At 37.2% G+C, this 144,179-nt stretch overlaps 3 protein-coding genes and 1 pseudogene across 7 annotated transcripts in view; all 4 read right to left on the bottom strand.

Annotated features, from left to right (window-relative positions):
• Positions 1–2,134, bottom strand: part of PLK4 (polo like kinase 4) — an 18,664-nt gene extending 16,530 nt beyond the window's left edge. For 2 of the 3 annotated variants that reach the window (XM_025386713.1, XM_025386714.1), the window contains exons 1-2: positions 1,831–2,134; positions 1,067–1,162 (exon numbers count right to left, since the gene is read on the bottom strand). In XM_025386713.1, the coding sequence (XP_025242498.1) occupies positions 1,067–1,162; positions 1,831–1,860 (126 nt within the window). In that variant the 5' untranslated portion in view covers positions 1,861–2,134. Of the gene's footprint in view, positions 1–1,066; positions 1,163–1,622; positions 1,764–1,830 lie in introns of those variants that run through there. The other variant, XM_025386716.1, reaches the window with a different exon arrangement.
• Positions 2,135–40,952: 38,818 nt separating this feature from the next.
• HSPA4L (heat shock protein family A (Hsp70) member 4 like) lies at positions 40,953–98,204 on the bottom strand. Of its 3 annotated transcripts, XM_025386252.1 has the most exons (20): positions 97,942–98,183; positions 97,344–97,541; positions 86,135–86,192; positions 84,389–84,529; positions 81,598–81,720; positions 79,034–79,133; positions 78,388–78,521; positions 76,432–76,676; positions 76,218–76,294; positions 75,100–75,251; positions 74,538–74,644; positions 72,198–72,331; positions 63,392–63,591; positions 56,878–56,976; positions 54,696–54,833; positions 52,376–52,501; positions 51,649–51,756; positions 47,876–47,995; positions 44,578–44,739; positions 40,953–42,346 (listed from the first exon to the last, which is right to left on the bottom strand). In XM_025386252.1, exons 2-20 carry the CDS (start codon positions 97,448–97,450, stop codon positions 42,155–42,157), a joined length of 2,523 nt encoding a protein of 840 aa, XP_025242037.1. In that variant the 5' UTR covers positions 97,451–97,541; positions 97,942–98,183; the 3' UTR covers positions 40,953–42,154. The 3 variants fall into 3 exon arrangements, with proteins under 3 accessions (XP_025242037.1, XP_025242038.1, XP_025242039.1); XM_025386253.1 differs by lacking the exons at positions 97,344–97,541; positions 97,942–98,183 and adding an exon at positions 96,266–96,423; XM_025386254.1 differs by lacking the exon at positions 81,598–81,720 and having other exon boundaries at positions 97,344–98,204.
• Positions 65,536–65,948, bottom strand: LOC112625173 (annotated as a pseudogene).
• A 7,464-nt stretch (positions 98,205–105,668) lies between the features above and the next one.
• On the bottom strand, positions 105,669–138,499 carry SLC25A31 (solute carrier family 25 member 31). The gene is made up of 6 exons (XM_025385765.1): positions 138,108–138,499; positions 124,517–124,644; positions 114,008–114,125; positions 111,172–111,326; positions 109,579–109,704; positions 105,669–106,567 (listed from the first exon to the last, which is right to left on the bottom strand). Exons 1-6 carry the CDS (start codon positions 138,337–138,339, stop codon positions 106,379–106,381), a joined length of 948 nt encoding a protein of 315 aa, XP_025241550.1. The 5' UTR covers positions 138,340–138,499; the 3' UTR covers positions 105,669–106,378.
• Positions 138,500–144,179: the final 5,680 nt, after the last annotated feature.

Raw genomic sequence — 144,179 nt, 5'->3', positions numbered from 1 at the left:
AAATTTTAAAGCAAAACCTCCATTTCTTTTTCTAAGTGGTTTAGATAAATGATTTTTTTTTTTTAAAGACAGGGTCTCACTCTGTCACCTAGGCTGGAGTGCAGTAACATGATCACAGTTCACTGCAGCCTCAACCTCCCAGGCGGAAGCAATCCTCCCACCTCAGCCTCCTGAGTAGCTGGGGCCACAGGCACGTGCCGCCACGCCCGGCTAATTTTTTTTTTTTTTTTGAGATGGAGTTTTGCTCTTGTTGTCTGGGCTGGAGTGCAATGGTGCGATCTCGGCTCACCACAACCTCTGCCTCCCGGATTCAAGCGATTCTCCTGCTCAGCCTCCAGAGTAGCTGGGATTACAGGTATGTGCCACCACACTCGGCTAATTTGGTATTTTTAGTAGAGATGGGGTTTCTCCATGTTAGTCAGGCTGGTCTTGAACTACCGACCTCAGGGGATCCACCCGCCTCGGCCTCCCAAAGTACTGGGATTACAGGCATGTGCCACCGTGCCCAGCACCGGCTAATTTTTGTATTTTTGGTAGAGAGGAGGTTTCACCATGTTGCACAGTTGTTTTCAAACTCCTGAGCTCAGGCGATCCACCTGCCTCAGACTCCCAAAGTGTTAAGGTTACAGGCGTGAGCCACCCACCCGGCTGACAAATGATTCTTAATTTGCTTATGTTTATGTTACTCCTATTAGACTGACTTCTAACAATCAAGAATAATATTTTTTATTGTTACAGGAAAATACAGAATTATACACAATGAACTCTTACAAACAAATTATTTGTTAGTTGATTTCTACTAATTACTCCAAGTATGGATAATTACACCATAAACGAGGTCTACTGAACATTAATGAAGATAAAACTTATTTAAGCAAGGTCAAGGCTTTCCTAAAATAGTCTTAAGTTCAACGGCTGGACTTGGCACTATTGTCTTCTGCCTATGCAAAGTGTTCCTTACACCATAATCAAAGGAAAGGCTGGTGGGTAAGGAGTTTCTTACATCTCTGATACCTCTCTAGTTACTTGCAAAGTACAGGAGAGAAGTTGATTAGTTTATTCTTACCATTTTGATTGCAACTTCCAAACCAGTGTGAATGGACTCAGCTCTGTAGACACCAGCAAATGATCCTTTACCAAGCAGATTTCCAACTTTAAAATCCTTAAAAGTTAAAATTAAAGATTATGTGTGATGACTCACAGTAGAAAGGAAGATGGGAAGGGGATGGAAAAAGAAGATAAAATGGATCGAGTGGGGAATTTGACAAAATTCAGGCAGGTATTACACCTCGATGCAGCAGGTGTCTAGGGTGGAAGGCATGTTGACTCCGTGCGGGGATCCCTGAGCTTCCAGGCTGGACTGGAAGCTCAGGGTGATGGTGCACCCTAGTGATCTGGTTCCTCAACCTCAGTGCAGCCTAAGCGCCCTCCTCCCATCTCCAGCCAACCCCTGGGAGCCGAGGGCCTGGTCAGAATCCCGCCGCAGCTCCCGCCGGAGATAACCGCCATCCCCTTGGAGAAGTGTGAGGTAGCCCTGCCCTGCTCTAGCGCGGCAGCTCGGGCGGGATTGCTGACAGAAAGCCGCAGTGCCTGGGGACACTGCCAGGCGGCGAGGGACTCACCTGTCCCGCCTACCCTACTCTTACGGTCTCCGCGGGGCGGGCCGCTCCGCCCCTAAACAGCTGAGGCCTGGGCGGTTGGGACCCTCCCTAAGCACCTCGGTGCCCGCCCCGCAGCCGTTAGCTTCGTTCGCTCCCCTTCCCACAGCGGTCTCGTGTCATCCCACAACTACTCCCACCCGCCCTGCTGCAGACGGCCTAGTCTTTTCACCTCGATCTTCTCCCCGATGCAGGTCGCCATATTTCCAGGCCCTGGCCTGGGTTCTCCGGATTAGTTTCCTTCACGCAGTCCCTTCGAGGCAGCGCTCCAAGCAGCCAGCCGGTCTTGGCGCCCATCAGGCTCGGCTCTCTAGACCGCCGCTCCAGGCGACGACGCTAAAACCACGGAAAGTTCTCCCTGACACCTTCCGAGGCCTGGGCGGTGCCTATGCACTCCCATTTTGAAAAACTCCCGCCGGTTGCCGTCCGAGCCAGGCCGGTGGTGACGTAACGAGAAGGATCACTCCGGAAAGGCTGAGTCGGGGCGCGCATGCGCGGCAGACACTCCTTTGAAGCCGGCCCAGGGTTCCAGACTTCTGGGCCAAGGGCCGGAAGCGCTGCGGAGAGTTCGGGCTTGGGCGAGAGTATGCTGCGGGCCCTCTCTCGGAAGACCTCCTGAAGACGGGTAAAAGAGCAGGCCTTAAAGATGGAACACTTATAGCTGATCGGTTACTTCACGGTCCGAAATACCACTTCTAATTCCGGAAAGGGTTTAAAACTATTTTAAAATGTCAAGCGTTTAAGACTTGACGGAACAGGGAAAAAAACATTACCCTCATTTAAGGAACACCGTTTACACCACTACTGCTTATTCCATAGTTTGTTATAACTGTAATAAGTGTGTACGGTACCTTAAGAACTCCATTCTTTATTTTGGTAAACTCCTAAGTATTTAACATTATAATGTCATTTGTATAACTTACAGTTAGGAGATCTCTCCTACACATAATTTGTATGGACCAAAAGAGACTTCTGTAAGTTTGGGATGGTGTTTTGCAGGTGAGAAAAGTGTGATGCTTAAGGAAGGATATATAACAAACAGAAGTAGCGCACAAACTTAGATCTCTGTTATTAAATGAAAGCTCTTTTCCTCGATGTTAGTGTATATTTCTTTTTCTTTTTTTTTGAGACGGAGTCTCTCACTGTCGTCCAGGCTGGAGTGCAGTGACTCGATCTCGGCTCACTGCAGCCTCCATCTCCTGGGTTCCAGCGATTCTCCTTCCTCAGTCTCCCGGGTAGCTGGGATTTACAGGTATGCGCCACCACGCCTGGCTGATTTTTGTATTTTTGGTAGAGACGGGGTTTCACCATGTTGGCCAGGCTGGTCTCCAACTCCTGATGTCAGGTGATCTGCCCGCGTCGGCTTCCCAAAGTGCTAGGAGTACAGGCGTGAGCCTCCAAGCCCTGCCCTTTTCTTTTTTTTTTTTTTTAAACTTTGTATTTTGAAATAATTTTAAGCTTACAGAAAAGTTATAAGAATAATAGAGAACTCCTATTGTCCTTTACTGAGATCCACCACTTCTTAACATTTTGCCACACTTGTTTTACTATTCTTCATGTATAATATATATGTATAAATATATAAATAATGAGCCTATTATTTGTATTTTATGAATCATTCTAAAATAGGTTACATACACTATGCTCTTTTACCCCTTATTTCTAAAGTGTGAATTTCTTAAGAACCAGGGTATCCTCTTGAATGTTTATCAAATTAAGGATATTTAACATTGATACAATATTTATATGAAATCTAATCTACAGCCAATATTCAGATTTGTCAATTTTTCCAGTAATGTCTTAATTTAACATTTTTTTCCCTCCAATATAGATCTAGTACAGGATCACATACTATATTTAGTTACCATATCTTTTTAATCTCCTTTAATATGGAAGAGTTCCTCACATTTGTATTTTTGTGACATTGAGATTTTTGAAGAGTGCAGGCCAATTATTTATCATTTGTTCATTTGTTCATTTCAGTATTAGGTATAGTTGACAAAAATTGTATTTATTCAAGTTATACAGCATGATGATTTGATATACATAATACATTGTGAAATGATTACAACAATCAAATTGACACATTGTCACCACCCTTAGGGGTGTATGTGTGTGTGTGTGTTGCAGTTATTTTACAGAATCTTCCCTACTTTGGGTTTATCTCATGTTTCCTCATGATTAGATTCAGGTTATGTATTCCTGATTGTAATATTACATATGTGAGGTTATATTCTTTATACGAGACCACATTTGGAGGCGCATGATATTGTTTGTCTCTCATTAGTGATGTTAATTTGATCCCAGTTTCTCCACTGTATAAATTGCTGGTTTTCCTCTTGCAACTAATAAGCAATCTATGGGGGAGACACTTGAATTTTCTGCAAATATTCTGCTCCTCAGCAAACCCCTCTCTCACAATTTAGCAGTATTATTGATTTTTCCTAAACTAGTCTTTACTATGATAGTTACAAAATAATTGTTCTCCCTCCATATGTATTAGAAACAATTTTAACAAAAAGAAGAGCCCCGCCTGGTGTGGTGGCTCAAGTCTGTGATCCCAGCACTTTGGGAAGTTGATGCAAGCAGATCACTTGAGCCCAGGAGTTCCAGACCAGCCTGGGCAAAATAGCGGAAACCCGGTCTCTACAAAAAAGTACAAAATTTAGCCAGGGGAGGTGGCTTGCACCTGTGGTCCCAGCTACTTGGGAAGCTGAGATGGAAAGATCACTTGAGCCTGGGTGGCCAAGGCTGCAGTGTGCCAGGATCACGCCACTGCACCACAGCCTGTGTGACAGAGCGATACCGTGTCAAAACAAACAAACAAAAAAATCAGAAGAGCCCTACATTTTGCCCTGTTTGATGATATACAGATGGTCCCCAACTTATGATGGTACAATTTATGATATTTTGTCTTTATAATGTATTTATTAGGGTATTAAATGCATTTTTACAAATTATTATTATACTTTAAGTTCTAGGGTACATGTGCACAACGTGCAGGTTTCATCTGCCATGTTGGTGTGCTGCACCCATTAACTCGTCATTTACATTAGGTATATCTTCTAACAGGCCCCAGTGTGTGATGTTCTCCATCCCGTGTCCAAGTGTTCTCGTTGTTCAATTCCCACCTATGAGTGAGAACATGCGGTGTTTGGTTTACTGTCCTTGCCATAGTTTGCTCAGAATGATGATTTCCAGCTTCATCCATGTCCCTGCAAAGGTCATGAACTCATCCTTTTTTGTGGCTGCATAGTATTCCATGGTGTATATGTGCCACATTTTCTTAATCCAGTCTATCATTGATGGACATTTGGATTGGTTCCAAGTCTTTGCTATTGTGAATAGTGCCACAACAAACATACGTGTGCATGTGTCTTTATAGCAGCATGATTTATAATCCTTTGTATATACCCAGTAATGGGATGGCTGGGTCAAATAGTATTTCTAGTTGTAGACCCTTGAGGAATTGCCACACTGTCTTCCACAATGGTTGAACTAGTTTACAGTCCCACCAACAGTGTAAAAGTGTTCCTATTTCTCCATATCCTCTTCAGCACCTGTTGTTCCTGACTTTTTAATGATCGCCATTCTAACTGGTGTGAGGTGGTATCTCATTGTGGTTTTGATTTGCATTTCTCTGATGGCCAGTGATGATGAGCATTTTTTCATGTGTCTGTTGGCTGCATAATGTCTTCTTTTGAGAAGTGTCTGTTCATATCCTTTGCCCACTTTTTGATGGGGTTGTTTGACTTTTTCTTGTAAATTTGTTTAAGTTCTTTGTAGATTCTGGATATTAGCCTTTGTCAGATGGGTAGATTGCAAAAATTTTCTCCCATTCTGTAGGTTCTGTTCACTCTGATGGTAGTTTCTTTTGCTGTGCAGAAGCTCTTTAGTTTAATTGATCCCATTTGTCGATTTTGGCTTTTGTTGCCATTGCTTTTGGTGTTTTAGACATGAAGTCCTTGCCCATGCCTATGTCCTGAATGGTATTGCCTAGGTTTTCTTCTAGGGTTTTTATGGTTTTAGGTTTAACATGCAAGTCTTTAATCCATTTTGAATTAATTTTTGTATAAGGTATAAGGAAGGGATCCAGTTTCAGCTTTCTACATATGGGCTAGCCAGTTTTCCCAGCACCGTTTATTAAATAGGGAATCCTTTCCCCATTTCTTGTTTTTGTCAGGTTTGTCAAAGATCAGATGGTTGTAGATGTGTGGTATTATTTCTGAGGGCTCTGTTCTGTTCCATTGGTCTGTATCTCTGTTTTGGTACCAGTACCATGCTGTTTTGGTTACTGTAGCCTTGTAGTATAGTTTCAAGTCAGGTAGCGTGATGCCTCCAGCTTTGTTCTTTTGACTTAGGATTGTCTTGGCAATGCAGGCTCCTTTTTGGTTCCATATGAACTTTAAAGCAGTTTTTTCCAATTCTGTGAAGAAAGTCATTGGTAGCTTGATGGGGATGGCATTGAATCTATAAATAACCTTGGGCAGTATGGTCATTTTCACGATATTGATTCTTCCTATCGGGGGCATGGAATGTTCTTCTATTTGTTTGTGTCCTCTTTTATTTCGTTGAGCAGTGGTTTGTAGTTCTCCTTGAAGAGGTCCTTCACATCCCTTGTAAGTTGGATTCCTAGGTATTTTATTTTCTTTGAAGGAATTGTGAATGGGAGTTCACTCATGATTTGGCTCTCTGTCTGTTATTGGTGTATAGGCATGCTTGTGATTTTTGCACATTGATTTTGTATCCTGAGACTTTGCTGAAGTTGCTTTTCAGCATAAGGAGATTTTGGGCTGAGAGGATGGGGTTTTCTAAATATACAATCATGTCATCTGCAAACAGAGACAATCTGACTTCCTCTTTTCCTAATTGAATACCCTTTATTTCTTTCTTCTGCCTGATTGCCCTGGCCAGAACTTCCAACACTATGTTGAATAGGAGTGGTGAGAGAGAGCATCCCTGTCCTGTGTCAGTTTTCAAAGGAAATGCTTCCAGTTTTTGCCCATTCAGTATGATACTGACTGTGGGTTTGTCATAAATAGCTCTTATTATTTTGAGATACATCCCATCGATACCTAATTTATTGAGTGTTTTTAGCATGAAGGGCTGTTGAATTTTGTCAAAGGCCTTTTCTGCATCTATGTGATAATCATGTAGTTTTTGTCTTTGGTTCTGTTTATATGCTGGATTATGTTTATTGATTTCCATATGTTGAACCAGCCTTGCATCCCAGGGATGAAGCCCACTTGATCATGGTGGATAAGCTTTTTGATGTGCTGCTGGATTCGGTTTGCCAGTATTTTATTAAGGATTTTTACATCGATGTTGATCAGGGATATTGGTCTAAAATTCTCTTTTTTTTTGTTGTGTCTCTGCCAGGCTTTGACATCAGGATGATGCTGCCCTCATAAAATGATTTAGGGAGGATTCCCTCTTTTTCTGTTGACTGGAATAGTTTCAGAAGGAATGGTACCAGCTCCTCTTTGTACCTCTGGTAGAATTCAGCTGTGAATCCATCTGGTCCTGGACTTTTTTTGGTTGCTGGCTATTAATTATTGCCTTAGTTTCAGAACCTGTTATTGGTCTATTCAGGGATTTGACTTCTTCCTGGTTTAGTCTTGGTAGGGTGTATTTGTCCAGGAATTTATCCATTTCTTCTAGATTTTCTGGTTTATTTGTATAGAGATGTTTATAGTATTCTCTGATGGTAGTTTGTATTTCTGTGGAATCGGTGGTGATATCCCCTTTATGATTTTTTATTTCGTCTGTTTGATTCTTCTCTCTTTTCTTCTTCATTACTCTTGCTAGCAGTCTATCAATTTTGTTGATCTTTTCAAAAAAGCAGCTCCTGGAATCATTGTTTTTTTTTGAAGGGTTTTTTGTGTCTCCATCTCCTTCAGTTCTGCTCTGATCTTAGTTATTTATTGCCTTCTGCTAGCTTTTGAAAGTGTTTGCTCTTGCTTCTCTAGTTGTTTTAATTGTGATGTTAGGGTGTCAATTTTAGATCTTTCCTGCTTTCTCTTGTGGGCATTTAGTGCTATAAATTTTCCTCTTCACACTGCTTTAAATGTGTTCCAGAGATTCTGTTTTTTTGTGTCTTTGTTCTCATTGGTGTCAAAGAACATCTTTATTTCTGCCTTCATTTCGTTATGTAGCCAGAAGTAACTCAGGAGCAGGTTGTTCAGTTTCCATGTAGTTGTGTGGTTTTGAGTGAGTTTCTTAATCCTGAGATCTAGTTTGATTGCACTGTGGTCTGAGAGACAGTTTCTGATGATGTCTGTTCTTTTACATTTGTTGAGGAGTGTTTTACTTTCAACTACGTGGCCAATTTTGGAATAAGTGCGATGCGGTGCTAAGAAAAATGTATATTCTGTTGATTTGGGATGGTGAGTTCTGTAGATGTCTATTAGGTTCGCTTGGTGCAGAGCTGAGTTCAATTCCTGGATATCCTTGTTAACTTTCTCTCTCGTTGATCTGTCTAATGTTGACAGTGGGGTGTTAAAATCTCCCATTATTATTGTGTGGGAGTCTAAGTCTCTTTGTAGGTCTCTAAGGAGTTGCTTTATGATTCTGGGTTCTCCTGTATTGGGTGCATATATATTTAGGATAGTTAGCTCTTCTTGTTGAATTGATCCCTTTACCATTATGTAATGGCCTTCTTTGTCTCTTTTGATCTTTGTTGGTTTAAAGTCTATTTTATCAGAGACTCAGATTGCTACCCCTGCTTTTTTTGTTTTCCATTTGCTTGGTAGATCTTCCTCCGTCCCTTTATTTTGAGCCTATGTGTGTCTCTACACATGAGATGGGTCTCCTGAATACAGCACACTGATGGGTCTTGACTTTTTATCCAATTTGCCAGTCTATGTCTTTTAATTGAAGCATTTAGTCCATTTACATTTAAGGCTAATATTGTTATGTGTAAATTTGATCCTGTCATTATGGTGTTGGCTGGTTATTTTGCTTGTTAGTTGATGCAGTTTCTTCCTAGCATTGATGGTCTTTACAATTTGGCATGTTTTTGCAGTGACTGTTAACAGTTGTTCCCTTCCATATTTAGTGCTTCCTTCAGGAGGTCTTGTTAGACAGGCCTGGTAGTGACAAAATCTCTCAACATTTGCTTGTCTGTAAAGGATTTTATTTCTCCTTCACTTGTGAAGCTTAGTTTGGCTGGATATGGAATTTGGGGTTGAAAATTCTTTTCTTTAAGAATGTTGAATATTGACTGCCACTCTTTTCTGGCTTGTAGAGTTTCTGCAGAGAGATCCGCTGTTAGTCTGATGGGCTTCCCTTTGTGGGTAACCCGAGCTTTCTCTCTGGCTGCCATTAACATTTTTTTCCTTCATTTCAACTTTGGTGAATCTGACAATTATGTGTCTTGGAGTTGCTCTTCTCGAGGAGTATCTTTGTGGCATTCTCTGTGTTTCCTGAATTTGAATGTTGGCCTGCCTTGCTAGGTTGGGGAAGTTCTCCTGGATAGTATCCTGAAGAGTGTTTTCCAACTTGGTTCTATTCTCCCCTTCACTTTCAGGTACGCCAATCAGATGTAGATTTGGTCTTTTCATATAGTCCCATATTTCTTGGAGCCTTTGTTCGTTTCTTTTTACTTTTTAAAATCTAAACTTCTTGCTTCATTGCTTTCATTTGATCTTCAATCACTGATACCCTTTCTTCCAGTTGATCGAATAGGCTACTGAAGCTTGTGCATGCGTCACGTAGTTCCCGTGCCATGGTTTTCAGTTCCAACAGTTCATTTAGGGTCTTCTGTACACTGTTTATTCTAGTTAACCATTTGTCTAATCTTTTTTCAAGGTTTTTAGCTTCTTTTTTTTTTTTTTTTTTTTTTTTGAGACGGAGTCTTGCTCTGTCACCCAGGCTGGAGTGCAGTGGCACGATCTCGGCTCACTGCAAGCTCCGCCTCCTGGGTTTACGCCATTCTCCTGCCTCAGCCTCCCGAGTAGCTGGGACTACAGGTGCCCGCCACCTTGCCCGGCTAGTTTTTTGTATTTTTAGTAGAGACGGGGTTTCACCGTGTTAGCCAGGATGGTCTCGATCTCCTGACCTCGTGATCCGCCCGCCTCGGCCTCCCAAAGTGCTGGGATTACAAGCTTGAGCCACTGCGCCCAGCCGGTTTTTAGCTTCTTGGCGATGCATTCAAACATCCTCCTTTAGCTTGTAGAAGTTTGTTATTACTGATCGTCTGAAGCCTTCTAGTCTCAACTGGTCAAAGTCATTCTCCCTCCTGCTTTGTTCTGTTGCTGGCGAGGAGCTGTGTTCCTTTGCAGGAGAAGAGGTGCTCTGATTTTTAGAATTTTCAGCTTTTCTGCTCTGGTTTCTCCACATCTTTGTGGTTCTATCTACCTTTGGTCTTTGATGATGGTGGTGTACAGATGGAGTTTTGGTGTGGATATCCTTTCTGTTTGTTAGTTTTTCTTCTAACAGTCAGAATCCTCAGCTGCAGGTCTGTTGGAGTTGCTGGAGGTCCACTCCATACCCTGTTTGCCTGGGTATCACCAGTTGAGGCTGCAGAACAGCAAATATTGCAGAACAGCAAATGTTGCTGTCTTTTCCTCTGGAAGCTTCGTCTCAGAGGGGCACCTGGCCGTATGAGGTGTCAGTCAGCCCCTACTGGGAGGTGTCTCCCAGTTAGGCTACTTATGGGTCAGGGACCCACTTGAGGCAGCAGTCTGTCAGTCTGTCCATTCTCAGACCTCAAACTCCGTGCAGTAAGAACCACTACTCTCTTCAAAGCTGTCAGACAGGGATGTTTAAATTTGTAGAAGTTGGAAACTGAGCAACCTGCTCCTGAATGAATACTGAGTACATAATGAAATGAAGGCAGCTATGCCCTATTCCCAGAGGTGGCTCTACAGAGGCAGGCAGGCCTCCTTGAGCTGCGGTGGGCTCCACCCAGTTCGAGCTTCCCTGCCACTTTGTTTACCTACTCAAGCCTCTGCAATGGCGGGCGCCCCTCCCCCAGCCTCACTGCCACCTTACAGTTCCATTTTAGACTGCTCTACTAGCAATGAGCAAGGCTCCATGGGCATGGGACCCTCTGAGCCAGGTGCAGGATATAATCAACTGGTGTGCCATTTGCTAAGGCAGTTGGAAAAGTACAGTATTAGGGTGGGAGTGACCCGATTTTCCAGGTGCCGTCTGTCATAGCTTCCCTTGGCTAGGAAAGGGAATTTCCGACCCCTTGCACTTCCCGTGTGAGGCGATGCCTTGCCCTGCTTCGACTCACACTCTGTGGGCTGCACCCACTATCCTGCACCCAATGTCTGGCAAGCCCTGGTGAGATGAACCTGGTACCTCAGTTGGAAATGCAGCAATCACGCATCTTCTGTGTCGCTCACGCTGGGAGCTGTAGACTGGAGCTGTTCCTATTCGGCCATCTAAATGCATTTTTTGACTTAGGATATTTTTGACTCATGATGAATTCATTGGGATATAGCCCCCTCACAAGTCAAGGAACATCTGTGTGTGCAGTATGGATTTAGGGATTCTCAGATTATTGAATCAGTTATAATCCGTTTCCTCAAAGGATTATAATGCATTACAATCTTTACTTATTTTGGTGTTCAAATTGTCTGAGATTTGTTCAGTGAGAGCTCCTTTCAACCTAGCTGTTTTGATATCACTCATATATATATATATATAGATATATATATATGTATATTTAGCAGTTGTTTACTTTCTGGTACAAAAAGATGTTCTAATTTTATTTTGGGTTTTCTCTCACCCAGCACTGAAAGGAACCATTTCTGCAAAGTGTCCTGACACCTTATGGTAGAAAATGGTGCTTAAAAAACAATATCTGGGAGCTTAGCAAGCTTATTGTGACTTAGATGTCATTGCATCTATGCCTTGTCAGCAGATGAAACTAAATAAAAAAAATTAGTAATCATGAGTTCAAGTTGATATCACCAATTCTAATCTAATTTTACATAGTTCTTCCTACTACCTTTTATTTCTATTTAAGCACTGTTACCATATATACATAATTTAAAAAATCAAATAGTTATATAACAAATATTAATAACAAATAAGCATACAAACTCTACATTTCTGCTTCCCAGATGCAACCCTCTTCAATTCATTTAACTGTTCATTTTTATATATTCCACCGTATTTCTAAATAACATGCTTATTTTCCTTTTTGATTTTTTTCAGTTATAGATTTAGCTCTATTAACTTTCTATTGTGGAAGATGAGGAAATATTTCTTTAGTTGCTTTTACTTTCACCCCTTTCATTTTTCTTTTCTTTTTTTTTTTTTTTGAGACAGACTCTTGCTCTGTCACCCAGGCTGGAGTGCAATGGCACGATCTCAGCCCACTGCAGCCTCCGCCTCCCAGGTTCAAGTGATTCTCCTGCTTCAGTCTCCTGAGTAGCTGGGATTACAGGCACATGCCACCACACCTGGCTAATTTTTGTATTTTTAGTAGAGATGGGATTTCACCATGTTGGCCAGGCTGCTCTCAAACCTCTGACCTCAGGTGATCCACCTCCCTCGGCCTCCCAAAGTGCTGGGATTATAGGTGTGAGGCACCACGCCTGGCTACTTTCATCCTTTCATGTCCTCAGTTCTTATGACCTCATTCTCTAAATGTAATTACCTCATAACTTTTCTTTGTTGTTGTTTTTGAGACCGAGTTTCGCTCTTGTTGCCCATGCTGGGGTGCAATGGCGCGATCTCGGCTCACTGCAACCTCTGCCTTCCAGGTTCAAGCAATTCTCCTACCTCAGCCTCCTGAGTAGCTGGGATTGCAGGCATATACCACCATGCCCAGCTAATTTTTGTGTATTTTTAATAGAGACGGGGTTTCTCCATGTTGGTCAGGCTGGTCTCGAACTCCTGATCTCAGGTGATCCTCCCACCTCCGCTTCCCAAAGTGCTGGGATTACAGGTGTGAGCCACCACGTCCCACCTAACTTTTTTTTTTTTTTTTTTTTTTTGAGACAGAGTACCCCTCTGTCGCCTAAGCTGGATTGCAGTGGTACAATCTTGGCTCACTGCAACCTCTGCCTCCTGTGTTCAAGCAATTCTTGTGCCCCAGCCTCCCAAGTAGCTGGTATTAGAGATATGTGCCACCATGCTCTGCTAATTTTTGTATTTTTCATAGAGACGGGGTTTTGCCATGTTGGCCAGGCTGGTCTTGATCTCCAGACTTCAAGTGATCTGCCTGCCTCAGCCTCCCAAAGTGCTGGGATTACAGGCATGAATCACCATGCCTGGCTAGCTCATAACTTTTATTTCTCAATATTCAGAGTTTACAATGTTTTTATAATTAAGTAAAATTACAGCTGAGATACACAAAATCCTTTCCTCTCTTTCTATAACTTTTAGCTACTTCTACAGTTTAAGAAAATACAGAACAAAGCTAGTGCTCTGAACAGCACTTTAAGGAATAATGATGTGTAGTTCTGAGGAAGCTATGTTGAGACTATCTCATCTCATATCTTCACTTGAAATAATGTTTCCCTCTGAGATAGTCTGAGTCAATTCTACTTTACTAAGATAGTCTATTGGCTATATATAGGGGTTATGTATAGATGAAGGGATTGCAGGGAACTTTCATTTTCTACCTCCTATAGCCTTAATTTTAAAAATATTTATATTGAGCATGGAATTTTTTATTATAAAAAAATTTCAGATAAACTGATAAATAGAACAGTACCATAATGAATTTCAAAGTTCAGTAATTTTTAGAAATACGTCATAGTGTGAGTTTAACTTTTTTATGACTCTGAGTAAGAGAAGTTCCAGGTGGTGCCATGTCTGTGCAGTCTTAACCAACTGAGGAATCAGACCAGAATTTGGGCTGACCACAGCAGCTAAAAAGTGAGTAGAAAGGTATACAAGGTGGGAGAGGGAAACCATAAAATCTGTGCAAGAGCTCTGCCCAAATATTTGGCTGTGCCCTGAATTACACATGTGCTGTGAAGACTTTAAACAGTGTAGCTGATGCTAAGAATTGCACAGATGTTTTTAGCTGCTGCCCACTCCAAGGAAGATAGAGTTTGGAATTTGAGTTTAGCCCATTTAGATGTCTACAAAAACAAAATAATGGTACTTTTTAAGAGGACTATAACAAAATCGATTGTCTGTAACATGAAGTTTTCAAAATACCCAGGCTAAAATCTAAAATTAGTAGATATTAAAAAAATAAGAAAATGTGACGTGGAAATTAAAAAAGACAAAACAGAATCAATAGAGACCAACCACAAACTTGACCAAGATGAAAGAATTAGTACTCAAGGTTCTAAAAGTAGCTATTATAACTATTATGCTCCCGAATGAAAAGGAATTTATGCTAGTAATGAATGAGCGAATAGGAAATTTCAACGCAGAAATAGGAACTAGAAAAAGAACCAAATGGAAATCATAGAACTGAAAAAAGGGCAAATGAAGACTTTGCCGAATGGGCTTAATAGTAGAGTGGGGATGACAGATGGAGTCAGGCAACTTGATGATATTAAATAGTACTTACAAAATCTTATGAGCCGCCCCCTCAAAAAAATAATGAATACAGCTTCAGTGATCTGTAGAATGATATTTTTAAAAGACCAATATACATGTTATTGAATCCCCACAAGAAAAAAGAGAAAGATGAGGGCAAAAAATATTTAAGAAAGAATAGCCAATGAAAAACATAAATATACATATTCAAGGGGCTCAGTCAATCCTAGGCAAGATAAATTCAATGAAAACCACACCAAAGTACACCATTTAGTCATAATTTGACCATAAAAGTCAAATGATTATCAAAGATAATGAGAAAAATCTTGAAAACAACCAGACAAAAATCAATATATTACACACAAAAAAGTAACATAATGATGTTGGTTTCTCATGAGAAATAATGGAAGGAAAAAGACAGTGAATTGACATCTTTAAGTGTTGATGAAGAAAACCCCTGTCAATTCAGAATTCTATTATCTAAGAAAAATATTAATTTAGATAAATGAAAACAAGAGAATTCATCATTCACTGACCTGCAATACAAGAAATGCCAAAGGAAGTTTTTCACTCTAAGTGGATTTGATAAGAAATAGAAACTCATATTGTCAGAAAGTAATGAAGAACATCAGAAATGGGAAATATGGTCTGGGCATGGTGGCTCATGTCTGTATTCCCATCACTTTGGGAGACCGAGGCAGGCAGATCACTTGGGCCAGGAGTTCTAGACCAGCCTGGCCAATGTGGTGAAACCCTGTCTCTAGTAGAAATAAAAAATTAGCCGGATGTGGTGGTGCGCGCCTGTAATCCCAGCTACTTGGGAGGCTGAGGCACAAAAATCACTTCAACCCAGGAGGTGGAGGTTGCAGTGAGCTGAGATCGCACCACCACACTCCAGCCTGGGTGAGAGTGAAACTCTGTCTCAAAAAAAAGAGGAATGGGAAATATGTTGATAAATATAAATAACCATTTTTTTTTGTTTCTGTATTTCTTTACAATACACATCAGTAAATAATGTGAAAATTAAAATATTTTATTTGGCCAGTTGTATATCTTCTTTTTAAAAGAAATATGAGACAGGGTCTTACTGTGTTGCCCAGTTTCATCTCAAACTCCTAGGCTCAAGTGAACCTCCTGCCTCAGCCTCCCAAGTAGCTGGGCCTAGAGGTGCGCTTGGCTGTATACCTTATTTTGAGAAGTGATTTTTCAGGTAATTGGCCCATTTTTTAAATAAAATTACTTCTTTCTTGCTATCAAGTTGAGTTCTTTATATATTTTGATATTAACCCTTTATCAGATATATGGTTTGCAAATATTTTCTCCCAAGTCATGGGGTAATCACTTCACTCAGTTGATTGTTTCCTTGCCTGTGCAGAAGCATTTTGGTTTGATACAATCTCAGTTGCCAATTTTTGCTTTTGTTGCCTGTGCTTTTGGGGTCATATTTTTTAAAAACCATCGCCTAGACAGATATCATGGAGCTTATCCTTTATATTTTCTTCTAATAGTTTTACATTTCAGGTCTTATGTTTAAATATTTGATCTATTCTGCATTGATTTTTGTATATCAGCTGACATAAGGGTTCACTGTCATTCTGCTGCAATGTGAAGGTCTGGTTTTGACAACACCCTTTATTGAAGAGACTGTCCTTTCCATATTGTGTGTTCTTGGCACTTTTGTTGAAGATCAGTTGCCTAAATGTGTGGATTTATTTTGGGGCTCTCTATTCTGTTCCATTTGTCCATATGTCTGTTTTTAGGTCACTACCATGTTGTTTTAATTACTATAGCTTTATAGATTATTTTGAAATCGGGTAGTATAATGCCTCCAGCTTTCTTCTTTTTGCTCAAGATTGCTTTGGCTACTCAAGGTCTTTTGTAGTTCCAGGTTAATTTTAAGATTGCTTTTTCTATTTTTGTGAAAAATGCCATTACAATTTTGATAGAGACTGCATTGAATCTGTAGATTGTTTTGTGTAGTATGGTGTATTAATCTGTTTTCACACTGCTATAAAGAACTACCTGAGACTGGGTAATTTATGCAGAAAAGAGGTTTAATTGACCCACAGTTCTTTGAAGAATGGTGGTGGTATTTTGATGAGAATTGCATTGAATTTGTAGATTGCTTTTGGCAGTATGGTAATTTTCATAATATTGATTCTACCCATCCATGAGCATGGGATATGTTTCCATTTGTTTGTGTCATCTGTGATTTCTTTCAGTAGTGTTTTGTAGTTTTCTTTGTAGAGGTCTTTCACGTCCTTGGTTCAGTATATTCCTAAGTATTGTATTTTATTTTTGCAGCTATTGTAAAAGATGTGGAGTTCTTGATTTGATTCTCAGCTTGGTCATTGTTGATTTATAGAAGGACTATTGATTTGTATATGTTAACTTTGTGTTCTGAAATTTTGCTGAATTTATTTACCAGTTCCAGGAACTTTTTGGATGAATCTATAGGGTTTTCTAGGTATACAATCATATCATAAGTGAACAGTGACAGTTTGACTTCTTCTTTACTGATTTGGATGCCCTTTCTTTCTCTTGATTGCTTTGACTAGGACTTCCAGTAGTATGTCAAATAGAGGTAGTGAAAGTGGGCATCCTTGTCTTGTTCCAGTTCTCAGGGGGAATGCTTTAACTTTTCCCTGTTCAGTATAATGTTGGCTATGGTTTGTCATAGATGGCTTTTGTTACCTTTCAGTATGTCCCTTCTATGCTGATTTTCCTGAGGGTTTTAATCATAAAGCAATGCTGGATTTTATCAAATGCTTTTTCTGCATCTATTGAGATGATCATATGACTTTTGGTTTTAATTCTGTTTATGTGGTATATCACATTTATTGACTTGTGGATATTAAACCATCCTTGCATTCCTGGTATGAAACCCACTTGATCATAGTGGATTATCCCTTTGATATGCCATTGGACTCCATTAGCTTTTATTTTGTTGAGGATTTTTGCATCTATGTTCATCAGGGATATTGGTCTGTAGTTTTCTTTTTTGTCATGTCCTTTCCTGGTCTTGGTATTAGGGTGATACTGGCTTCATAGAATGGTTTAGGGAGAATTCCCTATTCCTCTGTCTTTTGGAATAGTGTCAATAGGATTGGTACCAGTTCTTCTTGGAATATCTGATAGAATTCAGCTGTGAATCCATCTGGTCGTGGACTTTTTTTGTTGGCAACTTTTTAATTGCCATTTCAATCTCACTTCAATAACAGTGAGATTATTGGTCTGTTCAGAGTTTCTATTTCTCCCTGGTTTAATCTAAGAGGGTTGTACATTTCCAGGAATTTATCCATCTCCTTGAGGTTTTCTAGTTTTAAGTGCATAAAGGTGTTCATAGTAGCCTTGAATGATCTTTTGTATTTTTGTGATATTGGTTGTAGTATCTCCCATTTTGTTTCTAATTCAGCTTATTTGCGTCTTCTCTCTTTTCTTGGTTAATCTTGCTAATGGCCTATCAATTTTATCTATCTTTTAAAGAACCAGCTTTTTGTTTCATGTATCTTTTGTATTTTTGGGGGGAGGGGTTTCAAGTTCATTTAGTTTTGGTCTGATCTTGGTTATTTCTTTTCTCCTGCTGGGTTTGGGTTTGGTTTGTTCTTGTTTCTCTGGCTCCTGAAATGTGACCTTAGAGTGTCTATTTGTGCTCTTTCAGACTTTCTGATGTAGGCATTCAATGCTGTGAACTTTCCTCTTAGCACCACCTTTGCTGTATCCCAGAGGTTTTGATAGGTTGTGTCACTGTTATTGTTCAGTTCAAAGAATGTTTCAGTTTCCATCTTAATTTTATTGTTGACCCAACAGTCATTCAGGAGAGGTTATTTAATTTCCATGTATTTGGATGGTTTTGAGGGTTCCTTTTGGAGATGATTTCCAATTTGATTCTACTGTGGTCTGAGACAGTACTTGCTATAATTTCAATTTTCTTAAATTTGTTGAGACTTGTTTTGTGGCCTGTCATATGGCCTATCTTGGAGAATGTTCCATGTACTGTTGAATAGAATGCATATTCTGCACTTGTTGGTAGAATGTTTTGTAAATATTGTTAAGTACATTTGTTTGAGGGTATAGTTTATGTTCATTGTTTCTTTGTTGACTTTCTGTCTTGATGACCTGTCTAGTCCTGTCAGTGAAGTATTAGAGTCCCCTGCTATTATTGTGTTGCCATCTATCTCATTTATTGGGTCTAGTAGTAATTGTTTTATAAATTTAGTTGTTCCAGTGTTAGGTGCATATATATTTAGGATTATGATATTTTCCTGTTGGACTAGTCCTTTTATCATTATATATTGGACTAGTCCTTTTATCATTATATAACGTCCCTCTTTGTCTTTTTTAACTGCTGTTGCTTTAAATTTTGTTTTGTCTAATATAAGAATAGCTATTCCTGCTCACTTTTGATGTCCATGTGCATGGAATATCTTTTTCCACTCCTTTAACTAAAGTTTATGTGAGTCCTTATGTGTTAGGTGAGTCTCTTGAAGGCAGCAGATACTTGGTTGGTGAATTCTTACCCATTTGGCAATTTTGTATCTATTAAGTAGAGCATTTAGGCCATTTACAGTCAATGTTAGTATTGAGATGTGAGGTAATATTGTATTCATTGTGCTGTTTGTTGCTTGTATATCTTTTTTTTTTTTTCATTATATTGTTGTTTTATAGGTTCTGTGAGATTTATCCTTTAAGGAGATTCTATTTTGGTATATTTTGGGGATTTGTATCAAAATTTAGAGCTCCTTTTAGCAGTTCTTGTAGGGCTGGCTTGGTAGTGGCAAAGTCTCTCAGCATTTATTTGTCTGGAAAATACTTTATTTTTCCTTCACTTATGAAGCTTAGTTTTGCTGGATACAAAATTATTGGCTGCTAATTGTTTTGTATAAGGAGGCTAAAGATAGGACCCCAATCTCTTCTAGCTTTTGGGTTTCTGCTGATAAATCTGCTGTTAATCTGTTAAGTTCTCCTTTGTAAGTTACCTGATGCTATTTTCTCACAGCTCTTAAGATTCTTTCCTTCATCTTGCCTTTAGACAACTTGATGACTATGTGCCTAGGTAATGATCTTTTTGCAATGCATTTCCTGGATGTTCTTTGAATAGTGGTATTCCTGTATGTCCTAAATTATTGTCAGTTTGATTCCATACCATATATATCATTCCTTCCTTTTTAACAGAATCCCAATTTTTTGAGGGAAAGTAACATACAAGGTGAGAAACTAAATTTTTTAGCTTACTTTGCAGATACAGGTAGCCTTGACACTAAGTTCTGGGAAAAGCACATGGGTCACAGTTACTGTGTGAAGGTTCTAGGAATGTTTTCTTTTGTTGTTTGTTTTCATTTGCATGGTGGATAGGCATCCTTTGTCCTTCGCCCTTTATGAGGATATTTTTTCCTGGAATGTGGATATTATACTTTATAAAAGAAATTACTTAAAATACTAGGCCAGTGAAAATTAATAAAGAGGAAGTAGAAGAATTATTATCTGTCAAGCTATTATCTGTCTGATGTCAAGGTGGTTAATGAGGACAGTGTTCCAAATTGAAAGTAGCCTTCAAGACTTTATTCTCTTGCTACAATAGTTCAGGCAACAGACAAAGAAAAAGTGCCAGCTCCTCAGTGTTTCATTTCACTCCATGCAATGGCATTGGGTGAGGGCCAGTCCGATGACAGGCAAGGCAGGTGGGTGGGTAGAGAATGCCTCACTGCTGAAAAACACTGAACAAAAGGCTTCTGCCATTTATGGACCTACACTAGGCCTACAGGGAGGAAAAGGGGAGGGCTAGCAGTGGAAAAGTACTGAGTCAAAGGGGAAAAGTGTCTTAGTCAAGGGCCCCTCACAAGGACATCTCCGTGGAGGCACCCACCTTATAAGGAGGTTTCTGAGTGGAGGCACCTGGACTAAGCCTGCTGAATGTATAAGCAATGCTGGCCCTAGGCAGGGGTTGGGAGCTGAGTACTTGTCTGCAGCTGTGTCCAGAAACTACAGTGCATTGACTGTGCATCAAATCTGATGTGGGTAGGGCAGTTTTCCCCCATGAAGCCTCCTAAGCAAAACTTGTGGTTGGACTTGAAGTATCACACACAGGAATTTGCCCTGGAACCAGATTCCTCATTACCAAGTAAGGTGGAATTTAAAGTTATAAGGAATAACAGGCATAAAAAAGGATGTTACATAATGATAAAAGTCACAACTGATTAAAAAGATCTTATAGATCCCTTTGAGACAGAGCAGGGACCCCTCTTAGTGGCTTGTAGCTCCCCTACCTTGAAAGCATGAAAATAAAGGAAAATCTTGAGTTCCTTCAAGGGAAATTCCAGATACCTAGTGAACTCTGGGCAGTAAATGAGCAACTTCATAAGCAAGGTTATAGTAGCTTAAAAATGATACTAAGGTAGTTAGAGTGATAAGATGTTTTGTTCCGTATAGAAACTAAAGATAAAATATTAACATGTGTCCCTGAATTATTTTTCAGAAACCTATACCCCCACCAAATGGATGCACTGGCACATACATAGACCTCTCTGACTGCGCTTCTTTGTTCTAAAATTCTTCTTGAGGGGCCTGGAGGAAGTCATACCCATGAGGCAGTGCTAATTCTTTTCTACTGACCTGAAATTTTTAAACAAAGCTTCTCTTTCTTAACCATTTACAAATCAGAAAATCTTTGAATTTACCTAAGATCTGTAAGACCGCATTTTAAGATATTCAGCCTCGCCGGGCGCGGTGGCTCACGCCTGTAATCCCAGCACTTTGGGAGGCCGAGGCGGGCGGATCACGAGGTCAGGAGATCGAGACCATCCTGGCTAACATGGTGAAACCCGTCTCTACTAAAAAATACAAAAAACTAGCCGGGCGAGGTGGCGGGCGCCTGTAGTCCCAGCTACTCGGGAGGCTGAGGCAGGAGAATGGCGTGAACCTGGGAGGCGGAGCTTGCAGTGAGCTGAGATCCGGCCACTGCACTCCAGCCTGGAGGAGAGAGCGAGACTCCGTCTCAAAAAAAAAAAAAAAAAAAAAAAAAGATATTCAGCCTCTTTAGGTCAAATCAATGTATAACCTCCACGTATGGATTTATGACTTTGCCTGTCACCTGTATCTCTCTACCTTTAAAAACTTGTAAGCCATTGGGGAATTTAGGTCTTACCATGAGCTACCTAATTCTCCTTGCTTGGAGCTCTGCAAATAAAAAAAAATTCTTTTCTTTTCTTTTTTTGAGACGGGGTCTCTCTCTGTCGCCCAGGCTGGAGTGCTGTGGCTCTATCTTAGCTCAGTGCACACTTTGCCTCCTGGGTTCAAGCGATTCTTCTGTCTCAGCCTCCCAAGTAACTGGGATTACATGCATGCACCACCGTGCCTGGCTAATTTTTGTAGTTTCAGTAGAGATGGGGTTTCACCATATTGGACAGGCTTGTCTCGAACTCCTGACTTCAGGTGATCTGCCTGCCTCAGCCTCCCAAAGTGCTGGGATTACAGGCGTGAGCCACTCTGCCTGGCCAAATACCTTTCTCTCACTGCAGCCCTGATGTCAGAGTTGGGCTTTGCAGTGCTGGGTAGACAGGCCCAGGTTCGATTTGGTAATACTTTGAACCAAAAACTATAGTGGTTAAATACATAAAAGTATTAGAAATTCAAGAACATGATTTTTTTAAAAAGCATCTATAGTGGGAGATAGCAATATAATTGTGATACATATGGAATTAAATTTTAACAGGTTTATATATATGTATACAAATATACACACACCTGTGTGGATATATATCTATGTGTGGATATAGGTCTATAAGTATGTAAACATGGCAACTGTCTCAAACTAATTTAGTAGCATTTTATTTTTGTTGCTGCCAAGAAGACAACCATCTGAGATAAAATGTGCTTTTCAACTCAGGACCTGGTTTTGGGTAGGTACTTTTTAGAACATTATTTGTTATGAATTACAGTTCTCATATTGTGATCAATAACTAATATGTTTAATATTCATTTAGATTTACTCTCATACTTATTTGTGTTTTCTGGTGTAGTCTTTTTCTTACATTTTTCTTCTTTCTGAAGAATTCTCTATTAGTATTATTTTTGGTGCATATTTGGTAGAACCAAAGAGTTTTTATATGAGAGAGTATTTTGTCTTCATTTTTGAAGGGTATTTTTACTGGGTGTAGAATTCTAGGTTAATAGATATTTTCCCTTTTTCTTCACTACTTGAAGTAGTGGACATTTCATTCCTTTGTCTCTTGGAGTTCATAATTTACATTGAAAATCAGCCATTAACTAGTCTTATTGCTCTGTGGAGGAGAAATGGTCTTTTTCTCCTTTTCAATAGTTTTACAACTCTCTTTTTTGTTGTTGTTGAGACGGAGTCTTGCTCTGTTGGCCAGGCTGGAGTGCAGCAGCATGATCTTGGTTCACTGCAACCTCCGCCTCCCAAGTTCAAGTGATTTTCCTGCCTCAGCCTCCTGAGTAGCTGGGATTACAGGTGCCTGCCACCATGCCTGGCTAAGTTTTTGTATTTTTAGTAGAGACGGGGTTTCATCATGTTAGCCAGGATAGTCTTGATCTCCTGCCCTTTTGATCTGCCTGCCTTGGCTTCCCAAATTGCTGGGATTACAGGCGTGAGCCACTATGCCTGGCCCTACAACTCTCTTAAAACAAAAGATGACCATCATATTGGGGCTTTGTCATCAAGGAGGAAAGATGTAAAATATGAGGTCAAAGAGTTAATGGTACAAATCATGTAGATCTTACAGGTTATGGTAAAGACTTTGGATTTTATTTTGAGTGCTATGGAAAACCATGGAGTGTTCTAACCAGAAAAGCAGCATGTATCTGATGCAAGTTTTAAAAAGATCAAATTTGAATTCCATATTGGGAATAGATGTGAAGAAGGCCAGTTTAGTACATTGTAATAATCATGTAGGTGAGAGATGATGGTGGCTTAGACTAACGAGTGGTATAAAACTATTTTAAAATCATGAAAGAGTGATTTTGATTAAATAGTTTTTCAGTATTTGTTATTATAATCATATATGTTTTCCTTCCTTAGTCTGTTGATATGGGGAATGATGTAGATTTTCTAACATTAAACCATCCTTGCATTCTTGGGATACCACCAATTTGATAGTATACTTTTTATATATTTATGAATTCGGTTTGCTGGAATTTAGAAAATTTATAATTTATTGTGTCTATGTTCATGAGCAAATTTAGAAAAGTACTTTTGTTCTTTATACCAAACTTTTCTGGTTTGATATCAAGTGTATACAATGAAACTGGCTTTATATGAGGAGTTAGGAAGTATTCTTTTCCAAGTTTCTATAGCATTTAAGTTCAAAAGGACTTACTTATTCCTAGAATATTTGTTCGTAAAACTATCAGGGAATGGTATATTTTTAATAGGTAGATTTTAAACTCAAAATCAATTTCTTTAATGCTTATATGTATACTTACCTTGATCAAATTTGCCAGAGGCTTGTCTGTTTTTTAAAATATATATATTATTATTTTTTTCTTTTTTTAAATTTTATTTTATGGCCAGATGCAGTGGCCCACACCTGTAATCTCAGCACTTTGGGAGGCTGAGGCAGGTAGATTGCTTGAGCCCAGGCATTTGAGACCAGTGTGAGCAATATGATGAAACCCTGTCTCTACTAAAAATATAAAAAATTAGCCAAGCATGGTGGCACATGCCTGTAGTCCCAGCTACCTGGGAGGCTAAGGTTGGAGGATCACTTGAGCTTAGGAGGTTGAGGCTGCAGTGAGTCAAGATCGCACCACTACACTCCAGCCTGAGCAATGAAGTTAAGCCCTGTCTGAATTTTTTTTTTTTTTTTTTTTTTTAGATTTAGGGGGTACATGTAGATGTCTGTTACATGGGTATACTTCTTACTGGTGGGCATTGGGCTTCTAGTTATACCCATTACTTGAATAGTGAACATTGTACCTGATAGTGAAGTGGCATTGTTTATCTGGGGAAATACCTGAAGTTCCTTGTTTCGCGCTAAGGAAATTGAAGATGCAGACACACACAAAGTGCTTTAACAGTGGAAAGTTTAATATGTGGAAGAAAGAAGAGACAGCTTCCTCATGCAGAGGAAGGGGGCCCAAGTGAGTTTCTGAGTTTGGGGCAAGATGTGGTTGGTTTTATAGACGAGCTTCAGGAGGCAGTATTTGATTTATATAGGGTCCAGAGGATTGGTTGGACCAGGTGTGCTATTTATATAACATGTGAGGTGGCTGGCCTTCCCACCCTAATCTTTTACTATGCAGATGGGGTCTCTACCTGGCTGGTGCCATGACACTTGCACACGTGGCAACAAAGAAAAAGGAGGAGAAAACCTCCGTGTTGAATATACCTGACTTTCAGGTATCCCTTTTCTATTGGTAACAGCTGCAGGCATTCACCTATGCAAGCTTTCCTTATCTATGCTTGCAGCTTGACTTTTCAAAAAGGCTGTTTTTTGTTAGAAAAGAAATGATTTGGGGGCTGCTTTTTGATTAAAAGAAAATTCCACTGAGATCTCTTCTACCCTTACTAACTGCCTAAATAACTCCTTTTTAGCTCCTATATCAATAGGTTATTTTTCAGTCCTCCCCATTTCCCACCCTCTGCCCTTCTGGAGTCCCTAGTGTCTATTATTTAAATCCTTATGTCCATATGTTTAGCTCCCACTTATAAGTGAGAAAATGTGTTATTTGCTTTTCTGTTTCTGAGTTAGTTCCCTTAAGATAATGGCTTCCAGCTTTATCTATGTTGCTTCAAAGGACTTGATTTAATTCTTTGTTATGGCTGCATAGTATTCCATGGTGTATATATACCACATTTTACTTATCCAGTCAATCATTGATTGACACTTAGGTTAGTTCTATGACTTTGCTATTGTGAATAGTGCCACGATGAACATGTGAGTGCAGGTGTCTTTTTTTTTATACAATGATTTCCTTTCCTTTGGGTAGATACCCGGAAGTGGGGTTGCTAGATTGAAGAGTAGTTCTATTTTTAGTTCTTTGAGAAATCTCCATGCTATTTTCCATAGAGGTTAAACTATTTTATGCCCATCAATAGTGTATAAGCCTTTCCTTTTCTCTGCATCCTCTCCAACATCTGTTATGTTTTGACTTTTTAATAATAGCCATTCTGACTGATATGAAATGGTATCTCATTGTGGTTTTAATTTGTATTTCTCTGATGACTAGTGATGTTGAGCATTTTTTATGTTTGTTGGTTACTTGTATGTCTTTTTTGAGAAATGTCTGCTCATGTCCTTTGCCCACTTTTTAATGGTATTTTTTTTCTTGTTGATTTAAGTTCCTTACACATTCTGAATATTAGTCCTTTGCTGGAGGCATAATACAATTATTTTCTCCCATTTTGTAGGTTGTCTGTCTACTCTGTTGATTATTTCTTTTCCTGTGCAGAAGCTCTTTTGTTTAATTAAATCTCATTTGTCTATTTTTAAAAATTTTGTTGCATTTGCTTTTGGGTCTTCATCATAAATTCTTTGTCTAGGCTAATGTCCAGAATGTTTAGGCCAATGTTTTTCTCTGAGATTTTCTTCTAAGAGTTTTTTAGTTGAGTGTGATGGCTCACGCCTATAATCCCAGCACTTGGGGAGGCTAAGGCAGGTGGATGACCTGAGGTCAGGAGTTCGAGACCAGCCTGGCTAACATGGTGAAACCCCATTCCTACTAAAAATGCAAAAAATTAGCCAGGCATAGTGGCGTGTGCCTGTAATCCCAGCTACTCAGGAGGCTGAGGCAGGAGAATTGCTTGAACTCAGGAGGGGGAGATTGAAGTTAGTCGAGATCACACCATTGCACTCAAGCTTGGGCAACAAAAGCAAAAACTCCATTTTCAAAAAGACAAAACAAAACAAAAAAACAGAAAACCCCAAAACAAAAACAAAAGTTTTTTTTTTTTTTTTTTTTTTAGTTTCAGGTGTCATATTTAAGTCTTCAGTCCATCTTAATTTTTATATATGGTAAGAAATAGGGGTCCGGTTTCATTCTTCTGCACATGGCAAGCCATTTTTCCCAGCACCATTTATTGAATAGGGTGTCCTTTCTCCATAATTAATTTGTGTTGACTGTGTCAAAGATCAATTGGTTATAGGTATGTGGCTTTGTTTCTGGGTCCTCTATTCTGTTCCATTGATCTATGTGTCTATTTTGTACCAGTACCATGCTATTTTAGTTACTTTCCCTCTTCCCCTCTTCTCCCTCTCCCTCTCTTCTTCTTTTCTTTTCTTTTCTTTTTTTCAATAGAGTCTCACTATTGTCACCCAGGCTAGAGTGCAATGGCACGATCCCAGTTCACTGCAACCTCCACCTCCTGGGTTCAAACAATTCTTCTGCCTCAGCCTCCCGAGTAGCTGGGATTATAGGTGCCTCCCACAACACTGGGCTAATTTTTTTTTTTTTTTTGTATTTTTAGTTGAGATGGAGTTTTACCATGTTGGCCAGGCTGGTCTTGAACTCCTGACCTCAGGTTATCCCCTACCTTGGCCTCCAAAAGTGCTGGGATTACAGGCATGAGCTGCCATGCCTAGGCTGGTATTGATTTCTAGTTTTATTCCACTGCGGTCCAAGAAGATACTTGATCTCTGTTTTTTTTTTTTTTTTTTTTTTTCTCTGAGACTTGCTTTAAGGCCAAGCACATGGTCAGTTTTGGAAAATGTTTCATGTGCAGATAAGTATATATATATGTGTGTGTGTGTGTATATACATATATACACACACAGTTCTCTGAGTGTCTCTATCTGGATGTCTAAATGTCTCCCATGGCTAGGGAAGTTTTCTTGAATTATTTTCTCAAATATATATATATATATATATTCTGCTGTTGTTGGATGGAATGTTCTGTAAATGTCTATTAGGTCCTTAGGTCCATTAGGTCTCCATCCAGTTTAAGTCCAGAGATTCTTTGTCGATTTTCTGCCTTAATGATCTGTCTAGTGATGTCAGTGGGATGAAGTCCCCCATTATTATTGTATTTCTATCAATTCATTTTCTTAGTTCAAGTAGTATTTGCTTGATGAAGCTGGGTGCTCCTGTATTGTATGCATATATGTTTAATTAGGTTAAATCTTCTTGTTGTTTTGAACACTTTAGCATTATATAGTGCCCTTCTTTGTCTTTTTTTTTTTTTTTTTGCTTTTGTTGAATTAAAGTCTGTTTTTTCTAATATGAGAATGGCTATTTCTGCTTGCTTTTGCATTTTTCAGTGGAACATTTAGTCCATTTACATTCAAAGTTAATATTGATATGTGAGGTTTTTTTCCTGTCATAGCATTGTTAGCTAGTTGCCATGGAGTTTCAATTATGTAACTGCTTTATAGGATCTGTGAGTTTTGTACTTATGTGTTCTTTTGTGGTGGTGCATATTGCCCTTTTGTTTCCATGTTTAGAACTCCTTTGAGCATTTTTTGCAGGACTGGTCTACTGATGACAAATTTCCTTTGCATTTGTTTGTCTGGGAAAGACTTTATTTCTCCTTCACTTATGAAACTTGGTTTGGTAGGATATAAAATACTTGGCTAGCATTTTTTTTTTTCTTTAAGGAGGCTAAAAATAGGTCCCCAATCTCTTCTGGCTTGTAGGGTTTCTGCTGAGAAATCTGCTATCAGTATGATGGAATTTTCTTTATAGGTGGTTAGTCTTTTCTCTCTTGGCCAGTCTTAGAATTTTTTCCTTCTTGTTGACTTTGGATAGTCTAATGACCATATGCCTTGGTGAAGTTCTTCTTGCAATGTATCTTCCAGGAGTTCTCTGAGTGTCTTATATCTGGATGTCTAAATGTCTCCCATGGCTAGGGAAGTTTTCTTGAATTATTTTCTCAAATAGGTTTTCCATACTTTGTACTTTTTTTTTTTCTGGAATATCTATGACTCATATTTATTTAAGACCTTCTTTTAAAAAATTATTTTAAATTTTTGTCTGTCTAATTAGAAGGGCCTGTCTTTCAGCTGTCAAATTCTTTCTTCCACTTCGTCTAGACTGTTGTTAAATATTTCAACTGTATTTTGTAATTCCTTCAATTAATTTCTCATTTCCTAAAGTTCTGTTTGGGTTTTTAAAATGATGTCTCAGCTTTCATATCTTGAATTGTTTTTCTGATTTCTTTGTGTTGGTTTTCAGCTTTCTCTTGAATCCCATTGAGCTTCTGTAAAATCTACTTTGAATTTTTTTTTTTTTTTCAAACAGGGTCTTGCTCTGTCACCCCAGTCTGGAGTACTTTGAGTTCTTTATCTAGTATTTCAAAGAGTCTGTTTTGGTTGGGATCTGTTGCTGGAGAGTTAGCATAATCCTTTGAGGGTGTTGTATCGGTTTTTTTGTTTTTTTTTTAAATTACTTTCAGTGTTGTTTCTCTTGTTTTTTCTCACTGGAGAAGCTATCTCTCCTTATATATATATTTTTAACTTGCTTTCATTTCATTTGTTTCTCCCTTGAAGGGATGTCTATAATGTATTTTGTGTAGGGTGCTTTGGTTTTGGTTTTGGGTAATTTTGGTGGCAGAGTCTAAGTTGCCTGGTTATAGATAATTTTTATATGGTGGCTTTTCCAAACACTGTAGCAGCAGGGTACTGGGCATATGAGCATCCTCATTGGCTCCTGTGTGGCTGGGGTGGAGGAGGTGTTAGGAAACTTTTCTTATTCTCCAGAGTTGCATGCTTGTGTCAGCAGATTTCCTATTGTGTTGTTCCATTCAACTTCCAGGCCAGTAGGTGATGCTTATGGTAAGAGTCAGTTGTGGCTGATGCAGATGGGTATATACTTGATCCTTCTTTACTGGGAGAAACCCTCTGTTGCTTCAGGCATGGGCTATGGAATGTACAGTGGTCTGAGCTCCCTGATAAGACCTGGAGAAGGGCAAAGATGGGTGGGATCAGACTGGGCAGGCCTGCGTACAGGTTCTCCAATGGCAGCAACAGGCACCAGCTCCAAGTGGGTGGGGGCTTTCCAGTGGGTGGATCTCCACGGACCCAAGTTCTCTGCATGGAAAAGGGGCAGTCTAACCTCCTAATCTAGGAGTGGGTGCTCCAAATGCCTGAAGATATGACCAAGCATTGAGTGGATAGAGCATGACTGCAACTAAGATCTGTGCACCTGAAGGGGTGGGATGGCTCAGGCTCCTAATCCAGGTGAGTGGGTGAGCCAAATGCCTAGAAATATGTCTCAGCAAGGAGCTGAGAAACTGCTGCTGCAACAAAGACATTGCAGGGGATAGGAGGGGTAGCTCAACCTCCTAATTCGGGGAAGCAGGTGTGCCTCAAGCAGTTACAGGTAGTTAAACAGGCATGAGTGGGGCAGGAAAGGGATCTCCTGCAAACCCACTAGGAATGCTGGGTGATGGTTCAGCAGTTATTGCATTGCCTATTTAAAAGTGATATATTGGCAGTTGGTGCCAGGGAGAGGCCATTTCTTGATGGTCCACACCTGTTGCACTAAAGTGTTAACTGAATGCAGATGCCGGGGAGAGGCAACTTCCTGGGCATGCATATTAAGAGAGAAAATGGCAGAGTAGGATGTTCCAGGGGCACTCCACTGGAAAAAGGAAGAAAGTCTCAGATGGGCGTACATACAACTTCCTAAACACACTGCACATGTTCACCTCCCAAGCAAAAGGAGGGCACTGTGCATGCAAGCAGCCCATCCTAAGGGAAGAGTCATGGGAAAAAGGTGAGCCTATAAAGTAGGATCACAGTTAAATGTCACACTTGACCTTCAGGTGCCAACTTAGGTCTCTTCCAAGTGAACTTTCCTTTCTTTCCTCTTCTAAAGCCTTTCTAAATAAACTTCTACTCCTGCTCTGGAACTTGCCTTGGTCTCTTTTTCTGCTTTATGCCCCTGAGTCAAATTCTTTCTTCTGAGGATGCAAGAATTGAAGTTGCTGCAGACCTGTATGGATTTGTTGCCAGTAACTCAGATACCTTCCACTGGTAACAAAATCAGGTATAGATAAGCCCAGGGCAGGAGCAGAGAAACTGCTACCACAAGAGGGAAAGCAGGGGTGACTCAAACTCCTAATCCATGGGAGTAGGTGTGCCAAATGCTTGGAGTTACATCTGGGAGTGGAGCAGAGGGAGTGCTGTTGCACCAAGTTCTTTGTGTGTGGAATGGGAAGGTGGCTTAAACTCTTATTCCAGGGGGCAGGTGCACTGAAAGCCTGGAGTTACATCTGGGCATGGAGCAGAGAGTGCACCACTGTATCAAGATCTGTGCACAGGAAGGAAAGGGCACCTCAGGCTCCTAATCTAGGTGAGCAGATGCCCAGTGACCTGGAAATGTGTCCACTGGTGAACAGTGAACAACTGCTGCTATAACAAAGTCTTTGCAGGGAAAGGGATGGGCAGCTCAGGCTGCTAATCCAGATGATCCAGTGCTCCAGACTCCTGAAGATATGCCTGGGTGTGGGGGCCAAGAGGGCCCTGCTGCACCAAGTTCTCTACACAGTAAGGGAGGGGCAACTCTGTCTCCTAATCTAGGCTACTGTGTACTCTGAATGACTGAAAATGTACCCTGGCAAGGAGTGGAGGTACTACTGGTGCAATAAGGTCTTTCCAGGAAAAGGGAGGAGCAGCTCAGGCTGCTAATCCAGGAACGTGGTTGCTCCAAATGCCTGGAATATGCTTGGGTTTGGAGTGGAGAGAGTGCCACTGTACCAAGATCTTTGCACAGGAAGGGAAACGTGACTTGGGCCGCTAAAGTTACTCTGAATGAGTGGGACTACGAGTGTACTGCAGAGAATGCACCCCTGACACTGATGTCTTTGCAAGGAAAGAGGAATTTGACCCATTGCTCCCAATCCAGGCAAGACAGAGTGGAGTGCACCTCCCACTCCTTGTAACTGGTGGGGCACTCTTCCGACTGACCAAGGGAGCAGGTAGGGTACCCAGACACATGCAGACTGGTTCTAGCTTGCAAGGCTGTCTCTGGTTTCAAGTCTCGCCACCCATGATAAACCTCAGCGTCAGCAACTCTCCTGCCGCTCCAGTCCTCTAGTCCTGCGGTGGTAGGGAGCCCAATTCCAACGACTAGTGTTGGGGCACTCTCCATACTCGCCGCTGAATTCTGGCCATGGGGACCATTTCCTGCTCAGAGCATGTGCTCCAATCCCCAGACAGAGACTAAAACGCCTGCAACGGCCCCTTCTGCCACGTGGCCAGTGACTGACTTTGTATAAGCCCCAGTTAAAGACTGCGTCCTCATCTCAGTTCCAAGTCCAGTAAAATGGCTGCAGCTTTTCCTGGTGTCTGTCTCTTAGCCTCTCCCCAGGTTATCTCCCGGGGTTTGAGAGAAACAAGTTATTCTCCCTTGGCCTGAATTGCACGGATTCCTAGTGGAAAGGTGAGTCACGGAAACTGGCTCTCTGCCCCTCTCATGTACTGGAGTGTCACTCACTTTTATCAGCCAGAGACTATCATGGGGGCCACTTGTCCACCTTCTCCTCCTCAGGATCTGGGGTGTCTTTTGCTATTCCCGTGAATTTCCGTGTGTGTGTGTGCGTGTGTTTTAGCTCACAGAGTGGATCTTTATGCATTATTTTGCTATTTCCAAGTGGCTGAGGCACACCATCTTGGGAAAATTCCATTATCAATTTATGCCATTAATTCCCTCCAAGTTCTTTTGGTTTGTTGTCTATCTCTACTTGGATGAGTATGTCATTAAATCATCATTTTCAGTATATGCATTAAAGCATATAAACTAACACTTTAGTTGCATGCTACCAAGTCTTAGATGCAGCTTCCATTTATTTAAAAATTGTATCCTTACTATGTGCCAGGCATCCTTGTAGTTGTATGGGAAAGATAAAAATTGCTGCCCTTATGGAGTGGGAAGATACATTTTACAGTTAACATGTATACATACATGCACACACATATATATATAGGGATAGATGCAATGGGAAAAATGGAGTATATTAAAAAGAAGTTGGAGTTTAAGGGGTACGGTTGCTAAAGTAACTTAATATTGACTGTCATTTGAAGTATCTTCTAATTTTCAACATGATTTTACATTTCTAAAAGTTAATTCTTTCAATCCAAGCATATGGACATTTGGCGTGTCTTGGAGTATCTACATAATTTTTTAAAATTAAAAACATTTCAAAACTGGTATTTATACATATTAGTGGAGTGTATGTGGTATTTTGTTACATGCATAGAATGTGTAATGATAAAGTCAGGATATTTAGGGTATCTGTCACCTCAAGTATTTATCATTTCTGTGTTGGGAACATGACCAGTTCTCTGTTCTAGTTACTTTGAAATATATGCGTATGCTGTTAACTATAGTCACCATACTCTATTTCATAGGTGATTTCTAATCTTGTCTCATACGGTGATTTCTCTTGTCTGAAAAACTATTATGATCTTAAGTTTTAAGTTTTGCTTTGTGGTCTACTATAATGAATTTTTGTAAATATGTTATTCCATGTGTACTTGGAAAAGTTTTACCTAATAGTCCAGTGACAGTTTATTATATATTACTGAAAAGATCCAGCTTTTAAATTTTGCTCTATTCTTTTACGTATTTATTCACCATGCCCGGCTTTTAAAATTTTTTTGTGACAGGGTTTCACCATGTTGCCCAGCTGGTCTCAAACTCCTGGGCTCAAATGATGTGCCTGCTTCAGCCTCCCAAAGTGCTGGGATTACAGACGTGAGCCACCGCACATGGCCTATTACTATTCTTATGGGTTTCAGCTTCTCATTGTGAATTGCTTCATATATTTTGAGGCTGTTTCAGAGTTATAATCCTGGTGAATTGCTCCATTTATCATTGTTAAAAGCTTACTCTTTATTCCAACACTCCCTTTATTATTTTACCTTAAAATCAATTTTAAGGTAATTCCAAAGCAAAATCAATTTTATCTGATTGTCACACTTCTCTTTTGATAGATTTTTAGTATATCTTTTCCCACCTATTTTCAACTATTACATCATTATGTTTAAGAAGTGTCTGTAAACCAAATGTGTGTGTTTTTTTTTTTTTTTTTTTTTTTTTTTTGGGATTCTTCTGCCTCAGCCTCCCAAGTAGCTAGGACTACAGGCGCACGCCACCACACTCGGCTATTTTTTTTTGTATTTTTTAGTAGAGATGGTGTTTCACCATATTGGCCAGGCTGGTCTTGAACTCCTGACTTTGTGATCTGCCCGCCTCGGCCTCCCAAAGTGCTGGGATTACAGGCGTGAGCCACCGCACCCCACGCCTGGCCCACATGTGGTCTTTAAACTGGCAAGTTTATGGTACTTACTGTAACTACTTAGATATTTGGATTTGTTAGTGATTTCTTTGCTTCTCTGTTGCCTTTAACAGGGTTCATTTTATTACACATTGTTTCTTCCCTATTTACCTAAATTTAACCTGATTTTTGCCTAATACACAAATACTTTCAGGTTTATACTGCTTTATCACCACAGCTGGACACAACTGGCTTCATACTGCCTTCTGGCAACTGCAGGATGTCTGAACTGTCTTGAACCTATTTCCTTACCTTTTAAAATGGTAAAATTTTGTGGATACAGTATTGGGTACTTACAGACATTCCTTCTTCACCTCTGAAAGGTTACCATCTCTTAACCTCATTAATCACTAGGAACAGGTTTTTGATTTAAAGCAAAACTCTCTCTTATTCTTCCAAATTCAGGAGTTAGTGAAATAGGAATGAACTGCCAGTTACTCAGCCTTCTAGACTCTACTTGCATTTCATTGGAAAGTTTAAAGTGCATAGGCGTATAAACACTTTTCTGGATTGAGGCTCCAAATCCTTCAAATTTCCCAAGTTGTCCAACCACAAAAAAATTAAGCACCAAATGCTCCAGTCTAGACCAGGGGACCTCAGCCATTTTCTTATCCCAGCATGCTAAGCTATTTGACACATTTTTATCAGGAACAGCAATCCTCAAAACTGAGGAGCTATTATCAGAATCACTGGGGCAGGAAGCTTCCCTTTGCCTGTTGAGAATTTCTAAAGTCTTCAAATTCATTTATTCCTGGGTTCTTCTCTAACAACACTTCCAACATTAGCAAAGTACTATTTTAGTTTTCAGAATCAATAGTATCTGAAGGTTTGAAAATTTTGCCAGGTTACTTAAAAACCCTCATTGCCAAGTACATTTTTGTAAATGAACTTGATGATCTGTCCACAGACCATCATCAAATCAATACAGTTCAATAGGTGAAAATTAAATCTCAGGTGTGCAAAATTCATGGTTCAAGGAGTAGGTAGACATATTTATTATAATTACACGATTGTTAACAATGTGTACTGCCATCCAAAAATGAACTACATTTATTGCTACTTTGTTCACTAGCATAAAGATGCAATTTACATACATAGAAAATATTTTATATGCTTTGATACTGCCATGTGTAAACATTCTTATGGATATGTTTGTGAACTAAAATTGTATGACAAATATATATTTCTAGAATGTTACCAACTTAAGATCATAAACCATTCTCATGTCTGCTTATTAAAGCTAAAGGGTCTATTACAGGTGAATCTCAATTATTTTTATAGAAACATCACTTGATAACAATTTCGTGCATTTCAATGGTTGCTGTTTGTATTGAAAACAAACTGGAAAATTGAGAAATCAAATGTAGTACCTCTCTTAAAAAGAGGAATTGTTAACAAGTAGGAACTAAACTGCCAAAAGTTATTTTCCATAATGACTAGAGCCAGTCATTACATACATAAATTATTTTATTTTTTATTTTTTCCTTGAGATGGAGTCTTGCTCTGTCGCCCAGGCTGGAGTGCAGTGGCGCGATCTTGGCTCACCACAACCTCCGCCTCCTGGGTTCAAGCTATTGTCCTGCCTCAGCCTCCAGAGTAGCTGGGATTACAGGTGCACATCACCATGCTCAGCTAATTTTTGTATTTTTTTTTAGTAGACATGGGGTTTCACCGTGTTGGCCAGGCTGGTCTCAAATTCCTGACCTCAGGTGATCTGCCCAGCTTGGCCTCCCAAAGTGTCAAGTTATTTTAATAATGGTTGGAGAAGAGAAAAGATGACTTGGATGCCACCTTACGAATACTAAACAATTCAGTAACCTCATTAAAAATTGCTTCTATTTGCTGTGGTATTAAATAACAATGGCTTTATCCTACTAAATATAAAAACCACTTTTAATGTGAGTCTCTTTCCAAGACATTAAATCATAAAAGTTTATTTCAGGGAAAAAATACAACACTTTAAAGCTTCCTTTACCTAGATTTCCATTTCTAATTACTTTTTTTTTTTTTTTTTTTTTTTTGAGACAGAGTCTCGCTGTGTCCCCCAAGGTTGGAGTGCAGTGGCAGGATCTCAGCTCACCACAACCTCCGCCTCCTGGGTTCAAGCAATTATCTTGCCTCAGCCTCCCGAGTAGCTGGGACTACAGGCGCCCGCCCCCACACCCGGCTAATTTTTTGTATTTTTAGTAGAAATGGGGTTTCGTCAGCGTTCAAGTGATTCTCCTGCCTCAGCCTCCGAGTAGCTGGGACTACAGGCATGCACCACCACAGCCAGCTAATTTTTTGTATTTTTAGTAGAGACGGGGTTTCCCCATGTTGCCCAGGCTGGTCTCAAACTCCTGAGCTCAGGCAATCCACCTGCTAGGATTACAGGCGTGAGCCAATGCACGGGGCCTCTAATTACATTTTAACATCTACATTCTGGGTAGATTTTAAGAACATTTTAAAATACTCAAGTCCCCAGAAGCAAAAAATTTAGGAAACTAAAAAAATAAGGAAGATGCACAACACATGTACATAACCAGACAGCAGCAAAGAATCAAAGGTGTTTAACAGCTATTCTGAATTTCTGACCCTTGTTATTCTGTCAAATTGATATTTGGATTAAAAATGAAGGATGTTGTTTGCTTAATAGGCAATACTCACAAAATTGACCTCTTTTGGTCCAGAATTAAAGTATTCCAAGGCTAGAATACTATATATATATATATATATATGAACACACACACACACACTTCAGAATGCTACTATTAAATGACACAAATAACATGGCTTATCATACGAATTTAAAGCCAAGAAACCCTTAACAGGAAGAATAAGTATTAAAAGGAAACAAAAATAAAATTAACTATCCAAGTGACTGGATTATCAGTGAAACTATTTTTAAAAAACCATGAACAAAAAGATCTAAAGGATAATAAAAAATAACAAATACTTGAGAAAAATACAGTGATTATTTAAGAGTCTAGAATTGGATAAGAGGATAAAGCAAGATAAAAGAAAGACAAAGATCATTTTTATTTATAGTTTATATGCTATAAAGCAATTAAATTATTTAAAATATGTTGAATTTCACCAGTCTCTTTACAGGATAGGTAATTTTTAGGTGTCAATGACATTTTCCTAATAATCATCCTGTGACTTAGGGCATGATAATAAATTAGAGATTTCAAAGCAAAGAGCATACTATTAATTTTTTTTTTGTTATGGATTTTGACTTGCGTGACTGAACCAAATGTACATTGTTTGAATTAGCTTTGTTTCTTTGACTTGGGAGCAGCACCAAGTCATTTAGTAACGTTTTTCAGCAAACCTACTTTTTCTTTTAATACTTATTCTAACAACATGTTAGAAGTATCCTTAGGGATAAGGAAGATGAAAGAGCCATCACCCACTTAACACTGATCACTTCCATAGACATTTAGGTTTCTTCTTTTCTTCTAAGCGGTTTCAGTTTTTTAATGTTCTGAAAATTCCAGGTGCCCTTTTATTGTTGGAAATAATTACCTTTGAATTTAGAAAAAAATTTGTAATGACATCTGGCAGCATTATAAATCCAAAGCTGTTTTGTTAGAAAACATGAATATATAAAAGAACATTGACCGGGTGCCATGGCTCACACCTGTAATCCCAGCACTTTGGGAGGTGGACGTGGATAGATCATTTGAAGTCAGGAGTTCAAAACCAGCCTGGCCAACACGGTGAAACCCCGTCTTACTAAAAATACAAAAATTAGCTGGGCATGATGATGGGTGCCTGTAATCCCAGCTACTTGGGAGGCTGAGACAGGAGAATTGCTTGAGGCTTGACCCCAGGAGGTGGAGGCTGCAGTGAGCAGAGATCGTGCCCTCCAGTCTGGGTGACAGAGTGAGACTGTCTCAAAAACAAAACAAAAACAAAAACAAAGAATGTAATTTTCATGCATTTTAAATTAGAGATGTGAGTTAAATAGCTAAAGTTTCTTTTTGCTTGTTTTGTTTAAAAGCCTTGCTCTTTGATCTGCATTAGATTTTTGTTACTTTTTATCAAAAGAAATTATATGCTTCTTAAAATTATTTTATATTCTTACTTTATATTAAATCAAACGTTGGGCAAAAACCGAAAGGTATAATGTTAAACCTGCTATCTTTTTTGATAAAAAAGTATCTTCTGAAACTGACTGCTTTACAAAGATTAGTTTGCTAAGTGGACTGATTTTTGCAAAACATACTGTAGTTAATAAGAGGATAGTATCAGAATTAATCTTTATAAGCATATCCCTCTCATGCCACAGGAAAAGTCATCAAGGGCTATTTAACCAGTGTTACCAGATTTTAAATGTATATTGATATGTACAATTAGCTATGCTTCTCGTTAACAGTTTATACAAATATCAAAAAAACAAATTCTGCTTGCAATTCGAAACTTTAGATTAACCACAAAATAACACTAACTTTAAAAGCAAAAATTTTTGCCGGGTACGTGGCTCACGCCTGTAATCCCAGCACTTTGGGAGTCTGAGGTGGGTGGATTATCTGAGGTCAGGAGCTTAAGAGTTCAAGACCAGCCTGGCCAACATGGCAAAACTCTGTATCTACTAAAAATATAAAAATTAGCTGGGTGTGGTGTCATGCACCTGTAGTCCCAGCTACTCAGGTGGTTGAGGCAGAAAAATCGCCTGAACTCAGGTGGTGGAGGTTGCAGTGGGCTGAGATCATACCATTTCATTCCAGCCTGGATAACAAAGCCATACTCTGTCTCAAAAGAAAAATGTTTTGTAGACTTTTAAAAACTGAGAAAGTTATATTTTACCAATCACTTAAGAATCATTTCTAAATCTATAATTTGTAAAATTAATGCAATGACTTTAATTGTGGACTATCAAATACCAACTATTTACTACAAAACAGAAAATCCTAATGGGAGAGGCTTATTATTTTTCAAATTTATGAAAATGGAGGAATGGTTGTATGTATTTGGAGTTAAACCAAAATCAGATAATTTGATTACTATATTCAGATGTCTACTGCCTTTAATAAATATAGATTTTTCAAACCAGTTAAAAGATGGGCTAATTTGGATTAAGTGCTTTAACAGTGACATGTTAAATTGAGCCCCAAAATTCTCTTTAAAGACTTCTATCATGGAATTAATCACAAATATACTAAAAATTGATACCCCCCTCCAAAAAAAAAAGTCTAAGAAACCTTTACTTCTCACCTTTAGCTCTTACTATACTGAAAATTGACACCCCTCCCCCCCCCCAAAAAAGGAAAAAAGTGTAAGAAACCTTTCTTTCCTTTAGCTCTTCTTAGTAAATGACTTGTTATTTATTTATTTATTTATTTATTGAGATGGAGTCTTTCTCTCTTGCCCAGGCTAGAGTGCAGTGGCGCAATATTGGCTCACTGCAACCTCCGCCTCCTGGGTTCACGCCATTCTCCTGCCTCAGCCTCCTGAGTGGCTGGGACTACAGGCGCCTGCCACCACGCCTGGCTAATTCTTTTGTACTTTTTAGTAGAGACGGGGTTTCATCATGTTAGCCAGGATGGTCTTGGTCTCCTGACCTCGTGATCCACCCGCCTCAGCCTCCCAAGTGCTGGGATTACAGGTGTGAGCCACTGCCTTTTATGTATTTGAGACAGGGCCTCACTCTGTTGCCCCAGGCTGGAGTACAGTGCTATGATCATGGCTCATTGCAGCCTTGACCTCCCAGGCTTAAGTGATCCTCCACCTCAGCCTCCAGAGTAGCTGGGACTACAGGTGTGCACCACCATGCCTTGCTAAGTTTTTATTTTTTCTAGAGACAGGGTCTCACTATGTTGCCCAGGCTGGTCTTGAACTCCTGGGTTCAAGTGATCCTCCCTTCTCAGCCTCCCAAAGTGCTAGGATTACAGGTGTGAGTTGCCGTGACCAGCCTTGTTATCCTTTTCAAAATCAAGTTTATCTGTTATTTCAATAGCCATATTCTTTGCTGTGCTCTTTCTAGTTTTTTGTAAAACTTAATTTTTTTTTTTTTTTTTTTTTTTTGAGAGTCTTGCTCTGTTGCCCAGGCTGGAGTGCAGTGGCACGATCTCGGCTAACGGCAGCCTCTCTCTCCTGGTGATTCTCCTGCCTGAGCTTTCCGGGTAGCTGAGATTACAAGGGACATACCACCATGCCTGGCTACTTTTTTGTATTTTTAGTAGAGACGGGGTTTTTTACCATGTTGGCCATGCTGGTCTTGAACTCCTGACCTCAGGTGATCTGCATGCCTTGGCCTCCCAAAGTGCTAGGATTACAGGCGTTAGCCATGGCACCTGGCCAAAACTTAATAATTTTCCATTACTGCTAAGGAATTAAAACATCACAAACTTCTGTTATATTATTTAACAATTGTTTTTTATAATTACAGTATAACTGGCTATCAAGAGTACAGAGCCAAAGTATACTAATTTATATTAATCATTCTAAATATTCCCTACAAACTTAATTCTTATTTGCTTACCATAGGAAAACACTGTTTTACTATGTATCTTTTAAAATAATTTCTGAAATAATAGCTTTTTATTTTGAAAATCTGTCTAGCATTGCATATTTTAATGTAGATTAAAATTGGACTGAATTAGACCGTCTACCCAAAGCTATATTACAGAGAGCACTCTCTCTCATTAATGAATTAAATAAATACATTATAAGGCTAAATTGCTTTTGAAATTATCTTTTAAGTTGAATAATTGGGTAGACAAAGTATATATATATGGATGTATTTAAGTTACTAAATGAAGTGTTATATAATTACAAAAATTAGTGGTACTATCTGACGAAAACACAAAACTAAAAGTGATTTCAGAGCAGGAATGGAAAATGTCAGGATATACTAGAAAATTTAGATGTATTAATAGAAAAGTTGTTCCCATATTTATTCCCAGGAAGTTTCCGAGGCATAGCTCCTAAACAAGTGAGTGGATATTTTAACTCAAACAAAACCTTTAAAGTCCCTACTTGTATTGTTATATATTTGCTTTCATTATCTTCATGCCTTTCCTGAAATGAATCTATACATTCAACATACAAATAAAAAGCATCTGTTTTTAAAAAATGTATTTAATCACCTATTTGATATACCTATTTCATTTTAAGAGAATTAAGAGAAAGTTTAAAGACTAGAAGTTTTAAAAATATATTGTTTATATGATTTTTTAATGCAAAAAAGAGATTCTTCCCCTCAAAAGACTGAATAAAAATCCCTGCAAAATGCACTACTCCATACTCTCCATTAAGTGCCGACTACATTGTAGAAACAAAATCTCTCGTAGAGAACTAGTTGTGAGAAATAATGACTATCCCTAAAGATATTATACTCTCAATTTTTACAACTTAAGTCAATATTTAGTTGTTCCTAATATAAAGATTTAGCTTTGGGAGAAAATGAGCCTTTTGAAATTTTAACCTAGGTCAATCTAGTTGATTGGCATTAAGGACATAAGGGCTCATACACTTGTCTATGCTTCTGTCTCTTGTAGGTCGAAACATCATTTCGGTCTGTTCCCATACTTAAAACAGTTTCAGGTCTCTGGACAGAAATTAACAATGTGAACAAGTTTGGTGATGAAGCACAGATAAAGTCCTTAAAATGCATCTTAAGTTTACAGTCCCTTTTCCCATTTAATTTGTATAAGCACCACCAAAACTGGAGCCAAGGTTTCAAAAGGTAATGTTAACAGCAGGAACTATAATTTAATCACATCATACAACACTATGTAACATTCTATATTTTTGCCTGTTGATATGTAACATAGTTAAGTTTATTACAAACATTATTTCCTAAGACTTACGGTATAAGTGCTCCTTTTCAAGTATTACCACTTAATAGTGTTTAATCTACAAGGTAACATTAGGTAAATCAATGATAAATGTATATAATGCAATACACTGTGCCACTTCTCCCTACCCTGTGTTAAGGTATTATTAACAAAATCAATTAAGAAAAAAACAAGACAACTATTATAACTGAAACAAGGCTATGAACATCACAGATGCATGTCTGAGTAGATAAACAGCATTTCCCCTTAACATGAAGGTCATTTTGTCACAGACTCCTGTGTCTTTAGGCTAGCATTGTTTTAGCAGCAGCTAGTCTTCAGGACAAGATCAAAAATTTCAAGCAAAAAAGATGAGTTACTCTGAGAAAACATCAATCCACATTACTAATAAAAGAAGCAAACTGCTGGTTTCACCTTAACATAAAATCGGGTGTGTTCCCTTTCACATGTGATTTAGTTCATTTATGTGATGATAGCAAAGCTTTGGAGTTCTGTGGTACATCAATGAGATGGACTAATTTGTTGAGAAAGCTCTTATTTGTTTTAATATTTAAATTGTAACAATACAATAACTAGAAAAAGGTCAGTGCCTCCGTAGCTTTCAACCCCATCAATTTCCATTTGTTTTTCAAAATAAAGTTGCAATGAAATCTATGCATCTGCAACAATAGTGCAATAAAGTATCCTTTCCTGAATAAAGGAATTGAGGTTTATCCCAGTAGAAGCTTTAAATAAGGTAGACTGTTGCCAACTATGTATCAATTCTGTTATGTTTGATATAAAATGTATCTGGAAAGCTTAAATTGTCTTGTAAATCTAATTCGGCTAAAGCTTCATGTAAGCAGCAATGGAAATGAACAGAAGTGCACTCAATATAAAACACTTTTCAAAACTACTCCAAAAAACAAATGACAAAAAGAGGTTAAGAACAACTGAACATCTGTTGTGTGTACCAGATGTAAAAGATGGACCCCGTGGTTACTTGCACTGTTTGAATTATGTGAAGGTAAAATTAAGACTTAGTCCACTTCCATCTCTCCGGAGGATTTAATATGCTGTGAGCTGTCTTTTGTTGAATCTGATTTCGTTTCATTTCCACTCTGTCCATCCATTGGGCCATTGTGTTCACTATTAGCTTTCGCTTTGTCTTCAGGAACTTCTACTTTTGGTTTGGGCTTGTAAATGATGGGGTTACAGAAATTATCCAGTTCCTAAAGACACGAAGAAATTGATTATATTAAAATGATTACAGAACAAGTTACCATTAACTTTCTAAATTTCACATTAACTTTCTGAATTTTCACATAATTCCACCTTTCTGAATTTGTGTTAGCTCAGCCAGATAACCAACTGTTTTCTTCAAATGCCTCATGAAAGATTTACCTTCTTTGTTAGTATATGTCTGTGGCAGTCAAAAATTTTTGAATCGTAAACAATTATTTTTTGTACTTAACCTTTCTAAAACTTGTTTCTTTATAATAATTCAAATATAGTTTACTTTGGCAGGAATAATTTTTAATTCTTCCTTTACATTATGTGTAATGCTTTGCTATGAGAATTACATCAAATAACACCTATTTCATAAATCGAAAATTTTCAACATTTATATGAAAACAATTCTAATAAATGGAATCATACAAATACACAAACAACTTTTTTTTTTTTTTTTGAAAATAGCTGAGTAGCCTCTTCTGTTGAGGGAAAAAGTGCCATGAAAGTAAACTGCAACTTAATAATTTAAATGAAACAATGTTCTTCAATTTCCTTGCTTTTTACGTACAAATAGAAGAACACTATACAAACACTACTTAAATTTAAAAACCTTTGAAGATCAATGTCACAAAGATTGGGGCAGGGACGGAAATATAGGGATTAACATCCTAGGGGGAATGTTTTAGTTGCAAACTGCTCTTGTCACACTCCACATCTCATCTCATTAGGAGTAAAATATATATTATAGCTTCTTGGCAAAACTTTGTTAGAATAAAAATATTTTTATTACGCATTTATTAAAAATACCAGCTTTTGTTAAAAAAAGAAAAAATCACATATCCCAAAACATACTGAATGATATTTTTAAAATCCCCTGAGCCGGGTGCGGTGGCTCAAGCCTGTAATCCCAGCACTTTGGGAGGCCGAGACGGGCGGATCACGAGGTCAGGAGATCGAGACCATCCTGGCTAACACGGTGAAACCCCGTCTCTACTAAAAATTACAAAAAACTAGCCGGGCGAGGTGGCGGGTGCCTGTAGTCCCAGCTACTCGGGAGGCTGAGGCAGGAGAATGGCGTGAACCCGGGAGGCGGAGCTTGCAGTGAGCCGAGATCGGGCCACTGCACTCCAGCCTGGGTGACAGAGCAAGACTCCATCTCAAAAAAAAAAAAAAAAAAAAAAAAAATCCCCTGAAATTCCATCTCCTACAAATAAAGAATATTAACCTTTGGTGGATATCCTTCTAGATGTATATTCATGCATACGCATACATATAAACAAATCTATGAGCACACATATTTATACAAATGAACACATTTTATTTAGGTTTTGTAATTTAACTTAGCAATACACTGTATACATCTTTATATCTAAATAGATATCTCTATATGTAAAATGCTATATTTAATGGCTGCATAGTGTTGTATGGATGCATCAATTTATTGATCTAGTTTCCTAGTGATAGGTATTTAGATGCCTTTTTATTTTTTTAAATAGACAGGGTCCTGCTCTGTCGCCCAGCTGGAGTGCAGTGGCACGATTGTAGCTCACTGCTGCCTCAAATTCCTGGGCTCAAGGGAGCCTCCTGCCTCAGCCTCCTGAGTAGCTGGGACTACAGATATGCGCTACTACGCCCAGCTGATTTTTGTATTTTTTGTAGAGACAGGGTTTCACCATGTTGTTTATGCTGGTCTCTAACTCCTGGGTTCAAGCAGTCTGCTTTCTCAACCCCCACAAAGTGCTGGGATTACAGACAGGAGCTGTCTCAACCCCCACAAAGTGCTGGGATTACAGACATGAGCCACCACGCCTGGCCAACATTTTCATTGGCAGTGTTTTTTAAACTGAAAAGTTTATCTCAGAATAAGATTTTACCATGAAAATTTATACACTTCAAACTAGGTCAAAGACAGACTTATACTGAAAAATTCTGTAATGAAGACTTAGAGGTCTCATCCAACCTATAAATCTGAAATACTTAATCAAAAGTTGCCACATTGCTTTTATTTCATTCTACATTACTCTTGAAGTTTAAAAACCAGCCTTGTATGACAAATTAAATCAATTACCCCATACCTAAAATCTTAATTTTTTTAACTAAATAAAAAATTAGCCTTAAATTTCTGTTCTTCTAAGTTCTTCTGCAAGTTGATTATTTGCCAAAGTATGACTCTCATTAAAAAATTTTAATCCTTGAAACCATTAAAAAGGCAATTTTGTAAACTTCTTACCTTTGACTTTCCTACTATTTCTGAAACTTTTACCACAGGATCTTGAGTGAGACTTAGTTTGTTTTGTGCATTCATCTTACTATTCAGCCAACTCATGGCATCACTGATATATTTTTCAACCTTTTCCATTTCAGCAGGATCCAGATGGTCATATCTTTCATCCTATTTAAAAAAAAAAAAAAGCTTGACTGCATGTAATGATTTTTCAGGTAGCACCAGTTTATTAATAATTTCTACTTTAAAAATTTAGACTCTTATTGACTGTATACCTCAAATGTATTCATCTGAAGAAACCACATACAAGTAACACAGAACTGAAGAGAATGGGATAAAAGATAAAATCAGTGTGAGTTTAAAAAGGAAAGGTTCTCTGAAGAAATCACGTTTGGGAAAGAATGGCTACTAAGGAATACTCATGGAGAAAGCACTTAGCCAAGAAAGAAGCTGCAACGAAATGGAATGTGTAAAGGAGAAATAAGGTGAACAAGGCATATAGCAAATTAGACACAAAATTATGAATATATAACAGAAAAGTATGTTAAATTCTTGATTAGAAAAATGACAAAATTCTTTCTGAAAAAGAGAAACTGCAGTTGTCACATGTAATAGACAACCAAGTAGTCATGGTTTAGATTAGTAGTGATAGAATCAGAAAGAAATGGCAATGAACATACAGAAAGAGAATCTCCTGATGGATTACAGTTTGGACACAGAATATAAAGGGAAAGAGAATGTAAGAACACTCCAAAGTCAAAGAAGTGGGAGGATGGTGATGCCATTTTTAAAACCATAAAGCTATATATATGAAGGAAAAAAACCCAAACAAACAAAAAACCCATAAGTTCCCTCAGATACCCAAGTCCTCTTTCTGCTTGTATGATCAGAAATTATGCATCAATCGTCTGACTCAGTTTCTAGGTTGCCACATTTTCTTGAATTTCTTCCTATGTCATGGATCACTTTTTAAGTTTCTTTTGCCAGTTCATCCTCATTCATCTCTCTACCTACATGCTTAAAAAAAAAATGCTTATGTTTCAAACACCTGATTATGTCCCCACCTCCTCTTCCCAGTTTTCTTCATCTCAGCAAATGGAAACTTCATTCTTTCAGGTCAAAATCCTTGGAGTCATTTTCAACTTATTTGTGATAGATTTACATCAAATCTATCAGGAAATCTTAAAAGCGTCTACCTTCAAAATAAATGGAAAAATCTGACCACTTCTTGGCTCCCCAACCCTACTCTCTGGGTTCGAGCCTCCATCATTTCTTGCTGGTATTATTCTAATAATGTCTTAATCTGTCTCTCTGCCTCCAGATCCTTAAAAAAAAAAGCCAAATGTTATTACTCCTGTGCTCAAAAACCTCCAACAGCTTCCTATCTCAGAGTAAAACCCAAACTTTTACAAGGGCCAATAGACCCATTTATGATCTGGCAACTGCCACACTTACCCCTATTTTCAACCACACTGGCCTTGCTGTTCCTCTAACATGTTCTCCCCTTGGTGTTTTGCAACTGCAATTCTTTGTCTAGAACATTTCTCTTCCAGTTATCACATATCTTTGAGTTTTCACTTCTTCATTTCTCTCCTAACATGTGTATCACCTTATTAGTACACCCTTCTGACAAACTTCTACCAACTCTGGCAGTCCTTTACTTTTTCTTCAGCTTTTTATTACTATCTGATATAACTTACAGTAATTTATTGTCCACTTTTCACTATTGAAGCATATTAAAAACAAGTTCAATGTTTTGTTTGACACTATAGTTCAATCACCTAGAAAATAGCCTAGCACATAATAAAAACTCAAATGTTTGAGCAAAAGTGAAGTCTTGCCTTGTGTGGGATAATATCTTAAACCTGTATATTGAAGAAGACAGCTAAAGCCTGGGGAGAACTGTGCCACTAGTAATTATACCAGATTTAAAATATTCTTGGTGTTTTCATTGGGTTGTTTCTTCTTTCTTTTTCATTATCCTTACATTCTATCTGTGCCTATAAGAACAATTTGAACACTGATATTAACAGGCATATTTACAATCAATACCTGAATTTTTCCTTTAGGTCTGCTGGACTGCAGTTTTTGTTTCACAAAACTCAAGAATCTCTTATTTCTAAAATAAGTAACTCTTTTCCATTTTGTGTAGTGGGAAGCAATATAGTTGCTGAGAATTTGTATGTTGATGTCAGACTGGTTAGGTTTGAATGTTGATTCCATCATTAACTACTTGGGTAAACCTCAGTAAGTTGCTTAAGCATTTCTGTTTTCTTAGTTGTAAAATAAAGATAACATTAACTTTGTATAGGATATATCCTGGTGAGATAATCCACACAAAGTACTTAAAATTCATGACATGCTCAATAAATGTAAGCTATTTTCACATGTTTGAGTATTTCTGGTGCTGGTCTCTTCTTCCTACTAATGCACGTTTAACATCAATGACAAAAACTAGGGATTACAGAGAATATTTCCTTAGAGTAGGGATCAAAAAACTTGTACCATCAGCTAAATCCAGCCACTGCTTATGATTTTTTAAATAAAGTTTTTGGGAACACAGCCATGTCCATTAGTTTGCATACTGTCTATGGTACTTTTGTGCTACAATGGAGATATGAATAGCTGTATAGACACGTAAAAACTGTAAAGCCTAAAATATTGTTTGTCTTAAAAAAAGTCTGATAACTACTGATTTAGAGGAAACAAAACAATAAGCTTAATTTTCTCAAATTTTATGGTTATATCTAAATGGAAATATCATCTGTATAACTACATATTTGAGACTTAAAGACAGTGGAAAGATTAAGGTTATATAGATTTGAATATGTTTATAAAAGAATAAAGCATACAGGAGATTATGGATGACTAATGGACTGGAGGACAAAAAGCAACTAAAAGAAAAATGAGCCAAGAAACAGAATAATGGCTAGCAGAGTCCAGTCTCAAAGAGGCCCATAATTTAAAAAAAAAGTCAAAGAGGTCCTCTGTTTCACTACATAAAAAACATAAAAATGAAATCGCTAAGAAGAAAACAATGGATTTGGTCACTGGGTTATTTTATAATGTAGTTTCAGGAAATTCTAAAAGATGAAAGCTCCGTACCTTCGCTGTATTTCAAATGTATCAGAATCCTTAAGTGAAATTCTCCAATAAAAAAGTAAGTTTTAAATTTGGTATACAAAGTCTCTGGAATTTGATAGCTACAACTGCTATAGCTTTGTAGCTGAGAACTTTTAGATTTGCCCCATTCTATGTACCATGCACATGCCATCGTCAACAATTGGCTTTATGAATTCAATACCTTGTTTCTATAAGCTTCTATCACTTTCATGACAAGTTGGATCTTTTTTCCCAAGTCATTTAAGGCTTTTGGTCTCTCTTCATGCTCCATGTACTTCATTTGAATAGGCTGGCCATATTTCTGTCAACATGAGAAATTTTTAAAGAAGAAAAATTGTTATTATTTGAGTTTTAACAGAAAACTTTTATAGGGCCCTTATAGGATGATAAATAGAAAAGATGGACAGATAAAAATATGTCCCCTCTTATTTTCCTATATGGAAGCGAGTTCCAGTAGCTACTTCCTCAATCCTACACACGGATGCCTTCCTCACACCTTATCTCTTTTTCTCACTCATTAAGATTACGTCTTAGCTTCTCCAATCCGAAATATCAATCAAAACTTTAATTCCTTAAAAGCTGGGTGTTAAAACTTTGTAGAACTATTAAAATAAGAAAACCATAAAAACTATACTGCATGCAGAATTTGTAGATTTGAAACTTGGTATCAAATACTCAAAACCATAATATAACCCTCTATGTACAACATAATTACTGGGACTGATAATTATTATCAAGTAAACATTATTTGTATATTTAATCAGTAAAATGAGTACTGTAGTATATGTAGGTTTTTCCCCTACATGTCTTGGATTAAAGAGTTTCTAAATGTTAAAACAGACTGTAGTTTTGGGAAGGGGAGCACATTAGAAGGATAAAATAACTATTTTCTTTTAAATTCTTTATATACTTAAATAAAAATCGGCTTATTTTAGAACAATTTTAGATTTACAGAAAAGTTAAAAGGAAATTATACAGAGAGCAAGCACCAGACGCTTCTCTATGCTTTTCTCTAATGTTAGCATCTTAGGATACATTTGTCAAAACTAAGAAACTACCACTGGAGCATTACTATTAACTGAACTACAGTCTTTATTCAGAGTTCATTATCATCTGTTCCAGGATACCATTACTAAATTTGGTCTATTCATATCATATTCTTTATAGTTTAAATGTTTTTGAAAGGGAAGCAAGTAGTGCTTTTTTTTTTTTCCATTGGGACAGGGTCTTGCTGTGTCACCTAGGCTGGAGTGCAATAGCAACAGCTTACTGTAGCCTCAAACTTCTGGGTTCAAGTGATCCTCCTGCCTCAGCCTCCCAACCTGGAACTACAGGCACATACCACTGTGCCTGGCTAATTTATTTTTTTGTAGAGATGGGGTCTTGCTTTTTTGCTCAAGGCTGGTCTTGAACTCCTGGCTTCAAGTGATTCTCCTGCCTTGGCCTCTCAAATTGCCAACATTACAGAAAAAGTAAAACTTGTGAAAATTTCTGTAATACTAATTTCTATGGCTACTTATATATTTGAAGCAGAAGAATCCATGATAGGAACTGCTGGGATTTCCAGTTATTTCTACTGGCCTCTGCTGCTTGGCTTGTGTTTCTTTTTGAGAAGGAGTTTCACTCTTGTTGCCGAAGCTGGAGTGCAATGATGTGATCTCAGCTCACTGAAACCTCCGCCTCCTGGATTCAAGCGTGTCTCCTGCCTCAGCCTCCTGAGTAGCTGGGATTACAGGTGCATGCCACCATGCCTGGCTAATTTTTTGTACTCTTAAGTAGAAATGGGATTTCACCATGTTAGCCAGGCTGGTCTGGAACTCCTTACCTCAGGTGATACACCCACCTCGGCTCCCAAAGTGCTGGGATTACAAGTGTGAGCTACTGAGCCTGGCCGGCTTGTGTTTCTTTTAGGGAGATAGGGATTAAAAACCACCAAGAAGATATGGTAAAGCCTAGTTTTGCTATCATAAACTTAGGTTTTCTAATTATTTCCTTTGGAAGTAATCTGTTGGCATGAAGGTAATTTTTTGCACAATATTAACGTCTTTTAAGTTGAGTAACTTCTTTTGCACACCCTCCCCCACCTCATGCCTGTCCCAAGTTGTAAAGGGCCATCTTTTCCCATATTCTAAAAATCCTTGTTAATGTCATCATGTAGCATCTATGTAATCCCTTGCTACTCAAAGAATGGTTCGGGGACCAGCAGCATCAGCATCACTTGGAAGCTTGTTAAAAGTGGGTCCACCTTGTATCTACTGAATCAAAATTTCCATTTCAGTAAGCACCCAGGTAATTCATATGCACATTAAAGAACTGCTATGATCTATACTAAGAAGGAATGACTGAAAATTTCCTTCATCCTCCCAATATAGACTTTTTTTTTTTTTTTTTTTTGAGATGGAGTCTCACTCTGTCGCCCAGGCTGGAGTGCAGTGGCGCGATCTCAGCTCACTGCAAGCTCCCTCCTGGGTTCACGCCATTCTCCTGCCTCAGTCTCCCAAGTAGCTGGGACTACAGGTGCCCGCCACCATGCCCGGCTAATTTTTTGTATTTTCTTTTTTTTTTTGGTAGAGATGGGGTTTCACCGTGTTAGCCAGGATGGTCTCGATCTCCTGACTTCGTGATCTGCCCGCCTCGGCCTCCCAAAGTGCTGGGATTACAGGTGTGAGCCACAGCGCCCAGCCCAATATAAACTTTTAATCTTTTAAGTATTTTTTCCAGATTTGGTAGCAAGTATGGAGAAAGGAGTCAACAGTGATCTTTCCCTAAAATAACACCACTGACCTAAAAAAGGAGATTTTGTGGCCAAGTCTCCTTATTTGTGAAAGGACGTTAAAATTCAAGAGCAGTGGTACTATTTTTTAAGTCCTTGGCTGGTCAGGTATCCCCATGAGCTACACTGTGAAAATACAACAGGCCACTGTAGTATTACTCCCTAACATCAGACAGTTAAGAGTCAGAGGAGCAGGGGAAGAGGATGACTCCCTTAATGGATAAGAAAGGGTCAAGATGATATACTTATCACTTCTTAAAGACATGCCAGTAATATTTAACTTGTGCAAAAGTAACACTGATCATCTATAAACATTTATATTTTGACATTATGACTATACAATATCTGATTTCAATTATGTAGCACTGCTTGCCTCTCAAGATGCTTTTAAAATTAGAACATTTCCTCTTATACATTTCTGATTTAGTAATTTTTCATGTACTTACTAAAAACATACCGATCCAGCAATCTCACTACTGTGTATATATCCAAAGAAAATAAAATCAGTATGCCAAAGAGATATCTGCACTCCACGTTCACTGCAGCATTATTCACAATAGCCAAAATACAGAATCAATGTAAGTGTCCATCAATTAAAGGTTGGACAAAGAAAATGTGGTATGCATACACAATGGAATACTACTCAGCCTTAAAAAGAAATAGATCCTGTCATTTGAGACAATTTAGATGAACCTGGAGGACATTATGCTAAGTGAAATAAGCCAGGCACAAAAAGACAAATACTGTATGATCTCAAAGGTTGACTCTAAAAAAGGTAAACTCTTAGAAGCAGATAGTAGAATTGGTGGTTATCAGGTGGTATGATGGAGAGCTATTGGTCAAAGGACACAACATTTCAGTTAGACAAGAGGAGTAAGTCCAAGAGATCTATTGTACATATATACATAACAATATACTGTACATTTGAAAATTGCTTGAGAGAGTAGATTTTAAGTGTTCTCCCTCCCAAAGAAACATATGTGAGGTAACTCATTTGTTAAATAGTTTGACTTAGCCATTCTACAATGTGTGCATAATCAAAACATCATGTCGTACACCATATATACAATTTTCCCCTCAATTAAAAAATTAAAAATTAATAGAACATACACTGTGCTCTTACACCCTAATTTTTAGAAAAAATTACTGATTTACACTAACATGGACTTTAAAAAATGTACCTTTAGTTCTTGAAGCTTATCCACATAAACTTGTTTAGGTTGGTCCTCTCCATCTTCATAAAGCCAGTTTTCTGTGTCTTCCAGTATTACAGACAGTTTATTCATGTCCTAGTAATATATTTGAGAGACACTAATTAAAAATACTTTCCTAAGAAATAAAAGTCATCATTGGGCCCAGTGCAGTGCCTCATGCCTGTAATCCCAACACTTTGAAAGGCCAAGGTGGGAGGATCGCTTGAGCCCAGAACCAAGAGACCAGCCTGGGTGATATGGCAAAATCATGTTTCTACAACAAATTAAAAAATTAGCCAGGCGTGACAGCACGTGCCTGTATTCCCATCTACTTGTGAGGGTGAGGTGAGAGGATTGCTTGAGCCTGGGAAGTAGAGGTTGCAGTGAGCTGAAATCGTGACACTGCACTCCAGCCTGGGTGACAGAGCTAGATGCTATCTCAAATAAATAAATTTAAAAAAAGTAAAAATTATGGAAGGACAGAATGTTTTTCAAGTATAAAATATTAAATTTCAAAATTTTCTAACTTCTTATTCAAAAATATGTTTTTAACCATACTTCTGCAGCTTGCAAAAATAACTAAGAACCTTCCCCATATGGGCCCAAGATTGGCAACAATAACAACATTTGGTACATTTATTTATGTAATTTGTACTAGCATTCTCAAGTAAACATTTAAATAGTCCTCACAAAAAATTACAGAATTTAGACTTACTTCTGGAGTGATGAATTTTTCATAGACAGTGCCCAGCCTGTCTCTAAAATCATATACATATTCTTCAACGGCATTCTTAGCATCATTTCTTTCTTTCTCTAACTTATCTTGCATAATCATCTTCCCCTATTCAAAAAGCTTCAGATTAGTTGTCATAAGAATACGCATTAGGGAAACAGAAATCAAAACCACAATGAGATACCACTCCACACTCACTAGGATGATTACAATAAAAAAATAAGTATTCATGAGGATGTGGAGAAAGTGAAACCCTTGTACACTGCTGAGAGGAATGTAAAATGCTGCAGCCACTATGGAAAATGTTTTGGCTGTCCCTCAAAATGCTAAGTGCGGAATTTCAATTTCACTCCTAGATACACCCACAAAAAAACTGAAAGCAGAGACTTGAACAGATATTTGTATGTCAATGTTCACTGCAGCATTATTCACAATAGCCAAAAAGTAAAAACCCAAATGCACACTAATAGATGAACGAATAAAAAAAGTATATAAACGCAATGTAGTATTTTATTTCATTTTAAGAAGAAATGAAGTTATGATACGTGCTGAAACAAGGTGAATCTTGAAGTCATTATGCCAAATAAGCCAGACACAAAAGGACACGCATTGTATAATCCCACTTAACATGATTCTTATCTATTGATAACTAGGCAATTCACAAAGACAGAAAGTAGGGGACTGGGAGAAGGGAGGAAAGCAAGTTATTATAGAGTTTACGTTTGGGGTGATGGAATTGTTTTGAAAACAGACAGTGGTGATGGATGCACAATACAGTGAATGTAATTAAAGTCATTGAATTACACACTTAAAAATGTTATAATAGCAAATTTCATGTAAAAATTTAATGTAGTATACCAAAAACCACTGGATTGTATACTTTAAATGGGTTATGATATGTACATGTATCTCAATGAAGCTGTTAAAAAAACAAAAGAAAACATAACCTATGTCATTCTACATACTCAGGTTAAAATCCTAGGTTCCCTATTTACTATCTTGAGATAGCAGAAAAATCATTTAAACGTAAGTTTTCTTATCCTAAAACAGACGGCATAATTCCATCTAACTCATAGGGCTGCTAATAAGGTTGAGAGAATTAATGTCAAATATTTAGTTAAATGTTTGACACATAACTGGTACTGAATAAAAGCCTTGTGGGGGTGGATATGGTATAGTTGTTATGATATTGAGCTTTGGAGAACAATCACCTGGATCCAAATCTAAAGGGTATTTCTGATCCTGGGTTATTTAATCTACTTGTGTCTCAGTTTCCTCACCTGTAAAATGTAGTTCTCTAACAAAACCTACACTTCATAGGTTTGAGGGTATAAATAAAAAGTATTTATAGATGTTAGTTTATGATGAACAAAAGCAAAGAAATAACCTGAAGATTATAATACTTGAGCAAAATTTTCACTTTAATAAAAACACATGTAAACATAAGAATCCCTTTATAAACTACCATGTATTCATATTTGTGAACTGAAAATGAGATATTCAAAAGTTAAGAAAATCTCATTTTATATACAAAATTTGCTATAACCGTGCTTCCCTACAATTCATTCCTTTGGGAAAGTTTTTCTCAAGACACACGAATTCCAAATTATTCAGGATCTCCAGGAATGCTTGCTTCACATAAAATGCAGCTGTTAACAATTAATGAATAGATGATATAGGTAGGTACTACAAAAGCAAGCATTGTAAAGTCAGAAGACTGACCTTTTAATGCAGGCCAAGCTTGTAAAAATTAGGAACTACCACTTAAATGCAAAGTTACAAAATATAAATTACTTCTTACACAGATACTGGTAAAGAAACAACACTCATTTCCTCTAGAGACTGTAACTTAAACATGTAAATAGAAAAGAACATGTAAGAAAATGTCAAGAATGACAAAGATTTTAAAAAAAAATTTAATGGATGTCAGAAAACATTTTGAATAGAGATATAATCTTTAAGGACAACACAGGAGAAGAGGGGAACAGCTAATATTTCCCCATATGTTGTCTGCTGGGTGTCATTGTTAAAGACAGGATAAAAGGAAGAATCAATTTCAGAAGTCTTTCCCTATAGAGGAGGCAATACATGTTTTTCACGCAACTAAGATGAAAGCTACACGGTACATAAGGCATTAATACAGCTCAGTATTTTGTAAAAAATAAAGCAGTTTAGTAATTTACTTAATATAATTCCTTAGGAGTTATAAACTAGTGCCCTAAATTTTGGAGATAATCATTGACTTCTACAAAATATCAGAATAAATTACCACCTATTTCAACATCAACTCAGATTTACATACTTCATTTTCAATGTAGCTGTTGAGAAGATCTTGGCCCAGTTGTCTACATAGGCTACTCTGGATCGGTAGATCAATACTTTTGACTTTTCCTTTTTTAAGTGTCTGATTTAATCGGTCTTGTTTGTCTGAGACAGCTGACTGCAAATCCGAAAGAGAAGTATAAATTTCTAAAATTAGCTTAAAAATAGATTTAAGAGGTAAAACAGAAAGTAAAATCAAAACGATTGTGATCTGTTATATTTATTTTAAAGTACTACCTTAAGACTGATGGTATTTTGTAGTCTGGGTATGTTAAATCCTAGTTTCTATATTAAAATATTGGGTTGGAAATGCAAAGCAAAACTAAAATGAGTAGCTACTTCTCACCCATTACAGTGGCTATAAAAAAAAAAAAATAAGTGTTGGTGAGGATGTGGGGAAACTGCAACCTCTCATACATTGTTTGCAGGATTGTAAAATGTTGCAGCCATTCTGGAAAACCGTTGGGAACTTCCTCAAAATGTTAAAGATGACAATATTAACAAAACAATGTTAACAAAAATGTTAAACAATTAGTACCCAGCAATTCCATTCCTAGGTATATGCCCAAGAAAAATGAAAATACACACCCCTGCAAAACTTGTACATGATTGTTCATAACAGCATTATTCATAATAGTAAAAAAGTGAAAATAACCCAAATGTCTATCAATTGATAGATGGCTAAATAAAATGTGGTATGTATTCATACAATGTCATATTATTCAGCCATAAAAAGGAATAGTGATATTTCCTACAACCTGGATGAACCTTGAAAACATTATGTTTGGTGAAAGAAGCCAGTCACAAATAAGCACATACTGTATAACTATATGTATATGAAATGTTCACAATAGGCAAATCTATTGCCTATTCCCTATGGCTGCCAGGGAGAGGGTTGAAGGGAAATAGGAAGTCACTGTTAATAGATACAAGGCCTCTCTTTGGGATGATGAAAATGTTCTAAAATTGTGATGATGGTTGCACAACTGAATATACTAAAAACTGTACACCTAATTGGATGAATTGAATATGTAAACTAAATCTCAATAAAGCTGTTCAACAATTAAAATTTTGAAAAATGCCAGAAAAAAAGTTTCCAGGTTTTAAATAACTTTAGAATCTAAGATTTAAAATTAAATCTTTATAATCTCTGAGAAATGAATCTATTTGGCTAACCTGCATAGATTAAATTCTATGCAGGTTAGAAAAATCTGTTGAAGATGACAGCTTAAGAGTTATAACCACATTCATCTGGGTGACTGGGGCAAGGTCTCTCCCTTCTGTCTTATTGGCAATCGCTGTCTTAGAAAAATAATTACTCTCAATAAATCATTTATCCTTTAACATTTTATTTCTGAAAGTATTATTTTTTGCACATAGAAAAATATTTTATGATATACTTAGAGTGGTTAATTCTGAGATACAGAGTACAGCTAATATAAGTTTTCCTCATATAGCTTGTTCCATCTCATATTTTTCTGAAACGATTTTTTTCACTTAACGTTAAAATTTTAACTTATGTATTCATACTTTAGAAATACAACGCAGTTATTGGTGAAGCATGAGAAATAATGAATTAAGGAAATAAGGTAAAGAATTTAGGCAATTTTATTGTTGGGTTCTTTGATAAAAGTTTTTTTTTTTTTTTTTTTTTTAAATAAGTTCAAGGGCACACGTGCAGGTTATATAGGTAAACTCATGTCACAGGGGCTTGTTGTACACATTATTTCACCACCCAGGTATTAAGCCTAGTACCCGTTAAGGGGAGGGATCCTCTCCCTCCCTTCCACCCTCCACCCTCCACCCTCCAATAAGCATCAATGTTTGTTGTTCCCCTCTATGTGTACGTGTGTTCAAATGAGATGAAAAAAAAAAGTTAATGAAAAATGTATCTTTTTTCCTACCAAAGAAAAAGTTAATGAAAAATGTATCTTTTTTCCTACCAAAAAAGGTAATTTTGCTGATGTTGTTAGGGTTCATTTTTTAAAAACACAACTGTTAATAAATCATTAAAGTATACTTATTCCGGCTATCAGCTTTCTATACTTTCTCACAGTTCTAAAATCAAAAATATCAAGTGCATTAAAAGAAAGCATTATAAAATACAATAATTCAAAATATAAATTTCAAAAAGACACAACTATAGAAAAAGTAAACCAAACCTTTGTTTTGGCTCCTGTATGATCAATTTCCTCTTCTGGGGTGTGTTCCGCATGACATTTTTGTTGCCCTCCTTCTTCTTGGTCAACCTGCATTTTATCCTAGAAAGAAAATACATAACTGATAATATATGCAGTGTCTTTTTTTTTTGTTTTAAAAATGTAAACTGCATCTTAGAGTTCAAGCTTGTTTTGAAATGTAAAATGTAGAAACAGTTAAGTAGAAGCTCATTTTTCAAACGAGAATTGCTACAAATAAACAGATTAACAGGTAAGTAAAGTGGAAAGATCTATTTGATGCTATGGGATAAATCTTGTTTGATTTGTCTATGGCTAAGTAATTGCAAAATACATGGAAAATTGTTCTCAATTCAAATTTACAAATAAAGATTCACAAAAGCTTACAAAAAAAAAGAGAACACTCAAGGGTTGGGGGCTAGGGGAGGGATAGCATTAGGAGAAATACCTAATGTAGATGACGGGTTGACAGGTGCAGCAAAGCACCATGGCACGTGTATACCTATGTAACAAACCCGCATGTTCTGCACATATATCCCAGAACTTAAAGTTATAATAAAAATAAATAAAAAAGAGAACATTCAACTTGATATGAAAAATGTTTATAAATAACACAAGAAAATAAAATGAAAAAGATACAAAATCTATGAATTACACAAATACAATACCATATCTTTAAATTGTAAAATGTAAAATAATTAGAAATACCCACTCTGAGTTTTGATATAAATTAATGAAAATTAATCAAATTAATCAAAACTCAAAGTGGGTGTTTCTAAATTATTAAAAGGTACACTTTTAAGATTTTTTTCTTTTTATGTCTAAAAACCAAACTTTCTTTTTTTTTTTTTTTTTTTGAGACGGAGTCTCGCTCTGTCGCCCAGGCTGGAGTGCAGTGGCCGGATCTCAGCTCACTGCAAGCTCCGCCTCCCGGGTTTACGCCATTCTCCTGCCTCAGCCTCCCGAGTAGCTGGGACTACAGGCGCCCGCCACCGCGCCCGGCTAGTTTTTTGTACTATTTAGTAGAGACGGGGTTTCACCGTGTTCGCCAGGATGGTCTCGATCTCTTGACCTCGTGATCCGCCCGTCTCGGCCTCCCAAAGTGCTGGGATTACAGGCTTGAGCCACCGCGCCCGGCCAAAAACCAAACTTTCTACCAATAAAATCTCCAAAATGAACTCTCCACTTGGCAAATAATCCCATATATATAATAGATTTTTTTTTGGTCACCTTCTTTTTTTTTTTGAGACGGAGTCTCGCTCTGTCACCCAGGCTGGAGTGCAGTGGCCGGATCTCAGCTCACTGCAAGCTCCGCCTCCCGGGTTTACACCATTCTCCTGCCTCAGCCTCCCGAGTAGCTGGGACTACAGGCGCCTGCCACCTCGTCCGGCTAGTTTTTTGCATTTTTTTTAGTAGAGACGGGGTTTCACCGTGCACCGTGTTAGCCAGGATGGTCTCGATCTCCTGACCTCGTGATCTGCCCGTCTCGGCCTCCCAAAGTGCTGGGATTACAGGCTTGAGCCACCGCGCCCGGCCTTTTGGTCACCTTCTTAATCCTATCTGTCACCATCCTCCTGAAGAAAGCTTGAAATGTAGGAATCAGCATAATTTAGGTCTTCAACTACATCTAGAATTAAGCAAATCTGTAATACCCAGAAAGCTATCTTGAATAAAAGTTTATTTCTGCCAAAGAGGAGCTAATTTTTTTTTTTTTTTTTTGTAGTTAAAAGGTCAATTATTCTTTGGGAGGCTGAGGCAGGCGGATCACGAGGTCAGGAGTTTGAGACCAGCCTGACCAACATGGTGAAACCCCTACTAAAAATACAAAATACTAAAAATACAAAAATTAGCCGGGCGTGGTGGTGTGTGCCTGTAATCCCAGCTACTCAGGAGGCTGAGACAGGAGAATTGCTTGAACCTGGGAGGTGGAGGTTACAGTGAGCTGAGATCGTGCCACTGCACTCCAGCCTGGGTGACAGAGCAAGACTTCGTCTCAAAAAAAAGAAAAAAGAAATCAATTATTTCTGATATTTCAACTGCCCTCCCCCACCTTACAACCTCCCCAACCCTGTTGATAGGTAAGATAAGTGAAAAAAGTGATAAAGTGTTGAGTTATTAACTCTAACTTTTGTATTACTCAGAAAAAAATGCTAAAGGTCACAATGCCTTATCACTTAGAATTTTTATATTTATTGAAAGAGCTCTTCTATTGTTTATATATTTGTATCTCTCATAGAGAAAAGGAAAATAAACCAGATTAAGTAGTTATTTCTAAAATTTCTTCACATTCAGAATCCAACTCTTCTGAATCACTTAATCCAGCTGTTAATGTATATTTCTATACAATATCATTCTATGTGTCATCAGGAGTATAAATGACCCAGCATTTGTTTAAAAGTTGCTCTAATATGGTCTCTAGTGTTTTCTTATAAGTCACTAATACCTATTCTACAAGACTTATGACTGTATCTTTATCACAACCTGTTTTCGAACAACCAGGACTCATATTCCTTCCTTGAATGCTCCTTAAATGGTTTGTTCACTAAAATGTCAAGAGGTTGCCAACTTCCTAGTCATGCCACTAGGAATTTCAACCGAGTTAACAGACGCACAGGTGATGAGAAGTATCTCATGACTATTGCGATGGTCAACAGCAAATATAAGATGTTATCATTTGCAAGACTCATTAAGATACATTTAAAAGCAGAAAATTACACATCTTAAAATGGATATGAAATGCTAATAAACTGTTAATTCTTTGAAATGATTTAAAAATGTTTATAGAAATATTATCAATAGTGGGATAATTAATGGAAGTGCCTCTAGACTCTGGCTTCCCTGACAGATTTTAAACTCCATGAGAGTTGAAACCATCTTTCTGTTTGCTGCTATGGCCAAGCATACATTTTAGGTACTCACAGCTATTTGTTAAATAAACATAAAGCACTTAAGAAACAAATCTAGATACTATCATGAAGTATAAGGTTTTACCCGATTTGTCGCTTGATTTGCCCTCTCAATTTCACTTTTTTTTTCCGGCTATTCCCCCATTCTCCACACCTATATCCTATACACCAACAACTCTTCTATTTGTTACAACAACAAAAATGAAGGCCTTCCTGTCTCAGTACCTTTCTATTTGTTATTCACTCTGCCCGGACAACTATCTACCTACTCCTTACCCTTAAACTGCCTTTTGCATCCTTCAGACTAGCTTACCTGTTTCTTTCTAAGTGGTTTCCTCATCACTATCACGTAATTCCCACTACACATCCCATTTCCTTTATGTTTATATGCTATCTTTTTGCTTCATGCCTGTCCTCTCCCACTAGACTGTAGGTTACAGATGGGCGGCAACCTTTTCAATCTTGTTTAATCACTGTATCCCTAGTGCACAGAAGAGTCCTGGCTACACATAATCAAATATTTTGAATTAAACAAATAAATAGAAGTAGATAAAGAACCCAAATGGTTAACAATTGGGAAACAGTTAAACTGTGGTACATTAGTAAGATGAATAGCATATAGTTTCTTTGATCCCTGGGTTTTGTGATATAGTTTTAAGATGTGATAATTTTTCTTTTTTTTGAGGACTGTGTTGTCCAGGATGGACTCAAACTCTGGCCCCAGCGTCCTGAGTAGCTGTAACTATAGGCACAAACCAAAGTACCCGGGGCTTGATGTAGCAATTTTTTAGTAAGTACCTGGAGCCTGATGTGGTAATTTCTTAGTAAGTACCCAGGGCTTGACGTGGTAATTTAATATGCCCCTGTATTAAATTATACCTACAAGAGAGGGGTCAATTTTCTCACACATCATTATATTGAAGTCAGCAAGCTCTATTGTGATTTTTCAGGAAAATCAATGCTATTTTAATTTTGAATTAGAAAATAACACATATAAAATAATCTTTCACAAACTGACCCTCATAGGAAAAAAAAGGCTCCTGCTGATGTTCACTGGTTTATGTCTGGGCCTCTTTATCTACCTCGGAGCCAGCAATACCATCAACTAGGATAGAGTAAAAAGAAGAACTTATTATCTTATTATTCCCCACCCCTTGAAATTTAAACAATTAGCTTCCAGAGTCTTTGAATTGGTTTACTTTTTTGAGGGGAAGGGGAGACTACTTTATAATGGTATTTAAGTCTTTAAACTTCCAAATACAGAATTAAAGACAAAAATCCTAGAGAGAACCATTAAGAAAGTGCACAGGCCGGGCGTGGTGGTTCACACCTGTAATCCCAGCACTGTGGGGGGTAGAGGCTGGCGGATCACAAGGTCAGGAATTTGAGACCAGCCTGACCAACATGGTGAAATCCTATCTCTACTAAAAACACAAAAATTAGCCAGGCGTGGTGGCGTGTGCCTGTAATCCCAGCTACTAGAAGGGTGAGACAGGAGAACTGCTTGAATCTGGGAGGTGGAGGTTGCAATGAGCCGAGATTGCACCACTGCACTCCACCCTGGGCGACAGAGTGAGACTCCGTCTCAAAAAAACAAAAAAGAAAAAAAGAAAAAAGTCTACAGAATATTTTCAACACAGTGTATTCAGCATCATCACTTTTATTAGCAAGGAAAAGAAAATAAATTACAATTTATTCAATATTTATTATATTAGCTGTGGTAGAGATTTAAAAGATTTAGGCTGGACATGGTGGCTCAAAAAAAAAAAAACATACATGAATGTGCTCACCAACAATGACAAGTATATGATCTGTGTTAGTTACCTTTTTCTTTTGATTACATACATTGTAAAAGAAATATTAAGGAACACATCACCTATCCAGAAAGTCCTTGTATGGGAACCTCAACTGCCGGCAAATGTTCTAGCAAGCCAAAAACTATCATAAGCAGGTAAGTCTCTGAGTAACCAAAGCAGAGGTCATAAATCCATGCACTTTATTCACATGTGAACCCACTTAGTTCACATACAGAAATCATCCTTTAAAGTTTGGTTAATTGAATTTCCAGCTCACAAACAGAAGCAGCAAATAAGAAATGCCAGGGGAAGTACAAGATGGGTGCCATACTATTCTTGTTGTATTTTCAGTTCTTAGGATTCACTAATATTATATAAAGAAAATTAAAGGTTTCAGCAGAAATACTTAAAAAAAGATAAACGAGCCGGGTGCGGTGGCTCACGCCTATACCCCCAGCACTTTGGGAGGCTGAGGTGGGTGGATCACGAGGTCAGGAGATCGAGACCATCCTGGCAAACACAGTGAAACCCCATCTCCACTAAAAATACAAAAAAATTAGCCAGGTGTAGTGGCACATGCCTGTAGTCCCAGCTACTTGGGAGTCTGAGGCAGGAGAATTGCTTGAACCCATGAGGCAGAGGTTGCAGTGGGCCGATCGTGTCACAGCACTCCAGCCTGGGCGACAGAGCGAGATTCTGTCTCAAAAAAAAAAACCAAAAAAACACAAAGATAAATGATTATAAACACCTGGTCTTAGAAGGCATACAAAGCACCTCCAATTTCAGTAAAAATAAATTTTAATGGATTAAATTTACATATCTAAGTTATTGTGGATTATAATTTGAAATATTAACTTTTCACCCTTATGTTAATTTATGAAAAACTATCTTCACTAACAGATAAAGACATTTCCTCTTCCTCAATTCAAATAAGAAAGCGATTACAAAATGATACATGGAAAGAGTGAAAGAAAAAACCATAGTCCTTAAATGAAGTAGTTTAAAGGGCTAGTGGTTGAATTCTGATCAATTTGGAAGAAAGATGCATAGTAATTATTAATAAAAACAAAAAGCAACCTTAAAAAAAGGGAGAAACTGTCTTAAAATAGGACAAAAGAAAATCTAGGGCAGATTTCCAATTGTAATTAACAAATGCCATTAAAAATAATGCACAAAAGTAATTCATGAGGAGCGCACATAAAAAGATGAAAACGTTGTGTAATTAAATACAATAAAGTTCTCCTAAGATTCCTTCATCTATAATATCCCCACAGTAAATTCAGTGTCACTCTTTGATAAAGAAAAAATTTAAAAATCTGTACTTTAACATTACTGAATGTACAGCACATTCCTCTGTTTAACTGTCTCAGATGTCCCCCAAATAAACCCTGAAACATTCTTTATTAAGCATGTATTTTCAATCTAAAAAGAATGTATAGTTCAAAATTTATCATTCTGAAGTGGTTTATCTGTAAGCTAAAAATCTAGCCATAATAAAATACATGTTTTAATGGAAGTTAAGAACGTAGGAAAGAACTCCAGATTCACACGCTCCATGTAATACTATGAAAGATGCACCAAACTCTTAAAAAGTATATTACAACGTGAAAGATGTAAAGTATTGAAAATAGTATTCCTTAATGCTTTTATCAAAAGACTTTACACTGATTCCCACAGCAGAAAATCAAAGCAAAACCTCAGACAGTAATGTATTCAACTATTAAAGTCCCAATTACGATTAAGATATACCGTATATACTATCTATTACAAGAACATTGAGAAAGAATTTCTACATACCATATTATCTTTGTTTTCATTTTTAAATGAAGTTTCTGTCTCCATTGGAGCATCACTGTGATCCCCTTCCAAATTTTGCTTCTCAATTACTGATGCGCTAGCCACACTGAAGATTCCATGGATGTTAACACGAACTTTAACCTTCACTTTGGAACTATCACCATCAGACTGTGGAAAAACATTCTGAATAGTGAAGCTCCCTTAAGGAAAAAAGAACTCCAATCAGTACGTGAGCCTCAGATTAACTTATTCAATTCATTGAATAATTTGGCTATCATCTTTAAGATGTTGGCAAATAATCATGTTGGCAATAATTATGATCATATCCTGATTGATCACTATGGGGCAGGTACTTCCCCCAGATTATCTTTTATAAACCATAACAAACCTGTTATTAAGTCTCAGGAAGCTTAAGTAACCTGCCCAAAATCATGGAAGTAGGAAAAAAAAAAAAAAAAAAAGAAAGCATTGGGAATTTAACCATGGACAATTTGATTCAAAGGCAGTAAGTTATCTTATAATACTGCTACTCTAAAACCAAAATAACAAAATTCAAATTCTGAATTTGAAAACAAAATAGATATTCCCTTTTTTGATATAAGCTTTACAAATCATAACCATCTTGGTAATTCATAAACAAAGCAATTCCAATTTTTTAATTTTTTCTATAGCAAAATACCTGCAGAGATTATTATCAATGCTTTAAGAAATCTACTGATGTTTTATTTCTCTAAAGAAATCTCATATATATATTATCTACAGTAGAAGAGAGAATATTAGGCAGTAAAATCAGGTAGTAAAAAACTTGGATGACTTTTTTATGGGTTAAATTTTGCCCCCCACCTGCTCCCACACTGTGCTTAGTACCTCAGAACATGACTATGTGTGTTTTGTTTTGAGACGCAGTTTCACTCTGTCACCCAGACGGTAGTGCAGTGGCATGATCATAGGTCACTGCAGCCTCAAACTCCCAGGCTCAAGCAATCCTCCCACCTCAGCCTTCAAGTAGCAGGGACTACAGGTGCACGCTACCACGTCTAGCTAATTTTTCTGATTTTTAGTACAGATTAGGTCTCACTATGTTGCCCAGGGTGGTCTTGAACGCGTGGGCTCAAGCAATCCCCCTGCTCAGCCTTCCAAAGTGCTAGGATTACAGGCATGAGCCACCATGCTCAGACTGTGACTGTATTTGGAGATACCTTGACTTCAGACTTCTAATCTTCAGAACTGAGACAACAAATTTCTACTGTTTAAGCCACCTAGCGTGTGGTACTTTGTTATAGCAGCCCTAGCAAACTAATATAATGTTCAATAATTTTACTGCTTTATACAATATCCTTGAAATATTTATAATATTTGTGCTGTCCCCTTCTTAGTCTATAAAGCAGCACATAGACAAAAATATAAAACTTGAAAATCCTTTTAAATGTTATAAAATAATTTCATTTTATATCTTCTGAAAAGATCACTCAGTTAAAATGGATACTACAATCTCCTATTCTCACTTTCCTTTTTTTTCTATTATTTTTAATTGCATTTAGTCACATCATTTATAAGGGAATATGTTTATAGAAGATGGTTAAGACTGGTTAGTGATTTATTCTTGGGGTTTGCTTTAAAATGAGAAAGGGGGAAGTAGTTATGAGTTCACAAAGAATATTTCAGGATGATACAGGTTGACTGTAAACTCAAAAGGGACACTGACACCAATCCTATAAACGGCAAATATGGATGTAACTGATTTAAGCCTATTGGTTCATTTTTAAAAAGTACTCTTCTTTCTTTAAAGTTAAGTACTATAAATGATTCTTGAAAATCTACTGTGGGCATGATATATTCAGTCAAACTTGCTAGGGGTTGGGGAATGTTTTTGTGACTATCCAATTCAGAGCATGATTGAGAGTTAAAACAGTATTACAAAAAGTAACAGTCATGGTACATAATCAATTCCTTGGACGATACAGCTTCCACAGCTCTCATCATCCTGGTTACCCTTCTTTCCGCTTTCACTTGCACACTCCTTTAACAAACAAAAAACATCAAAGTTCACCAAAATTCTTAAAGTCACAGTTCATCTAGCACTGAACGATAGTAGCTTTGGCATTTGATATTACAAAATCACTTTTCCATCACAAATATTTTCTTCATTCTGGATCAAGGCGAGGTAAACAAGAACAATCAGGTTCCCAGATGCAGAGTCTTGAATTATGAAGTATCCAAATGAATGTGCATGAGCATGCTGAAAGCTGCCTTCTGCTGGGCTGCAATATACTGCTGCTCAGCGTGATCCTGGAAGTCCTTAAAAGAGGGTCTCGAGAGTGCAATGCTAGCTCCAGGATGATTTGTTGAAGACTGGTTCTGCATAAGTAGTTTTCTTTTCTCTTTGTCCAGTTCTGCCAAGATTGCAACTTGTTTTGAAAACCTTGTCCTGAAGAGTTTGCTGCACTTTTCCTATTGTATTTCAATTATGTCCAGTGGCAACTGGTCAGCACTTCACAATCACCTGGGACGTGAGAACACCGGGACCACCTCACCTTCCAATCGCCCTCACTTTCATATTAATCCAGTAATAGTCATTCTAATTGTTGCCAGTGAACATAAAGTTTAAAATTAGAACATACAGTCTGTCTGGCAGCACAATTTCAATCTACTGATTAAAGTTAAGTTTTTCAGTAAAAAATAATTATTCCACAAACCTTTCAGGACAGTTACAGAGCATTTTATTTTTATAGAGGGAGTCTCGCTGTGTCGACAAGGCTGGAGTGCAGTGGTGCAATCTCAACTCACTGCAGTCTCTGCCTCCTGGGTTTGTGCAATTCTCCTGCCTCAGCCTCCCAAGTAGCTAAGATTACAGGTGTTTGCCACCACACCCGGCTAATTTTTGCAAAGCATTTTAAATACAGAAGTAAAAATGAATTAGAAATATAGCTGTCCCCTCAGTATCTACTGAGGATTGGTCCTGGGTCTCTCTGAGGATGCAAGAACCTTGTACACATAGTTTTGCATGTGAGTGAAATGGGGTCTCACTATATTACCCAGGCTAGTCTTCAACTCCTGGGCTCAAGCAATCCTCTGGTAGTCAAGTCCCTTATTAAAAAAATGACATAGCGCCTCCGCTGTTGATACCCAGGCAAACAGGGTCTGGAGTGGACCTCAAGCAAACTCCAACAGACCTGCAGCTGAGGGTCCTGACTGTTAGAAGGAAAACTAACAAACAGAAAGGACACCTACACCAAAACCCCATCAGTACGTCACCATCATCAAAGACCAAAGGCAGATAAAACCACAAAGATGGGGAAAAAGCAGGGCAGAAAAGCTGGAAATTCAAAAAATCAGAGCGCATCTCCCCCTCCAAAGGAACGCAGCTAATCGCCAGCAATGGAACAAAGCTGGACAGAGAATGACTTTGACGAATTGACAGAAGAAGGCTTCAGTCAATCAAACTTCTCAGAGCTAAAGGAGGAACTACGTACCCAGTGCAAAGAAACTAAAAACCTTGAAAAAAGAATGGATGAATGGACAACTAGAATAATCAATGCAGAGAAGACCATAAATGAACTGACGGAGATGAAAACCATGACACGAGAACTACGTGACAAATGTACAAGCTTCAGTAACCGACTCGATCAACTGGAAGAAAGAGTATCAGCGATTGAAGATCAAACGAATGAAATGAAGCGAGAAGAGAAATGTAGAGAAAAAAGAGTAAAAAGAAATGAACAAAGCCTCCAAGAAATACGGTATTATGTGAAAAGACCAAATCTACGTCTGATTGGTATGCCTGAAAGTGATGTGGAAAATGGAACCAAGTTGGAAAACACTCTGCAGGATATCATCCAGGAGAACTTCCCCAACCTAGCAAGGCAAGCCAACATTCAAATTCAGGAAATACAGAGAACGTCACAAAAGATACTCCTCGAGAAGAACAACTCCAAGACACATAACTGTCAGATTCAACAAAGTTGAAATGAAGGAAAAAATGTTAAGGGCAGCCAGAGAGAAAGGTCAGGTTACACACAAAGGGAAGCCCATCAGACTAACAGTAGATTTCTCGGCAGAAACTCTACAAGCCAGAAGAGAGTGGGAGCCAATATTCAACATTCTTAAAAGAATTTTCAACCCAGAATTTCATATCTAGTTAAACTAAGTTTCATAAGTGAAGGAGAAATAAAATCCTTTACAGACAAGCAAATGCTTAGAGATTCTGTCACCACCAGGCCTGCCCTACAAGAGATCCTGAAGGAAGCACTAAACATGGAAAGGAACAACCGATTCCAACCACTGCAAAAACATGCCAAAATGTAAAGACCATCCATGCTAGATAGAAACTGCATCAACTAACGAGCAAAATAACCACCTAATACCATAATGACAGGATCAAGTTCACACATAACAATATTAACCTTAAATGTAAACGGACTAAATGGTCCAATTAAAAGACATAGACTGGCAAATTGGATAAAGAGTCAAGACCCATCAGTTTGCTGTATTCAGGAGACCCATCTCACATGCAGAGACACACACAGGCTCAAAATAACGGGATGGAGGAAGACCTACCAAGCAAATGGAAAACAAAAAAAAAAAAGCAGGGGTTGCAATCTGAGTCTCTGATAAAACAGACTTTAAATCATCAAACATCAAAAGAGACAAAGAAGGCCATTACATAATGGTAAAGGGATCAATTCATCAGGAAGAGCTAACTATCCTAAATATATATGCACCCAATACAGGAGAACCCAGATTCATAAAACAAGTCCTTAGAGACTTACAAAGAGACTTAGACTCCCATACAATAATAATGGGAGACTTTAATGCCCCACTGTTAACATTAGACAAATCAATGAGACAGAAAGTTAACAAGGATATCCAGGAATTGAACACAACTCTGCACCAAGCAGACCTAATAGACATCTACAGAACTCTCCACCCTAAATCAACAGAATATACATTCTTTTCAGCACTACATCACACTTACTCCAAAATTGACCACATAGTTGGAAGTAAAGCACTCCTCAGCAAATGTAAAAGAACAGAAATTAAACTGTCTCTCAGACGACAGTGCAATCAAACTAGAACTCAGGACTAAGAAACTCAATCAAAACCACTCAACTACATGGAAACTGAACAACCTGCTCCTGAATGACTAGTGGGTACATAACGAAATGAAGGCAGAAATAAAGATATTCTTTGAAACCAATGAAAACAAAGATACAACATACCAGAATCTCTGGGAAACATTTAAAGCAGTGTGTAGAGGGAAATTTATAGCACTAAATGCCCACAAGAGTAAGCAGGAAAGATCTAAAACTGACACCCTAACATCACAATTAAAAGACTATAGAAGCAAGAGCAAACACATTCAAAAGCTAGTAGAAGGCAAGAATTAACTAAGATCAGAGCAGAACTGAAGGAGATAGAGACACAAAAAACCCTCCAAAAAATCAATGAATCCACGAGCTGGTTTTTTGAAACGATTAACAAAATTGATAGAGCACTAGCAAGACTAATAAAGAAAAGAGAGAAGAATTAAATAGACGCAATAAAAAATGATAAAGGGGATATCACCACCGATCCCACAGAAATACAAACTACCATCAGAGAATACTATAAACACCTCTACACAAATAAACTAGAAAACCTAGAAGAAATGGATAAATTCCTGGACACTTACACTCTCCCAAGACTAAACCAGGAAGAAGTTGAATCCCTAAATAGACCAACAGCAGGCTCTGAAATTGAGGCAATAATTAATAGCCTACCAACCAAAAAAAAGTCCAGGACCAGATGGATTCACAGCCGAGTTCTACCAGAGGTACAAGGAGGAGCTGGTATCATTCCTTCTGAAACTATTCCAATCAATAGAAAAGGAGGGAATCCTCCCTTACTCATTTTATGCGGCCAACATCATCCTGATACCAAAGCCTGGCAGAGACACAACAAAAAAAGAGAATTTTAGACCAATATCCCTGATGAACATTGATGCAAAAATCCTCAATAAAATACTGGCAAACCAAATCCAGCAGCACATCAAAAAGCTTATCCACCATGATCAAGTGGGCTTCATCCCTGGGATGCAAGGCTGGCTCAACATACGCAAAGCAATAAACGTAATCCAGCATATAAAAAGAATCAAAGACAAAAACCACATGATTATCTCAATAGATGCAGAAAAGGCCTTGGACAAAATTCAACAGTCCTTCATGCTAAAAACTCTCATTTGGTATTGACGGGACATTTCTCAAAATAATAAGAGCTATTTATGACAAACCCACAGCCAATATCATGCTGAATGGGCAAAAACTGGAAGCATTCCCTTTGAAAACTGGCACAAAATAGGGATGCCATCTCTCACCACTCCTATTCAACATAGTGTTGGAAGTTCTGGCTAGGGCAATTAGGCAAGAGAAAGAAACAAAGGGTATTCAGTTAGGAAAAGAAGAAGTCAAATTGTCCCTGTTTGCAGATGACATGACTGTACATTTAGAAAACCCCATCGTCTCAGGCCAAAAATCTCCTTAAGCTGATAAGCAACTTCAGCAAAGTCTCAGGATACAAAATTAATGTGCAAAAATCACAAGCATTCTTATAAACCAGTAACAGACAGAGAGCCATATCATGAATGAACTCCCATTCACAATAGCTTCAAAGAGAATAAAATACCTAGGAATCCAACTTACAAGGGATGTAAAGGATCTCTTCAAGGAGAACTACAAACCACTGCTCAGTGAAATAAAAGAAGACACAAACAAATGGAAGAATATACCATGCTCATGGATAGGAAGAATCAATATCGTGAAAATGGCCATACTACCCAAGGTAATTTATAGATTCAATGCCATCCCCATTAAGCTACCAATGAGTTTCTTCACAGAATTGGAAAAAACTGCTTTAAAGTTCATATGGAACCAAAAAAGAGCCTGCATTTCCAAGACAATCCTAAGTCAAAAGAACAAAGCTGGAGGCATCACACTACCTGACTTCAAAGTATACTACAAGGCTACAGTAACCAAAACAGCATGGTACTGGTACCAAAACAGAGATATAGACCAATGGAACAGAACAGAGCCCTCAGAAGTAACACCATACATCTATAGCCATCTGATCTTTGACAAACCTGACAAAAACAAGAAATGGGGAAAGGATTTCTTATTTAATAAATGGTGCTGGGAAAATTGGCTAGCCATAGTAGAAAGCTGAAACTGGATCCTTTCCTTACTCCTTATACAAAAATTAATTCAAGATGGATTAGAGACTTAAATGTTAGACCTAAAACCATAAAAACTATAGAAGAAAACCTAGGTAAGACCATTCAGGACACAGGCATGGGCAAGGACTTCATGTCTAAAACACCAAAAGCAACGGCAACAAAAGCCAAAATTGACAAATGGGATCTAATTAAACTAAAGAGCTTCTGCACAGCAAAAGAAACTACCATCAGAGTGAACAGGTAACCTACAGAATGGGAGAAGATTTTTGCAATCTACTCATCTGACAAAGGGCTAATATCCAGAACCTATAAAGAACTCAAACAAATTTACAAGAAAAAAACAACCCCATCAAAAAGTGGGCAAAGGATATGAACAGACACTTCTCAAAAGAAGACATTCACACAGCCAACAGACACATGAAAAAATGCTCAGCATCACTGGCCATCAGAGAAATGCAAATCAAAGCCACAATGAGATACCATCTTACACCAGTTAGAATGGCAATCATTAAAAAGTCAAGAAACAACAGGTGCTGGAGAGGATGTGGAGAAATAGGAACACTTTTACACTGTTGGTGGGACTGTAAACTAGTTCAACCATTGTGGAAAACAGTTTGGTGATTCCTCAAGGATCTAGAACTAGAAATACCATTTGACCCATCCATCCCATTACTGGGTATATACCGAAAGGATTATAAACCATGCTGCTATAAAGACACGTGCATACTTATGTTTATTGCAGCACTCCTCACAATAGCAAAGACTTGGAATCAACCCAAATGTCCATCAGTGACAGACTGAATTAAGAAAATGTAGCACATACACACCTTGGAATACTATGCAGCCATAAAAAGGATGAGTTTGTGTCCTTTGTAGGGACATGGATGCAGCTGGAAACCATCATTCTCAGCAAACTATCGCAAGAACAGAAAACCAAACATCGCATGTTCTCACTCATAGGTAGGAATTGAACAATGAGATCACTTGGACACAAGAAGGGGAACATCACACACCGGCGCCGGGGGGAGGGATAGCATTAGGAGACATACCTAATGTAAATGACGAGTTAATGGGTGCAGCACACCAACACGGCACATGTATACATATGTAACAAACCTGCACGTTGTGCACAAGTACCCTAGAACTTAAAGTATAATTAAAAAAAAAAGACACAGTATTTTGCGTATAACCTACATACGACCTCCCAAATACTCTTAAGTCTATATCATCTCTAGATTAATTATGATACCTAATACAAAATAAATGGTATGTCAGTAGTTGTTATATGTAGTAGTGGAATAATGACAAGACAAAAAAGTCTAGACATGTTCAGTACAGGCACTTGGTTTTTCCCTAATATTGGCTGAATCTACAGATGCCAAACTCATGAATACTGATGGCCGACTGTCATAAACCCTGCTGTCATTATAGAAATAAACTGAGCACTACAAATGCACATTTTAAAAAAGAGTATAAATATCTTTCTTTAAAAGTACAGTACTGGCTTAACTGAAATGTCTATTTGTTTCCTTGATTCTAAAATAACACATTATGTATAAAAGGCCAAAATGTTATCGAAAACTTTTTTTTTTCTCTTACCAATTCTTGCATCAGGATAAGGCACTTCATGTAAATTAGTATAAAATGCTTCTAGTTCAAATGGTTCCTTCTTGTGGAAAGTAATGACTTTTGAGAATGGGGCAGGATGGTTCTTACAGAAAACTTCACATTCCCTAAAATGGAGTGGGAAAGACACTCACTTAGAAACAAATAGAAAGTTGCCTATGAACCTATTTACTGAATCCATTTCATTCTTAATCCATTAGCAGCAACTGCAAAAATCTCTGCACAAATAAAAAGAGAAAACAATTATTGATTTTGTTCTAAACATGCATTGTGACAGATTTATGGCTCAAAGTTTTCATGATGTCTATCATAGTAACAGACAACTGTATACTATTAAAAAAAGAAAAATTACCTAAGAATATGTATATTTTAAAGTCAATGTGTAGGGTTTTTTTCCCTCACATCTGAGGGCCAAGTCCTACCCATTAACTTCTAAAATACTTGCCACCTATTACCCTTGTAATTCTGGCTACCTTTAATAGAAACTTTTGTTTGCAAATAATTTTAAACCTACAGAAAGGTGCAAAATTAAAAATAGGACAAGGAACACTTGTATATCTTTTACCTAGATTTGCAACTTTACTCCATTTGTTTCATCATCTGAGTGTACACACTTTCTGTGTATATTTTTCCTGAACCAACTGAGGGTTATACATACATTATGGTCCTTTACCCCTAAAAACGTCAGTGTGCATCCTAATAGGGATATTCTCTGATGCTGAACTATTCATATTTCAATTTTTGTTTTCAGTTGATATAACAATGTCCTTTGCAGTACTTTACCCCACCAAAACAGGGAGTTTTTAAAACCTACATAGCAATTCCTATTCTTAAATCATTTAACAGAAACAGTTTATGACTATTTGTTATAGTGGCCCAGAAACCAATCTTTAATACTATATTATCATCCTATTACTGTAAATTTGCAAGATTTTAAAATCTTGAATCCTTAAACCTCTTACTCTATCCTAGTTTTCAAGAAACTACCAACACCTTCTACTTTCTTATTGTAGTCATTAGGCTATATTTACTTTTCAATTTAGCTCCCCCATATGTTTTCTCACAATTTTTTTCTGGATCACTTATACCTTGAAACTGAAATTAAATTTTATAGAATAATAATTCTTGCCTCAAAATTGACATTATCTGGGGCAGACAGGCGAAAAAATATTTAAAAAGAAAAAACTGACATTAACATATGCCATTAAAATCCTTTACAAGACATTCAGATAAGGCTGATAATTCGTATTTTTGAAATGTATACAAAAATCTCGTTTTCTTGGGGGTACTTATGTATAGCACACAGAACAAAATTTAAAAAATAACTTCAAAATGTAAACACACCATTATTCATTGTACAAGCTATACTTCTGAAAAGCAGGCAAGTAAAATGTTTGAAATATAAATTTTGATTCTGGTAGGAAAGCAGGCTACCTAAATCCTGGGCAGTTCATGGAAAAAAATGTAAACGTTAACACAAGCATGAAAATATTGTAGCTTATGACAGACAAAAACATTAATAATAGAGTACTTTTTTTAAAAAATATCTTCATGTTCAATTGAAAGTACAGGAGAAAATGAGCTAAAATAGGCAATCTCATGAAAATTAATATGAATATAAACCGGTATCCTTTTAGTGAACAATTTGCCAATATTACTCAAAATAATGTGCATATTCTTTGGCTCAACAATTCCATTCCTACACTGTTATCTTACAGATACACCACGCACAACTGAACAAGGGTATGTGCACAAGGATGTTCTTACTAGCACTGTTTAAAATAGCAAAAATATGACTTAATACTGTAGTGGTTAAATTTATTATGGCACATACAACTATTGAAAAAACAGTTGCTGTGTGTTGACATGGAAAAAATAAAACACAATATAATTTAAAAAGCTAAATTGCACTAGAGATTTATAGATAATTCTATATGTACTTAAAAAGTGTATGATTTATTTATGGATAGTCAAAGAAAATGAGTGGACAGATAAACTAGCTGTTAAAAATGTTTATGTCTGTAAAATGGGCTAAGAGAGAATATGACAAATGCAGGTCTTTTTTATACTTCTATACTGTGATTTATTTGAAAATGAGCCTTGCTTTACTTTTATAAAAAACACAAATTTAAAAATATGCCCAATTATGATTTATAGGTGATATATCATTTTTATATTCTTTTTTATCTAATACATTATTTAAAAGTATTTGGCAGAATTTTAAGAAGTGTAAATTTCTCTAATTTAGAAAAGTAGGTTTAACTGGTTAAAGATTTACGACAAGCTCTAATCAAGGTTTTAAAAATAACTTACCCAGTTCCATCTTCAAAAGAGGTCTTCCACCTTAATGTAATTGAATAGGGAACAAGGTCTGTTATGGAAAATTCACGCACTTTAAATGCTGGTGAGAGAATCGCACACTGAAAATAAGATACATACCATATTTAAATCAACAAATATAAAACATACCCTAGATTACTCTGATTGAACTGCTTAAGAGTCCTCCTATTACAATTGTTACATTTTAAAAGTTACTGGTTTTTGGCAATGAGAAGTGAAAATTTAAAAGGGCCTGAGTACTCTTTATGTGACCTTACAAAAATTAACAACGTCTTTACTCTAAAGGGATTTTAAATGGGCAGACTGCAAGAATTTGTAAAATTAATATTCTTTCAGTGTCGTTACAGACACACTGTCCTATTATAGCTTAAAAATATAAATGGGAAAGACGTAATACTTATTTATCAGAAATAACTTCAATTTACTTTAGCTTATTGATAAGTGGAATGGAACAGGTAACATTAAAAGGTCCCTTTGGATCTATCACTCATTTCTGGCAAAATACATACTCTACAAAATAAAATAACAATTATACCTGTAATGCACATCCTCTTGCAACAGCTTCATCAGCATTTAATGTGGTACTTATGTCTTTAAGAAAGAATTTAGTGATTTGTTCTTTCACTGCAGGAATTCGTGTTGCTCCTCCTACAATTTCTATACTACTAATGTCTTCCCGTTGTAAGTCTGGAAAATTTTTTTAATTGAGAAAAATGATAGTCTTTAAAAATCTCAACAGAAGGCTTTGTCAAGTACTTTTTTAAAAAGTGGATTGACTTTTTACTTGTCAGAAAATAAAAGGAAAGAAAAATGCAATTTTTAGAAATAGATAACATTTAATAAATATTTATGTGACAGGCAATGCACTTGGTCCAACTTGGTACAGATGAGAGAGTGGCAATAGAAGCACTTCATGGGTTTTAAAGGATCTCTTCAGAGTCCTTCAATTTTCTTATTTCTACCTCCTAAATCCCTATAGAAGATATTTTTGATTACCAAAATCCTTATGAAAAAGCAATCATGTCCCCATTTCTACATAAATTTCATTTTAGAATCATCTATAGTTTATAAACACTTCCAAATAGAACTAGCATGAGTCTTTTTGTTGTTGCTTTCATTTTGTGTTTTTTGTTTTTTTTTTGAGACAGAGTCTCACTCTGTTGCCCAGGCTGGAGTGCAGTAGGGCAATCTCAGCTCACTGCAACCTCCGCCTCCCAGGTTCAAGTGATTCTCTGGCCTCACTCTCCTGAATAGCTGGGGTTACAGGTGTGCACCACCATGCCTGGCTAATTTTTGGAATTTTAATAGAGATGGGGTTTCACCATGTTGGCCAGGCTGGTCTTGAACTCCTGACCTCAGGTGATCCACCCACCTCAGCCTCCCAAAGTCTTGGGATTACAGGCATGATCCACCATGCTTGGCCAGAACTAGCATGAGATTTATGATATAAACCATAAAAAGAGCCAGGAAGAATTCCTATAAACCCAGAATTATAGTGCCTTACTCTTATGAATAATGAGTTATAATCTTCTCCTCTAAAATGAGAAATATAAATCTTTTTAAATAACAAAGTTTATTCTTTTAACATTATCTACCCCTGCTAAGTAGGCAATATTATGGTACAGTTTTGATAGTCCAGTAATTTCCACTTACTAGCTTGGTCCATTACTGCTTTTAAAGGTGGTTCAACCCTGGCCAAAAGGGAAGCACACAGTTGTTCAAATTGAGCCCTGTGAGAAAATAAAATAAAATTAATTATTCTGGGCTTAAAAGTTGAACATATCTTCTAAAACAACAAAAAAATCAGATATGATCTAAACATTATAAAATAAGTAAACACTTTTCAAACTAAAAACATACATGGTACCTGTTCATTTTACTAGAAACATCAAGGTCATTCATGAAACACTCAATGTTCAATGGAAGATCTGATGCATTTGCACTCATTAGCTTCTTTAGTTTTTCACATTCCTGATATAAACGCAACAAGGCCCGAGAGTTTTCTTTCACATTTATCTTATATTTGGTCTTGAACTCATCACAGAAGTAGTCTACTAAAGCCTCATCAAAGTTCCTGCCACCCAAATATGGATCAAAGGTAGTAGCCAAGACCTGTTTAATCGAAAAAGCAGAACTGTGTTTTCAGAATTATAGATTCTTCCAAAAAAAAAAAAAAAAAAAAGAAAAACCTCTAAAATAAAAAAGTTTAAAAATAAAAACGACTCTAAAAAAACTTATCCAATCACAGGGGTGCTGAATGTGGAATCAGAGTTAAATTATCACTTACATTTAGCCAATGTATTCCCTTATTCTGAATTTTCTACTTTATAGTTACAGATCTATGTATGATAATTAAAAGAATTCTAATTCAGAAATAACTGAATTACAACAACTAAAGCCTCATTATCTCACTCACTTGGTTCTACAACAGCACTGAAAAGACAGACCTAAACCAAGTTTAAGAGAGCAAAGAAACAGTCCTAAGCATATAAACGAGAACAAAACATCCAAGAAAAGCAGATTCAAAGATTAAATATAAAATACCATAATTGGTCAATTTACAGATCAGAAATTAGGCCTTCTGACTATCACAAAACAAAAACAAAAACAAAAAACAAAAAACACAACCAAAAACTAACCAACAGAAAAAACCAGGTAACAATTTAACCAGCTAGTTGAGCAACAGGCTTCCCAGCAGAAGGGAGTCACATAAATTCAACACGATAGTTCTTGAAAACATGGGACCAAACATCTAGGCTCTCTCCCTAGGGTAAAATGACTACTTACAACAGTCACTAATAAAGAATTCTACTGTTGGTGTGGTTTTGCAGCTCTTTCTTTACAAGGTAGGTGGTGGGGTGGTAGTATGGTGGTAAATATCACAGGAGCATATGAGTGCAATCTGCGTGGAATGTTGCCCCACAGACTAGCATGGAGAATCCATGTATGGACCTCTCATGGAGTCTAGTATTACCCAAAATTAAATGCAAAATTATCTTGGTATATTACTAGTACAAGTGTGTATTTTGGGAAGAAGGGCTATAGCCTTGATCAGATTTTCAAAGGGGTCTGTGATCTACAAATCGTATTTCACTACAAAGTTACCTACTAAAAAGGGAGGAAAAAAAACGTTCGTTTTAAAGAAAGTCAATATGTAAGACTAAACGCCAAGGATTAAGTCAATTTATACTGAACATTACCCTATATTCAGTCTGAGTCATTTCCCTTTAATTTTTTGATTACAAAGATGTTATTATAGTAATACAAATTAAAACAGAATACTTTTGCAGTGTTGCAGTTTATCTCCTAAGTAAACTCTACTCTGCACATACTAGAGAGAGACCGTAAGTCTGGACAAAAGAATCAATGTAAAAATGATTATAAATCCTAATTTGTAAGAAGCACATAGAAATAAAATTATGATTAGAATGCTTGGATAGAAAGGTTTCTATAGTCAATGGGAATCATTTTAGAAAATGCTTCCTGTAATTATATTTATGGATAATTTATGCTCCCTGATAGATGACTTCATTAATAACCTAACAATAGAAACAACAATAAAAATAGCTAATATATATTACAGCAGCTACCCTATGCCAGGCATTCCAAGAATTTTGTACACATTAACTCATTTTGTCCTGAAAAATTTTATGAGATAGTTACTATTGTTGTTCTCAGATAAACAAACTTAAGATTTAGGGAGATTAAGTAACTTGCTTGAAGTCATAAAGGGGCAGAGCCAGGATTCAAACCCAGCTATTATGGCTCTTTAGTCTGTGTTCTTAATATATGTAAATATAACAACCCATGTATTTATACTTACTTTAAGTTTTCCTTTGTTAAAAGCACAAACCGAGACCTGATAGGCAGAATGTCCCATATCAATAAATACTACATTTCTTGGTTTCTCATCTAATGGGGGAAGATCCTGTTTATAAATTCCATATGCCAGTGCAACTGTATAAGAACAAAGAATTATGTTAATTCTAGCAGAGTAATTACTTGGAAAACAAGAAATGTCACTTTGATACTGTACTTTAACATGCAGTACAGTAATACATATTATCTTCAAAGTAAATTAACTTTTCACAATTTGGTTAATAATGTTTTAACTTTACTTTTTCCTTACTCAACTACAACTCTGTAATAGTAAAGATCTGTAAAGCCATTAAGACATTTAACCTCTGCCAAAAAGTTGTACTACAAAGTAACAAGCTTATAAGAATCAGTACATACACATACACACACGTATTTATATGTATATATAATTTTTTTAAAGAGACTGTGTGTAGCTCTGCCTCACAGGCTAAAGTGCAGTAGTATGATGATAGCTCACTGCAGCTTTGAACTCCCAGGCTCAAGCAATCCTCTTGCCTCAGAGTTAAAAAAAAAAAAATACTTTGTTATTAATTAGAAAACACTGTAACAGTATTTTGCTTATAGTGATTTTCAAATTGCAAAGTGATTACCTGCAGTAGTTTCATTCATCAGCCTTAAACAATTTAAGCCTGCAACCTGGGCTGCAGCCATCACAGATCGTCTCTCGGCATCAGTGAAAAAGCTAGGAATCTAGTATTTAAAAACAACAGTTAAGTATAATGTTTTACTTAAACATTTTGTCAACTGAAAAATATAAAATAATTACCCTAAAACTTATGTACAGTTTAAGGCAAAAAATGATGTTCTAACTAAAGAGGAAAAATACTAGTGTTTTATTTTTTAAGTTTGACAATTTCTATGCCGTAAAGATCTGACCTAAAGTATGAATACTAATTTAAAGTAAGGTAATATGGCAGGGTTGCCTAAGTTTTGTTAATCTAAATATTTCCTGTGTTAGTCCGATCTATTAAAAATATATTTGCTCATCTTTCATAATAAAAAACTGAAAACTCAAGAGTCTGAAAATGAGATTATAGAAATATATTATGGTATATCCATATAATGGAATCCTATGTAGCTGTTACAAAGAATCAGGTAGATCTGAATTGTTAAGGAATTCTATCTTTATTGTGTTAAAAAGGGCACGTATAACATTACTTCATTATTGTGTGTATATACACCCAACCAGGAGAATATAGTTCCAACTGTTTAAAACAATTATATTTCAAAGGAGGGGAACTATATTGTAGGGAACTTGTGATAAATATGAATTTCCTTTAAAAACCACCAAATAACATTAAAAAATATACATACATACACACACACACACATATACATGTATATATAATTTTTTTTTTTTTTGAAAGAGACTGTGTCTAGCTCTGCCTCACAGGCTGAAGTGCAGTGGTACAATCATAGTTCACTGCAGCTTTAAACTCCTGGGCTCAAGCAATCCTTTCGCTTCAGCCTCCTGAGTAGCTGGGACTACAGGTGTGTGCCACCATGCCTGGCTAATTAAAAAAAAAAAAAAAACTGTACAAACGGGTCTCACTATGGTTGCCCGGGGTGTTCTCCAACTCCTGGCCTCAAGCAATCCTCCTGCTTTGGTCTCCCAAAGTACTGGGGTTATAGACTAAGCTGCTATGCCCAGCCCATTAAATACATCTCTATTTAAAAATTAAACTCAGTCCTAAAATGTATAAAGATGTATATATGTATAAACCCTAGTTTTATCAAACTAAGAATTATTTTAATTTGGCATATAGACCAATTTCTAAAAAGCTATTAAGTGTATTTACATATAAAATAACTTGGGATCTTCCAGTTTTAAGTTTCAAATAAGTAGCTTCCTTTAATTTCATTGTTTTATGAATTTAGACATTTCATTGAACAGATTAACAACAGGAAAAGAATTTAAATTTTGCTCAATAAACTTGCTTATCTGATTTGGTATTATCCTCCTGACAAAAATCTAAGTTATAATGCATGGTTCATTTAATATTCATTGAGCACTTACAAACCAGGTACTTTCTAGCTATCAGGAAAATAGTGCACAAACCAGACAAAATACTTGTCCCTGTAGAGCTTACAATGGATCTACTGCACCAACCACAAAGTTAATAATGGTCAAAAGTTTGTATTACTCTGTTCTGACATGTATTTCTGACACAAAAGTAAAAGCAAGTATAATTAAATAGAAATGGATTTGAATTTAAGATGAATCTTTAAAATTTGTATGATTCTAATATATCCTTTCAAGTGGCAGTAAAACAATTATGAGCATGGGCTTGGGAATTAACTATCCGGCTCTAACACTGTATTAGTTAGCTGTGCTGATTTTGGGCAAGTTATTTGACATCTCAGTATCCCAATTTTTGAATCTGTAAAAGTAGGGTTAATAATATCCCTACCTCATAGATTGCTTCTGAGATTAAATGGGTTAAAATGCCAATAAATAGTGCCTGGTCAATGGTAAACTCTATTATTTGCTATTACTAAATGGCTAGAAAATAAAATATTAAGCTCTAATATTTTTCTCCCATTAAAAAATTCCAAATGCCTATGGAAAAAAATTGATTACTAAACTCACTGAAAAGTTCATAATCTGATTCTGTTTTTCTGATGACATGAGACTCCTGAACTTTTGTAGTCAAGTTTAATAGTAGGAATTTATCAATTTAGTTAACATGTAGGTAAAGAACCAGTTGAGGATGTTTAATGGGACCTCAAGAGATAAGACAGGGTAAATAATTTAAATGTTTTGTTAAGAATCCTTAAAGAATTTTTTTCCCCCGATACACAACCTCAAATTCCCAACTAGAAATTTTCAACCTTTGCTATAAAATGTTAAGGTCCTTACAGGTGGGAAGTTAACTGCTATCTGAGAAGATTCTTAGGGATAAATCCCAGATAGCAGCAGTCACTAGTTACATAACAGTTTTTCAAAAGTCACTGCTCATCATAACTGATTTTATGGGAAATTCAATCCTAAACTTTAGCAAGTAAGGCAATTTTTTTAAAAAAGAAAGTCAAATGGATTTAGGTTATTTACTGGATAAGGGCAGAAAGTGTAAGGGAAGAAAAATCTTTCAATATTACATTAATACACTGAAAAATATAATTCAAGGGTATTCATTACTGAAGTAAAACTTACTGAAATCACACAGTCAGCCACTGGTTTCTTCAAAGCATTTTCTGAAGTCTCTTTAAGCTTGGCTAACAGCATTCCAGTAACTTGCTCAATTGCAAAAGGTCTTTCTTCTTCTAAGTACCGCACCTAACACCAAAAGTTGGGAAATTTATTAAGAATGATTTGCTTATCCAACAAATATTTAGTGAGTATCTAACTCTATATGTGATACATACAACATGAAAAAAGACACCCTTGCTCAAGGAAGTTTTATTCCAGAAAGATTGCCATTTTAGAATCATGATCCCATGAAAAACAGTGACTATGTCATTTCTGAGGTTGTAGTACCTCACAGACAGTATTATAACCAAAGTATTTTCAAAAGTATAGTCTCTACCCTCTCAGATCCCGACTTCCCACAAAAACAATTTTTATCATTCATTTTCCAAGTGTGACACAGCAAACAATGAAAAAGGAAAAGATCAAATAATCTTTCTTTTGAAAGTCAGAACTCTCCCTGGGTTTAAAATAAAAGCTTCAGTCATACAGTTTTGGGAAAAGGAAATGAGAACATCATTCTTTCAAGCAGCACAATGTGTTTATGTATATGAGTATGTATAAATATGTATATCAAATGACATAAGATTTACTTTGAATCAGACCTAAAATTGATAAGCATTTGTTTCCAAACCTATTTACAAGTTAAGTTCAAAAACAAGTCTTATGCCAAATTACTGCCTTTAAACCAGGTGTGCAGAAAGAAATCAAGCACACAGAAATAAGGGAAAATGAATCATAGTCTCAGTCTGACTACTGGAGGCATGATCATACAGTATTCTTTTGTATAAGAACATTCTATGTAATCCCAGCACTTTGGGAGGCCGAGGCAGGCGGATCATGAAGTCAGGAGATCGAGACCATCCTGGCTAACATCGTGAAACCCTGTCTGTACTAAAAATACAAAAACTTAGCTGGGCGTGGTGGCGGGTGCCTGTAATCCCAGCTACTTCGGAAGTTGAGGCAGGAGAATGGCGTGAACCCAGGAGGCAGAGCTTGCAGTGAGCCGAGATTGCACCACTGCACTCCAGCCTGGGTGACACAGCAAGACTACCGTCTCAAAATAAATAAATAAATAAAAATTTAAAAGTTAGATGAAATAAATTTAAATAAATGTATAAAAAACAAATGTATAACATGCTTGAGGAGTTGAACATTGATTTTCTTAAGTCTTCAAAAGGTGATGTTTCAAAGCTTTTTCTACTATCTTACAGGCACTTACTATGAATGTATAAAATTATATCACTCAAAACTTTGGTTCTGCCTTTCTTTAAAAACATTATTCTGTTTTTCTCAGCCTATTCTCAAAGCCTGATCATTAATTTTCACTTTCAGAAGTTAAACTACTTATAAAATTAAGTAGTTCAAATTTTAAACTGGAGTAGAATAAAACTGCTCTAGGTAACTATTAACCAGAGCTTACCATATCTAAAAGATACCTGAATATTATTTTATCTCAGTTGTTACTATCATAACCCATCCAGCTTCTCAGTTTAGTAACCTGAAAATTTCACCTAAACTATGGCTTCACAATTTGTTCCGTCTTCAACTTCTCATGGTGTCTTCCTCAATTATTTTAACAGCCTCCTGTCTCCTTACTAAGATTCATCATCCACCTTTTAGTCAGAACGCTCTTCTAAAAATGGAACTGTGTACATATCCGTAACACATACATCAAGTCTAAAATTACTTACTAAAAATAACTTTCTTAAGAGATAATTTGCACAGCAATAAGTTTATCCTTCTGAAGTGTACAATTCAGTATCTTCACAAAGCTGTGCACTGATCACCATTATCTAATTGTAGAACATTTTCATCACCCAAAAAGAAACCCATTAGCAGTCACTCTCTATTTTTCCTTCCCCTTAACCCTTAGCAACCACTAATCTGACTTTGTTTCTATGAATTTGTCCTACTCTGAACATTCTATATAAAAGGAATCATACAGTATGTGGCCTTTTGTATCCGGCTTCTTTCATCAATTGGCATGTTTTCAAAGTTCATACATGTTGTAGCATATATCAGTACTCCATTCCTTTTTATGGGCAAATAATATTCCATGTGTTAAGATATACCACATTTTGTATATTTACTCATCAGTTGATAGAAACTTGTATCGTTTCCACTTTTTGGCTATTATGAACAAAGCTTTTATGAACATTCATGTACAAGTTTTTGTGTGCACATATGTTTCAATTCCCTTGGGTATAAGCCCAGGAGTGGAATTTCTGGGCCATATAGTAGTTCTGTGTGTTGTGAGGCTAGTGTTTGAAAAAAATCAGCACAAACATGTTTTGGTTAACTAATGTACAGAATATAAAATTAAAAATTCAGAATCCAAGTTTTACTTGGAAGAAAAATATGCTTTAACATTTATAGTATGTTATAAGATTCTTCTAAATTAGAACTCATTAAACTCATTACAGCAATTAACATAACTTTTGGGTCCATTCTTCTGAATAACATACTTTTTGGGTCTATTCTTTTGAATCCTATATACCTTTATTTTTATCCCCTAAAAGCTATTCTCTTGAGTCTCAATAACCATTTTTTTCCTTGACAATAACAGTGTGATTTGAATGAAAAAATTATCTAAATTAGATCTCCTGGCATCCACTAAAATTATTACAAAAACTATTATCCCTTGGGTGTGTATGTACTGTATCTAGAGGAAAAAGGTCAAACTACAAATAGCAATATTATCATATTGGGTTTCCTTAATTATCTACGTTTGTAACCCTGGGAATATAAAGCTCACCTTAACTCCTGCACTTCCATTAGGCATCTTCTGCAGTTCATAGGGAAGCCTGATCCTTTCAGTCTGCACAATGGGATCATCAAATGATCGCCCGTGAAGCTTTTTGAAGCCATGAATCGTATTTCTTACGTTCGTGACTATCTGTTGGCAGCAAACACTCGTATTTATCAGTTACTTAATAAATGCAAAATAAAATTCTATCCTAATACTTGACAACCACCAAGTTCCTTTATCCTACACATCCAAGTTTAGGATTACACATAATCATTCATTTTTCTGGTTTCCAACTGATGGTAAAGTCATACAATGAGAATGTACACATTTTAACACTTGCCTCCCAAATTCTCCACCTATCCTGGGAATGTTAGGATTCAAAATTAATGTCTTCGGAAGAGAAAGAACAAACCTTTAAAACATTTCAAATAACAAATATCTACAACTCATCTTTTTGGTTTTCCTCAACACTTTTGCTCTAGTGAATCAGTATGAGCTGAGCATCCCAAATCCAAAAATCTGAAATATAATACTTCACTGAGCATTTCCATTGCGCATCATGTTGTCACTTAGAACGTTTCAGATTTTGGAGCATTTTGGATTTCAGGATTTGGGATGGTCAACCTGTACCATGCAAACATTCCAAAATCTGAAAAAATACAAAATCTGAATACTTCTGGTCCCAAGCATTTCTTATAAGGGATATGCAACCTGTATCTTTGATTATTTCTTTCCACTTCCATTTCTGTGTTTTAATTTAAACTGGTTTATTATTGTCTAGTTTTTCTTTTTCTCTCCATATCTAATTCTTTGTGAAAATCTTCATGTGCTAGTATGTTGCTTCCATTGCTGTGGATTGCTCCTAGGCTAGTAAATTAAAACCCTTCCATGTAGCATAGTGCTAAGTGAAAGTGTCTTAATTTGTAAATGGCTTGCATTTTTGCAAAGCATTTTTTCTTTAACTAGAATATGCAGTTCAAATTACAGAATATTACTGAGATCCAGTTGCTATAATCCTAGTGACCTCTAAAGTCAAATAGACCTTGATCTTCAATAATGAGATGAAAACTATAGGGATGCTGAATTACTATGTTGTTCTCTTTAGCTCCTTAGGAGAAATGACTTTAAAGGTTGCTTTTAGAGACTCTGATTATCTGTGACACACTTAGAAGGTCAGCCAGAATGTGAGATATAAGACCCAGATATATATAAAATGCAAGAAGTAATTGTTAAGGGCTTTTGGTTCAGGGAAGTAATGAAAGTCAAAGGAAAATTGATCTATAACATGGGATGTTAAAAGTCAACGTTCTAATCATAAGGATTACAAAAGCCTAAAAATACAAATACTTCAACAAATTCTATGTAAATTAGTGGTACCACATTGAGTTACTCTGGAAATTAGTTCTTTCATTTTTCTCACCTTATTTTACAAAGATGTTACTTACCTGTCATTCAAATGTATGTTCTAGACAGAATATCCCTCATTATTTCCTGGATGGTCACCTGAGACACCATTCAGGGAAAAACTGATGTCACATAGTAGCACACCCTAACTTCACAACTAAAAAATATTTAAAAAAAATAAATTCAAGAAATATTTTACAACCCAAAGCAAATTATATCTAAAAACAAAGTACCTGTCCTATTTTCCTCACTGTCTTATTCACTCTTAACAATATAACTTATGGAACTTAGTTACCAATATTCAGTTAATTCTTCCTGTAAGTCAAAACATCCACATTAACAATTTACCTGGCTCTTTGCTGCATTTCCAATGGCTCGAGTTCTTGATCCCAATGATATACAGGCCCTAAACCAGAAAAACAAAGTTTGTTCCACGGTACTTTTCTATTATTGTGCTATTATTTTGCTTCTCCTTACACAAAAATAAATTTAAAAGGAGAAATATAACAATATATTATTTTTAAAATAGGTTACGCAAATCAAAAATTTATTTTAAAGCTTCCCTATATAATAAAATGGTGGTCAGAATAAATGTTACAATTAAAAAAAAAAATGTCCTAATAGCTGACAATACAATGTTGATCTCCAAAACTGTTTTTCAAATTATATTGATTTATGACCCCTTAGAAGAAAACTCAACCATGTTGACCAATGGATTTTCAGGGAAGGTAAACAGTTAAAAAGGCCAAATCCTGGCTTTGCCACTTAACCTTGTGGAAATTACATAACCATTAGGTGCTTCGGCTTCTCATCTAGAAGATAGTGATAACATCTGCTCATATGATTATGTGAGAATTAAGAGAATGGATATAGGTAAATTCTTTGAACAATACTTGGCACATAGTAAACATTATGTAAATTATTGTATTTTAACGACCACATTTAAATGTAATAGCATAGAATAATAACATAGAGCAAGCACAGAATAACACCTTCATCAAAATACCATTTCATGTTATGATTCAAGAAAATGTTTCCATGATTTCAGTTATAACTACAAAAAACTACATTCAATCAACAAATATTTATAGGCACTCCGTGTATACAAGTCACAATCCCTGTCTTGGAGAATGTATAGTCTATTGGAAAAAAAATCAATAGAATATATAGAATTAAGAATAATAGTAGCAAAGAATGGAATAATCACTTCTAGACAACAGAGGTGACTTCTTGAATTAAGACTTGAAAGGACAGAAAAATTTAATACCTATTTGTCTTGCAGAAAAAGACATTCCTGATATATAGGTATGTAAGTCTGTTCTCCATGTAGTAGTCAAAGTGATCCACTTAAAAACTAAGATCATGAAACGCTGCTGTTCTCTGATCATGAAATAATCCTCCAGTGGTGTCCTATCTCACAAAGTAAAAGCTTGGGTCCCCCTAACAGCCAATAAAGCCTTTCATGGTCTGGTCCTTGGCTGCTCTACCCTGCAAATTCAATCTAGGAGGCATACTGATCTCCTTGCTATTTCTAGAATACGCCAAGCACCCTTTTGCCTCAGGGCCTTTGTAAATGCTGTTCTCTCTTTCTGAAGTGTTAAGAAAATGCATCTATAAGGCCTGTGCTTTCACTGCTTTCAGGTCTCTGCTCAAATGTCAGCTTATCGGAAACACCTATCCTCACCATCCTATATAAACAACAGTCCTGCTCCTCCCCAACACATACCTCACACTGTTTACCCAATTTTATTTTTCTCCATAGTATGTATTACCATCTCATACAATTCATTTAGTGACTGTATCTCAGTACCAGAAGCCAGAATGTGAACTCCATGAAGGCAAGGTAACAGGTATCCACTGCCTTGATCTGCACTATCTAATATGGTAGCCACAAGTCATGTGGTGCTAGTACAATTTAAATTAACTAGAATATTCAGTTTCTCAGGACTAGTCACATTTCAGGTGCTCAACAGCCACTTGTAGGTAGCAGATATACAGAGAACTGAATATACACAGAACAAATATACAACAGAAAGTTCTACTGGATAGCACTAGCCTAGATCTTCTAGCCTAGATCTTTTTCTAGGACATAATAAAACTACCTAATGAATGGAATAATGGTTCCTAAGGTAATGTTTATTTGAGGACTAGAAGAATGTAATTTGGACTCGGCCAGGGAGAAAACAAAAAGAATATAACTTGGCTAGTTTCATAGGACAATTTGATAAGATAGTATCAAGGCCAGATTATATAGTCTCAGGTGCCAGATTATAATCTTAAAATTTATTCAGCTAATGAGGATTAAATTTCAATGAGGATTCATTAAACATTTCTGAATGATGGAGAGGACCCTACCTACTGATATATAATACAAACTGGAGATGCAATATTCCAGAGCAGTGCTTTCCCAGGGCTGAACAACATACTGTTCTGCTGGGGACTACTGGATTTTCAGGGAAAGCAAACAGTTAAAAAAGTTAATTCGGTCAATTTAACACATATTTGTTAATAGTTATTATATGCCTGGCACACTGTTAGTTGCTAGGGATATAATAATGAAAGAAAATATGGTTTTGGCTCTCTTGGATCTCACAATGCTATAGACTCACACAAAAGAAAGTAAACCAGGTGCTATAACGGAAGGTGACCACGGTGCTACAAAAGTTTGTAACAGCAAGAATTAACCTAGAGGAGGAGAGTCAGGAAAGGCTTACTCAAGGAAGTAAGATTTTAAGGAAGAGTAAATGATGTGGGATAAAAGTGGTAGAGAGTTTGTTGGAGATCATATTGAACATAGTGTTAACTGACGAGAGGAGAGCAAAAAGTTACCAGTAATCTATATCAGGATGGTGACAGCTGGGACACAAGAAGAAGGAAGAGATATTTAGGAGGAAACTTAAAGGACTTGGTGACAGACTAGATCTTCACCATCCCATATGTTAGCCACTAGCCACCAGCCATATGTGGTTATTATGCACATGAAATGTGGCTAGTCTGAATTGAGATGTGCATATACAAAGTGTAAAATAAACTCTAGACCATGGGTGTCCAACCGTTTGAATGCAGGTACTTTTTTGTCTGTGGTGGCAGATATCACAAAAATTATGCATGGACCTTTCTTCTAGCTCATCAGCTATCTTCGGTGTTAGTGTACTTTATATGTGGCCCAAGACAATTCTTCTTCTTCCAATGGGGCTCAGGGAAGCCAAATGGTTGGACATCTGTGCTCTAGATTCTAAAAATTTAATACTAAAAAAGTAAAATATCTCAATTTAAAAATATTGATTATATATTGAGATAAAATTTTGGATATACTGAATTAAATAAAATATATTAAAATTAATCTCACTTGCTTCATTTTGCCTTTTTAATGTAACTATTGGATTTTTTTTTTTCTTGGAGACAGGGTCTTGCTGTGTCGCTCAGGCTGGAGTGCAGTGGCACAATCTTGGCTCACTGCGGCCTTGACTTGCAGGGCTCAAGCAATCCTCCTATCTCAGACTCCTGAGCAGCTGGGGACTACAGGTTGATTTTTAAAATTTTTTGTAGAGATGGGGTTTCACCATGTTGCCCAGGCTAGTCTCCTAGGCGCAAGTGATCCACCTGCCTTGGCCTCCCAAAGTGCTGGGATTACAGGTGTGAGCCACTGTACCTGGCTCTATTAAAACATTTAAAATTACCTATGTAGCTCATATGCTTTTAATGGGCAGTGTTGGTCTAGAGAGTAGGAAAAGGCAAGTGACAAGAATAACGTTTAGGTTTCTAGTTGCACTCAATGAGACAGAAAATTTTCTAAGACAGATAGGTTTGGGGACAGGACAGTCACAAACTCTATTTTGAACACGGTAGGCTTGAGGTAACTTTGAGGCATCCAAGCAAATATATACTTATAACTGAAATGTTAAAAGTGATGATCAGATGAAAGAGGAAATGGAAGTTACTGGTCTTTAGTTGTGATTTGATAAAAAACAGGAAAATAAGGGTACAGCAGGAATCAGTGGCTTAGATGACATCTTCACATATCTTATAAATAACTCCTTGATTCAACATATTCTCTGCCAGAGTAAAAACTTACATATCCAATATGGTAATGTGTGGATGTTGGCATTCCATCCTAAAACTCATCTATTAGAGAAAATACAGGTTTGCCATTTCTCAGTCTACTTTATAGCCCATCTTGCTCCCAACTCCATTATTTGGACACACTTCCAAATACTTCTAATTTTTCAACAGTAGGCTACCATCATTTGACTACACTGAACATTTTATTTGTAGGTTGATTCTCAAGAGTTTAATTTTTGTTAGAACAGTAGAGCTAAATAAGATTCAGATTCAACTACCATTAAGCGCTGGTTCCTTGAAATATGTTTCATACATGTATCACTTCACAAAGAAAGCTAAACAGTTACCAGTATCAGATATTCTCTGAAGTTAAAAGCAGACAATTTTTAAAGTTAAAAAATCTGTCATTTAACCAGGTTTGGAAATGCCCAGTTTCAAATATATAGAAAACCCATTTCATAAAGGCACCCTTCAAACTTCTTCGATTTTCTTTCAAATACATTCCAGGATGTTACAATCATTAAATAAAAAATATCTGCCAAGTACTTTCAGAAAAACCCAAATAAATTAAACACCTATTTGCTCTCAAAACTTTTACATTAGTAATAGCAAGGGAAATACACACATTATAACACATATTAGGCTGATGTAAGAGTTTTCACAGAAAAAGATACAGTTTATCCAAGTGTATACAGCATAATCTATATTTACTTTGTATTGATTATTTCAACTACTATTTAGAAATGTCATTTTATGGCTAACATAAAGGGAGGGTTTTCAATGCAGTTTAAATCTATAATATCCAATCTGCTTTTGCTATTGTGTGGTAATCTCAGATTATCAGAAAATACCACGAAATTCTAAACAATGAAGATTTCTAAACGTCCTATGTTCCTTTTAGTAAGAGAGGGGCATAAAAATCAGAGGACAAAATGCTACTTTAAGAAAGCTGTATCTGTATTTTCTCCTTAAAATTCAGGATTTTCTCCCTCTCTCAAAAAGCTTACTTTTATAAGGCCAAGCATGATTAGGTTGGAGAAAATACATACTACCAGAAGAGATTTGTTGCCTAAGAGCTGAGCACTAAGTTTGTTTGCTCCTTATTATTCTCCATTAAGATTCAGTCCTCACTCTCTAAGCTTTAAAAGCAGCCCTCTTCTTTTCCTTGCCAGTTCCATAAAACCACAATTACTCTTCACCCTCTACTATCAGTGTAATCCATAGATTTAAATCACGGGCTGAACAAGTAGTTTCAACTATGCTTGCCAAGATGTCTACGGAGCAGGATTTCTCTACCTTGGCACTACTGACATCTTGGCCCAGGTAATTCTTTGTTGGGTCACTGGGGCTGTAATGTGTGCACTGTAGGATATTAGGAGTATTCCTTGCCTCCAACCACTAGATGCCAGCAGTACCTCCTCTTTTGATCTCAGTTGTGACATACCCCAAAATATCTCATTCTGTCAGTTATCGCTTCAGAGGCAAAATCACCTCCAGTTGAGAACCTCTGCCCTAGAACAACATTTCCAAAATAGTGCTCTATGAAACATAGTTCCTCAGACGTTCAAATAAGGTTGGGAAAAACATCCCTTTCTGGGAGAATTTCAATGCTTATGAACAAATTAAGGGAACTACAAAATTCTACAGCAAAGAAAACATCTGGATATTGTTTCTCAAATTATTTGGAAAAAATGTTGCCCTAGAAGAGGGAGGGGGAAGAATGCTCTCAAAAAAGCTCACTGTTGCAATTTGCTTTCTAGCTTGCTATTTAAAAATAAGACCTCTAGGCACATATGATTTAGTACTAACAAAGCTTTCAGCTTTTCATTATGGACAAAGAATTAAACATTTAACAATATATAAACAATAATAATCTAAGAGTTTTCAAATGCTTAGTAAATGTAATGATAAATCAGCTTGAAGCCATTAGGAGAAACCACACAAATATTTACATAGGTAGACAATATTTTAAAAGCTGATTAGATATACTAGCTACATTAAATTTGATACATTATTTAACTATTATTATATTAGATACATTATTTGAAAAACTCATATTACCTATAATTCACTTGGTTCAAACACAAATATCAATGCATAACAATGTTAAAATTCTTTTGGTTATAATTGCTTAGACCAGGAGTTTGAAAACTACCACAACCTGCAACCTATTTTTGTAAATAAAGTTTTATCACAACACAACTATACTCATTAATTTATAATGACCACATAATAAAAGACTGTCAGTGCTATGTTAAACCTTTTTTTTTTTTCAGTGCTTAAGGAAGTCAGTTCAATGTTAAACATTTAGAAATCACCTGGCTTTTCACTCTTCTCAGCAAATTTGATTTAAAAAAAGCAAAGGTATTAACTGAATTTTTGTATGTCACTAGCAAAATATTAACTTGAAATGTCCATAACAGTCAATATATCAATGGGATATTATATAGCTAGCAAAAAGAATGAGGCAAATTAAAGCCATAAGTTTGAGAAGATATCCACAATATTTTGAGGTGAAAAGAAAACAATTTACAAAATATTTAAAAAATATTTTTTAATGAAAGCAGAATGTAATGTAATTCTGCTTTTGTTAAAAAAAATCCCAGTTACATACATATAATCACATACTCGTATAGCTAGAAACAAATAAAACTTTAGGAGGTGGTTGGGAAGGGATAAAGGGGGAGACTTAACTTTGTGTAATTCTTCAGCATTTAAAATATTTTAAATAAAATATAAGCTCAAATAGTAAAACATATAAAACCAACTCTTGTAGTAAAAAGAATACTTAACAAAAAAAGGTAAAAGCCTCTTCTTCATCCCAAACTGCCAGCACCAGAAAATGCCCATCTATTATAGTTACAGTTAACCCCTGGAGTTTAACATTTTCTATGTGCTGTTGTTTTTAATGCAACAAAGTGATTTCTATTTTCATGCATTTAAGAGGGGTCTCATTCATCTGAAACACAGCATTTAAACAGCATTTTCCCATATTTCCAGATTATTCATACACTAGTAAAGAAATAGGAAATGTTGAAGAATCATGCAGAATTTTGATGATAAAATATACCTAACAAAAATCTTCAGTTTCATTTAAAGAAAATCCATATTCCCTCCTACAAAGTATTCATTACAGACCATAAATTAAAAGCACCTCCTTCATAATTCTATCTCTGAGAAGTATATACCCATTATTAATAGTTTATTGTCTTCCACACTACTTTTTCTCCAAATGTTTACACTAATATTTGTTTTGTTATGTATTTTTTATGAATTTTAAAAACAAAGTAAGATTTTTACATGTCCTTAACATGACTTAAAAGAATTACTGGCTGGGCACGTTGGTTCACACCTATAATCCCAGCACTTTGGGAGGCCAAGATGGGAGGATGGTTTGAGGCCAGGAGTTCGAGACTAGTCTAGGAAATATGGCAAGACCTTATTTCTGTTGGAAAAAAAAAAAAATAGTGGGGCATGGTGGCATGCACCTGTACTCCCAGCTACTCAGGAAGCTGAGGTGGGAGGATCCTTTGAGCCCAGGAACTCAAGGCTGCAGTGAGCTATGACTGCACCACTGTACTCCAGGCTGGGCAACAGACCAAGACCCTGTGTCAAAAAAATTTTTAAGAATTATTAAAATAATGTTTTTAAAAAAGATAGTATTTCTTAGAAACTAGATAAAATTAGACTTTTACTGATAGTAGAGCAAAGGTGCTTTCCTGTACAATAACTGCTCAACCAGGTAATTTGTTCCTTTCATCATTAACCTAGTTACACATATGCCATACTTACAACAACGGATACTGGAAAGACATTTGGGTTCTAGGGTCAGAGAGGCCTGAAACAGAGTCCAATTCACTGTTTTACTAATTCTTGGCCAAGTTATTTAACTTTGCTTTACGCTTCTTATGGAAAAAAAGATAGCTAGTATGATCAAACTCATAGAACTGTGATACATATGACAATGCTTGCTTAGCACATAGCAATCTCTATTCCAGTTTACCACATGCTTTAATTTGATACTTAATGACGATTCTTGGCTATCGCTTTTTTCCTCATGTGTGAAACTAATCACCTTGGTATATTTAAGCCTGGGATGGAAATTCTAATCCCCACATCCATACTTAAGTGAACAATAACAGACATGTACCAGACCTTTAAAAACGTGGACACTCAGGAATTCTACTTCTAGGAATTTACTGGAAGGATCAAAAATTTAGTCACAAAGATAGTTATTGCAACACTGTTTATAAAGTATTATAAACAACTTGAATGTCTAACAGGGTATGGATTAAATTACCATGATTATACAGACACTACAACTGATAGTATAGAAATACGTATGTTTTACATAGAAAAAGGTTACTAAACATAGGCTGGGTGCAGTGGTTCACACCTGTAATCCCAGCACTTTGGGAGGCCGAGGCGGATGGATCACCTGAAGTCAGGAGTTCGACACCAGCCTGGACAACATGGTGAAAACCCGTCTCTACTAAAAATACAAAAATTAACTGGGTGTGGTGGTGGGTGCCTGTAATTTCAGCTACTTGGGAGGCTGAGGCAGGAGAATTGCTTGAACCCAGGAGGTGGAAGTTGCAGTGAGCTGAAAACACACCACTGCACTCTAGCCTGGGCAACAAGAGCAAGACCACGTCTTTAAAAAAAAAAAAAAAAAAAAAAAAGAAAAAGGTTACTAAACATAAAGTATATACTTCCCCTTCCCTTTGAAAACACACAGAAAACCATCTGGAGGAATTATAATTTTTAATTTCATCTTTTAATGTGCCAGTATTTTTTATAATGAGCATATGTAATAATTTTTCAATAAGAAAATGTTCAGAAAAAGTATTTTGTCTCTTCAGTTTATGCATAATTTCTCTCTCCCTCTTCAACAGGAGATGAGAGGCTAGTATAACCACTCCAACTTTACAGAAGGTGAATCTGAATAAATAGGTTAAATTAACTTGTCTTTTGTCCCTTAATTACAGGCCAAAACTTGGTTCTTTTTCATTAAACTGTCCTTCTTGGTTTATACAGGATCCTCTCAACTATAAGCAATCAAGTATGCTAATGAAAGAAATGTAAAAAGTATGAATGCTGAAAACAACTAAATTGAACATTTCTTTCCTCTTCTCACAGGATCATTTTATAATGTATTCGCATCTTAGAAATATGTCACATTACCTTGATGTAAGCAATTGGAATATGAAAAACATTTTATTTGCAAAGGTAACATTTTATATATGTGTGTTATTAAATACTGTGGTGTATTAGAAAAGTTAAAGGCTATCTAATAGTTACAATTGCATTTTTGCATTGAATTGATGGTTAAATGTCCTGAGGTCTGGAAGGGCTATGTTTTTCCTCAACATCTGGACCCACAAAGTAATACATAGTGTGAGAGAACTAGACTACTATGAAGGACTTTTGTTCAGAAACAACAAAAAAATACACTTTTGAAGTAAATGACAGTGCCCAGCCATGGAGAGAAGACTTGCTGATGCAAGCTAAGTGAGAAACATCCTTTCACTTTAAGAACTTTCTAGTTTAGATTAGGCTCATTAAATCTAGATATTACTATTGGCTTTCTAGCTCACAAATCAGAAATATCACATTACTTCTCAGCCACACAGAACTAGCCAATATGCCTAAGTACAGTAACAAAGAGACTTTTAGAAGACTCTAGAAGCCCACTTTCAAAAGAACTCTCAAAGTCTGGCCGGCCAGGCTCTTTAAAGAGTCACAGGTTCACTCACTACTAAAGAGATTTCTCAGCCTGGAAATGTAGATCGATGTTTCTTACTGTTCTGGTTTCTGATCTTTTGCGATATGGCTTTAAGGACTAAAAGAATGTCCACACTACCTCTCAGTTTTTTCTCTATAGACTGAGAGTCACTGAAGCCAAAGATTGCTCCCATTTTTAACCCCTACTCTGCTGAAGGTGGAGAGTGAAATTTCCGGTCCTTTTCTGGCGAAAGCCAGTATTTGTTGTGGCTTAATACAAAACCTTGCAGAGACGAATTCATCGACTTCACAGTTACTGTTTTGGCCTCCCATTGCGCATAAAAGCCAGAAAAAGATGTAAAAAGTAGAAGAGTTCAAACAGTATTGAGGATTACCCTATCCATGCCCATATATTGAAAATATAAACGTCCAAAACGTTTAAAATTTCAATAGAAGAAATGTGTACATCTAAGAAAAAAGGTATAAAACCTTCTAGAATCTTCCTTGAAAGAAATCAAAGACAGACTGCTTCAAGTGAGTTACTCTTCAATATCTCTTTGCCATATTTTAAAGCTGTCCACAGAATAGTAAATGAGGTATTTAAAGACCATTTGGACACTGACTTTGTTTTAGTATAGCTTAGGTATTATATTTTGGACCATTCAGAACGGTCAAATTAAGATGCCACATTACCTTCCCGTAAAAAGTACTACAAGTTTCATACAGTTGATTTCCTCATAAAATTACCAGTAACAGCAGCCTATAAGCAGCAGCTAGTTTTTCATATTACAGAATTACTTCATTATATTCCTTGCCAACAAACTTCCCAGGCCAGAGAAACAACGGAACATGTGGAAACATGTTTCCATGACATAACGCCGCTCCTAAGCCTTTCATCAAGCGTTCATAATAGAATCACTCCACAGTCATGTTTATACGGGACAGCTGCCCCCGACTCCGACAATTCACTTTGCAGAAACACGCTTTTGGTCCGACCCAACCCCGCCGCATTCCAGCAACTGACGTAGTTACCAATGCATGAGGCCAGTGACTCCCATCCCCAGGCTCTCCCTATCAATGCTCTCCCTATCAATACACCATTGACCTGGTCCTGGAAACTGGCTCCATTACCTCCAGTTCTCAAGGGCACTGGGTTTTGTAAAACCCCACAAGCTTCACTCCTCGCCCTTAAAAAAAAAAAAAAAAAGGCTTTCGGGGCCAGACGAACCTGCAATTCATCTCTGACGTGTGCAGCCGAAGGTGACTTTTTACTTTTCTGAGAAAAAGCTGTCACCCAGAGGGACGGGGAAAGCAGGGAGGGCAGGATTAAGAACTCTACTCAGCTAGTGCGGGGCTGCTTGCCCGCGGCTGATAATCCCACACAAACCTCGTTAGAGGCAACTGGAGACCTTTCTGGAGGTTCCGGACGCCAGGGGCTGTCCCACAGCAACCTCTTTCTCGCAAGCAAAAGAGGCGTTGGGGGACAGCGGCACGAGGAGGCAGGGGACGTGCGTGCGTGGCTACAGAAAAAAGAGCTGCGCAAACTAGTGCGGTCCCTCGTCCTTGAAGGAAAAGAAGCTCTGCGGGGCAAGGAAGTCCGACCGCCACCCGGCGGTCTCTAGGGACTGCGGTTGACTGGCTGCACCTGTCATCTCGGGGTTCGGCACACATTAGGGGAAAATCCGAGGAGGCCAGCAGACAGGACAAACGTTAAGGGCGGGAGAGAAAAACGTTTCTTAGGGTCGAGGTGATGCTCAGCAGAGGCACTTACGGGGTACACCTGTCGCTGTACTCATTGGCGATGGTCTCGATGCCGCCACTCCTCGCTACAGCGATGTAGCAGTTGAGAAAGCCGAGGTCAATGCCAACCACAGACATCCCGCCGCGTGATGGTCCGGCTGCTGGTGGTGAAGCCTTCGGTACGGGAACCGCGTCCTCTTCTGGGCTATTGCTGCTGGGATTGCGACTCCTACGAGAAGCAAACGAGAGGGGACCCCAAGTCGCAAAGCAGAAAATCTAGGGCAGGGAGTCGGAAACCCGCCGAAGGAGCAGATGCCGTCCCCGCCGCAGCTTGCGTCGCGTCCCGCCGCCTGGGTCTCTCCCTACTGCGGATCGGCCGCCTCCAACCGGCGGTTACTGGGACCTGCGCCTGCGCGCTCGGCCGCCCGGGAGGCGCGCGAGCCTCCGCTCCGCGCCCGAGCCCGCTCCCGGCCGGGACTTCGGCCGCTTCCGTCAGCACTCGGGCAACGGCTGCCCAAGGAGCTGCGGGTTCGAGAAAGATCTGGAAAATGGAGGCTGCTTAGCCATCCGGGGGCGGGAGAAGCGGGAAGGCGGGGGCGGGGAGGATCGGGGAAAGGAGGAGAGGAAGCAGAGTTGGTTCGCTCGCCCTCGCGCGGCAGCAGGACGTCGGGCGGTCGGGCTAGGTGAGAGGCAGGCGACCGGCCGGCTCGGGGCTTTGCAAACGTGTTTTGAGGCACATTTTTGGGTGGTTTTGGCAACTGGAGGCGTGCTTGTCAGGGCGGCAGGATGCTGCCCTGACTGGCGGGCGCCGCCCCCTCACCCCCTGCTCTCAGAAGGGCTCGCCCCTAGGCCTCGCCTCCCCGAGGGGCCCGTGTGCCGGCCTGCGCACTCCCCTTGTGGCTCGAGGCCTGCCGCGCCCGGCTCTGTGAGGTGGCGCGCATTGTGCGGTGCCCGCTGCACCGCCCTGCCCAGCTCCGGGGGAGCTGCTGATCTTGTGCGAAAGCGGGATGAGCACATTTTAGGCTTTTTTTCTTTTCTCCTCAGCAGGATTTGAAATATCAAAAGTCAAACTTCTGTCAAGATATAAGATTACACTGACAACTTTCCCTCCACGTACCTTTCCTCACACCGTTGTAAAACATGCTGGCCCCGCTGCTGACCCTTGTCTCTGGAAACCAGTTTTACAGGAAAGTGACCTTAAGTGTGCCACTCACACCAGCCAAGTCTGCTTTAGCCTCCAGCCACTGCCCTGTGGTCCTCAAAAAAGAGCCCAGTGTGGTCCAGCGCCCTCCCTCTTCGTTTGATCGGCATGTGTTGCCTGTTTGTAATTAACCAAGTTTTATGTTACACTTACGAAATTTGGCTGCCCTGTTGCTTTTCGTTCACTTTTACATGTGTGTCCTGTTCCTTCTCTCCCAGTCCTTGGTCTGTTCCCCGTTCCTCCCCGTCCTCTTCATCTGATCTCTGTTCCTTCTCATCCAATTCCTTGTGTGTTTTCCTGTTCCATTTTGGTTGCCATCTTGAAAATAGGCGTGTTGTTTTTTGTTTGTTTTGTTTGCCAGATTCTTTAGTACTCTGATTATCCCTAGTTGTCCACTTCTTTAAAGAACTCAGATTTTTTGCTATTAATAATGTTGCTACAGTAGCAGCAGCAGCAAGGATAGCTATAGTTCCTGCTGCTGTTAGAATGAATGTGAAATCCATTTTCAAGGGCAATACTGAGGCAACTGGATTGTACAGTATTGCTTGGGCTTTGGTCTCTACATTGAAGAAGTCAATCAGGCCTCTCTTCCCTTCATGAGCACTCAGGAGACGTGGAGCGCCTGGGCGAAGCTGCGCTCTGAGACACCGCAGAACTCGGCGTCCCAGCGGGCAGCGCGTGAACAGAACAGAGATTGGGCGCTGCCCTGCGACTGAACCCTGGGCCCCGGTCCTACTGGGCGCCCGTGGCTTCCACACCAGTTCTCCTCACGCACCTCTTCTGACATCGCCGTTTTGGGGCCACCTCTGTCTAGATTTATTCCAGAAATATCCTGAAATGCTCCTAGTACAATTAATTTATCTAATTCCATTAGTTTATTATTCATGTTGTCTAGAATGTTTTTTTTTCCTATTAAAAATACCACTTAAAATATCAAAGTAAAAAGAAAGTTGAGGCCAGGAGCAAAGTGGTGTTATCATCACGTTCCTTACAATTACTGGCAGGATGTGGTTAAAACCATGACGGGCTTTGGGGTCACACAGATTTGGGTTGTAGTACCAGGCTTGCCTAAGTTACTATCTGTAGAACCTTTGGCAAGTTACTTAACGCTCCAAGTCACAGGTTCAGTCTGTTAAAATGAAGACAAATATGCCTAATGGGCTGCTTTTATGATTAAATCATGTAAGCACTGCATCAGCCCCTGGCACCAAACAGTCAATAAATGCTAGCTATGCTTAGGTGCTGTTACAATGTAAGAAGGATCCTGATTTATGTACATTGGTCATGTATCCAGCAACCTTGCTGTATTCTCTTATACTAGTATTTGCAGAATTTCTTGGATTTTCTGTGTATAGAACAATATGGCCTGGGAAATAATGAATTTCTTCATTTTTATTTCTTCTGTTTCTTATTGTTTTGTCTGGATTATGTTCCTTAAGTGCTCCAGTAAAATTTTGAAAATAAACTGTAGTGGTAAGCATCCTTGTCTTGTCCCTAACATTAAATACTTTTGTGTTTATGATGTAAGAAAGTTAACACAATTATCTTCTATTCCTACTTTGCTAAGAAATTTTCTCATAAAATCCACTTACATGCCTGTAAGTGGATACTGAAACTTAACAAATGTTAACCATCATCTAATAACCTGTGTGTTGCTCTTTAATTTGTTAATGCAATGAATAACGTTACTAGAGTTTTCTAACATTCTTGTATCCCTGGGATAAACCAGAAAGGCCATAATGGTTCTGATTGTTTTGGTTTGTGATTATTTTATGTAGGATATTTACATCTATATTCATAAATGAAACTGGCCTTTAATTTTTCTTTCTTTACTGTTTTTATTGGCGTCAAGATTATCGCCTCATAGAAGAAGCCAAAGGGGTTGCCTCTTTTTTGTTCCCTTCTGATAGTTTTGGTAAGAAAAGCCTGTAAACCGACTGGGAGCAGTGGCTCACGCCTATAATTCCAGCACTTTGGGGGCCTCAGCAGGCGGATCACCTGAAAGTCGGAGTTTGAGACCAGCCTGACCAACATGGCGAAACCCCGTCTCTGCTAAAAATACAAAATTAGCTGGGTGTGGTGGCACATGCCTGTAATTCCAGCTACACAGGAGGCTGAGGCAGGAGAATTGCTTGAACCTCCGAGGTGGAGGTTGCGGTGAGCTGGGATTGCGCCATTGCACTCCAGCCTGGGCTACAAAAAAAAAAAAAAAAAATGCCTGTAAACCATCTTAGCCTAGTGTTAATGAGGTTTATGATGAATGATTAAATTTCTTTAGTGGTTATGGTCTATGTTTTCTATTATTCTTGAATCATTATTGGTTATTTATATTTTTATTACAAATTTACCATTTCGTCTAGGTTATCAAGTTTGTTGGCACAAAGTTGATTATTCACTTAAAAAATTTCTTCAGTAGTTATATGTACATCTTTTTCATTCTTAATATTGTTTATTTTAATCTCTTCCTTTTCTTGGTTCCTGTCAGTATGCTTTGTTAAAAGAACCAGCTTTTGGTTTTCTTACCCGCCTTAATTGTCTTTGTTTTCTGTTCCATTTGCTCTGTTTCACTCTCTATTTTTGTTTATTCTTTTTCTAGTTCATTAATTTTCAGTTTCTTGTTTTCTAATACATACACTTGAATCCGTAAATTTACTTCTACATACCATTTTAGCTATACTCCTACCTGAATTTTCAAAGAATTGAAGTTGGAGAGTAGGCAACGGGGATAAAAATGAAACAGGTCAATGGTCACTGGTCTTGTTGTCTAAGGTGTTATCCCAGTTCGTTGTCTCACGACCGAAGGAGCGTGGATGCAAAGGGTGAGATGGGAGCTAAAGTTTAATATGCAAAAGAAGAAAGCTCTGCACAGTGGAGAGGGGAGCCCTAGTGGGTTGCTGTTTTTACAGTTGAATTCAAAAGCTTTTGTAAGAAACTCCTCTCATCTCTGTAGCTATTTGAGTAATTTCTCTTATTAGTAAAGCTGTCTGTGCAACTCCCCTTATCTTATGTAGTTGTGGGTATGTCTCTAGGCATGCACAAAGTGCCACTTCTCTTGTTTCTATAACTGGGCTTAATTTAGGTAAGCCCTCCTTCCCCCTGCGCAAGTTCCCATGGAGCCCACCATGTACATGCCCGAAAAGGTGAGGACACTTTTTCCTGGGAGCTGCCAATCACACAAAGAACAAAAGGCTTCTGTGCTGGACCCTGCCTGCTTATCTGTGCAGGTGCAGCCTGAGTTTTCCCTAGGCTGCTCTATTTTTGCCTATAAGTGTGATTTTGTAGGCAGGCTGCTTCTCTGAGGACTAGCCTTAGCTGTGTACCTAACATTAACATTAGAGAAATGTCTTAGGTGCTGATGGGTTTGTTAATTATTGCACCCCAGAATTAAGTAGACTTATCTAGTCACAGTAATACTAATTTTCATTGGGGTCTTCTCCTATAAACTCATATCAAAGGACAAGAGAAAAGAATATGTGTAGGCTCCCAAGAAAAGTGAGAAAGAGGCTAAATTATTCTGAAATTCAAGATAAGTCACTCCTCTCACCAAAAAGTATGTATTTTTCCTTTCACAGGCCGTGTTTATCTAGGTCTACTAACATGTTTACCGATTTCTTTACTTTGTTGCTGCTTGCATTCAACTTGACTTCCTCTTGAGTTCGGTTTCCTTTCAGCAAAGGCAGGGGTCCCCAGTCCCCAAGCAGCCAACTGGTCAGTGACCTGTTATGAACTGGGCATGGGCACATGGCAGGTGAGCAGAGGGCAGGCAAGCATGACCACCTCAGCTCTGCCTCCTCTCAAGTGGCATTAGATTCTCACAGGAATGTGAACCCTATTGTGAACTGCGCATGCAAGGGATCTAAATTTCATGCTCCTTATGAGAATCTAGTGCCAGATGATCTGAGGTGGAACAGTTTCATTCCGAACATCTTCCCCCAATTTGCGGAAAAACTGTCTTCCATGAAACTGGTCCCTCATACCGAAAAGTTTGGGGACTGCTAAGCAAAGATTTCTGAATGGTGAACTATTTTGTTTGTTTGAAAATATTATTGTCATGGAACTGTTTAATAACTTAGCTGACTAGAAATTTTGACAGTATTTTCCAATCTTTTGTCATCCATTATTGAGTATAATGTTCCTTTTTTTGTCTTTTCTTTGACACTTTGCAATTTTATTATGTCTTTAATTGTAGATTTTTTATTTATTCACTCAGAGTTTTTTGTTAACCTGAAGACAAATGGGTTCTTGAGATTCTGGAAAAGTATCAGGCATTATTTTTTTGTTGTCTCTCATACCCTTTTTCAGTTTCTTCTGGATCTCTTATTAGAATATGTAAAACGTATTCAAACCACTATGACCTTTAGACTCTCCTTTGTCATGTTTTTAATTTCAAACACTGTACTTACAATTTATAGATGTTTTTTCAAACTTGCCTGTCCTTTCATACTGTACTATTTTTATTAAAAAATGAATCTAATTATTTAAAAACTCTTAATCATTTTAAACATTCTATAGTTTCTTTTAGAGTGTTTCATCACATTTTTAGTTCTTGGGGTGCTAATTCTGTTTGTCATGTCTACCACCTTTGCCACACAATGCTTTCTCAGATGACTCATCAGTTCATCTTCATTGAAGGCTAGTTTTTCTGTAGGATTTTTCGTGGCCTATGTTGTAGAAGTGTTTCAGAGAGGTTTTGTATTTGTTTTTGCCAATGCCCCGAGGGCTTCACTGGTCCTATAACAGTTTTAATGGTTTGGCTTGGAGTTCCTGTAGTATATAGTTTAAATATACATATGTGTTCCATACTTGGTTGTGGCACAAGCTTGTGGGGTTTTGATTTCTCACAGGTGGCTTTTTAATTTTTAAAATTGTTAACCCCCAAACCAGAGACATCACAGGTGGGTTCTTCTTTCCCTATTCACTGTTGGGGTAGTTGGCAATTCTTTTCCACTATGATTTGTTGCCTATTTTTCTAGCGTCTCTTCTTAAATAAAACACTCTTTTTAAGATTGTAGCTTTTTTTTCTTTAAACAGTCTTGCTCTGTGGCCAAAGCTGTAGATCAGTGGCATGATCTTGGCTCACTGCAGCATCAGCCCCCTGGGCTCAAGTGATCCTCCCACCTCACTCTCCGGAGTAGCTGGGACTACAGGCATGTGCCAGCATACTTGGCTAATATATATATACACACACACACATATACATAATATATATATACACACACATATACATATTTTATATATATATATATATTTTTCAGAGACAGGGGTCTTGGTATGTTGCCCAGGCTGGTCTTGAATTCCTGGCCTCAAACCAGCCGCCTGCCTCGCATCCTGTGCCTGGACCCAAGTTTGTAGCTTCATTGGACAGTTTGTGTGGTTGGTAGGCATGGTATGTTTCAGTTTCAACCGCCTACTCTACCAGGTCCCCAATTCCTTAACTCCTATCTACACATGTGGGTGTCAAAATCACCCTTAGTGTCTATTTGTTTCTGAAATCTGTGGGCTGCTACAATGTTAGCTCCCAGTTACCCTCCTGTCCTTGAGTATCTTATTTCTGACATCTCTTGATATGCTAGTTCCCTATTTAAAACAATACAAAACAAAACCAAATCTTTTTGGATATATTTTATCCAGCATGTTCTTGGTGGGGGAGGGGCATCTGTGTCAGCACAATCTACCATATATAAAGTGAGAAAAGAGCAAAGGACTGGCCCCTGGAGAATACTAACATTTAAGAAGTGGTGGAAGAAAAGGAGCCCTTCTGAATCTACATTTCGATCTATCAGCTAATGAGGAATTAAGGTATCAATTTCTTACTTGTGTAGCATAATATTTATATATGAACAAAGGAACTGTTTCAGAAAATTTAATGTGAGGGTGCCAAAGTTCTAAGTTTTACTAGAAAGCATGAATCTAGAGTAGGAATATAAAATAGCAAAAATCTCTTCAGGGGCTTTTGGCCTCTTACTACCCAGACAATGTGTTATTTTCATTCCCCCCTCCACTTTCTCTAGCATAATGAGAAAACAATGTAAAATTCATCAAAATAAATGTAGTTTCAGTAAGTATAATGACTATCAACTTAAAAGGTCATCTTGTTTTATGGAGGGTGTATTTTAATAAATTAAGAGAATGAAGCTCTGAGTATGGAATTTTAGGTATTATTTGGGGAGATAGTTTTAGGGCAGGAAATTAAAAATCCTATCTAATAAGACACTGTAAAAGATGCAGTACTCCAGCGCTCTTCTACAGAAAAAAAAAAGATGCAGCACTAGTCATTTAAGATAAAAACTGTACATATTTTAAATATATTTTTATTCATTTTCCAATGTTGATTTTAAAAAATAATTTCCTTATATAATCACGTTATGATTTTGCTCATTATAAACTCTCTCTCATTAATAACAGTTTAATGTGGTTTATACAGTTTTAGCTCTGTCCAGGCTACTAAGTAATATTTTTACTTTTTGTTCTAACTATACATCTTTTAGGCTTCAAAGAATAGCAATTTGTCTAGCAATTTAGCGATTAAATTCCTCTTTGCCCTCTATCCATGCCAATTCAGGGTTTCGAGCCTTTTTTCCTCTATGCATGCCTCTGTACAAATTGAAAACTTTTATATTATCTTACTCTTTATATGGGAAACTATTCCTCATATTTGGTTATTTTAACCATCTTTCTTTGAACCATTTGATAGTGTAGAAGGAAAGGAAACTATTTTCTATTTTGTTCCTATAACTCCGTTATGTTGACCACTGCAAGAAATGATGTTTAGAGTTTGATGTTTTTCCTCTTAAGTGATAACACCAATATATTTAAAAGTGTGGTCTGTATTATTGTCCTTGAAATACACTGTCCCTGTGCACGATGAAGTTCACCCACCCCATTTTGCCCATTCACAGCCTCACAAAATCTGTCTATAGTTTATCCCCACTAGCTTAACATCCCTTTACTCATTAGAACATAAAAAACTTGGGGATTTCAAACATACTGTATTCTACAACAGCTCTGAAAAACAAGACAAACTCCTGTACAAAACCTTAGAATGCTGTTTATATCTATCCATTGAGAAATACCTTTCTCTTTAGTTAAGCCAGTTCTGACAAAAATTTTGCTATACTCTGCTTACTAATAAAGTCAGAGTCAGGGAAAAAAATATTTTAACAGTTTTAAACTTCCTTTATTGTCAACAAAATATACAAACTAATTTTCAAGAGGATATTTTTTGTTCTAAGATATATTCACACTAGCAAGATTTTATTTTAAAGATAAACATTAGCAGATAAGCCATTTTTATTTTCCAGTTTCAGTTTTATAATGTCACTAAAGTCATTATCAAATTTTAAATGATCACATCTATAATCAAAGGCTGATACTATAAATATTGTACATAGTAATAACAGCTGTCTTAGAAGAGATATAGAACAAAGCTTATTTGTGCCTAGAGATATGATGACATCTATTGATAAGCTTTTAAGAAATATGTCATACCATATGACTTTAAAAGATGGGAAAACAGGTATACTAAATGAATAGCAATTTAAAAGAAGATACTTTCATTTCTTAGATTTCAGCATTATACGTTTTAATTTTTAATCATAAAAAGAATTTTAAACTAACAAAATATACTACCTATAATAAATGAAATATCACACTAAAATGTGTTTGAGTCTAAGTGGGAAGAAAATCCACATTTATCTGATTTTTAGTATTTAAATCCTTGAAAAAATATATGCTTTATTGCAGAACTAACACTTTAACAAAATACAGACAATAACAACACACTATCAAAATGTATGCAAATGGCAGCTATGTAATTTGTATGTGAAACAAGTTAAATCCATGTATTTCTTAATTTACTCTCCCAATTACCTACCACCAATATCGATATGAAAGAATTCTTTAATTTTATCATATAATACCAACACCAAAGCACCCCCTGTACCACGAAGAACATTGGAGAAAGCACCACGAAAAAAGGAATTGATTCCCTCATGTTGGTATATCTTCACAAAGCAGTCTAAGGTTCCTTTATATTGCCGTTTAGCCTCACCACTCTATATAAAGAAAGACAAAGGGTTTTCCATTATCTGAATATCTTTTATCTTAAGATAGTCTTCTATTAGCACTAAGGATAGGTAAGATAAATACTGTGTTGAGTAGCACTGTGTTAATAGGCATATATGACTACTGTCCCTAGTGGTTAGAGAACATTCATACTTTTCAGGCACACTTGAAAACTGACCATACATTAGGTGTAACAAATGTCAAAGGATGTCATCACATAGACCACGATTTATCCTCTCACTACACTGCAATCAACTGAGAAATCAATAGCAAAATAGAAAAATGCCATATGGGCTACGCATGGTGGCTCATGCCTGTAATCTCAGCACTTTGGGAGGCCGAGGCAGGAAGATCGCTTGAGCCCAAGAGTTTGAGACCACCCTGGGCAATATGGGGGCAAAATGCCATCTCAACAAAAAATACAAAAAATTAGCTGGGTGTGCTGGCACATGCCTGTGGTCCCAGCTACCCGGGAGGCTGAAGTGGGAGGATCACCTGAGCCTGGGAAGTCAAGGTTGCAGTGAGCCATGATCACATCATTGCACTCTGGCCTGGGCGACAGGGTAAGACCCTGTCTCAAAAAAAAAAAAAAAAAAAAAGGAGGAACAGAGGAGGAAGAACCCTGTGAAAACACAGGAAGAAGATAGCCATTTATAAGACAAGGAGAGAGGTCTTCAGAGGAAACCAAGTCTGCTGACATGTTGATCTCAGACTTGTAGCCTTCAGAACTGTGAGAAAATAAATTTGTTGTTTAAGCAAAACACTTTTGTGGATGATACCAGCCCTAGCAAACTAATACACACACACACAGATATATAAGACATCATATTCCCACTTTTTTTTCTCTGTACTATTGTGAGATTAGGTTGCAGACATCATGCCCTTTATCCTTAAACACTCAAGTGCATATTTTCTTTTTTTTTCTTTTTTTTTTTTGAGACAGAGTCTCGCTCTGTTGCCTAGCCTGGAGTGCAGTGGTGCCATCTCAGCTCACTGCAAGCTCTGCCTCCTGGTTCACACCATTCTCCTGCCTCAGCCTCCAGAGTGGCTGGGACTACAGGCACCTGCCACCACACCCAGCTAATTTTTTGCATTTTTAACAGAAGACGCGGTTTCACCATGTTAGCCAGGATGGTCTCAATCTCCTGACCTCATGATCCGCCCGCCTCAGCCTCCCAAAGTGTTGGGATTACAGGCGTGAGTGCATATTTTCTAAATATTAGGCTCGAGTGCGTATTTTCTAAATATTAGGATATTTTCTTACATATCCAAAGTACAGTTATCAAATTCAGGAAATTTAATACCATTGACCCAATCCATAGTCTACATGCATATTAATTTTCCATTTTAAAAAGTTTCTCAATGTGCTAAATTAGAACTAACTATAGAAAGAGAAGACACACAGACATAAATGGAATAACTAAGTATTATCCTGAAATGAAGTAACAGGTTAGTTTTATCCTGCCAGATTGCTTACTGGTCCTTCCAGGACCATTCTGTAGTCAATAAAAATGAGGATAATGATAGTAACTACACTTCAGTGTTTTGAGAATTTAATGAGTAAAAGTATAGAATTCTTAGGACAGTATAAAGCATATAATAAACACAATATTACAATTCTAGTTTTCTGACCTCATTATTTTCACTTGCCCTCATAAAACTTATGACCTGGCTATACTGAACTACTTCTCAACCCATATTTCTGTGTACGATTTTCCCCCTATGCTTAGAATGTTCTCTCACTGACTGAAGTAAGCCTACTCACTGAGATTTAGCTCTCTAAGAGACCACGTCTGATCATTTTAAGCGTCTGGGCAACCCTCCTCTATGTATTCCTGGAACCTACACACATTTGTATTTAAACCATTAACTGTTGTCTTCAATATTAGACTATGAATTTGGGTGCAGATTTTGTCTTTTTCTTTCACCAGAGCGTAGCATAGATAAAGCATGCAAATATTTGCTGAATGAATGAATGCAATAAGTACAGGTTGGTATCCCTTATTTGAAATGCTTGGAACTAGAAGTTTTTTGAATTTTTTCAGATTTTGAAATATTTGCTTTGTATACTTACCAGCTGAGCATCTGAAATCCGAAAAGCTCCAATGGGCATTTCCCTTGAGCATCATGTTGGTGCTCAAAACATTTTGAATTTTGGGGTGTTCTGGATTTAGGATTTTCAGATTTGGGATGGTCAACTGGTAATAACAATAGAGATCAAATTCATCAAAAATTTGGTTTAGGGATTTATATTTAGAACATAAACCATTACAAACAAGTTTTTGTCCTTGGAGTCAAAATTATTTACTTTCTTAAAAATATATTACAATAAACAATGAAATATTTCAATGGCTCATGACTAGGCTCATTCTACTTAATATAATATTTCAGTTAAGATAGACATACTCGGCCGGGCACGGTGGCTCAAGCCTGTAATCCCAGCACTTTGGGAGGCCGAGACGGGCGGATCACTAGGTCAGGAGATCAAGACCATACTGGCTAACACGGTGAAACCCCGTCTCTACTAAAAAACACAAAAAACTAGCCGGGCGAGGTGGCGGGTGCCTGTAGTCCCAGCTACTCGGGAGGCTGAGGCAGGAGAATGGCGTAAACCCGGAGGGGGAGCTTGCAGTGAGCTGAGATCTGGCCACTGCACTCCAGCCTGGGCAACAGAGCCAGACTCCGTCTCAAAAAAAAAAAAAAAAAAAAAAAAAAGACATACTCATCCAATTTCTGCCATAACCCTCTACCTTCCAAGCAATATATGCTACAGGAATAGTAGGCATTTCTGTTTTGATGGTAGGTGAGGAAGAAGCTTTGCTGGCTGATGGTTATTTTAGGATAGGAAAGAATATAAGACAGAATACATCATGTATTTATTTTAGCTAAGTAAAACAAATGATCTATGCCTTTCAGCCAAAATTTCTCTTAAATTTGACTATACCCAAATATCAGAGATATTAAAAACTCAACTAAGCTTAGAAACAATAACATAAAATACCTGCATCATCATACGTCTTCTAACTGTGTCAAAGGGATAAGAAAGTATTCCAGAGCATGTAGTCACAACTTGAGCAATGAAAAAGGAGACAAGAAATGGAGTTTTCTTTGGCTTTGGTAATAAACCCTAGAAAAGAAAAATGTACCAAGTAACTATCCAAATTTCTAAAATATCTTAAATTCGTAAGTTAAAGGATAATTTTTATAAATATATGAAAGAGGGTCCAATTATAAATTGGAATAAAATGCAATAAAAAATGCAATAAAAAAGCTGGATTTAATAGCAGCAGATCAACAAAATGTGGATTGCCACACATGACTATATTTCAAAAGTATATTTCAAAAATATAAAGCATATTTGCCATGATAAGAATTTGTTACTAATGCACATAAAACTAGGGAAGATAGCAGACATTGACAAGAAAGAAGTTCTTCCATGGCTCTTCCTTGTGGGGCTGAAAAAAAGTGAAAAAAATGCTTGCTTTAATCATCAACACGTATTTGATGAGCAGCTTTAAAACCTTAAGCTAGTGGAAAAACTTTCCTAAATTTCACTACTGCAGGTGATAACAAAGAAAACTAGAGACAGAGTATGCACATAACATTTTTTGTGATTAAATAAATGTATGAGATCCTGTAATTTTCATTAACATAGCAGTCTAAAAAATACACTAAAAACTGATCTGTCCAGATTTCATTACTTCCTTTTGGAAGCATTATAATGTAGGCATCAAGAACATGGGTTTTTTTGCTTGCCTTTAACAAGTAAATTACTTACCATTCCTAGGCTATTTACTTAGCAATTCCTAGGCTATTTATCTTTAAACAAAGGGGGGATTTTATTTTTTTATTATTTATTTTAAACAACTAGAAATATCTTTATTTTCTTTTTTTTTTTTTTTTATTTCAATAGGTTTTTGGGGAACAGGTAGTGTTTTGGTTACATGGGTAAGTTCTTTACTGGTGATTTCTGAGATTTAAGATGTAAAGTACTTAAAAAAGATTCCTAGAACCAAGTAATAGCTAAAAATTGGTAGCCATTATTACAATTTTTCTTTTTCCTACCACATGGAAGTGTTCTTAAAATCTGAAATGAAAAGGTAAATTTCAGAACAACCTGGAGAATACAACACAGAATCTAACAGTATCCAGGAGATAACCAAGCTACAGTAGCATTTATTTAATTAATTTGCTTTGCCTACTTCTCAAAATGACATTTGATTATTTGCATATAAAAAGTGATAATAGGGTTAATATGAAATCAGAAAAACTGCTAGAAGATGCCTTTCCATATACCAATGATTTGATTATGATGTAAGCTTAATTAGCATGTTTTCCATTTGCAGTGTGATGTATAGTGAAAACATCTCAAAAACTTAGATACATGCTTTATAACTAAAGTCAGATCCACACTGCAGTTATAATTTAATTAGGTTATGGCAAAATCATGATTAAGCAGAATTTCATGTCTCTCTTTATTTCATCACTGATTTTTATTTTTATAATTAAAAGTAACATATCTGCTGAAAACATTACTAATTAAATAAATGGGAACCATATATGTAATATGTCCAAGTTAAAGCCCCCAGATTACCTTAACTGTGTCATAAGCTCCAAAATAAGAGGCTCGGTACACAATGATGCCCTGTACTGAAACACCAAACCCTTGGTATAAACCAGCAATTCCATCTGATTTTGCTATTTTCATAATACAGTCACCTAAACCCTTGAATTGTCGCTCTTCAGGACCTAAAATAAAGCCGTTTAAAATTTATTAGCAACATTATATATCCAATAAACACTTTAATCAAAATAAACCTTCACAGATCTAAATGGTCTGAAATTCCCACTTACAAATCTAACAAAGAAGGCACAAATCAAAATCCTCCCATTCTTTTACAGATAATCAAGATTTCAAGTAATATCTCAAAAGAAATTATGAAAAATATTAATCTCTCATGAAAACAATTTACTTCAACTTGCCTTAAAGCATTTTATTAAAGTTACCAGAAGTTACTAATTGAAGTTCAGAAAATAATTTGAAATGGGCCAGGTGAGATGGTTCATGCCTGTAATTCCAGCACTTTGGGAGGCCGAGGCAGAAGGACTGCTTGAGGCCAGGAGTTCAAGACCAGCCTGGGCAACATAGTGAGACCCTGCCACTACAAAAAATAAAAAAATGTTAGCCAGGAGGCTGAGTTAGGTGATCACTTGAGACTAGGAGTTGGAGGTTTCACTGAGCTATGATTGTATTCCAGCCTAGGCAACAGAGTAAGACCCTGTCTCTATTAAAACAAAACAAAACAAAACAAACAAACACTTAGAAATGAAAAACTCGACAGGGCACTGTGGCTCACATCTGTAATCCCAGCACTCTGGGAGGCCGAGGTGGGTAGATCATGAGGTCAGGAGTTCAAGACCAGCCTGGCCAAGATGGTGAAACCCTGTCTCAACTAAAAATACAAAAATTAGCCGGGTGTGGTGGTGGGTGCCTGTAATCCCTACCCAGAGGCTGAGGCAGGAGAACTGCTTGAACCTGGGAGGCAGAGGCTGTAGTGAGCTGAGATCATGCCACTGTACTTCAGCCTGGGTGACAGAACGAGACCCTGTTTCAAAAAAAAAAAAAAAAAAAAAAAAAAAGAAATGAAAAACTCTGGGACTGTTGAAAAGCAAAAAGATAAAGCTAAAAACTTGTAAGGATAGTTTAAGATAGTTAACATTTCACATGAAGGGGTCATATTTTTCTAGTATTTTCTGGTTTTATTTTTCTTTTCCCTTGACCAAGAATTCCTTGACAATATTTTAAAACTATTATACATGTACAATGTAATCTTCTAAAAATAAACTAAATCCTCCTGATTTGAAAGAGAAAATAAAACTATGGGACCTAAAGCAAGATAATATTGATTTATTTTACCTTTATTAATAAAAATAAAATTTCAACTTCCAGTTAAATAGATGAAACTCACATTTTTATTTTTGTTCAAACTGCCACCCCTTCTGAGACATTTTCTGATCACTTATTGAAAATTGGTATCACTCTCTTCTAACTTTTTTCCCTAGCATTTATCATTAAGTGACAATATATTTTAGTCATTTATTCATTTATTATTACTTGTATCCTCCACTAGACTCTTAGGTACACGAGGCGTGAGCTCTATGTCTTATATGGGGGGTGCGGTGTGAATATGTGTGCATATATATACATACACACACTCACACACACCCTGTATCTGCAGGCACCCTGTAATCCAGAAGGCACTCAATATTTGTTGAATGAATCTCTGTACCCTGAAGAAACTCTATTACATTAACAATAATGAAATAAAACAGGTTTAAAGCCAGATAGGCCAAGAAGAGAACATGACAGAACGAAATCCACAAAATTTTGCCAGATGGAGAGAATAGGGAGGAGTGGTAACTCACCAAATAGAGCAGAAAAACCTGAACCTATTTTCTTACAGAGGAAGATATTGTTGGGAAGCAAGCCATTTGATCACAATAACCTCAGAAAGACTTAGAAATCAGAGGAACTAATTACTACTTCCAGGATGAAAGCAAAGGAGAAGGGAGATGCTCAATATCCACAACCTCACCCTGAGCAGCCAAATGACTTACTGTGCTGCCACCCATAGAACTGAACACAAGGTTCCAGATTTAACTGGGCCAGTTGTGCGATCTCTGCAAACACTCAAACACTGCAAAAAGACTCACATAGAGATATTTTACTGTGAAATATAAGATCATCAGGGATAGAAAGAAACTAAAAAGAAAAAACATATACTAAAGGATCCAGGGTAAGCAAATTGGTATCTTAAGAGCAACATCAGAAACTAGAAGTCAGGGTAATTTTTCATAATTGTGAAGGAAAATAATTTTAAACTCAGACTTTTATATATGTCTTACCCTTTTTGAGAGGGTAAGACAAATACTTTTTTTTTTAGATATGTAAGAGATTATTTTATTTTTTTCACTCTTTCTCAAAAAGTTACCAAATAACATACTCTTCCAAAAAAAAAAAAAAGGGTGTAATAACAAAGAAGGGAAGATGTGATATTTAAGTAAGGATAGAGGCAAAGGGACTCCCTAGGATGAGACTTGTGCATCTATCCTAGAAAGGAGCCATAGCTGAGACAGGACTAACTGCATGGAAAAAAATCTAGGAAGGGTTTTCTAGGAAGAAAAATGGGACTAAGTTATACGCAGTTTTTAACACTCACTTTTTTGTTACAACAGGCTTCCCTCCTTCCCTTTTTTAAGGGAAAAGCAGCAAATAATATACTTTAGGCCCTATGCCTCTACCATTTGGTTGAGAATAAAGTTTGTAGACTTTATCTGGTAACACTATCATAGCACAATTAATGATAATAAATAATACATGGTTCCAAATGCAAAGAAGGGAAAAGTTAGTATTTCTAAAAATCTCATACCTTTTCCAATATCGACACCTAATCGGGTTCGGGCAAAATCTAGAGGATATACTACACATAAGGATGTTGCTCCAGCAGCTCCACCAGAAGCCAGGTTTGCCAAAAACCACCTCCAGAACTGAAACATATTAATTTAAAAGTGATTATTAAACCACAGAATCTAACTGTTTAAGATACCTGGTAAATTCTTGTTTTTATAAATGTTAAAACAACAGATTTATAAGCTACTTTTATAAAGTAAACATCTATAATAATGCATACCATGCTATCCAAAATATTTTCTCTTCACAGCCACGTAGCCTTTGTTTCATGCAGTCTGGAAGACACAGTTTAGATGCTGACATACTGAAATTCCAGAATATTTTAATGTTCTCCAGCAAAGCAGCCCAAATTAGCAAAATAGGTCGCATAATCAACTCTTTACACGCATACTCTTTTTTATTAATAGCTACATACATTCTTAATAATAGTGCTTGCTATGATTATAATATCAGGCACATATGGAGGCTTTAGTTGTGCCCTTTTACTGGGAAGGGTACAGTAAGTAGTAGTATGGCAAAAAACTGCAGTTACTTTTTGCACCAACCTAAAATACTTCATAATGCCCCAGCTTCACTTTGTAATTTAAATAGAATTAAATTTGAATAGCTCAAAAATATATATTTAATTTTGTTCAAATGACAACATGGAAATTGGCAGACATCAATCATAACGTAGTTGTATGGAATTTAAGTTGGCCTCACTGGTCTACTAGTTCACATGAGCTATTGAAGAAGTATAATTATTTTTGATCTACATTTAAAATGTGCCCTCCCCAGGCTCAGTAAGATGCTTTTCAACATCTAGTGCTTACGGGAGAAGAAAGGAGTATCTGAATTGGAGCTGTTATGAAAAATCCAGGATATGAGGACACTGCAAGCATTAAATACATTAAAGTGAATAATATTCTAGTCACGCTCAATTTCTTGTTTTATTTTCTGGCTTTTATTTCTAACAATAAAGTGTCAGACAGCTTTGCAATTCTCAGTGTTCTCTAGTCCTGGAATGACCTTCCTTTTTTAAACATAAAAATAGTTACTGCTTCATGCTCTAATTCAAGTTCCACTTCTCTCATGAAATATCTGATCTCCAACCCATCTATTGAAACTGTATATGATCATATCTTTTTCCCATAAACACTTCATCTCTGTCAGAGAATTCAAGTTGAATCCCATGACCAATACGTAAAACGTATTAACATGTTATAGACTCTTATTTTTTTTGAGACGGAGTCTTGCTCTGTTGCCCAGGCTGGAGTACAGTGGGGCAATCTTGGCTCACTGCAGAGACTCTTATTTTTTAAATAGCACTTACAACCATTTTCTACTTTCAATTTATAATTATTTGTGTACATTTATACTCCTACAGACTATAAATTTCCTTTTTTTCTTTTTTTTTTTTGAGACAGACTCTTGCTCTGTCACCCAGGCTGGAGTGCAGTGGCACGATCTCGGCTCACTGCAAGCTCCGCCTCCGGGGTTCACACCATTCTTCTGCCTCAGCCTCCTGAGTAGCTGAGATTACAGGTGCCCGCCACCACACCCGACTAATTTTTTATATATATATTTTTAGTAGAGACGGGGTTTCACCGTGTTAGCCAGGATGGTCTCCATCTCCTGACTTCGTGATCTGCCCACCTAGGCTTCCCAAAGTGCTGGGATAACAGGTGTGAGCCACCACGCCCAGCCCAGACTATAAATTTCTTGAGGTCAGCATTATTTTCCCTTAACAGCTATACTAAGTATAATTCACATATCATAAAATTCACCTATGTAAAGCATACAATTCAATCGTTACTATATTCACAGAGTTGTGCAACCATCACCACAGTTTAGAATATTTTCATCCCACCAAAAAGAAACCCCAGGCCTGTTACAAGTCACTCCACATCCTCCCTACCTCCCTCAGTCCTAGGCAACCATTAAATTACTTTTTGTCTCTAATTATTTGCTTACTTGGACATTTCATATAAATGGAATCGCACAAGACACACTCTTTTGTGACTGGTTTCCTTCATTCAGCATAATGTTTTCAAGGTTCATCCATGTAGCAGTATATATTAATACTTCATTCCTTTTTATTGCCAAATAATATTCTATTTTAGGAACATTATCTACTCATCAGTAGGCAATAATGAGAAAACAGAGCAAACATACACATGAAAAGCAGGTAGAGAGAAAGACCAGGTGACTTGGGAGAGAAAGATGAGAGTATAGTTTGGTCCATAGAGGTGCCTGTAGTTGAAATTCAAGTGCCACTGTATCATTACAATAAATCCTCTTTTTCCTGAGGTAATCTGAGTCAATCTCTGCTTCTGAAAACCAAGCACGTCAACCAAACAAGATATGTGGCATAAAGATTTATAAAGTAGACCTTAAGTTCTACTTAATCTTTTTTTCTTTCTTGATAAGAAAGAAGGCAGATCAATGATTTTTGGGGTGGATAATCGTGTACTTTATCATTCAAACCAGGACACTTCCGATAGAGAAAGTGGGAGCTATGAAAAAACGACAGGGGCAGGCACAACATGTATAAACAGTATGGTCAATCTATGTAGTGATGGTAAGAAGGACAGAAATAGAGGGAGAAAGGCAGTAAGAATCTGCCCATGCTGAGTGATGATCCTGCATTTATGTAACAAAACCTGTCCCTCCACAAGTAAGATTGAAAATAAAACAGACCCATAAGAGGTAGTATGTATATAAGTATAAATGAGTTTTGGTTGTCGTAAGTTAGTAATTTAAAGTATTACTATATTGGTGTTTTTTTTTCTTTCCCTCAGGCTGGAGCGTAGTGGTACAATCTGCGCACACTGCAAGCTCTGCCTCCCGGGTTCATGCCATTCTCCTGCCTCAGCCTCCCGAGTAGCTGGGACTACAGGCACCCGTCACCATGCCTGGCTAATTTTTTGTATTTTTAGTAGAGACGGGGTTTCACCGTGTTAACCAGGATGGTCTTGATCTCCTGACCTTGTGATCTGCCCTCCTCGGCCTCCCAAAGTGCTAGGATTAAAGGCGTGAGCCACCACGGCCAGCATACTATATTGCTAAAAGAAGAGGCACAGAGAAGAATCAGGAAGGCAGAAGAAGATGAAAGTCTGAGAGTTCTGAGGAAAAATAATCCTATTTATTTTTAATTGTTGACAAATACTGTGTGAAAAGACTCAATGATGCATCAAACAACAAATGCCCTGAGACCAAAGTTGTTTAAAACAACTTGTCTGGACAGGGAAGAGAGCTGGGAACAGCTCTAGTCTTCCCCATTGAGGGTTGTGCTGAAAGCTGCTAATGGGTGGCTGAGGAGCAGTTTATGCCCAGGCCCAGCTGAGGCTCATCCATTCTAGTCGCCTCAGGTGAATCTAGGAGTCAGATTGGAACAAACTAGCAGAGCAAATGCTTTAAGCTCTGAGTCCTACTCTCCTTATCTGTACCTTTTGCGTAAAAATAACTACCTCAAAGAGTGAAGTGAAAATTCAGTGAAACAATACATAGTAGGCACATGCTTCTCTTACCATTTTTAAAAAAACTTTTTATTTTGAGATAATTTTGGATTCACATGTATCATAAGGAGTAATATACAAAGAGACTATAAATCATTCAACGAATTATCCCCAGTGTACCAGCATATCTGTAGTACAAGAAATGGACATGATAAGGCCTACCCTATTCAGATTTTGTCAGTTTAATATGTACTTAGTTGTGTGTTTATTCAGTTATACACAGTTTTGTCACATGTTCAAATTGGTCAACAGTTCCACGAGAAGGATCCCTCATGCCACTCTTAAAATCACAGCCACTTTTCTCCCCCCTGGCAAACAGTATTCTTTTTTCCATCACTATAATTTCATCATTTCAAGAATGTTATATAAAAGCAATCAGACAGCATATAACCTTTGAGATTGGGTTTTTCTACCTTAAAACCCAAAGTTGGTGCACATATCAAAAGTTTGTTCCTTTTTTGTATACTGATAAAATATATACAAGATTTACCATTTAAACTATTTTAAGTATACAATTCAATGGCATTAAGTATGTCTGCAATGTTGTTTAAACTTTGTCACTATTTCCAGAACTTTTTCATCATCCTAAACAGAACTCTGTAACTCATTAAACACTAATTCCCCATCTCCCCTCTCAGTAGTTTAACAGAGGTTAACCACCTGTTAATTTATAATCTGCCTTCTGTTGCTATGAATTTGTCTATACTAAGTACTTAAGTAGAATCATACAATATTTGCCCTATCAAAACTTTGTTCCTAGACAAGAATGTCAACTCTCACCATTTCTATTCAACATAGTGATGAAAGTCATAGCCAAAGCAATCAGGCAAGAGAAAGAAATAAAAGGCATCCAAATAGGAAAACGGGAAGTCAAATTACATGAGTAACTTAACCAAGGAAACCCTAGATATACCTCTCAAACCCTAAATATACCTCTAGACCTGATAAATGACTTCAGTAAAGTTTCCGGATACAGAATCAATGTACAAAAGTCAGTAGCATTTCTACACACCAATAGCATTCAAGATGAGACTCAAATCAAGAACTCAATCCCATTTATAGTAGCCACACACATACACAAAAAAACACATAGGAATACATTTCACCAAGGAGGCGAAAGATCCCTACAAGGAGAACTACAAAACATTGATGGAAGAAATCATACATGACACAAACAAATGGAGAAACATTTCATGCTCATGTACTGGAAGAATCAGTATCATTAAAATGACCATACTGCCCAAAGCAATTACAGATTCAACAGAATTCCTATCAAATTACCAACATCAGTTTTCAAAGAATTAGAAAAAAGCATTCTAAAATTCACATGGAACCAAAAAAAGAGACTGAATTGCCAAAGGAATCCCAAGCAAAAAGAACAAATCCATAGGCATCACATTACCTGACATCAAACTATACTACAAGGCTACAGTACCCAAAACAGCATGGTGCTGGTACAAAAACAGACACATAGACCAATGGAACCGAATAAAGAACCCAGAAACAAGGCCACACACCTACAATCAACTGATCTTTGACAAAGTTGACAATAATAAACAGTGAGAAAAGGACACTCTATTCAACAAATGGTGCTGGGAAAAATGGCTAGACATATGCAGAAGAATGAAACTGGGTCCCTACCCTTCACCATATACAAATATTAATTCAAGATGAATTAAAGACTAAAATTAAATGTAAGACCTCAAACTAAAAAAATCCTAGACAAAAACCTAGGAAAAATTCTAAACATTGGCCGTGGCAAAGAGTTGATGACTTAGACCTCAAAGGCAAATGCAACAAAAACAAAAACTGACAAATGGGACTTAAAGAGCTTCTGCACAACATTCAGTGGAGGAAACAGACAACATGCAGAATGGGAGAAAATATGTACAAACTATTCACCTGACAAAGGATTAATATCCAGAATCTATAAGGAACTTAAATAAATCAACCAGAAAAAAACCAAATAGCTCTATTAAAAAATGGGCAAAGGACATGAACAGACATTTCTCAAAAGATGACATACAACTGGTCAACAAACATATGAAACACATAGGAATATGAAAAAATGTTCAACATCATTAACTGATACGGTTTCGCTGTGTCCTCACCGAAATCTCAAATTCTATCTCCCAGAATTCCCACATGTTGTGGGAAAGACCCAGGGGAGGTAACTGAATCATGGGGGTCAGTCTTTCCTGTGCTATTCTCATGATAGTAAATAAGTCTCATGAGATCTGATGGGTTTATCAGGGGTTTCCACTTTTGCTTCCTCTTCATTTTTCTCTTGCCACCATCACGTTAAAAAGTGCCTTTCACCTCCCGCCATGATTCTGAGGCCTCCACAGCCATGTGGAATTGCAAATCCAATTAAATCTCTTTTTCTTCCCAGTCTCAGGTATGTCTTTATCAGCAGCATGAAAATGGACTAATACACTAATCATCAGATAAATGCATATTAAAAGCACAATGAGATACCATCTCACACTAGTCAAAAAGGCTATTAAAAGGTCATAAAATAATAGATGTCAGTCCTGTGCAAAAAAGGGAATGCTTATACATTGTTGGTGGGAATGTAAATTAGTTCAACCCCCACGGAAAACAGTATGGAGATATCTCAAAGAACTAAAAATAGAACTACTATGCAATCCTATTACTGGCTATCTATCCAAAGGAAGAGAAATTGTTGTATCAAAAAGACAGCTGAACTTGTATGTTTATCTTAGCACAAATCACAATAACAAAGTCATAGAATCAACCTAAGTGCCCATCAACGGTTGACTGGATAAAGAAAATGTGGTACATATACACCATGGAATACCATGCAGCTTTAAAAAAAGAATGAAATAATGTCCTTGGCAGCAACATGGATGCAGCTGGAGGACATTATCCTAAGTGAATTAATGTAGAAACAAAAAATCAAATACTGCATGTTCTCACTTGTAAGTGGGAGCTAAACAGGGGGTACATGTGGACATAAAGGTAGAAACAATAGACACTGGCAACTCTAAAAGTAGGGAGGAAAAGGGGGAAGGGTTAAAAAGCTACCTGTTGGGTAGTATGTTGACTATTTGGTTGATGGGTTCAACAGATGCCCAAACCCCAGCATTACACAATATGCCCATGAAACAAACATGCATGTATCCCCTGAATCTATTATTTTAAAATTTTCTTCCTTTCTATTGCTGAGTAATATCCCATGATGTGATTTACCATAGTTTAACCATTTGCCTACTGAAGGACATCTGAGTTGTTTCTAGATTTTGCCTATTGCACGAAAAGCTGCTATTGAACATTGTGTACACTGGTTTTTGTATAAACATAAATTTTCATTTCTTCAGGATAAATTCCCACCCAAAAGTGTAAACATGCATCATATGGTGGGTGCATGTAGTTTCTAAGAAATCACCATACTTTTTTCCAGAGTGGCAATGTCATTTCACATTCCACCAGCAATGTAAGAGTGATTTGGTTTCTCTGCACTGTGACCAATTTGGTGTTGTCATTATTGTAGGTATTTAGTGATATCTTACTGTGTTGTATCAGTAGGTATTTAGTGATATCTTACTGTGTTGTATCAATGACTTAAAAATTTTTTAGGTACAATGGCTAAAAGTATCAATGACTTAAAAATTTTTTTAGTTGACAATTGTATATATTTATGGGGTACAATGTGGAATTTTGATATATATTTATATTGTTGAGTGCCAAGCTAATTAACATATATATCGCATACTTAAATTTTTGTGGTGAGAACATTTAAAACCTACTCTTTTAGCAATTTTGAAATATACATTATTATTAACTACAGTCTTATGGTGTACAACAGAGCCCTAAAACTTATTCCTCCTGTCTAAATGAAACTTTGTACCCTTTGAGCAACATCTCCCCATTCCTCATCTCCCAACCCTCCATCCACCCCAGAAACTACCAGTCTACTTTGCTTCTATGAGATCAACATTTTAAAATTCCATATATAAGTGGGATGTATAAAAGTCAGTAGCAGTATTTGTCTTTCTGCACCTGGCTTACTTCACTTAGCTGGTTATTCCACGTCACAAATGACAGAATTTCTGTCTTCTATAAGGCTGAATAATATTCCACTGAATACATACATTTTCTTTATCTATTCATCTGCTCGTGGACACTTAGGTTGCTTCCATATCCTAGCTATCGTGAATAATGCTGCAATAAACAAGACTGCAGATTGTGCAGATCTCTCTTCATCATGCTGATTTCAACTCATTTGGATATATAACCCAGTAGTGGGACTGCTGAATACTGTGGGAGTTCTATTTTTAGTTTTTTTTTTTGAGAGGGGGTCTTGCTCTGTCACCAGGCTGGAGTGCAATGGCACGATCTCGGCTCACTGCAACCTCCACCGCCTGGGTTCAAGCGATTCTCCTGCCTCAGCCTCTCTAGTAGCTAGGATTACAGGAATGCACCACCACACCAAGCAATTTACAGATTCAATGCTATTCCTATCAAATTACCAATGTCATTCTTCACAGAACTAGAAAAAACCGTTTAAAAATTTACATGTAACCAAAAAAGAGCCCGAATGGCCAAGGCAATCCTAAGCAAAAAGAATGAAGCTAGAGGTATCATTTTACCCAACTTCGAACTATAGAACTGGGCTAAAGTAACCAAAACAGCATGGTACTAAGGCCAATGGAACAGAATAGAGAGCCCAGAAATAAAACTGCATACCTACAGTCATTTAATCTTTGACAAAGCTGACAAAAACAAGTAATGAGGAAAGGACTCCTTATTCAATGAATAGTGGTGGGCTAGCCATATACGGAAGATTAAAGTTGGACTCCTTCCTTACACTATATATAAAAATCAACTCAAGATGGATTAAAGACTTAAATGTAAAACCCAAAACTAAAAAAACCATGGAAGACAACCCAGGCAATATCATCCTTGACATAGGAATGGGCAAAGATTTCATGAAAAAGACACCAAAAGCAACTGCAACAAAAGCAAAAATTGACAAATAGGATCTAAACTTAAGAGCTTCTGCAAAGTAAAAGAAACTATTAACAGAGTAAACAGACAACCTATAGAATGGGAGAAAATATTTGCAAACTGACAATGGTCTACTAACTAGCATCTACAAGGAACTTAAAAAAAATTTGCAACAGAAAAACAACCCCACTAAAAAGTGGGCAAAGGACGTGAACAGACACTTTTTTAAAAAAGACATACACATGGCCAACAACCATATGAAAAAGGCTCAGTATCACTGATCATCAGAAAAATGCAAATCAAAACCACAATGTGATACTGTCTCATGGTCAGAATGGCTACTATTAAAAAGTCAAAAAATAATAGATGGCGAGGTTGTGGAGAAAAGGGAACACTTATATACTGTTGGTGGGAGTGTAAATTAGTTGGACCATTGTGGAAAGCAGTATAGTGATTCCTCAAAGAGCTAAAAACAGAAGTATCATTACTGGGTATATACCCAGAGTAACATAAATCATTCTACTATAAAGACACATGTATGCGAATGTTCATTGTAGCGCTACTCACAATAGCAAAAACCTGGAATCAACTTAAGTGCCCACAAATGGCAGATTGGATAAAGAAAATGTGGTACATATATAACATGCAATACTATGCAGCCATAAAAAAAAAATCATATCTTTTGTGGGAACATGAACAGAGCTGGAGGTTATTATCCTTAGCAAACTAATGCAGGAACAGAAAACCAAATACTGCATGTTCTCACTTATAAGTGGGAGCTAAATGATGAGAACTTATGAATACAAAGAAGGAAAAAACAGATATTGGGATCTACTTTAGGGTGGGGGGTGGGAGGATGGAGAGATGCAAGAAAAATAACTATTGGGTGCTAGGCTTAATACTTGAGTGATGAAATTATCTGTACAAAAAACCCCTGTGACACGAGTTTACCTATAAAGCAAACCTTGACATGTACCCCCAAACCTAAAATAAAAGTAAAAAAACCTCATGTAGCTACATAAGATCCAAATCTTAAACCTTCCAATTCTAAGTCTAGGGAATTTTCTTGGTTACCTTTCTACCTGCGTCCCCTCACCCCGCCCCACCACCCTGGCCAAAGCGCAAAGCATTCAATGAACAACTTAATAAAATAGAACTGTGAAAAAAGGGAATACAGAGCATAAAAGGAAATTTAATGAAGCAGCAACAAAGAAATGTTCTACAAAGACTTGCTTTTAAAAAACCTTCTAAGATAGCTTAGTTGGCTGAGGCAGGAGTGGGAGGTGAGGAATGACAGGGAGAAAAAGACAAAAGATGAGGGGGGAGATTTTGTAAGAGTGAGGGGAAGATCTCGGGAGTAATGTAGATAGTATAGTGTATTGGATACAACCAAACAAATAGAAATCAGAATAAATGACATGTAGTTTATATGAGTAGGAAAGTTTGAAATTGAGATTTTGTAACCAAGGGAGTAATTACTTTGAAAACCAAAAATTATCCTTGCAATAAAAAGAAATCTCTAGTTTAAATTTATCATTTTCCAGTTTTGCTCAATTTGGACTTCCTATATGCTTTAATCTCACCTAAATATATCTTTATTCTCAAAGAAGAAATAATTTACTTCTTCAGGATATAAATTACCTCAGTAATAGGAACTACGTACTTGTTGATTTCTTTCTGTGCTTAAAATAAGCAGACAAAATGCTGTGTTTCCCCAGTGCAAAACAGTGATAAGATGAAATTACATTAAGTGTAATATTTATTCAAAAAATACTGCCTTGAGACAAAAGATCCCTTACGATTTTTGTAACAATACACACTTATTATTTTTTCCCACTACTTGAGCACCTTCCCCCCAAATAAAACATCACAGTTAAGACAAATCTAACCATTTTAAAGAAAATTGTAGAGATAGTGAAATCTATTTACATTGGATAGGAAATTTATATTGGATGGAAAATTTCTATATTGCAAGGAAAAAGTAAAAAAAATATAATTACCTGTTTTTCTTTATTAACTCCAGACATGAACAGCTGCTTGTATTTGTCCTTAAATGCAAAGTTTAGAGCTTGTGTTGGAAAATACCGAATAACATTTGCCAAATTGCCACGCCAAAAACTGAAGAAACCTATGGAAGGAAACATACAAATACATAAACCTACATTGTATTATTATTGAACAATTGCCATAGTTTTAACAAATTTAGCGATATGAACTATCTAAAACATACTCTTTCTTATGAGAAAAAGTTTTCTAAAATGTGTGTCTCCATTGAAAAATAAAAAGGTAGTGTTAACTCTATTGCACCCCATTCCATTTTTTAAAAAATTTCAAATAAAGAGCTTTGAATACCTAAAAACTAATGGAAAGTGGTATCAGTTGAATACAGGGCTCTTTACTAGCAGAAAAACAGAGCTCAGTAGTATTTGTCAAAGGCTAGTAACCCTTAGGCTCACTCCCAATTCCTGATGTACAACACCTATGGTGGTAAGGCTGTTATACAAATGAGTATGACAGAATATATCCACTTACTGATTTGTACATATACTTATGAGAATGAGAACAGGATAAAAGAATCTAAAGTGCCCTTATCTTTATGATCTGGAACCATTTTTGAATGGGTGTTAAAACTTCTCCAGAAAAGGGATCCATTTCAATTCTAGGCAGTTTCTAGACAACTGAGGAAGAGATTGGAAGAAATCTTTGAGGCCTGTAATCTCCCTACCTGAATTCTCCAGGGACTGACCAACCTTGGGGAATATAATTCATTGTGTACCCCTTAAAATTCAGGACTATCCTTATGATAGAGAGCTGCCCTAGAGCATGGCAGGCTAGCTCTTCAATAGCCTTGGTTGTTTTCACTAGATTACAAATCGTAAAATGCTTTGGCCTTGCTGTTCTGAACAGGATACCTCTAGCACCAGTTTGGAGAATACCCAGAATCAGTCTTTTAAAAATAAAGATTCAAAAGAAAATAATCTCAGTTAACTGGGGTAGTGCTCAGAATTGAACAAAGTTAGATTAGGTAAGTACATAGAGGGAAAGATACTTATTTGTTAAATAAGTAACATTAACCCTGTGGGAAAAAGTAAAGAATCTTGGTGAACCCAAGGCTGAATATAAAGTGACTACACAAAAACAATTCAGAAGCATATTTAATGGCAAAGAAATAATCTGACTCCAACAGCTGACTCCATCTTTACTCGGGTAATCAACATGTGATGGTAACAACTACTACTTACTGAGCATTCACTATACGAACCAGTCACTGGCAAAGAATTTACATGTATATCATTTAATCAATTATGCTTATTATGTAGGTTCTCTAACAGCACCCATTTTAAGTATATACAAAGTGAAACTTTAAAAAGTTTAAAAACTAGGCTAGGTACAGTGGCTCACGCCTGTAATTCCAGCACTTTGGGAGGTCAAAATGGGAGGACTGCTTCAGTTCAAGAATTCAAGACCAGCCTGGGCAACACTGTAAGACCGCATCTCTACAAAAAATTAAAAAAATAAATTAGCCATGTGCAGTGGCACATGCCTGTAGTTCCAACTACTCAGGAGGCTGAAGTAGGAGGATTTCTTGAGCTGAGGATGTAGAGGCCGCAGTGAGCTATGATCACACAACCACATTCCAGCATGGGTGACAGAATGAGAACCTGTCTTTAAAACAAAAAAAAAAAAAAAAAAAAGAAAAGAAAAAAGAAAAAAGAAAAACTGTCTGAGGATTACTAGCCAACCAAGATTTAAAATCAGGCTTTCTGTCTGACTCCAAAACTCTACTCTAGGCCTGGATTTCTGGAGAAACAAATCACAGAAAAGTTCTAAAATTATTATAATAGATGCTTTATTAAAAAAGAAACTGCTCTAACAATTTTTGAACAGGAAGATAATTAAAAAGTTCACAAATACGTGGAAATTAAACAACATGCTCTTAACAACCAATGGGTCAAAGAAGAAATGAATAGGAAAATTAAATCTTGGGATAAAACTGAAACACAACATACCAACACTTATAGATGCATCAAAAGCAGTTAAGAGAGAAGTTTATAGCAATAAATGCATGTGTATAAAGAAGAAAGATCTCAAATAACCTAATATTATACCACAAGGAGCTAGAAAAAGAACAAACTAAGTCCAAAGTTAGAAGAAGGAGGGAAATAATAAAAATTAGTGTTACCGAAATGCCAAGGGTTTAGTCTAGGTCCTGCTGCTCATTGCACAGAAAGTCAATCACAGAGACGATGCGTATTACCAGGGAAGAAGGCTTTTTTGGGTGCTGTGTCTGAGGAGAACAGATCAATCTCAAACCCATCTCTTTCACACACTAAAATTAGGAGTTTATATAGCAGAAAATAAATGCAACTATGTGTGGGAAAGCAAGAATTAGGGAGGAATAAGAAGAATGACTTGGTCAACAAGTAATCAATCAGGCAATCATGACAGGTGAGGGGTCAGTGTCTCAATGTCCAGATGTGGTGATCTGGTAAGTTTCTGTTCCTTGATACTATCTGGGAGGCCCAAAGGTTGTTTTCCTGAGAAAGGAACTCAGATATGACAAATACGAGTTTCTCAAGTTTTAAGACTGAGAAGGTCAATTTCTTGGTTTATTAATGATAAACACTAAACATCAGTTCCATGGGCCAATTGAGCTGGTTACAATGGCAGAAATAAATGAAATAGAGACTATAAAAAGTAATAGAGAAATATCAATCAAATTAAGAGTTTATTTTTTTCAGATCCAGTGCTGGTTGGTATTTTATTAGAAGAAGATAAACAAAATTGACAAACCTCTAGCTAGACTTAAGAAAAAAAGAGAGGAGACTCATGTAAGTAAAATTATAAGTGAAAGAAGATACATTACCACTAATACTACAGTAATACAAAGGGTCATAAGAGATTACTATGAACAATTATATACCAAGAAATTAAATAATATAGATGAAACTGATAAATTTATAGAAACATAATCTACCAAGTCTGAATCATGAATAAATATTTGAATAAACAATGACTGAATCAGTAATCACAAACTTAACAATAAAGAAAAGCCCAGGATCTGATGATTTCACAGCTGAATTCTGCTAAATTCTTTTTACAAGGCCAACATTACCCTGGTACCAAAGCCAACCAAAATACTACAAGAAAAGAAAATTGCAGGCCAATATTCCAATGAACAAACACGCAGAAATCCTCAACAAAATACTACCAAATTGAATTCAATATAGTGATAAAAGGATCATTCACCACAACCAAGTGGGATTTATCCTTGGGATGCAAGGATGGCTCAACATGCACAAATTGGTAAATGTGATATACCACATTAACAGAATGAAGGACAAAAACCATATGAGCATCTCAAAAAATGCTGAAGAAGCATTTGACAGAATTTATCTTTACCTAATAAAAACTTTCAACAACTTAGGTATAGAAGCAATGTACTGTAACACAGTAAATGTCACATATGACAAGCTCACAGATAACATCATACTCTATGGAGAAAAGCTGAAAACTTTCTTCTGAGATCAGGAATAAGACAAAGGGATCCACTTTTGCACTTTGATTCAATATAGTACCTTAAGTTCTAGCCAGAGTAATTAGAAAAAAAAAAAAAAAAAAAAAAGAAAGAAAAGTATCCAAATTGAAAAGAAGTTAAACTGTCTCTGTTTGCAGATGACATGATCTTACATACAGAAAACTCTAAATATGCCAACAAACTATTAGACTAATAATTCAGTAAAGTTTCAGGGTATAAAATCAACACAGAAAAATCAATCACGTTTCTATATACTAACAATGAGCTACCTGAAAAAGTAATAAAACAATATCATTCATAATAGCATAAACAAAACACTAGGAATAAATTTAACCAAAGAGGTGACAGATCTGTACGCCAAAAAGTTTTTAAAAATTGATGAAAGAAACCAAAGAGATCTCCAGGCATTTGGAGCACCCACTCACCTAGATGAGCAGCCTGAGCCACCCTACCCTTTCTGTGCAGAGATTGTGGTGCCGTGGGACCCTCTCTGCTCCATACACAGTCAGATCTCCAGGCATTCAAAGAATCTGCTCACCTGCATTGGCAGCCTGAGTCACCCCACCCTTCCTTTGCAGAGATCTGTGTGGAGGGGGCTTTCTCAGCTTCACACTCAGGCAGGCAGAGCACCTACTTGCCATGATCAGCAGTCTGAGCTGCCCCATCTTTCCTGAGCAGACATTGTGGTGTAGTAGGACTGTCTCTGCTCCACAACCAGGCAGATTTCCAGGCATTCTGACCATCTGCTCACCTGAATCATCAGCCTGGCCCATCCTTTCTCCCAGTAAATAAGGGTTAAGTATATATGTAGCTGTGTTTGCCTCAGTTGACTTAGCTGTACATGCCATTTACTGGCCTGTAGGTGGGATCCCATAGCCCATAGAAGAAGAAAAAATCCTACCTGCATTAAAATGACTACAAAAATTGGAAGCACTAGTGTCCCCAGATGAGAAGGAACAGGGCAAGAAATCGGGCACCACAAAAAATGTGAATGTAGTAACACCACCAAAGGATCACACTAGCTGTCAAGCAATGGTTCCTAGCCAAAATGGAAACTCAGAAATGACTAAGAATTCAAAGCATGAATTGCAAGGAAGCTCTCAACAAGATCCAAAAGACGGTTGAAAATAGACACAAACTTCTAAAGTAATCTGGGAAATGAAAGAAGAGATAAACATCTTCAAAAGAAATCAATCAGATCTTATGGAACTGAAAAGCTTACTTAAGAAATTTCAAAATACAATTAAAAAATTATCAATTGACTGGACCAAGCAGAAGAAAGAAATGCAGAGCTTGAAGACTGGTCTTTTTTAACTAACCCAGTTAGACAAAAATACAGAAAAAAAGAATTTTAATAAATGAACAAAGTCTTTGAGAAATATAAGATTATGTAAAGCAGCCAAACCTACAAGATACCGGCATTCCTGAGAGAGAAAAAGAAAAAGCAAACAATCCAAAAAACATATTTGATGAAATACTTCAAGAAAATTTCCCTAATCTTTGTCCAGATATGAGAAATCCAGAGAACACCTGTGAGATACTGGACAAAATGAACATCACCAAGGCATATAGTCACCAGAATGTCCAAGGTCAACACTAAAGAAAAAATCCTAAGGAGAGCTAAAGGAAAAGGTCAGATCATGTACAAAGAGAAACCCGTCAAGCTAACAGTAGCCTTCTCAGCAGAAACATTATAAGCCAGGAGAGATTGGGGTCCTATTTTCAGCATTCTTAAAGAAAAATTCAAACCAAGAATATCATATCACACCAAACTAAATTTTATACATGAAGAATAGATAAAATCTTATCTAGGCAAGCAAGTGCTAAGAGAATTGGGTTACCACCAGACCAGGTGACAAGAGATCCTTAAGGGAGCTCTACATATGGAAAGGAAAGAAAAATATCCGCAACCACAAAAACACTATTAAGAACATAGCCAAGAAACCCTAGAAAGCAACTACACAATATAAAATACAAAGAAACCAGCTAACAAATTCACAATATGATCAAAACCTCACATATCAAATATTAACCTTCAATGTAAACATCTAACCAGCCCATTTAAAAGGTACAGAGGGACAAGTTGGATAAAAAACAAGATGCATCTGTCTGCTGTCTTCAAGAGACCAATCTCACATGTAACGACACACACAGGCTCAAAGTAAAGGGTTGGAAAAGGATCATGCAAATAAAAAACAAAAAAGAGCAGGGATCATTATTCTTATATGAGATATAACAGAGTTTAAACCAGCAAAAATAAAAAGGACAAAGATGTGCATTACATAATGAAAAAGGTTCAATTCAACAAGAAGATTTAACTATCCTAAATATATACATACCCAACATTTGGACCACTCAGATTTATAAAACAAGTACTTCTACACTTACAAAAAGACTTAGCCAGTCACACAATAAGAGCGGGGGACTTAACACCCCACCAACAGCATCAGACCATCAAGGCAGAAAATGAGCAAACAAATAAAATTCCACACGACCATTCGAACCTAACAGACATCTACAGAATACTCCACCCATCAACCAGAGAATTACATTCTTCTCTTCTACACATGGAACATACTCCAAGATTGACCACATGCTAAGCCATAAAGCAAGTCTCTATAAATACACAAAATTGAAATTATACCAACCATACTCTCAGACCACAACAGAATAAAAATAGAAGTCAATATCAAGAAGATATCTCAAAACCACAAATTATATGGAAATTAAACAATTTCAGCCAGGCATGGTGGCTCACACCTATAATCGTAGCACTTTGGGAGGCTGAGCTAGGTAGATTGCCTGAGCTTAATTTGAGACCAGCCTGGGCAACACGCTGAAATCTATCTCTACTAAAATACAAAAAATTAGCTGGGTATGGGGGTGCACGTCTGTAGTTTCAGCTACTCAGGAGGCTGAGGAATGAGAAATGCTTAAATCCGGGGTGGGAATCGCTTGACCCTGGGAGGCCAAGGCTGCACTGAGCTGTGATTGTGCCACCACACTTCAGCCTGGGAGACAGAGTGAGACCCTGTCCTAAAAAAAAAAAATTGAAATCAGCTGTTTAAAGGAAAAAACTAATAATCTGGCTCTTTTGAAGCCTATTTTACACATCACTTTTTAACTATTAATGGTCACTTTGGAAATGGCCAATTCAGCTGACTGGTATGAGATATTATGGGTTTCAGACTAGGAGTTATTAGTTATAATTCTGTAATTATGATTATATTGCTGAGTATATAAAAATGAGTATCATATATAATAGTAGTACAAGCCAGGCATGGTGGCTCATGCCTATAACCCCAATGACTTGGAAGGCTGAAGAGGAAGAACTGCTTGAGGCCAGAAGTTTGAGACCAGCCTGAGTAACACAGTGAGACCCTGTCTCTAAAAAAAACAAACCCCAAACAAACTTAGCTGCCATGGTGGCATGGCCTGTGTTCCCTGCTACTGAGGAGGCTGAGGTGGGAGTTCTTGAACACCAAAACTCCAGGCTGCAGTTGAGTCACGATTGTGCCCTGCAGTCCGGCCTGGGCGATGGAGCAGGACCCTATCTAAAAAAAAAAAGTAGTAGAAAGGTTTGTAACTTTGACTAGTGTAGTGAACATAAACAGAAGGTTTTAATGATAAAGACATCTGGAAACTAACATGAGACCATGATGACAGAGTGTCAGATTTATGACTAAAGAGGTTTGCTAGAGTTGGCTGAAGAATGTGTTCCTTCGAGAAAAATTGTATTTGCACGAATAAAACCATTTATATCAAAAGAAATGTCAATATCTCAATGAAAATTTACAAACAAATCCCTAGAAGTGTAATAGGAAAACTGTTAAAGTAGTACAGCGGCAATTCTTAATGGGTTAGGCCAGAAAAAATATAAAATCTCACATACATAAAATAGTTTTACACAGATGTCACAGAATTCTTGAATTCCCTGAAGCTCCAGGTGTCAGGTTAAGAACTCATGTTTTAACCTCTTTTGCCATAGATCACACTAAAACATCTTATTCTTATTTCCTTCTTTGCCCCTGCTGTACCTTGCTGTTAGAAACTCCAATGTCCCTGCTAAGAGTACAACGCAGGAGGAGCCCCTAAGTAAAATTCTGAATGCATTTCTAACTATATTTGGGAGTCAGGTTTCAGCGTTTTAATTCAACTCTACTTAGATATGCTATGTACTACATAGGTTCCAGTTCCCTTGGATAGATTACAAAATCTACTCTATGTGTAATGCAAGTTTATCCCAAATTATTTCATTTACAAATGAACATCTGGAATACATGTTTACAAATTCAGGAACACACACATACACATTAGTTACAATTACTTGAGCACTAACTATGGTATAGACACACGTTGAATATTTTACATGCATTATCTTCTTTAATTCTCACAACTACCATATCAGATAGGTATAGTTATTATACCAGTATACCGCTGAGGAAACTGGGGCTGAGAAAGGTTAAATAAAAACTGTTCAAAGTTACAAAGTATGGGAAAGGCTGAGACTTGGTTCTAGGTCCATTTAACTCCAGGTCTAGTGTTACTGCACTTCTAATGCCGCTATATAAAAATCCATTTTGGATAAAACAGTACTTTTTGGTTAGAATAAAACAAGGTTAAAGCAGAAATGATACAATGGCAGGTATGTTTTGACTCTCTAGTCATACAGAATAAATGGATGGTTTCCTAATATAGATCACAAAATTGGTACAGAAATATATAGTGATGTTGACCTCTTTCTCTGTTAAAAGTAAAAATAAATAAATAAAAGTTTAAAAGTTTCTGACCTAATTCCTAAGAAAAAAATTTCTTCGATATTTAAAAAGGATAAGAAAAACCTGCTCTGAACCTAATTTTGAACAAATAAATAAGAATTGAAATAAAAGGGACAGGAAAAAGTTACTAGGCCATTTATTGGCTGGCCTTGCCAAGAACAAGAACGTTAGGCATATTTGGATACATAGTCTAAACCGACTTTTTTTTTTTTTGCAGAGAAGGTTCAACATCTTTTGATGATATGCCTATCAGTTAAAAAAAAGTCTGCATGACTTCCAAATAGTATACATTAATAAATTATATCTTTGCAACTATACTACCATATTATGTACATCTGTAAAACATACCCAAAATATAAATTAAAGAATGAGATAAAGATTTTTCATTTAAAAACTTTTATTTGGTACCTCCTCCACAGCAGACATTTTGTGCCTGCTGGAGATAGCACTAGGAACAATGTTCCTGATCTTACGGAGCTTACATCTTAAGAGGGAGGGACCAGGGAGATAGGTAGCAAATAACTATGTCTGTTAGCAATAAAAAACTGTAAAGAAAAAAACAATATATGAAGATTGGAAATAATAAAAGGCTATTTTGATAGCGTTGTTAGGGAAACTTGAATGTTAGATGATACTAGAGCAAAGTTAAATATTTATTTAAAAGATGAAAAACAATATTTTCAAATATCTTGCTAATTATGATGTTTTCACACCATCATTTGCTATTATCTCAAGGCACTGCTAGGGTGAGGTTCATTTTTAAGAACAGTATATAGGAATCTATATTTCAAATACTCTTCTTGTCTCAGGTCCAATTAGACTGTCATTGTTTCTACACTGAATATAATCTGAATGATAAAATAATACGCCATTTCTTGGAGTAAATGGCATCAGTGCCATTGCTTGGAGTAAATGGCATCAGCTATGTCTTTTTCTTGTGGTTCATCATTTGATACTGGTGTTATCCTTGATTTGGTTTTGATGGCAGAATCTTTTTCAAAGTTTTGTCCATGTTTTGAGGATTTAGTTAAAACCTGATAACAGAATCTATAAATTCACTTAATTGGGCAAACATAACCAATAATATATTCTTGAGGAAGGGTGCTTGTCATTCCCTCTACCCTGTATAACTCCCACTCGTTTTTTCAGGATCCCTTAATGTCCTGTGATATGTAACTGACATTGGGCCCAAGCATAGGTGACAATGCCAATTTATATATTAAATATCAGTAAAATTTATTTTGTATTTTACTTAAAGTACATATAAGTAAAATACCTAATATTTTCTTCCCATACTCCAAAATAGCATCTTCAAGATGGACCATAGGATATTAAAAAAACTCACTGTTCTAAGTCTTCAGAAAAATGGGTTTGGGAAACGCTTAGATGAAAGCTGATAAACTCATGACATGAGCTCCTAAAAGAGAAGAGTTCTGATAGGCTTGTAACAATGAGACTGTATGGATCTTTTTTTTTTTTTGAGACAGTCTTGCTCTGTCACCCAGGCTGGAGTGCAGTGGCACAGTCTTGGCTCACTGAAAACTGTGCCTCCGAAGTTCAAGTGATTCTTGTGCTTCAGCTTCCCAGGTAACTGGGACTACAGGTATGCGCCACCATGCCCAGCTAATTTTTGTATTTTTAGTAGAGATGGGGTTTCACCATCTCGGCCAGGCTGATCTTGAACTCCTGGCCTCAAGTGATCTGCCCACCTCTGCCTCCCAAAGTGCTGGGATTACAGGCATGAGCCACCACACCCAGAAGATCAGTTCTTTAAAAGGCTACACTTACAATATACTAATAAGACAGTTTCTTTGATTAAACACATATTTACATATGCATATTTTGCTCAGTGAAAAACCAAAATGTTAACTATGGTGACTTTAGCAGTGATGTTATTTTTTTTTTGCTTCTTTGTATTTGCTAATTTTCTACAATAATTATGCATTATTTGCATAATAAAGGTTTAAACAGCGTTAAATAGAAGTACACATACAAAGCTGGAAGGTGATAGAACCAACTAAAGAATATAATAAATCTTTAAGAATAACATAAGCATAAATCCAGAAGTTTTCATAAGCCAAGAAAAGGTTATAAAAGTGTCAAAACACACTCAAAGCAATATTTAAAGCTATACTCAAGGCAAGAATACAGAGCTCTATCCTTGTAATGGAAAGAAAGCAGAGATAAGGTAAGAAACTAGAGAGCATCTATATGTGAACTCTGAGTTCATGTCTCTTCCTCCAGCTCATTTCACATTGCCTAAAGAAAAGACAAGTTGTGAATAAAATTAGAGAAAACATAAAAACAATCTTCAGAACACTTGAGATGGGCATGTGCCTTGACTTTCAAAGAAGAAAGAGAAGGCAAATTGCAAGAAATTTATGTTTTAAAATAAGTAAGTTGGTAGGTCATGACCATACCAAAATATGTCAAGCTTGCTTCTACTTTTAAAGAATAATTTGTAATTAACTGCATATTGACATTTTGAAATATGTCAAATAAGTACGTGTACAAGTACACATACAATCATCATAGATTCAACAGCTACAAATACAGATGATACAGGTTGAGCATCACTAATCCAAAAATCCAAAATTCTCCAAAATCTGAAACTTTTTGAGCACTGACATGATGGGCACAGGAAATGCTTATTAGAGCATTTTGGATTTTAAATTAGGGATGCTCATCTGGTAAATATAATGCGAATATTCTAAAATCTGAAAAAATAAAAAAATCCAAAACTTTTGGTCCCAAGCTTTTCGGATACTCAACCTGTATAAATGACCAAATACTATAAGCGGAGTTGCTGACATGAGTTTTTGCAACCATGAACAACTCTTAGTAAACTTCAGAAGAGAAGAAAGTACAATCTTTCCTCTACTTCCTTATATGGTAGCTGCATTACTGGAATCAGTGTATACTAAAACCATGCCCCAGACAATGTGTGTTTATAAGGAAATCAGAGTTAAGTTATTTCTAGGCTTAGAGAATCATAAACATGTTTCACTGCTACACGAATATGCAAGGGGAGATCTAAAAGTCATTCAGGTTGCAGGATAAATCTTCACTGTGTATGACTGGCTGGGATATAGCAGCAGGATGTTTAACATCCCTGGCCCTTGCCTTTCATATCATTGTAATGTACGATTACAACCCTCTATCTTTGTGCTAAATAAAAAAAATTGCCCCACAAGTTTCCAAAATTGCCTCTAGATGGCAATAGTATCCTTGTTGTAAATTACTGATCTCTTAGCATAGGATACACCATGGTACCTTCATAAAGCTTTATATATAACAGAAAACATCTTCAAGTTCTACTTAATGATGCTGTCATCTTGGAAGGTAAAGAAAGCAGGGACCAGGATAAATTTGAGAATGACATGAACTTACAAGAACCATACTGAATATGTTTAGGTTTAAATATTGTGAAAAACATTTAAAATATAAAATAAATTAGCACTAGTCAGCCCTAACTGATCAGAATACTTCATTTTACCTGACAAAATATTTAAAGCAGAAAAGCCAATAACAGGCCCCTACTTCTCTTCAGAAGTCTTAGAATATAAATGAAGAAGAGACAGGTTCCTTGCTTCTCCTGAAAAAATCTCAGGCGAAATGAGAAGCTTGCTTTAATTAAATGAAAGAGTGAAGAGAGGCAAACTATGAAAGATCCGAGCTTAGCTCCCAGACGATGCATTAGGTTTCTACCCCTTACCCCATTTACTCCATGCCACAGGTCTGGAAGAGTTGTAACCACATCCTTAGCATTCCCAGGGACAAGGTGCTTTTTTGAATGGGACATTATCTGGCCCTAGAACAGGACTAAAAGAAAGGTCTGCGCTGGAGTTGAAGCCACTTCATTTCTTGTTGAGAATACACAATAAATAGGTCTATTTCTTTTTAAAAGATCATACAGATTTTTCTATTAAACCCAACTATATGGGTGGATTATAAAAAATATCTGATAAACTTATCCCTTTAGCTAACTTGGGAGCCATTTTGCAGCTATGGCTCACAAGCACTTTTGTTATTTATTCCTTTAAATCATTCCAATATTAATAGAAAAAACTCATGATGAACAAAAATGAAATTTTAAATAAGGGCAGCACTTGATGCAAAAAGAAAAGCTGGTAATACTGATCCCATCTTTGTTTTAAACTTGTATATATTGTGTTGGTTATGAATTTTTTTTGCATGACTTGATTTTTTAAAAGATTGTATTAAAATAGTTCAAAGGTTTTTTTTTTTTTTCTGTTTTTAGGAGTGGAGGTTTAACAGACAAAATAAAGAGAAAAGAGAACAGCTCTCTCTCTAGTGAAAGAAAGGGGCTTCGGAAAGGGAAGGACCCTAAAGTTTGGTTTTTTTGAGACAGGGTCTCACTCCGTCATCCAGTCTGGAGTGAGGTGGCGCCATCTGGGCTCCCTGAAACCCCCGCATCGTGTCCCCCAAGTAGTTGGGACTACAGGCGTGCGCCACCACGCCTGGCTAATTTTTGTATATTTAGTAGTGACGGGGTTTCAACATGTTAGCCAGGCTCGTCTAGAACTCTTGAGCTCAAGTGATTTGCCCGCCTCGGCCTTCCAAAGTGCTAGGATTATAGGCGCGAGCCACCGCACCTGGCCTTAAAATACTTTTTATCTTGATGACTGAGGGTGTGTGTGTTTGTTTTAGCGTCCCCTTGAATTTTGGGCAGAACGAAGTGCCTCCTTGGTCTTCAGTAGTTCAAGAATAAGCAGAACCTCTTTTCACTAATAGGTTTCAGAGTACTGGGAGGCCCCAGTGCTTCCATATTTGTACTTCTCTTAGACGTACTATTTCAACAAATACACACACAGTTTTTGAGACAAGGTCTCGCTCTGTTGCCAACGCTGGAGCATAGTGGGGTGATTATACCAACAAATATTTAAGCAACTTACAACACTAGTTATAGCAGAGTGCCTAAGGGCATCTCCCTCAATCCTGGGAGGTCAACCACTTTCCTTCTGGACCTGTTACAGGTGCACCAAGGTGTAAATCGCGCTGCAGCAGATTAGATAAAGATAAGGCAGTGGTTTCCCCTGTACCAGGACTTGGTCAGGACCAAGGCAGCCCTGGAAAAGTAGAGCCTGTTAGGTTCAGAAACTAAATTCTGGAAGGGTAAGAAGCAAATTCATTACCGACAGCTGTAACCATGGTTGTGGGGCCCACAATCGTGCCCCTCCCAGCCACCCCTCTTCTCTGGGAAGCTGATGGGGGCGCCGGGAGAGGCTGACGGGGCGGCCTGCCTTTACGCACCCTGCTCGCGAGGAATCCGCACCAGGCAGTCCACCATGCCTTTGTACCGCGCCTCCGGGCTGATCTGCTTCGACGACGCCTGCACTTGCAGCAGCAGCTTCACCCGCTCGATGGGCGCCACCGCTGTCTTGGACACAGCTGCCGCGACTCCACCGGCCAGAAGGTCCTTCCCGAAAGACGAGGCGTCAAATAGCCGCTTTTCTGCCTTCTTCTTCGGAGGCTCACGATGCATGATGGAGAAGGATATAAAAACCGGCAGCAGTGGCTAAAAATGAGTGTGGGAGCGACGATGAAGGGAAGCTGAAAACCGCTGTAGCATCGCCCTGGCGAGAAAGTGGCTCTTGGGACGCTGGGAGAGCCGCGCGCCGGCGTGGGGCGTTCGGAAACGCTGCGCAGGCGCTCCAACGGCCTCCAGCCACTAGGCGCCTGACACGTGGCGCCTGACACGTGATGCCTGACACGTGACTCCTGACACGTGGCTTCTGGAGCGCGGTGATGCCTGCGCACTTCTACTAGCGGAGCCTGGGCTTTCTGATGAGGGAGGGGTCCGGAGGCGGTGAGCACCGAGCAGGAAAAGTGAGTGGAGGGACCCAGGAGAGCCAGTTCTGTATGAAGAAATTTAGTAGCTGAGACTAGGCCAGAGCAGTCAACCAGCGGTGTGAGATTAACAGAATTTAGTTTTTTATTTTTATTTTTTATTTGTTTATTTTTTTTGGAGACATAGTCACCCAGGCTGGAGTGCAGTGGCGCCATCTCGGCTCACTGCAACCTCCTCCTGCCGGGTTCTTGCCATTCTCCTGGCTCAGCCTCCAGAGTAGGTGGGACTACAGGCACCCGCCACCACACCAGGCTAATTATTTTGTATTTTTAGTAGAGACGGGGTTTCACCGTGTTAGCCAGGCTGGTCTCAATCTCCTGACCTTGTGAGCCACCCGCCTCGGCCTCCCAAAGTGCTGGGATTACAGGCGTGAGCCACCGGCCAGAATTTAGTTTAATTACCAGTATTATCCCCTTCATTTTCTTAATCGCTTTAATCCGTTGTGTTCTCTTTGACCAGAGATGGTTCCTTTGACCTTTCTTGGCATCTTAAAAAAGACAGTCTTTTTTTTTTTTTTTTTTTTTTTTTGAGTCGGAGTCTCGCTCTGTTGCCCACGCTGGAGTGCAGTGGCACAATCTCGGCTCACTGCAAGCTCCGCCTCCCGGGTTCACGCCATTCTCCGGCCTCAGCCTCCTGAGTAGCTGGGACTACAGGCGCCCGCCACCGCGCCCGGCTAATTTTTTGTATTTTTAGTAGAAACGGGGTTTCACCGTGGTCTCAATCTCCTGACCTTGTGATCCGCCCGCCTCGGCCTCCCAAAGTGCTGGGATTACAGGCGTGAGCCACCGCACCCGGCAAAAAAGACAGTCTTATTTGTAGTGTGATTCAAGTAATGTTCCCCTTAAATTTCTCCCTATGTGCCTGTTAATCCTTCAAATTCCCTTGGAAATTGCTTTAATCCGTTCCTTTAATTAAGCAGGGATCCTTTGTCTAGTCACTTTCTGTGTCGTTTTGCTGATTGTGCCCCCATAGCATAATACATGTTCTTCTTTTTCATATTGTATTTAAATTGATAATATCCAGAGCAGTGGTTCTCAATCCAGACTGTACATTCAAAGGGATGAGTGGTGTTTTGTTTTGTTTTTCAAATTGATGCTTGGGATTAGGCCCTGCCCATTAAATCAGGACGTCTAGAAGTGAGGCCTGGCATCAGTATTTAAATTCTCCAGGTAATTCTAATGTTTGAAGTAATTCTAATTCTAGGGTTGAGGGCCAATGACCTATCTAGAAGAGTAGTTCACAAACTTTTCGACTGTGGGACCCCTCTTTATTCACTGAAAAATTATTGAAGGCCAGGTACCAGTAATCCCAAAACTTTGGGCCAAGTCCAGTCTGGGTAACATAGTGAGACCCCTCCTTTACAAAAAAAAAAAAAAAAAAAAAAAAAAAAAAAAAAAAAAAGAAGCTGGGCATGGCTGCACAAGCCTGTAGTCCTAAGTATAGCTACTCAGGAGGCTGAGACAGGAGGATTGCTTGATCCCAGGAGTTGGAGGCTGCGTGAGCTATGATCTCACCACTGCACTCCAGCCTGGGCAACAGAGCAGGGCCCTGTCTCTTAAAAAAAATTATTGAAGACACAATGAACCTTCTGTTTTTGTTATGTATACTGGCATTTACCACTCAGAAATTAAAACACAATTTAAAAACATTTAATTCATTTAAAATAAAAATAATCCATTACAGGATAGTATAAGTAAGACTTTTAAATAAAAAATGTAGTAGAAAAATAGTATTGTTTTATATTTTTGAATCTCTAATGTCTGGCTTAATAAAAGGCAGCTAGATTCACATTACTGCTTTTGCATTCAGTCTGTTGCAATATCACATATGTAGCCACTGAAAACTCCAGTTTATTCAGGACAGAATGAAAGTGAAAAAGGCAAATAATAGTATCGTTTAAGAAAATACCTTTGACCTCACGGTGTTCCTGTCTCCGTGACACAGAGGGGTTTTCCACACTGCACTTTGAGAACTCATTTAGAGGCGGTTGGCAGATTCAGGTTTGACTTCTTTTGGCAAAAATACTCAGTAGAGGTACATCTAGCCTGTACATAACATTTGTCTTTTTCTTCCACCTCACTTTTTTCACTTAATATATCGTGGAGATCCTTCTATAATAACATTTAATATATCCCTTTTTACAGCTTGTTTGGTGGTTTTAAATAAATGGAGATCCCATCTTATCACCTCTTACTCTGTAGGACCTGCAGAGCCTTACAACATGTCTATAAAATGTGAGATGAGTTTTTAGCTTTTTTTGAATGTTAGGTTCTAATTTTTCCTTTGTCTTAAGTGTGTTATAACCCTTCTACTAGTACTTGTCACTAGTAAAAAACCATTTAGGTCAGGATTCCAGACCAGGAATGTTGTCAATATTTTGATTACCTCACATAAAATCAATTGGCAAGTCCTACTGATATCATATGTTTGGTGCTACTTCCTTTCCATGGTGGCTTATTCAACTTTTTTTTGAGACAGAGTCTCGCTCTGTTGCCCAGGCTGGAATTCAGTGGTGCAATATTGGCTCACTGAAACCCGGGTTTCAAGCAATTCTCCTGCCTCCGCCTCCCAAATAGCTGGGATTATAGGCATCTACCATAACACCCAGCTAAGTTTTGTATTTTTAGTGGAGACAGGGTTTCACCATGTTGGCCAAGCTGGTCTCAAACTCCTGACCTCAAGTGATCCACCCGCCTTGGCCTCCCAAAGTGCTGGGATTACAGGCGTGAGCTACCGCACCCGACTGGCTTATTCAGCTCTTAACTGGGTTTTTCAACTCAAATCTCTCTTTCTCTCTTTCACACGTAGCAGCCAGATTAATGTGTCTAAAGCATTAATTAATTCCTAGGCTTAAACAAAACAAAGTCTTTCCATTGCATTGACTTCAAAATCCTTTGTCAAATTCATTGTAAATTCAATAAACAATTGGCTTTTTATTAGCAAACATCTGAAAAATGAAAGGTTTCATTCTCCTTCAAGGGAATTTGAAGCATTATCAGGCACATAGGGAGAAATTTAAGGGGGAAATTACTTGAATCACTACAGGTAAGAGTGTCTTTTTAAGATGCCAAGAAAGGTCAAAGGAACCATCTCCGAGGACAGAAAGGAAGTGTTCTGCGGCTCCCCAGGGCAATTTTCTCTTTCTACCCTCCTCTAACATTTGATTTGATAGTTGCCAATGTTTATATCATATTCCTTTATGATATCAAACTTATTTCTGACATGTATTCATCGGTAGAAGACAGACAAAAGTGGAAGTATCAACTTAGAAATGTAGCTTTGTAACCTTTTAAAAAACTTTTTGTTGAGACGGGGTCTCACTCTGCACCCAGACTGGAGTGCAATGGCAAGATCATGGCACACTGAAGCCTTGAAGTCCTGGGCTCATGTGATTCTCCCACCTCAGCTTCCCAAGTAGCTAGGACTACAGGCAAAGACCACCATATCCAGCTAATTTTTAAAATTTTTTGTGGAGATGGGGTCTCCCTATCAAGACAAACCCAAGCTTGTCTTGAACTCATGGACTCAAGCATTCCTTCCGCCTCAGCCTTTCAAAGTGCTGGGATTACAGTAGTAAGCCACTGTGCCCAATAGCTTTTTAACCTTGTTAAGAGCACTAAATCAACTCTTCAATAGGTTGGAGCTGAAAATGAGTAATTTACTGCATTGATTTTACTTACTGGTAAGGGAAGGAAAAAAAATTCTAGTGATTTATGTTAATATTAAAAGTGTAGTCTCTGGACCTTTGTTCTGTTCACTTTGCTCTCCGGAGAAATCAGCATGATTAGTTTCCTCACTTCAGGTCTGCAGTCACCTCAGCAACCCTTTCCTTGGTCACCCTGTCTGCCACATCTTATATCCCCTTCTCTTGCTTCATGATTTTTTCTCTTAGCATTTACATATTTTACTTACTTATCTTGTCTGTGGTATGCCTCTCCCATTGGAACATAAACTCCACGAGGGCAGGAATTTTTAGCTCTTTTATTCATTGCTATAGCCTCTGCATCCAGATCAGCGCTTGGCACAGGGTAGATATGCAATAAATACATGTTGGATGAATGCATGAAAAGGCAATACAACTGCAAACAAACCTCCAAATCAGTTTTATTTAAAACTATCAATATAGTATAAAAATAGCTTTAATTACATAGAATATAGAAACACAACTCTGCAAAATTATTTCATACAGTTTTGGTGCATAAAGTTTCAATAACATTTAATAATTTTAAAATATCCAAAGTATAAATTCTTGTTCTCAAAACTGTTTATTGATAAATGATTTTTCTGAGCTTTTCCCCAACATTTTGTACAGTAGCAGGTATGATTATCTGACTACTTGGTTTTCAACCAATGGATATTTAATAATAATAATAATAAATGGTAGCAGTAGCAGCTAACACTTTCATAGCAAGCAATATGTGCCAGGCACTGTTTAGAAAGAATTAACATGTACAATAATGTTCAAAGCAGAAAAACCTAGTAAATTGGTTTCACAGCTTTGCTCATTTGTATTAGAAATATAAAAAAGCAGTTATTACAAAATACTATCTTGCCATTATACAGCATCATCAATGGTCCCTTGGCACAAATAAGAAACATTCCCTTACTAGCTACACTTCTCTGGCAAGACAAAAACAAGAGCTAAAGAAAGGGGAGAGGGAGAGAAAGTAAGAGTCTAAAATGTAATTTTGGGGGGCTAAAACATGATAATGAGAATTTGATACTTTAAAAAACGCCAGCTATATATCATTTTTCACATTAATAGTCGGTGGTGGAAGGGAACATTTGCATGATACTAATGAAATTCAACTTAACAATGTTTCTGTGTCTTCTAAAGCATATTTCTAGGATATCTGCACTATCATCTTGTCCCCCTTTATTTAAGAAAGTATTAGGCACTTTATTGTCTGATAATCAGTTTGATGTTTCAGATGTGCTTCTGAACATATTTGGAAAAATAGTCAGCTAAGTTTGCCTACAGAGCTTAGTTCAATATCCATTTAGAAATGAAAAAATAAGATGTGTGATTTTATTTCTTAAAAATGCAGTGCCTCTTTAACATGGAAATTACAGTGCACATCTACAATACAGCAAATAATTTTCTTTTTATTAAGATCAGTAGTCTGCTCTGCCTTTTTATTTCCATTATTGAGTGATGGTCTCATGTTTCTCTGATACCAGGAAAGCAGTTCAACACATCAAAATTTCATTAAATGAAACAAAAAGTACCCTATGATAAAACCCTAACTTAGTTCAGTTTGTATGAAAATCTGAGGTGATCAACAGCTACATTTATTCATAATTATCAGTATTAGAAGTAGTTCATGGTATTTTCAGGGACATTTCCAGAAATTTAAGACATTTAATAAATTGTTTTGACCAAAGTGTCTTAATACATATATATGTAAACAAGCAGCCCTAAGACAGCTGTTGTGGGTCAAATGGTAGCATGTGACAATATTGTGATCTTAAGG

Source organism: Theropithecus gelada, chromosome 5 (genome assembly GCF_003255815.1).
Source record: "Theropithecus gelada isolate Dixy chromosome 5, Tgel_1.0, whole genome shotgun sequence".
NCBI lineage: Eukaryota > Metazoa > Chordata > Mammalia > Primates > Cercopithecidae > Theropithecus > Theropithecus gelada.
The sequence above is the reverse complement of the archived record's forward strand: the minus strand, read 5'-3'. Positions and strand labels throughout refer to the sequence as shown.

What these genes read in the sequence shown, in the direction of transcription:
- HSPA4L (XM_025386252.1), bottom strand. Translation starts at nt 97,450, where the DNA reads ATGTCTGTGGTTGGCATTGACCTCGGCTTTCTCAACTGCTACATCGCT. An exon ending in TACAGCGACAGGTGTACCCC is followed by an intron (nt 86,193 to 97,343) that starts GTAAGTGCCTCT and finishes TTTCTGGTTTAG; the next exon opens with GGCCTGTATATCATTGGGAT. An exon ending in AAAAATTCATCACTCCAGAA is followed by an intron (nt 51,757 to 52,375) that starts GTAAGTCTAAAT and finishes ATATATTACTAG; the next exon opens with GACATGAATAAACTGTCTGT.
- SLC25A31 (XM_025385765.1), bottom strand. Translation starts at nt 138,339, where the DNA reads ATGCATCGTGAGCCTCCGAAGAAGAAGGCAGAAAAGCGGCTATTTGAC. An exon ending in GAGTTAATAAAGAAAAACAG is followed by an intron (nt 114,126 to 124,516) that starts GTAATTATATTT and finishes AATATGTTTCAG; the next exon opens with TTCTGGAGGTGGTTTTTGGC. An exon ending in GAGCTTATGACACAGTTAAG is followed by an intron (nt 109,705 to 111,171) that starts GTAATCTGGGGG and finishes TTTCTTTTCTAG; the next exon opens with GGTTTATTACCAAAGCCAAA.